This window comes from Accipiter gentilis, chromosome 36, assembly GCF_929443795.1.
Source record: "Accipiter gentilis chromosome 36, bAccGen1.1, whole genome shotgun sequence".
NCBI classification, from domain to species: domain Eukaryota; kingdom Metazoa; phylum Chordata; class Aves; order Accipitriformes; family Accipitridae; genus Astur; species Astur gentilis.
This window is the reverse complement of record NC_064915.1, coordinates 1-119,240: the sequence shown is the minus strand read 5'-3', so window position 1 is coordinate 119,240 and position 119,240 is coordinate 1. Positions and strand designations below refer to the sequence as shown.

The 119,240-nt window shown below is 60.6% G+C and overlaps 18 protein-coding genes, 1 long non-coding RNA gene and 10 other non-coding genes across 37 annotated transcripts; 11 read left to right on the top strand and 18 right to left on the bottom strand.

The window, feature by feature from the left end:
• Positions 1-8,753: 8,753 nt before the first annotated feature.
• On the bottom strand, positions 8,754-11,962 carry LOC126034928 (uncharacterized). Its single transcript, XM_049792901.1, has 2 exons — positions 11,810-11,962; positions 8,754-10,700 (listed from the first exon to the last, which is right to left on the bottom strand). Exon 2 carries the CDS (start codon positions 10,674-10,676, stop codon positions 8,973-8,975), a length of 1,704 nt encoding a protein of 567 aa, XP_049648858.1. The 5' UTR covers positions 10,677-10,700; positions 11,810-11,962; the 3' UTR covers positions 8,754-8,972.
• A 770-nt stretch (positions 11,963-12,732) lies between these two features.
• On the top strand, positions 12,733-18,393 carry LOC126034942 (zinc finger protein with KRAB and SCAN domains 7-like). 3 transcript variants are annotated; one of them, XM_049792933.1, is made up of 4 exons: positions 12,733-12,789; positions 14,419-15,023; positions 15,258-15,447; positions 16,371-18,393. In XM_049792933.1, the coding sequence occupies exons 2-4, from the start codon at positions 14,523-14,525 to the stop codon at positions 17,144-17,146; spliced, it is 1,467 nt and encodes a 488-aa protein (XP_049648890.1). In that variant the 5' UTR covers positions 12,733-12,789; positions 14,419-14,522; the 3' UTR covers positions 17,147-18,393. The 3 variants fall into 3 exon arrangements, with proteins under 3 accessions (XP_049648890.1, XP_049648889.1, XP_049648891.1); XM_049792932.1 differs by having other exon boundaries at positions 16,368-18,393; XM_049792934.1 differs by lacking the exon at positions 12,733-12,789 and having other exon boundaries at positions 14,601-14,698; positions 14,775-15,023; positions 16,368-18,393.
• Positions 18,394-19,841: 1,448 nt separating this feature from the next.
• Positions 19,842-23,864, bottom strand: LOC126034936 (natterin-4-like). Its single transcript, XM_049792923.1, has 4 exons — positions 23,466-23,864; positions 23,151-23,186; positions 22,662-22,773; positions 19,842-21,482 (listed from the first exon to the last, which is right to left on the bottom strand). The coding sequence occupies exons 1-4, from the start codon at positions 23,862-23,864 to the stop codon at positions 20,473-20,475; spliced, it is 1,557 nt and encodes a 518-aa protein (XP_049648880.1). The 3' UTR covers positions 19,842-20,472.
• Positions 23,865-24,066: 202 nt separating this feature from the next.
• On the top strand, positions 24,067-25,195 carry LOC126034970 (basic salivary proline-rich protein 1-like). 2 transcript variants are annotated; one of them, XM_049793009.1, is made up of 2 exons: positions 24,067-24,534; positions 24,695-25,195. In XM_049793009.1, the coding sequence occupies exons 1-2, from the start codon at positions 24,067-24,069 to the stop codon at positions 25,193-25,195; spliced, it is 969 nt and encodes a 322-aa protein (XP_049648966.1). The 2 variants fall into 2 exon arrangements, with proteins under 2 accessions (XP_049648966.1, XP_049648967.1); XM_049793010.1 differs by having other exon boundaries at positions 24,228-24,534; positions 24,663-25,195.
• On the bottom strand, positions 25,075-31,561 carry CHMP2A (charged multivesicular body protein 2A). Its single transcript, XM_049793056.1, has 6 exons — positions 31,026-31,561; positions 28,411-28,592; positions 27,595-27,774; positions 26,982-27,112; positions 26,337-26,398; positions 25,075-25,958 (listed from the first exon to the last, which is right to left on the bottom strand). The coding sequence occupies exons 2-6, from the start codon at positions 28,576-28,578 to the stop codon at positions 25,837-25,839; spliced, it is 663 nt and encodes a 220-aa protein (XP_049649013.1). The 5' UTR covers positions 28,579-28,592; positions 31,026-31,561; the 3' UTR covers positions 25,075-25,836.
• Positions 31,562-32,175: 614 nt separating this feature from the next.
• On the bottom strand, positions 32,176-38,173 carry UBE2M (ubiquitin conjugating enzyme E2 M). Its single transcript, XM_049793093.1, has 6 exons — positions 38,065-38,173; positions 35,925-36,019; positions 35,434-35,472; positions 34,520-34,623; positions 34,209-34,272; positions 32,176-32,382 (listed from the first exon to the last, which is right to left on the bottom strand). The coding sequence occupies exons 1-6, from the start codon at positions 38,171-38,173 to the stop codon at positions 32,242-32,244; spliced, it is 552 nt and encodes a 183-aa protein (XP_049649050.1). The 3' UTR covers positions 32,176-32,241.
• A 1,289-nt stretch (positions 38,174-39,462) lies between these two features.
• Positions 39,463-49,418, bottom strand: TRIM28 (tripartite motif containing 28). Of its 3 annotated transcripts, none has more exons than XM_049792794.1 (18): positions 49,021-49,416; positions 47,553-47,665; positions 47,316-47,448; positions 46,993-47,128; positions 45,824-45,940; positions 45,618-45,732; positions 45,384-45,530; positions 44,160-44,274; positions 43,984-44,084; positions 43,628-43,886; positions 43,484-43,526; positions 42,902-42,970; positions 42,030-42,231; positions 41,705-41,958; positions 40,221-40,329; positions 40,046-40,120; positions 39,811-39,945; positions 39,464-39,711 (listed from the first exon to the last, which is right to left on the bottom strand). In XM_049792794.1, exons 1-18 carry the CDS (start codon positions 49,229-49,231, stop codon positions 39,544-39,546), a joined length of 2,502 nt encoding a protein of 833 aa, XP_049648751.1. In that variant the 5' UTR covers positions 49,232-49,416; the 3' UTR covers positions 39,464-39,543. The 3 variants fall into 3 exon arrangements, with proteins under 3 accessions (XP_049648749.1, XP_049648751.1, XP_049648752.1); XM_049792795.1 differs by having other exon boundaries at positions 43,484-43,523; XM_049792792.1 differs by having other exon boundaries at positions 39,463-39,945; positions 49,021-49,418.
• A 443-nt stretch (positions 49,419-49,861) lies between these two features.
• Positions 49,862-58,582, top strand: LOC126035028 (zinc finger protein 239-like). Its single transcript, XM_049793121.1, has 5 exons — positions 49,862-50,542; positions 52,842-52,913; positions 54,400-55,009; positions 55,547-55,553; positions 56,988-58,582. Exons 2-5 carry the CDS (start codon positions 52,847-52,849, stop codon positions 57,447-57,449), a joined length of 1,146 nt encoding a protein of 381 aa, XP_049649078.1. The 5' UTR covers positions 49,862-50,542; positions 52,842-52,846; the 3' UTR covers positions 57,450-58,582.
• A 26-nt stretch (positions 58,583-58,608) lies between these two features.
• On the bottom strand, positions 58,609-63,246 carry ZBTB45 (zinc finger and BTB domain containing 45). 2 transcript variants are annotated; one of them, XM_049792962.1, is made up of 4 exons: positions 62,903-63,246; positions 61,803-62,102; positions 61,037-61,721; positions 58,609-59,265 (listed from the first exon to the last, which is right to left on the bottom strand). In XM_049792962.1, exons 2-4 carry the CDS (start codon positions 62,043-62,045, stop codon positions 58,910-58,912), a joined length of 1,284 nt encoding a protein of 427 aa, XP_049648919.1. In that variant the 5' UTR covers positions 62,046-62,102; positions 62,903-63,246; the 3' UTR covers positions 58,609-58,909. The 2 variants fall into 2 exon arrangements, with proteins under 2 accessions (XP_049648919.1, XP_049648918.1); XM_049792961.1 differs by having other exon boundaries at positions 58,611-59,265; positions 61,037-62,102; positions 62,903-63,245.
• LOC126035018 (glutamine-rich protein 2-like) lies at positions 59,238-60,788 on the top strand. Its single transcript, XM_049793107.1, has 3 exons — positions 59,238-60,032; positions 60,194-60,263; positions 60,499-60,788. The coding sequence occupies exons 1-3, from the start codon at positions 59,933-59,935 to the stop codon at positions 60,722-60,724; spliced, it is 396 nt and encodes a 131-aa protein (XP_049649064.1). The 5' UTR covers positions 59,238-59,932; the 3' UTR covers positions 60,725-60,788.
• Positions 63,247-66,990: 3,744 nt separating the features above from the next.
• Positions 66,991-67,781, bottom strand: LOC126035033 (uncharacterized). Its single transcript, XR_007504819.1, has 3 exons — positions 67,649-67,781; positions 67,445-67,590; positions 66,991-67,177 (listed from the first exon to the last, which is right to left on the bottom strand). It is a non-coding gene; the product is annotated as an uncharacterized LOC126035033 (long non-coding RNA).
• Positions 67,782-68,500: 719 nt separating this feature from the next.
• On the top strand, positions 68,501-77,283 carry MYH14 (myosin heavy chain 14). Its single transcript, XM_049792971.1, has 10 exons — positions 68,501-68,572; positions 69,374-69,424; positions 70,139-70,300; positions 70,598-70,726; positions 71,000-71,088; positions 71,629-71,725; positions 72,689-72,885; positions 74,618-74,726; positions 75,836-76,008; positions 76,844-77,283. Exons 1-10 carry the CDS (start codon positions 68,522-68,524, stop codon positions 77,082-77,084), a joined length of 1,299 nt encoding a protein of 432 aa, XP_049648928.1. The 5' UTR covers positions 68,501-68,521; the 3' UTR covers positions 77,085-77,283.
• An 801-nt stretch (positions 77,284-78,084) lies between these two features.
• Positions 78,085-81,805, top strand: THAP7 (THAP domain containing 7). 2 transcript variants are annotated; one of them, XM_049793008.1, is made up of 5 exons: positions 78,085-78,123; positions 78,859-78,938; positions 79,561-79,716; positions 80,465-80,605; positions 80,719-81,805. In XM_049793008.1, the coding sequence occupies exons 2-5, from the start codon at positions 78,859-78,861 to the stop codon at positions 81,257-81,259; spliced, it is 918 nt and encodes a 305-aa protein (XP_049648965.1). In that variant the 5' UTR covers positions 78,085-78,123; the 3' UTR covers positions 81,260-81,805. The 2 variants fall into 2 exon arrangements, with proteins under 2 accessions (XP_049648965.1, XP_049648964.1); XM_049793007.1 differs by having other exon boundaries at positions 78,086-78,123; positions 78,807-78,938.
• A 91-nt stretch (positions 81,806-81,896) lies between these two features.
• On the bottom strand, positions 81,897-90,356 carry SLC27A5 (solute carrier family 27 member 5). The gene is made up of 10 exons (XM_049792833.1): positions 89,724-90,356; positions 87,213-87,422; positions 86,505-86,663; positions 85,705-85,829; positions 85,406-85,600; positions 84,611-84,701; positions 84,168-84,366; positions 83,982-84,079; positions 82,900-83,030; positions 81,897-82,318 (listed from the first exon to the last, which is right to left on the bottom strand). Exons 1-10 carry the CDS (start codon positions 90,220-90,222, stop codon positions 82,142-82,144), a joined length of 1,884 nt encoding a protein of 627 aa, XP_049648790.1. The 5' UTR covers positions 90,223-90,356; the 3' UTR covers positions 81,897-82,141.
• A 3,256-nt stretch (positions 90,357-93,612) lies between these two features.
• Positions 93,613-93,684, bottom strand: TRNAQ-CUG (transfer RNA glutamine (anticodon CUG)). Its single transcript has one exon. It is a non-coding gene; the product is annotated as a tRNA-Gln (tRNA).
• A 172-nt stretch (positions 93,685-93,856) lies between these two features.
• On the bottom strand, positions 93,857-93,929 carry TRNAK-UUU (transfer RNA lysine (anticodon UUU)). The gene has a single exon. It is a non-coding gene; the product is annotated as a tRNA-Lys (tRNA).
• Positions 93,930-94,208: 279 nt separating this feature from the next.
• Positions 94,209-95,485, top strand: LOC126035019 (histone H2A type 2-C-like). The gene has a single exon (XM_049793108.1). The coding sequence runs from the start codon at positions 94,639-94,641 to the stop codon at positions 95,026-95,028; it is 390 nt and encodes a 129-aa protein (XP_049649065.1). The 5' UTR covers positions 94,209-94,638; the 3' UTR covers positions 95,029-95,485.
• Positions 95,485-96,931, bottom strand: LOC126035020 (histone H2B 5-like). The gene has a single exon (XM_049793109.1). The coding sequence runs from the start codon at positions 96,893-96,895 to the stop codon at positions 96,515-96,517; it is 381 nt and encodes a 126-aa protein (XP_049649066.1). The 5' UTR covers positions 96,896-96,931; the 3' UTR covers positions 95,485-96,514.
• Positions 96,932-97,674: 743 nt separating this feature from the next.
• On the top strand, positions 97,675-97,745 carry TRNAG-GCC (transfer RNA glycine (anticodon GCC)). The gene has a single exon. It is a non-coding gene; the product is annotated as a tRNA-Gly (tRNA).
• Positions 97,746-97,917: 172 nt separating this feature from the next.
• Positions 97,918-97,991, bottom strand: TRNAN-GUU (transfer RNA asparagine (anticodon GUU)). Its single transcript has one exon. It is a non-coding gene; the product is annotated as a tRNA-Asn (tRNA).
• Positions 97,992-98,511: 520 nt separating this feature from the next.
• Positions 98,512-98,593, bottom strand: TRNAS-GCU (transfer RNA serine (anticodon GCU)). Its single transcript has one exon. It is a non-coding gene; the product is annotated as a tRNA-Ser (tRNA).
• Positions 98,594-98,767: 174 nt separating this feature from the next.
• On the top strand, positions 98,768-98,839 carry TRNAA-CGC (transfer RNA alanine (anticodon CGC)). Its single transcript has one exon. It is a non-coding gene; the product is annotated as a tRNA-Ala (tRNA).
• A 253-nt stretch (positions 98,840-99,092) lies between these two features.
• Positions 99,093-99,164, top strand: TRNAM-CAU (transfer RNA methionine (anticodon CAU)). The gene has a single exon. It is a non-coding gene; the product is annotated as a tRNA-Met (tRNA).
• A 1,246-nt stretch (positions 99,165-100,410) lies between these two features.
• Positions 100,411-100,482, bottom strand: TRNAD-GUC (transfer RNA aspartic acid (anticodon GUC)). Its single transcript has one exon. It is a non-coding gene; the product is annotated as a tRNA-Asp (tRNA).
• A 207-nt stretch (positions 100,483-100,689) lies between these two features.
• TRNAT-AGU (transfer RNA threonine (anticodon AGU)) lies at positions 100,690-100,763 on the top strand. The gene has a single exon. It is a non-coding gene; the product is annotated as a tRNA-Thr (tRNA).
• Positions 100,764-100,987: 224 nt separating this feature from the next.
• TRNAE-CUC (transfer RNA glutamic acid (anticodon CUC)) lies at positions 100,988-101,059 on the bottom strand. The gene has a single exon. It is a non-coding gene; the product is annotated as a tRNA-Glu (tRNA).
• Positions 101,060-101,366: 307 nt separating this feature from the next.
• Positions 101,367-105,983, bottom strand: JOSD2 (Josephin domain containing 2). 2 transcript variants are annotated; one of them, XM_049792744.1, is made up of 5 exons: positions 104,400-104,721; positions 103,083-103,279; positions 102,828-102,953; positions 102,522-102,716; positions 101,367-102,440 (listed from the first exon to the last, which is right to left on the bottom strand). In XM_049792744.1, the coding sequence occupies exons 1-5, from the start codon at positions 104,537-104,539 to the stop codon at positions 102,352-102,354; spliced, it is 747 nt and encodes a 248-aa protein (XP_049648701.1). In that variant the 5' UTR covers positions 104,540-104,721; the 3' UTR covers positions 101,367-102,351. The 2 variants fall into 2 exon arrangements, with proteins under 2 accessions (XP_049648701.1, XP_049648702.1); XM_049792745.1 differs by lacking the exon at positions 104,400-104,721 and adding an exon at positions 105,914-105,983 and having other exon boundaries at positions 101,370-102,440.
• On the bottom strand, positions 104,715-111,815 carry ASPDH (aspartate dehydrogenase domain containing). Its single transcript, XM_049792743.1, has 8 exons — positions 111,785-111,815; positions 110,959-111,021; positions 109,498-109,639; positions 108,448-108,532; positions 107,531-107,680; positions 106,151-106,383; positions 105,914-106,065; positions 104,715-104,842 (listed from the first exon to the last, which is right to left on the bottom strand). Exons 2-8 carry the CDS (start codon positions 111,017-111,019, stop codon positions 104,805-104,807), a joined length of 861 nt encoding a protein of 286 aa, XP_049648700.1. The 5' UTR covers positions 111,020-111,021; positions 111,785-111,815; the 3' UTR covers positions 104,715-104,804.
• Positions 111,816-115,215: 3,400 nt separating this feature from the next.
• LRRC4B (leucine rich repeat containing 4B) lies at positions 115,216-117,334 on the bottom strand. The gene has a single exon (XM_049792738.1). It carries the CDS (start codon positions 117,234-117,236, stop codon positions 115,242-115,244), a length of 1,995 nt encoding a protein of 664 aa, XP_049648695.1. The 5' UTR covers positions 117,237-117,334; the 3' UTR covers positions 115,216-115,241.
• Between the last annotated feature and the right edge of the window lie 1,906 nt (positions 117,335-119,240).

Here is a 119,240-nt window from a genome sequence, read left to right as displayed (position 1 = left end):
TTGGTGACTAGAAACAGTATTTTTCAGTATATTTACCCTCTTGTTTTTCTCCCACTGTGTTTACCTGTATCAGTGCCAGCTCCTGAAATGAGCAGAGCTTTTGCTTTCCTATAGTCAAAGTATTCCGAGTCATCAGATGACTGAAAAGCAGGCTCTTCCAATCTCTTCACCTTTTTTTTCCTTTTGCTATTTCCACCAAAAAGCAGCTACAAGGTCAACGCTGTGGTTGGAGAGCTGAAAATCCGTTGCACACCAGTGCTACCTCTGCATCATCACACCACTACCGCGTCTCTTTACTCTTCCAGGTGACTTTCCCCCACCAGCACTCTTCCCAAACTTCTCCTCAGCTCAGGAAGGTGACTTGATTCTTGCTCGGTGCCTCGTTTTTTCCCATGTCCCCATCACCCACATCTTCTTCTGCAAGAATGGGGTGGAGCTGGCAAACCACCTGGTGGGAAAAGGTGAGTTCACCTCCACGCTCGCCATCCAGCTCTCTGCAAAGACCAGCGGCACCTACTCCTGCGGGTACCAGCGCCGGAGCAGATTCGGACAGGTCATGCTTTCAAGGTTGAGTATCCCATGGCTCCTGACCACTGGAGGTGAGTGGAGAAGGGCATGGGAAGGTTGATCCTGCCCTATATCAGGGACAGCCCTTGAGAAACCCCAGAAGTGATTGCCCCTGCTTGCATGGACTCAAGGTCCCTGCAGTGCCAACACAGCTGGGTCTTGACCAGTAAGGCCAGTTCAGTGCAGGGATCCTCCTGATTTACTGCGGGTCTTTACAACTCAGCTGGGTCTTGACTAGCAAGACCAGTCCACTGCAGAGATGGTCCCAGTTAACCCCAGGTCCCTGCAGTGCCAACACAGTTGGGTCTTGACCAGCAAGACCCATTCAGTGAAGGGATGCTCACAATTAACCCCACCAGAGTGTCCTGGTTTCGGCTGGGATAGAGTTAATTTTCTTTCTAATAGCTGTTATGTTTTGGATTTACGATCAGAGTAATCTTGATAACAAACTGTGTTTCAGTTGTTGCTAAGTAATGTTTACACCAAGTCAAGGATTTTTCAGCTTCTCATGCCCAGCCAGCAAGTAGGCTGGAGGGGCACAAGAAGTTGGGAGGGGAGACAGCCAAGGCAGCTGACCCGAACTGGCCAAAATTATATTCCATACCATATGACATCATGCCTACTACATAAACTGGGGGGAGTTGGCCTGGGGCGGGGGGGGGAATCGCTGCTCGGGAACTAACTGGGCATCGGTTGGCGAGTGCCGAGCAATGGCATTGTGCATCACTTGTTTTGTATATTCTAATTCTATTATCATTATTATTGTTGTTGTTGTTATTTTCCCTTCCTTTTCTGTCCTATTAAACTGTCTTTAACTCAGCCCATGAATGTTACTTTTTTTTTTCCTTCCGATTCTCTGCCCCATCCCACTGTCGAGCAGGGCAGGGAGCGAGCAAAAAGTTGTGTGGTGTTTAGCTGCCTGCCAGGTTAAACCACGACAGTCCTTTTTGGCACCCAGTGTGGGGTACAAAGGGTTGAGATAGCAACAGATGTGACCAGAGCATGTTAAAACGAATTTGTTATAAGCATTCATTATATTAGTTTGAGAGTTGCTGGTCACAATGTTGATTTATTTGCTCACAGAGTTGTTGCACTCTTTTTCTGCATTGTGCTGTGTATGTTCCCTGTTGTGCTGTTTATCACCTCTGGAGGCTGGGTCAAGGTTATCATTTTGTTGTACTTTGTAATACTGGCTTACGGTATGATAAAATTACTGGTCATGAAACTAACCTGGTACTTGTACTCAGCATTGCTATCATCTCCATACTACAGGAGCCATCTATCGGAAACTATTAATAATTACACCTTTTACCTTCTCGGTAAAGAACGCCACCCAAAAGCACCACTGCTTGGCCATGCTTTGACAACCCCCACAGCATGGGGAGGAAGGGACAGATTTGGGGTGACCCTTTCTCCACGTATTTCTTGCCTAGGTGGGAAGGATGATCCGAAGAACGGCAGCGTTGCTACCAGCCCAGAGCTGTCATTTGGAGGTAAGCGTCCCTGGTTTTCTGGATGGATTTCAGCCAAACATCCTGGTTTCCAAGCTCCAAGGTGCCACCAATGATGCTACCAGACCCTGCAAATGGAAATTCCTAATTTTTCCTTCCCGGGGTAGCATAGACCTTTACCACAAAGCAGATGAGATACTTGCTGCAGTTCACTTCACCTTCCCACCGCTCCCTGATGGGTGCTTGGAGCAAACCAGCTGAGAAAGGGACCAATATTCCCAATCATCTCCCAAGACCTGGAGGTCCCTGGATTGACTGTATCCCAAGACCTGGAGGTCCCTGGGTTCAGTACAAGCAGCCATGAGCTCTCCTTACAGGGAAAGAAAAGTGAATATGAGGCTTCATAAGGAGGAGCGTGGCCAAGAGATTAAGGGGAGCTTTTATGTCAGTGCTCCGCAGATCCCTTCCCACTGACACTAAGGTGGCTCTGCAGGTTTCCTAACATGACCAAAAATGAACCATGCAGCTCAGGATGTGGTGGGGGTGGTCTGGGTCTTGGCTTTAACCCCCCTTGGCCCTGTGGGCCCCAGTGCTCCTCCTTACCACCATCTGCTTGCTTTCTCCCAGGGCTGGGAGTCTCCGTCAGCCTGGCTTTTGCAGTCCTCTCCCTCCTCGCACTGGCTTTGGGCATCCATGTTCTCCTCCAGATGGGTAAGAGAACCACTGGCCCCATTGCGTGGTGCCCGTTAACCATGCTGCTGACTGGGGATTCATGGGTGAACATGCTAAAATCAAGCAAGATTAGGAAGCACTAAGTGGGCTTTGGGCCATCCGGAGGACCTTTGGAAGCCTCCACCAAGGCCTGGAGCTGTGTGCATGACATGGAGGCTCCTCTCTGCAGAGGTGGTCCAACAACACCTATTGATCCATCACTATGTCTTGCCTGCAGGAAAGCGAGTCCAGCTGGCCAGGCTGAAGAGCTTCATGCCCCGGTAGAAGACCTCAGCATTTCACAAGTGCTGCGAAGGAAGAGATGTCCAGGAGCCCTCACAGTTCGAGGACCTGTTGGCAGACCAGAGAAATGCTCCAAAGTGCTGGGGGGTCCATGGCAAGGACCACAGTGAATTGTCAGTTCCCCATGGCCATGGCAGGGGGGGAATTGGACCAAGATGGTGTCCCTTGACTCAATGCCACCTGTACTGCATCTCCAGCCACTGAAAGCTCTCCAGCACCCTGGGGACCCAACTTCTTCATCTGCAGCCCCAGAGACACACCCCTCAGCTAAAACACGCTGCCTAAGCAAGTTGCAGAAGAGTTTGCCCCAGCTGTGAACAACAGGGTGGCTCCAGGGCATAAGTTAATTAAAAGGTCCATTATTTAAACAGGTGTTCTGTCCCTGATTGTTGGCCCTTTGCATTGGTCTCTGAAGGTCTCATAGATGCTTAATCCTCCACCAAATGGAGGTAAGAGCCTGAGTTTCATGCAAGCCTTGGCTGTAGACCTCATCTCACAGGGTTGGAGCCTATGAAGATGTTGCCCAAAGGTACATCCAGCACCAGAACCTGAGGCCAGCAGCTCCCAAATATGAGGACAAATCTGGCAGGTCTTCCCATCAGGAAGGTCCACCAAAGGTCCCATCTGATCCACCAGACGTTCAAGAAGGGCCAAGGGGCAAAGGGAAAGGGGGCAGTTTGTGTTTGGCCTTGTGTCACCCACCTGGAGGGAGGGAGGCAGAGGGGATGTTAGGTCATTGGAGAGGGGTGATGGAGACATCTCCACATGGCTTTGCCCCGTCCCACCTCTCAGCTGCACCTAACCCTTCAGCCAGCAACCAAAAAGGCTTCAATTTGCCCTCATCACTGCCTCAGCTAAAGTACAGCACCAGCGACCCCCCATCCACTTCTGCTACCCCACCACATTTCTTTTTTATTGCTGGTTTGACTGCTGCTTCCACTTCCAGCCACAAAGCAGAACAAATTAAACGAAAAAAAGCCCCAAGTGAAATCCGTTCACTCGCAGTGAAACGTGACACAGCTCATGGGTAACCACCAACCTCTCATCAGATAATACAGCACATGAAGAAGCCCAGAGCTGTTTTCTCCTCCTTCACTGCATAAGAAGGAAAGCAGAACAAAATAGAAGATATTTTTTTGGCCCAGAAGAGATCTGCCCCACTAATTCCAGTGCTTGGCTAGAGGTGGTCCAGCTACACCAGGTTTTATCTCCAAAACTGTACCCCTCTAGATGGAGGGACAAAGAGGCAGATGGATGGAGGGCACAGAGGTAAGTTGGGTTAGGAGAGAGATGACTCATAGACTGGCACGATCGCCATAGGCACATAGGGAATGGAAATGGAGGGATAGATACAGGGTCTGATAGATGTAGGGCTAGGTTAGATGTTTTGAACCCAACCTCCAGGTAGAGAATGGAGTCCAAGGGGCTGGAGAAGAGGATGGCCAACAGGAAGGTGTCTGCCCCCTACACTAGGACCCCCGGGTGGATACCAGCTGGACAAACATCAAAACTAAACCCAAGCTACAATTCAAATCAGAAAGAGCACCTTCAGGAGAGCAGGTTTGCACCAGGCATTGCATCCAAGCAAGGTCCCAACCCCCAGGTGCAGCACAACCCACCCACAGGACCTTCAAACCATGCTCCCCTTCCTTACCGCTCAACAGGGAGTCCTCCAAGCTGATAAAAAGGGGGGTTAGGATATAAAAGAAGCATCTTCCATCCTACCTGGGCTTTTTCCTCTCCTATCTTAGGACAACACAGCACGAGTTTAGATGCACAATTGCTTTGCTCAGCCATTTATTGAAGGCAGCAGATTTTGCCTGGTGTTTACAGCAACACGGACAAGGTTTGTCCATCCCTCCAGCTGATGCTGCCCAAGGCTAATGGGTGGTGCCACCTTTGGATTCAGAGGAGGAACTATCTTGATTCTCCACAATTACTTTGATGACTGACTTTGCAGCATTGGACATGGTGGCCGTGACCCTCACGTGGCCAGCAAAGACCATGGCAGCCTCCTGGCACATGCCCAGATTGACTCAGTGGAACACAGTGTCTTTGCCAGTGCTGGTGGAATGACTGCTATACATCCTGGTGTAGATGTTCTCCAAGTTCCCAAGGTGGGCTTTGTGGAAGGAGATCTCCATGGCAAGCTCCATGTAGAAAATATTGTAGTCGAAGGGGTTGGAGAAGAGGATGGCCAAGGTGAAGGTGTCCACCTCGTACACCAGGAGCCCCACACAACCCCGAAAATAGATCACAGAGTTGGTGAATTCGCAACTCTCCATAACACCCGGTGGGATCCTGGGGCTGGGTGGCATGGAGCTATAGCCGCTGTAGCAGTAGCTCCTGGAAGGAGAGCACAGGAGAGGAGGAAAAGGGATGGGGAGACCACTTGGGCTTACAAGGGAGATGGTCCAACCACTGGGAGATGGTCCGACCACTAGGAGGTGGTCCACCTTGGACCTTCTGCCTGCATCCTGCAGGCATCCCCTCTGGCAAGGGGTCTTCCACCCCCTGCCCCCTCCTCGTGGCATTACCTGGGGTTGTACAAAGTGACATCCTTGGTTTTGTTGGTGATCTGGATCTCCACACCCGCTTAAAGGATTTCCACATGAACTTCCCACTCATCTCTGCAGCTCCAGGCAGGTCTCCAGCTGGAAGGTTTTGGAGCAGAAAAATCAAGCTGCTGTCGAGAAAAACAACTTTCTGATAATGACTGTGCAAAGTCCTTGGCCTTGATGAGCCTTATGGGTCCAAAGTCCCTGCCTGGACAGGGCACGCTTGTGTCAGGATTACAATGTGACAGTGCCGGATCCAAGGGAAAGGCATTTTTGGGGTATCCAGTGCTGCTCTTCTGATCACAGGAGGAAAACTCCAAGGGAGAAGGACACACATGTGGGGACATTGACAAATACTTGGGCAGGAGGTGAATATTAATGCAAATATTTATTTTCTGCCAGCTGGGCACCTTATCTCTGCTGCATCTCCTGGCACAGGCAATAAATGCCTCAAGGTGCTATGAGATAAATCCTCTTGCAGATGACGTGGTGGTGGGGAGCATCAGGAGGAGGGTAGGACTCTCTTCATGGCAGTTCCTCCTGATGGTCAGCCTTGGCAGGGCCTTTACACATTCCAAAGGAGATATAGGGCCATCAGTCTTACTTCAGTCCCTGGGAAAGTTACGGAACAAATCCTCCTGGGGGCTATCACAAGTCAAATGAAGCACATGACTGGGAAAAGCCAGCACAGATTCACCACCGGCAAATCATGCTTGACAAACCTGATCGCCTTCTATGACAAAGTAAACTGCTCGGTTGATGTGGGGCGAGTAGCGGACATTGTCTACCTGGATTTCTCCAAGGTTTTCAATATGATTTCCCACAGACTCCTCCTAGAGAAACTGATGCATTACGGTCTAGACAAGCAGTCAGTGCGGTGGGTGGGGAACTGGCTGACAGGTTGCACCCAGAGGGTGGTAGTGAATAGCTCCTTCTCAAACTGGCAACCTGGCACAAGTGGGGTCCCCCAGGGATCAATATTGGGCCCAACGCTGTTTAATATCTTCATAAGTGATCCCGATGATGGGATCAAGTGTACCCTGATGGAAGTTTGCTGATGATACCAAACTGAGCAGGGAAGTGGACACTTTGGAAGGGAGAGCCATCCTGCAGGAAGACCTGGATAGGATGGAACAGTGGGCTAACAAGAGTCTTATGAAGTTCAACAAAGACAAATGTAGGGTCTTACACCTGGGAAAACATAATCCAGGAGTGCAGCATAGGCTGGGAGCAGCTCTGTAGAAAGGGACCTGGGCGGTCCTGCTGGACAACAAGCTCAGTATGCACGAACAGTGTGCTGCTGCGGCAAAGCAAGCCAACAGGGTGCTGGGTTGCATCAACGAGGGCATCACCAGCAGAGATAAAAAAGTCATTACCCCACTCTACTCAGTGCTCGTCAGGCCACACCTGGAATACTGTGTTCAGCTGTGGTCCCTAAGGTACAAAAAAGGCTGGAGAACGTCCAGAGACAGGTCACAAAGATGATCAAAGGACTGGGAAGTTTGCCATCTGAGGAAAGGCTGAGAACTGGATTTGTTCAGCCTTGAGAAAAGAGGGCTCAGGGGAGACCTTATCACCATGTTGCAGTATTGAAAGGGGGCTTACAAAGAAGATTTTTTTACAAGGAGACACATGGAAAAGATGAGGGATAATGGGTACAAGTTATTCCTGGGGAGATTCCGATCGGACACAAGAGGAAAACTTTTCACAATGAGAACAATCACCCATTGAAATAATCTCCCCAGGAAAGTGGTGGATTCCCCAACACTGGACACTTTTAAGATTGAGTTGGACAGGGTGCTGGGCCATCTTTGCTAGACCGTGCTTTTGCCAAGAAAGGTTGGACCAGATGATCCTTGAGGTCCCTTCCAACCTGATATTCTATGATTCTATGATCCCTGGGGAATTTGAGGGGGGCAGGCAGGTGACAAAACCTCGCCAGCTGGAAAGCTCAGGCATCTCCAGGTGCCTCCATGATGCTGCAAGAGCCTTCTCCACCCCTTAGCTAGAGCCAGGGCAGGTGGGTGCACAAGCTTGAGGACTGGTTTTGAGGTCCAAGCTTGGAGACCCCTAGTGCATGGACAAAACCTCACATTCCCTCTCTCCAATCCAAGAAATAATTCCATTGAGTCCTAGTTGACTTTCACACCTGTTTTGGGTTTTTGGTAGCACGGGTGGCTCCTGTGAGAAGCTGCTAAAAGCTTCCGTGGCTCCAAGTTGGACCCACCTTTGGCAAGGCTGAGCTCATCAGCAATGTGCCTCTGTGATAACATATTTAAGAAGGGGAAACCTGCAGTGCGGGAGGAGATTGGAATGTGAGAGGAACCCCTATGCAGATACCGAGGTCAGTGAAGAAGGATAGGGAGGAGGTGGGCCAGAGGAGGGGATACCCCTGCAGCCCATGGTGAGATGGCAAGCTGTCCCCCCCACAGCCCATGGAGGTGAGCAGGGGAGCAGATTCCCACCTGCAGCCAGGGCAGGAGCTGACACCAGAGCACAGGGATGCCCCCAGAGATGGCCATGACTCCATCGGAAAGCCCACGCTAGAGCAGCCTGTGCCTGAAGGACTGCAGCCCCCGGAAAGGACCCACGCTGGAGCAATTTGTGAAGGACTGCAGCCCCTGGGAAGGACTAACGTTGGAGAAGTTCGTGAAGGACTGTCTCCCGAGGGAGGGATCCCACGCCAGAGCAGGGGAAGAGTGAGGCGTCCTCCCCCTGAGGAGGAAGGAGCAGCAGAGAAAACCTGTGATGAACTGACCCCAACCCTCATTCCCTGTCCCCCTGCGCTGCTAGGGGGGAGGAGGTGGAGAATTCAGGAGTGAAGCTGTGCCTGGGAAGAAGGGAGGAGTAGGGGGAAGGTGTTTTAAGATTTGGTTTTATTTCTCAGTATACATGTTTTGATTTGAGTAGTAGTAAATTAAATTGATTTTGTTTCTTCCCCACGTTGAGCCTGTCTTTTTCCCCGTGACCATAAGTGGGGAGTGAAACCTCCTTGTCCTTGTCTCAACCCACCAGCTTTTCTTTATATTTTCTCCTCATCCCACAGCGGCCGTGGGGGGAGGAGTGAGCAAGCAGCTTCATGCTGCTTTGTTACTGACTAGGTTTAAACCATGACAACCCCAAAAGCCATTTGACCCCCAACAATCCCTCCAGTACCCACAGATGACCAGAGCCCATAGAGGTATTTATTTGCACAAGAGCAAAGCCACCTCTCCTGCAGACAGCGTACAGCCTTTAAAAATCCCATTAACAAATCCTCCCTGGTGGGCTGATGTATAAAAATAGGAATCCATATGTCTATCATTGCAAAAAAGAAGTCTTGAAACGCCGCACGTTTTGCTGTAGCCCAGCCACAACGAATCCACCCCTGGTCCCACTGGCTTCACATCAGGAAAAGCCCCCTTGCAAAATCGGCCCCGCAGGAGGGGATGGCAAAGAAAACCTGAGCCATTCTGAGAAGCTCTGAGTGGCCGGCCAAGCCGCGGGAGCTGCCAAAGAAACGCACCCATTTCTGGTGCGTCTGCAGGGCACTGAAGTTGCTGTCACTCCTGCAGTCCTTCAAGAAAGTGGTCAGCTGGCAGAACTGGTCAAAGCACTTGCTGTCGTCCACCATGACCCGGTGGCCCGCCAGGTACTTGATGCATGCCTCCACCTCTGCCCACGTCGGTGGTACCCGTAGCTGCATCCACTGGAAACGGAAAAGCTCCCCAAATGGCCCCATCCGGGCATCCAGGTAGTCAAGGAACGCCACGTAGAGGGCCTGGACCTGGCGGCAGAAGGTGTCGCACTCACCAATCCTCCCAGCCGCCCGCTGCTCCGCCAGCAGCTCCTTCACCCGCGGCGACATGAAGCCATGGGCTTTGCGCTCCAGGAGGGAGCGGCGGATGGAGGAGAGGACGCCCAGCACCTCGCAGGGTGAGTTGTCCTCCCTCGCCAAGGTCCTGAGGTGCATGTCGAAGACAGCCACCTGCGAAGCCATGTGCTGCAGGTAGATCTCGCTGAAGTCGTCCTCAAAAAAGGTCCGGATGGCAAAGGGGGGGTGGCTGAGGGAGAGGAAGAAAGACTTCAAGGCTGGGAAGACTTGCAGCAAGCGGGTGATGGCCGGCAGCAGGAGTAACCAGGGCATCCTGGTGTGGTGGAACAGCCGCCGGTACTCCCTCTTGGCAAACTCCAAGAAGTCCTTGAGCGGTTCGGCGCAGACGGCATAGACGGAGATGTAGGCGTAAATCTTCCAGACAAGGGACTGCAGGTCTACCTCCAGGCTGTCCGCCCCATGCTGGATGCAGTTGCTGAGGAGGTGCACAGGGCAGTCAGTGGCAACGAAGACCCCTTCCAGCAGCTCCCGCAAGCCAGACACCTCAGCTGGACTCTGGGTACAGCACCCCAGCCCTCCCAACATGGCGTTAGGGCTCTCACCTACAATGGCCACGCACCGCTGCCGCAGCCCGTGATTCTCCAAGGCCTCCCACGCCAGCGCAGCGGCACCAGGGGACAGTTCAGCCGGTGGGGGTTCCACACCGATCACCCTGCTCTGCACGCCACCCCGCTTCCAGTCAAAATAGCGGATCTGGATGGGGAAGGGAGTCCCCGCCTCGCCCGCACCCAGGGCCACCCCACAATAGGGGACACCATCAAGCGGGTCCATCCCATGATCCAACATGAAGGGGGCCAGCGCCTCATCCAGCCCCACCTCCGTCTTGATTTGCAAGCCCAAGACGTCTAAGACGGGGTCAGGCGTTTTGGGCAAGCCAGCCAGGGGCTCACAGCAGTCCTCAAGCACGGCAGCAGGGAAGCCCAAAGGGGTTTCGGCAGCGGCAGCGGCGGTGGCAGCAGCATCGAAGGGCTGGCAGTTGGCAGGGAGGAAGCAGCCTGGCAGCTTGGCCACCGAGGCATCCCCCAGCACGTTCCTCTTGTGTTTCATGGACTGCATGTGGGCCTCCAGGTCGAGAGAGCCCTTGTTGGCCACAGAGACGTAGGTGCCCTCCTGGCAGACCAAGCATTCGGCCTCCCATCTCTCCCGGCCCATGCGGAAGCAGGGGTACTTTGCCTGGAGCTCGTCGGTGAATTTGCATTTCCGTTTCGGCATGGTACAGGGCAGATGGGGCTCGGCCTGTGGGGGAAAACAGAGGAGAGGGGAAATTTGAACAATTTTTATGCCATGCCAAAGATGCAGATCTCCCATAGGAGCTCCTGTCCTGTCTTCTACTTGTTGCCCAGGTGGGGATTCTCGGATGCCCAGCAGCACCACAAATGCACCCCAGATCCTGAAAAATCCCGAACATAAGAGGCTGTCCTGCAAAAGCCGTCCCTGAACAGACACAGGGTGCGGGAAGCTGGGGTGAAATAGGGAGCGCAGCACAGTGTTCGCAATATTCCCCCTGAAATGGGGAGCATAGCTCAGAGCTCATAATATTGCCTCCCAAATGAGGAGCAAGGCTCAGTGGTCACGATAATCCCAAGAAAATGGGCAGCACAGCTCAGTGGTCATGATATTCCCCAAAAAATGGGGATCACAGTTCAGAGCTCACAATATTCCCCCTAAAATGGGCAGCATGGTTCAGAGCTCGCAATATTCTCCCCAAAACGGGGAGCACAGCAACACTCCCCTCAAAATGGAGCACGGCTCAGCACTCAAGATAAAGGGGGGGGGGGGAAGAATGAAAATAGTGGGAAAAGAAGGAAAGAAGGCGGGGAAGGAAGAAGAAAGGGGGGAAAGATGGAAGGAAAGGAAGGAAAGGAAAGAAAGGAAGGAAAGGAAGGAAAGGAAGGAAAGGAAGGAATGGGGGGGAGCAGGAAGGAATTGGGGGGAGAAGGAAGGAATTGGGGGGAGAAGGAATGGAGGAAAGAAAAAATAGGGGGAAAAGAAATAAAATGGGGGAAAGATGGAAGGAAGGGGGAAAAAAGGGAGAAAAGAGAAAATGGGGGAAAAGAAGGAGGAGGAAAAGAAAGAAAAAAGGGGGAAAGATGGAAGGAAGGGGAAAAGAAGGGGGGGAAAGAGAAAATAGGGGGAAAGATGGAAGGAAGGGGGGGGAAGGGGAAAAAGAGAAAATGGGGGAAAAGAAGGAAGAGGAAAAGAAAAAAAATAGAGGGAAAGACGGAAGGCGGGGGGGAAGAGGGAAAATCCGGAGGAAAAGCAGGGAAGTAGGGAGGGCAAGAGGGGAGCAAAGAGGAACGGGAGCGAGGGCGGAGGAAGCCGCCGCCGCCCCCGTCCCCACGCACCTCTGGGGGCCGCCGGCGGTGGCGGGATGAGGCCCCGTCCCCCGTTCCCGATCCCGATCCCGATCCCGTCCCCGTTCCCCGTTCCCCGTTCCCGGGCAGCCCGGGTGCTGTCAGTGCGGCTGGGCCCGGCCTAGGCCCCGTTCCGCCATTGGCCCGCCGCCCTGTCACTCCAGCTGCCAGAAGGCGGGAGGGGAGGGCTGTGTTCCAAAGTGGGCGGGGCCTTCACCCCAAGCCTCGCTGCGGTTGGTCCGCCGCGCTGTCACTCATCTCCTCCCCGCCGCAGGGGAGGGGTGGGGGGAGGTTCCCCCCCAGCTCCAGCTTGGCGGCGGGGCGGGAGTCTCATCATGATTGACAGCGCGTTCGCCCAATGGAAAGCTAAGAAGGGGTTTCCCTCACTGCCTCGCCCCTCCCCTCCCTGTACAGTGGCTGAAAGGGGCCATGCGGGGGGGGGGGGGGGGGGATGACGGGGTGCATGGGGGGGGGGATGCAATGGAAAAAAGGGGGTGCAAAAGTGGGGGGGGTGCAAAATTGGGGGTGCAAAATTGGGGGGTGCAAAAGGGGGGGTGCAAAAGTGCGGGGGGTGCAAAAGTGGAGGGGGGTTGCAAAATTGGGGGGGTGCAAAAGTGGGGGGGTCTATGGGGTGCAGAGTTTTGGGGTTGGGGTTGCGCTGGGGTGCACAGAGCTGGAGGGTTTTTTTTGGGGGGGCACGGGGGGTGCAATGGAAAAGGGGGGGCATTTTGGGGGGGTGCATGGGGGGTGGGTGAGGATTTTGGGGGTGTCAAAGCTTCCCCCCCCCCCCCCGGCTCCGGGCAGGGGAGGGTTAAAACCGGTGACGGGGGGGGAGGGGGGGGCGAGGAGAAGGGGAGGAGGTTGGGGGGGGGGGCACCGGGTTGGGGGGGGCGGTGGGGCCGGGCCCGGCCGCTCCGGCCCTTTGTGTCGGTGAGAGGGGAGCGGCGGGGGCTGCAGCGCCGGGACCCCAGGTTTAGGGGGGGGTATAAAAATGGGGGGGGGCACATATTGGAAGGTTGGAGTGGGGAGGGGGGGGTGTTTGCGTGGTCCTGGGGGAGGGGGGGAAATGGGCGAGGGAGGGTGCTTTGTGTGGTCCTGGGGGGGCGGGAATGGCTGGGGGGGGGTCTTTGCATAGTCCTGGGGGGTTGAATGGCTGGGGGGGGGTTTGCATGGTTCTGGGGGGGTCTTTGCATGGTCCTGGGGGGGGTGAATGGCTGGGGGGGGTCTTTGCATGGTCCTGGGGGGGCTTTGCATGGTCCTGGGGGGGGTGAATGGCTGGGGGGGGTCTTTGCATGGTCCTGGGGGGGGTGAATGGCTGGGGGGGGTCTTTGCATGGTCCTGGGGGGTTGAGTGGCTGGGGGGGGGTTTGCATGGTTCTGGGGGGTCTTTGCATGGTCCTGGGGGGGGTGAATGGCTGGGGGGGGTCTTTGCATGGTCCTGGGGGGGCTTTGCATGGTCCTGGGGGGGGTGAATGGCTGGGGGGGGTCTTTGCATGGTCCTGGGGGGGGTGAATGGCTGGGGGGGGTCTTTGCATGGTCCTGGGGGGGCTTTGCATGGTCCTGGGGAGGGTGAATGGCTGGGGGGGGTCTTTGCATGGTCCTGGGGGGGGTGAATGGCTGGGGGGGGGTCTTTGCATGGTCCTGGGGGGTTGAATGGCTGGGGGGGGGGGGTTGCATGGTTCTGGGGGGTCTTTGCATGGTCCTGGGGGGGGTTGAATGGCTGGGGGGGGGTGTTGCATGGTCCTGGGGGGGTTGAATGGCCGGGGGGGGACTTCCTTTGCATTGTCCTGCGAGGGTTTGCTTGGCTGGGGGGGGGGGGGGGCTTTTGCAAAGATATAAAGCGGGGGAGGGGGGAATCATTGCATGGGGGGGGGGTTACAAGTTGGGGGAAGCTGGAGGGGGGGTATTGCAAGGTCCGGGGGGGGGATTGGGGAGGGGGGCACATTTCAAGGGCCTGGGGGCTTGGAAAGGACCGGAGGGGGGGGGGGAGGCATGTGGCAAAACCTGGGGGGGCTTTGCAAGGGCCTGGGGGGGAGAGGAAGGGGCTTTGCAAGGTGTGTGGGGGGCATATTACATGATGGTGGGGGCAGTTTGCAAAGCTGGGGGGGGAGCACATTGCAAGGGGGGGCTTTGCAAGCTGGGGGATGGGATATTGCATGGGGGGGGAGGATAGGCTGGGGGGGGCATGTGGCATTGCAAGATTTGTGGGACTTTTGCAAGGCTGGGAGTTAATTTGGGGGGGGGGGGGGGGGGAATGACATGTTGCAGTAACCAGGGGCTTTGCAAAAGCCTGGGGGCTTTGAAAGCTGGGGGGGGGGGGAATATTGCATGGTCCCTGGGGGGGGCATTTGCCAAGCTGGGGAGCTGGGTGAGGGTCTTTGCAAGCTTTGCACAGCTCTTGTAATGGTAGGGGTTGGGGGGGGGTCACATTGCAGGGGGCTCTGCAAGGTGGGGGGCACATTGCATGGTCCTGGGGGGGGCTCTGCAAGGCTGGGGGGGGGCACATTGTATAGTTCTTGGGGGGGGGGGTACAAAGCTGGCGGACCAAGGGAGGGGTCTTTGCAAAGCCATGTCCTACTCTCCCCCCCCACACACCTGCAGAGCCCACCCCACCAGCTGCTTTGCAAAGGCCCCCCCCTCCACATCACCCCCCCCCAGGAGTATTGTGGGGGGGGGACACAGAGCAACAACGGGAGCCCATCAGCATGGAGACCCCGACGACGCGTCCTCGCTGGCGGCTGCAACCGGAGGGGGGCCGCCGGCGTCCCCCGGCCCATCGCCCCCCCTCGCCGTGCCCAGAGGAGGATACGGAGGGATTCCCGATATCCTCGGAGCGGGTGACCGAGAGATGTCATTGGCCCCGGGGGGAATGGACGCGACGGTTGGTACCAGCGTTGCACGGCGGCGGTGCCGGTACGGAGATGCGTCGTTTGCGTTTCCGACAATTCCGGTACCAGGAGGCATCGGGTCCGCGGGATGTTTGCCGGAGGTTGCGGGAGCTGTCGCAAGGTTGGTTACGGCCGGAGGTGAGGAGTAAGGAGCAGATCATGGAGTTGCTGGTGCTGGAGCAATTCCTCAGCATCCTGCCCGAGGAAATCCAGAGCTGGGTCTGGGTACGACATCCCGAATCCTGCGCCCAAGCTGTCGCCTTGGCCGAGAGCTTCCAGTTGGGACAGGGAGATCCCGATGGGATTTGGGAGCAGCAGGTGAGACCAGCGGATGGATCCTGCGCTGGGTGGGTGGGGTTGCGAGGAGCTTCTACCCTCCCGTTCCCTGAAACCGGGTACACCACCACACCCCCCCCACACCCCCAGCAGTGCTTCCGAGCTCATTCCCACGGGACGCCCCCAAAATTGACCCTGGGAAGGGAGGAGGGATGGAGGTCCCCGGCACCCAACACCCCTCTGCAGCTCTTTGGGTTTTTTCCTTGGGTCCCACAGGTGACGGTGCGCGTGAAAGTGGAGGAGGTGGCCCCGGGGGAGGCAGAGGACCCCGAAGTGCCAGGGGAGCCACCGAACCCCGCGTCGGTGTCACCCCAGTTCCCTTCTGGAGATGACTGGCGGGAGGAGGTGGCCCGGGGCAAGGTCAAGTTTGTCCCTGAGGAAGAGGAGCGGCGCCTGCAGGAAGCAGGTAATGGGGTCACCCCCCTCCAAAAAAAAAAAAAAAAAAAAGGGGGTGAAGAAGCTGCTGTAGGTGCCAGGGGAGCTCAGAGGTGGTAGGGTGTCTCCTGCAATGGGCTTGGTCCGGTCTGGTCCTCCCCACAAATGTCCCCATGGTGTCCTTGTTCTTTTTTTTGGGGTGGTTTTGTTGCTCTCAAGGGAGGACGCATGAGAGCGAAGGAGGGGAAAGGGTCAAAAATGAGGTCCTGGTGCTGGGAAAACTCTTGGGGTATTGAGGAAGGAGAAGGTTGTGATCCCAAGAAGAATCCAGAGACTCTCACAGCAGTGCCACCACCTGCGATCTTTGCGGTGTGACAAGGTCTTGGGCTCAAAAGCCAAACTGAAGCGAGAAGAAGGGCTGGGAGACGTATCTGAGATGTCCATGCCAGTGTGGGAAGCTGGAAGATGGCCATCTCCTGAGTTGTGGAGAAGTTGGAGAAGGATGGAGATCTTGGAGTGAAGCTCACGAGCATCCGTAGAGAGCTCTTGTTCTCCCCGTTGGTCCTCCGGAAACTATGAGCCCCAAAATCTTGTTCCCTTCCTCCAGCATCAGCTTCTCCTTCACGGCGACGCTGGAAACACTGCTTTGAGGAGTTGTGGTGTTTTGGGGATGATGGTTGGAGCATGGTGGCCTTCTCTCCGAGTCATCCTGCAGCCGTCCTTACCCCTCAGACCGGCTGGGCTCCTCCACTGAGGTGGCTTCAGCTTCATCCCTCTCCCGGCATGGCCTGATGGCCATCCATGGATGGATTTGGGGTTTCGCTCAACGGTGGGAGCTGGACCATCTCTGCCATTGCTGGAGGAGATCGAGGGTGGTGGGGTTGGAGGAGAAGGGTGGTGTCCTCCATTGAGAACCAACTCATGAAGCATCTTCTCCTTCCCCCTCCCCAGCAGGTCCCACCATGGCGAGCAGAGACCCGGAGGCGTCCGTTTTGCAACGGCAAGACCCCCCGCACCCAGCCAGCACCCTTCAGGGTGTCCCAACAGCCAGGACCGCTGCCCAGAGGGGGACCCACCGGCGACAGATCCCACGGGATCCCACCACCTTCCCACAGCCCCTCACCCAAGGTCCGCCCAGACTGGCAGAGGACACCAGGAGCCCGGAGAAGCCCTGGGTGAAGCGGGAGCCATCGGTGCAGGGGAAGGACCGTCCATACCCCTGCGGCGAGTGTGGCAAGAGCTTTGGCCGGTTGACCCACCTGAAGACCCACCAGCGAACCCACACGGGAGTGAAGCCCTACGCCTGCGGCGCTTGCGGCAAGAGTTTCGGCCACCTCTCCACCCTCACCACACACCAACGGCTTCACACGGGCGAGCGTCCCTACGCCTGCGGCTCCTGCGGCAAGACCTTCACCAACCCGTCGGACCTCAACAAGCACCAACGGTCGCACACGGGCGAGCGACCCTACCCTTGCGCCGCCTGCGGCAAGCGTTTCAGCCAGCAGTCCAACCTCACCATGCACCAACGGAGCCACACCGAGGAGCGACCTTACCCCTGTGGCGCCTGCGGCAAGAGCTTCAAGTACTTGGCGGACTTGACGGTGCACGAGCGCTCGCACACGGGCGAGAGACCCTTCCCCTGTCCCTACTGCGGAAAGAGCTTCAGCAACAAGTCCTCCCTCGCCCGGCACACGCGCATCCACGCCCGGGCGGCCGCCAGGGACAAATGATGGGGTTTGGTGGTGGGGAGGATGAGGAAGGTGAGGCTGCTTCATTCCGGTGGAGGAGGTGGTGATGGGTAACCGCCGTGGGGGAGGGTTGAGGTTGGGTGGGTGGGGTGGACCTGGCGGATGACCTGGATGGCCGGTGCTGGTTTCCTTGCTGGCCGGTGCCATATGGCTGCTGTGGAGGGACTGGTTTGCCTGGAGGAGATGCGACATGGATGGGGGGGGAGGGGCGGTGATGAGCTGATGCTTGATGTCCCTCACAAACCCAGTGGCTCCAAGACTTGGCTCCCCAATCCCAGAGAGGTGACACAGGTAGGGGTGAAGCTGAGCAGATGACCGATGTCCCCCACGAGCCTTGTGGCTCCAGGACGCTGCGTCTCAGAGAGGTAACACGGCCGGGGGGAAGACAAGTTGATAATTATTGACCCCCCCATGAGCATGGTGGCTCCACGATACGGCTCCCTGGGCCCAGAGGAGATGCAACATGGATGGTGCGATGAGGAGCTGGTGACTGATGTCCTCCACAAGCCTGGTGGCTCCAGGATGTGTCTCCCAGGTCCTGGAGAAGATGCAACGTGGCTGGGGGTGAAGACCAGCTGATGACTGATGTCCCGCGTGAGCCCAGTGACTCCAGGACAACGTCCCAAAGGAGATGTAACACAGATGGGGGATGAAGACGAACTGATGATTGATGTACCCCATGAGCTTGGTGCCTCCCTGGTCCCTCACCCATCTCCTCAGGGCACTTCCATCTCCCCTCCACCCTAACCCCACCACTGGGATGCCCCTGTTCTTCCCTTTCAATTGCAACTCGCCTTTCTCCCACCCTCCGCCCCCTTTTCGGTATTTATTCATCGCAGCGAGCGCCGTCCCCTCCCACGCCGGACCTTAAATTTCGAGAGACCGACCTACCTCACCAGCCGCTTGCCTGGTTGCCCAGGGCTCAAAAGGGGGTGGCTTGGGCAAACCTTCGCGGTTCTGCTTCCCTCCTCCGGGCCGGTTCACGCACACGTGCACACACACCCCCCCGCCCCCCCTCAATTTTTGCCCCCCAATTTTGCTGTAATGATGGTTTTAGCCACTTCTCTGCGCTGCTTTGTGGGTTTTTTTTAATTGCGGCGTGCAAGCACATTTGATATGGGAGGTTGCAACCGAAATGCATCCCGGGGCTGTCAAGCAGCCTGGCATGCGTGTTGCAGCGCAGCGATGCAGCGCCAATCCGCGGGGCGTTGCGCTTGCAGGGGAGCCTGGGGAATGTGGCGCTGCAGCGGTGGGACCTTGCAGCGCTGCTTTGCAGCTGCGCCCTGCGGCGTCGCACGTTGCGCTTGCAGCAATGCAAGGTGTGTTGGCGGCACACCGCTCTGCAACATGACTTTTGCCACGCGCAGCGGAGGTTGTGCTGCATCTGCAACGGTGGTGCTGCAGCCGAAGGGGTGCCTCCAGCGTGGTGTTGCGCTTGCGCTGCGCGCAGCCTTGCACTGCATTTTGTTACCCGCCGCCCAGCGCATGGCGCTTGGCTGCTGCGTTGCATGTGCGCTGCAGCGTAGCGCTTGCGCTGCAGCGTTGTGTTTGCATTGCAGCGTAGCGCTTGCGCTGCAGCGTTGTGTTTGCATTGCAGCGTAGCGCTTGCACTGCAGCGTTGCGTTTGCGTTGCAGCGCCAGGCTTGTGCTGCAGCGTTGCATTGCCTTTGCCGTGCCAGGCTTGCACTGCAATGTTGCATTTGCATTGCAGTGCTGCACATATTGCAGTGCGGCGTGTTGCAGACCCCCCCCCCCAACCCTCTAGGGGACCACCCCACACCCCGCAGGCAATCTGGGGTGTCCCCAAATCTTTGCCCCTCCCAGCCCCCTGGACACCCCCCCCCAAAGCTTTTTGGGGACCCCCCCAACCCCTCTGTACCCCCCCACCCCACCCCCCCCACCCCTGTCCTTCTAGACTCCCCCAGCTCTCGGCCCCCCCCCTGACCCCCGGGACCCCCAAAGTCCTCCTGGCCCCGCCCATCGGTGCCTGTTGGGCGGAGCGGCCACCTTAGCCGAGCATCAATTGGTCGGCTCCGCTGTCACTCCTGCCTTAGCGGGAATGGGGGGGGGCGAGGAGGGGGTTAACCCCTTGGGCGCCAAGGGGGCTTCTTTGGTCCACCATCAACCCGAGATGGTGCCACCTCCATGAGCGTCCTCCAAGGACACAACCTGCGCCATCATCCCAAGATGGTGCCACCTCCATCCCGACATGGTGCCACCTCCATGAGTGTCCTCCAAGGACACAACCTCCACCATCACCATGAGATGGTGCCATGTCCATGAGCATCCTTCAAGGACACAACCTCCACCATCACCATGAGATGGTGCCATGTCCATGAGCATCCTTCAAGGACACAACCTCCACCATCATCCCAAGATGGTGCCACCTCCATGAGTGTCCTCCAAGGACACAACCTCCACCATCACCCTGAGATGGTGCCACTTCCATGAGCATCCTCCAGAGACGCAGCCTCCACCATCACCCTGAGATGGTGCCACCTCCATCCCAAGATGGTGCCACCTCCATGAGCGTCCTCCAAGGACACAACCTCCACCATTACCCTGAGATGAGTGGTTGCCTTTGCATCCCTTATTTTGGCTTTTTTTTTCCTTCTTCCTCACCCCTTTGCTTACAAAATTACTTTTTGGGAGCGTTCTAATGAACCACACACCTGAATTTGCTCTGCAAGCATTTTTCATCAAACGCAAGGGGAAAAGATAACACAGGCATCATGGCACAAAATTATGTCCATCCAGCTCTGGGTGGAGAGAGGTTCCTCAACAGGCGGCTGCTCTGCCGTGTTGGAGAGAGGCGATTGCCAAAAGTTATGGTGGAAAAAAAGGAAAAATAGAGACCAGAAGAAATGCATTTTTCTGCATCCTACGCTGGTACCATCCTGTTTCAGGGAGAGACAGAGGTTATTGGGGAAAAAAATAGAAAATGCAGACTGCAAAATCCAGCATTTTTCTATATTCCACATTGTTGCTTGTCTTTTTGGGGAGAGATGGAGCTTATTTTGGAGAAAATAGAAAATAAAGACGTAAAACCCCACGTTTTTCTGCATTCTGCATTGTTGCCATGTTGTTTCAGAGAGAGACGAAGGTTATGCCATGAAAACGAAAAATATGGAAGGCCAAAAAAAAATACATTTTTCTGCATTCCAAGTTGCTGCCATCCTGTTTTGGGGTGAGATAGTAGTTATCGGGGAGGAAAACAAACCCAGAAAAAAGATTGCAAAAAATCGCGTGGCATTGCATTCTGTGTCCCAGTAGAACGTGCCGGATACACCAACCCGCCTCACCATCCTCTACGCCCGACACGGTGAGACATCAGTGATGGGCCAGCACTGCTTGACACTGGCCCCGACACCCACCACCGCCCGGCTGTGAGCCCACCCCGTCACAGCCACGTGGTGCACTTGACCGTCGCCAAAATTACGGGTCAGTTGCGCGGTGAAAGGGACGCGGACGTCCAACCGGCGTCCCTCTAGGGCCACCGTGCACACCATCCGGGGCTGCACCTCCTCCTCAACCACACGGGTATGGACAACATACTCGCTGGTGCTGGCTCCCCCCACCCAGGGGATGTTGTTGACATTGGTGACCTCCCAGCCCGTCTCATTGAAGGCCAAGACAGCAGCTTGCAACACCCCACGGATGGTGGCGAAGACCCTCTGGTCTATCTCCCATTCGTGCTCCATCTCAGTGGCCTCCTCCAAGGTGACAGCTTTCCGCACCCCTTGGCAGCCCTCGTTCCTCATCGTGGTCTTCGTCAGGGTGACATCCTCCCTGTGCTCCACTGCCCCGCTGAAGTTGTAGCGGACATCAGAGATGGTGATGTCTGATGGGCCCTTCTTGACCACCAAGACTTGGTACCACTTGTACCAAACCTCCTCATCATCCACCACTATGAAGGCAGCCCTCTGCTCTTTGTTGACCTTGCCCAAGCCATAGCGGTTCCTCCCAACGAAGACATCAACAGATGGGCAGCCCTCCACGGCATTTTCGGGCACGCTGCCGAAGGAGGCGTCCACCCAGTCCAGCGCCTCGAAGTCTCCCACGTTGACTAACACCTTGAAGGTGGAGGTCCTCTGCTCCTTTTCTGCAAACGGGAAGAAGCAGAAGGGACCTCGGTCAGGGACGTAGGCACCAGTGTTGCAGCCGAGCACTCCTGTTGAGCAGACATACTCCATCCTCTTGGCATAGTCGTTCCAGTTGGAGACGGCATCGGCGGGCAGTGTGCCTTCAAAAGCCACCCACTTCAGGTATGAGGGTGGCTCCACATCTCGCTTCCTCCGGGGAAAGCTCCAGCTGGTGGCTGCGGGGAGGAAATGGGGGATTTGGGTGAAATGAGATGCCTCCATCCTGCCCCACCAGCTCAAAGCTGCTGGAGCAATGTCCTGCAGAGATCCACCCCATTGGGGAAGGTGCTGACAACGCAACACCTCACGCTTGCCCGAGCATGGATGGCCAAGAAAACCATAAGTAAGACATCTCAACAAACCCTTCTTAAATGCTGGGGGCAAAGCTGGGGGGCAATCCTGCTAAAAATCAGAAGAGCAGAGACCTTCACGCATTGGAGGACAAAGGGATGGATGAGACCATGTACTGGATTTACGTGGCAAGGTTTTGGGTGGGAGGGGGCTGCAGATGTGACCTCTGTGACAAGAGTCATTGGGCTGCCCCACATTGGACACAGGTAGGTCCAGCTGGCTTCAAAATGGAATCACCGCTGGCCAAACCTGAGCCCATCAGTGATTCTGGTGGTGCCTCTGTGGTGACGTATTTAAGAAAGGCTAAAAAATGCTGCGAGAGAGAGGAATGAGAAAAATGTGAGAGAAACAACCTTGCAGACACCAAGGTCAGTGAAGAAGGAGGGTGAGGAGGTACTTCAGGGGCTGGAGAAGAGGTTTCCCTTACAGCCCATGGAGAGTCCATGCTGCAGCAGGTTGAACCCGAAGGGCTCCAGCCCATGGGAAGGACCCACGTTGGAGCAGGTTCATCCTGAAGGACTCCAGCCCGTGGAGAGCCCACACTGGAGCAGGTTGATCCCAAAGGACTCCAGCCCGTGGAGAGCCCACACTGGAGCAGGTTCATCCCGAAGGACTCCAGCCCATGGGAAGGACCCAGTTCATGAAGGACTCCATCCCATAGTTGTCATGAACTGACCACAGCCCCCATTCCCCTGTGCCTTCTCAGGGAGAAGGTAGAAGAGTCAGGAGTGAAGCTGAGGCTTGGGAGGAAAGTGTTTCTAGTTTTCTCTGTTTCTCTCCATCCTACTCTATTTTTAATTACCAATAAATTTAATTAATCTCCTCCAAGTCGCGTCTGCTTTGCCCACGACAGTAAAGGGGCCGTGATCTCCCTGACCTTTATCTCAACCCACGAGCTTTTTTTCATCTTATTTTCTCCCCCTTCCAGCCAAGGAAGGGGAGAGAACAGCTGGGTGGGCGTCTGCCAGCCAACCAAGGTCAACCCACCAGAGAGCAAGACTCACCCGGGGGCTGCAGAGGTCTCCTTCCCATCATTCCCACCGATGGGATTTTGGCAGGTCCATCAGCCCCGCTGCTTCCACGGCCGAGGAAGAGGAGGGTGACGGCGAGGAATAACTGTGGAGAAGACCAGGGGAGGTGTCACCCCTTCAAGCACCACCTCACCATCCCGCACCTCAAGGGCAATTCCTGACCAAGAGTCGGGTCATGGCTGTATCCTGACATCCCTTGTCCGTCTGGTTTTTGGGGTGAAATCCTGTCTGGTGATAGGGACACAGCTTTAATTTTTAACCAGCCCAGGGGGAAAAAGGAGAGGCTGGTTAATGCAACACGGCACCCACTCATAATAACTCCAATTTTTCTTTTTATTTCTTTATTTCATTAAAATTTTTAAATAATTACTTTCTAGGAGTTAGAAAGTATCCCTTTTTTTCCCCTGAAGCAGTTAAAAATCCCCTAAATAACCCAAACCAGTGCCCTGCAAAGCGCCATACCTCACACCTCAGCATCCTGCCGGCCACCTCCGGAGGCTGCGATTTAAATATACATTTTTAATAAAAAAACATATTCATTTAAGCAGCCCCACGGTCACACTGTCCTCCCAACCCAACACACCATCCCCAACTCTCCCATCTTTGCTGGGAACAAGCGCTTCCGCCTGTGGGGTTCCCAGATGCCCAGATTCACATTTTGGGGCTAAAACCAACCGTTTTGGGTTCTGCTGGATATTTTGCCCACGAGCCGCGGGCTCGATGTAAACCCCAACCTGCGCTCGCCCGTGTTTTGCTGCCCCATGCCGCACTCCCTACCTCGCCTCTGCTCCCGCTTTGATGTAAATCCCGGTTTTTTGGGGTGGTTTTGGTCCTTTTTGGGTCACTTCTAGCCCAGAGTGGCGTTTTCCTGCACGGCTTGAGCTCGCCCGGAGACACATGAGCCCTGGGAAAGGCCAAAGTCTGAACAGGAAAAGAAGTGCAAATAAATGCAAAAAAAAAAAAAAAAGGAGGGGAGGGAGGACTATTATTAGAAATTTGGCAATTTGTCTGCGTTTTGCAGAAAGTTAGCACTTCTTTTTTTTTTTTTTTTTTTCCCCCGTCAGGAAAAATGCGGTAGTGATGCACAAAAAGCACCCGCGAGCAGCACAAAACATCCGTGGTCAGGCGCCTGGGATGTTTCACGTTCTCAAAGCAGTTCCTCTTATCCCAAAACATCACTTTCAGAAATCAGTATTTCTGGAAAAATCACATAAACCCCTATTTTGCCCCATGCTGGAGGAAAAAAAAAAATCCCTTTTTAAAAAAATGATCTACATTTTCTGCTTCGAACCTGTAAATCAAAGGGAATTCAAGCCAACTTGGATCACGCACACATCTCTACGACACAAAAAAATCAGCCAACAGACCCAAAATCCACATGGATGCTAAAAATGGGGATTTTCCGCCAAAAAGGCAAGTTTTTGCAGTGAGGACACAGCAATTTGGGGAGTTTTTGCCCCAAAAGAGGGTGGTAGCTGCTGGGCCCATGCGGTGTTTTCTCATCTGCCCCAAAATGCCGGTTTTTAGCGCAGAAATGGGATGTCGTCTGGTTTGGTGTCGAACCGAGGCTCGGTGGTGGGGAAGGGGAGAGGCAGTTGGGAGGGACTCAGGTGTCTGGGCAGCCAAATCATCCCCCACCCCCTTCCCAGTATCCAGAGCCCTGAACCAGACCCCAAACTGGGGAGGAACCCAGGCATTCCAGACCCCCACCCTGGAAGGACGCAGAAGTCCAAGACCCCCACCTGGGAAGGACCCAGAATTCTGGGACCCCCACCTGGGAAGGACCCAGAAGTCCCGGACCCCAACCCGGGGAAGACCCAGAAGTCCAGGACCCCTATCTGGGAAGGTCCCAGAAGTCTGGGACCCCCACCCAGGAAGGACCCAGAAATCCAGGACCCCCACCCAGGAAGGACCCGGGCGTCCAGGATGCCCGCCTGGGAAGCACCCAGAAGTCTCGGATCCCCACCCCAGAAGGACCCAGCAGTCCGGGACCCCCACCTGGGAAGGACCCAGAATTCTGGGACCCCCACCTGGGAAGGACCCAGAAATCCAGGACCCCCACCCAGGATGGACCCGGGTGTCCAGGACGCCCACCTGGGAAGGACCCAGAAGTCCCAGACCCCCACCCAGGATGGACCCAGAAGTCCCAGACCCCTACCCGGGAAGGACCTGGGTGTCCTGGACCCCCACCCAGGAAGGACCCAGAAATCCGGGACCCCCACCCAGGAAGGTCCCCAGTGTCCGGGACCACCCTCCCCTACCAGCACCCCAACCCTACAGCAGCCGCCAGTGAACGCACCCCCCCTCCACCCTCCCCCAGTGCTCCCAGTCCCATACTGGGTGACACTGGGCACCCCCCAGGAAGAAGCCGGGGGGAGGCAGCAAATACCAACGTGCGGCCTTTATTACCCCGGTTCAACTGCCCCGGGGCGGGGGGGGGCAAATACCCCCAAAAAGGACAAATACCCTGGGGGGGGAGTGCAAATACCCCAAGAGGGGGCAAATAATAGAAAGATGGGGGGCAAATACCCCGGGGGGGGATAAATACCCCAAGAGAGAGTCAATAACACAGATAAATGGGGCAAATATCCCCCCGGAGGGGGGGGCAAATACCCCGGGGGGGGGACCAAATACCCCAGTAGAGGGTCTATAATCCAGATTAAGGGGGCAAATACCCCCAGGGGGGGCAAATAACCTGGGGGGGGGGTGTAATTCCAGGGGGGGCCAAGGTCCTGTAGTGCGTCTGAGAGGCCCCCCCTAGTCCATGGAGGGTTGGGCAGGGTCAAAGGTCACTGGGTTTTATCCCCGTGAGGGGTCATAGGTCACCAGAGGTCAACACCAGAGGTCAAGGGTCAGCCCTAGGGGCAAGAGTCACCGCACAGAGATCAGGGGCAGGCGGGTCACTGTTGTCTAAGTTCAAAGGTCACCGCAGGGGTCAAGGGGCGGTGACCCTAGGTTGCACGGGGTCGGAGGTCACCACGGGGCAGCTCCAGGGTTGCTGAGGTCAACCCCGGGGGGAGGGTCGTAGGGTCAACCCTGGGGTCGCAGAGCAGCAGGGGTCAACCCCGGAGTTGCAGGGTGGCGAAAAAGAGAGGGGGGGTGGAATTCAGGTCGTCCAGCTGGGGGGTCAGGGGTCGGAGGTCAAGGGTCAGTCCCGGCGCAGGTTCTTGAGCCGCTCCTCCAGGTCGGCGTCGGCGTCGGCCAGCGCGGCCGCAGCTTCGGGCGCCCGCCCCTCCCCCGCCGCCAGCGACCCCCCCGGCGGGGGCAGGGCTGGGGGCAAAGGGCAGAGGTCAGGGGGTCACCACCTTCCATTGCCCCTCCCCTCAAACGCCCCCCCGAGCCCCTGAAATAACCCCCCCAGACCCTCATCTGCCCCCCAAATATCCCTCCAAATAGCCCCCAGACCCCCTAAATACCCCCGTGCCCCCCTAAATGCCCCCCCCCAGACCTGTATCTACCACCCAATGTCCCCCCCAATCCCCCAAAATCCCCCCCAGACCCTTCAAATATCCCCTACCTCCAAAATGCCCCTGCTCCCCGGTGCCCCTCACAGCCCCTTAAATACCCCCCCCCCCCCCCCGCAGATGTTCAACTACACCCCCCCCAAAATACCCCCCTAGCCCCCCAAAATGCCCCCCCCACACTCACTGGCCAGCTCGTCGGTCAGGTTCAGCCCCAGCTCATCCAGCACCTGTGACACCACCGCGTCGCTGCGGGGGACAAGGGGGTCAGTGGTGACACCGGGACCCCCCCGCACCCCCCCAAATGTCCCCTGACCCACTCTTTCCCCACCCAAGGTGTCCTCAACCTTCCCAGCATTCCATATCTGCCCCCCCCCTTCCTCCACTGTGTCCCCTCCATGTCCCCAACCCTCCCCAGCTGTCCCCACGTGTCCCCCCCATGTCCTCAGCCCCCGCGTCGTCCCCCCCCCCACCATGTCCCTGTCTTCCAGTTCTCCGTGTCCCCCATATCTCCGTTCTACCACCATGTCCCCTCCACGTCCCCCAAATTCCTGTCTCCATGACCCTGATGTCCCCTCGGCGTCCCACAAATCCCCATCTCCGTGTCCCCCAAATCCCCGTCTCCACGACCCCAATGTCCCCCTCCACGTACCCCAAATCCCCATCTCCACGACCCCAATGTCCCCCTGCACGTCCCCCAAATCCCTGTCTCCACAACAACCACGACGTCCCCTCCACGTCCCCCAAATCCCTGTCTCCACGTCCCCAACATCCCCTCCATGTCCCTGAAATCCCATTCTCTGTGACCCCAACGTCCCCTACACGTCCCCACCTCTCCTCCTCATCGTCCTCGTCCCCCATGGCATCATCGATGGCGTCGTTCATCAGCTCCTCTTTCATGTCCATAATCTCCGCCTGCTTCTCAAACTCCATCATGATCTTCTGGATCTGGGGCAGCTTCAGCTGCAGGAGGGGGGACACAGGAACACGGCACGTGGCACACAGGGACACAGGGATGTCCCCGCAGCCGTGTCGGTGGCATTTCATGGTGGCTACAGCCTTGGGTAGGTCCCCAGGACCATTTGGGGTGGTTTGTGGTGGCTATGGTCTTGGGGATGTCCCCATGGCCACCTCGAGGGGTTTCTGGTGGCCGTGGCCTTGGGCACATCCCCTGAGGAAGCTCATGGTTGCCACGGTCTTACGGACATCCTCACAAGCAGCTTGTGGTGGCCGTGGCCACAGGGACGTCCCCCTGCAGCAGCTGGTGATAGCCACGGTCTTGGGGACATCTTCACGGGCAGCCCAGGGCAACCTGTGGTGGCCACAGCCTTGGGGATCTCCCCTGGGGCAGTTTGTGGTGGCCACATTCTCAAGGACATCCCCGTGGCCACCCCAGGGTAGCTTATGGTGGTCACAGTCTTACAGACATCCCCACGGGCACCCACCTGCCGGTTCATAGTGGCCATGGCCTTGGTGACACCCTTCATGGCCTGGGCCATGGAGTTGTTGGACTTGAGGGTCTGGATCTTGAGGGACACAGCCTGGACGTTGGCCCTCATGGTGATGAACTTCTTCACGTAACGCCGCGTCCGCACCAAGTCCTTCGCCATAATCTTCACCGCATCCTGAAAGCCACAGGGGGAACATCGAGTGGCCACGAGGTCCCCCAAGAAGGGGTCCCCCAAGATCTCCAGGGATCCCTCTGTGTCCTTCAGGGCCCACCATGGTCCCCACCACCATCTCAACGGTCTCCTGGTCCCCTTGCACCCACTTTGGTCACGTGGGGACTTCCACGGCCCCCCCCTCCAATCCCCACCGTGTCACCTCGTCCTCTTCATGCACCCATGTCCCAGCTGCATCGTTCCACCATGGTCCCCGGTCACCCCCCCCAGCATTCAAGTCCCCTCCATGGTCCCCTGGTCACCACTATGGTCCACCACCGTCCCCCAGGTCCCCTCCACGATCCCCTGGTCTCCCCCCCGAGTGTCCCACCACCCTCCATGTCCCCACCGTGGTCCCCTCCAAAAGTCCTGGATCCCTCCGTGTCCCCTGGTCCCCTCCATGTGCCCTAGTCCCGTCTACGTCCCCGTGTCCCCACTGCAGTCCCTTGGTCCCCTCCGTGTCCTCGTGTCCCCTCTCCGTTCTCCTCCACGTCCCCGCCATGTCACCCACAAGAGTCCCGTGGTCCCCTCCGTATTGTCCCATCCCTCCTGCAGTCTCCCGGTGCTCTCCACGTCCCCTCCACGTGGGTGTCCCCTCACCATCTGGCCCTGCTTGGCCATCTTCTTGATGTCGACAATGATCTTCTTCTCCTGCGCCTCGAGTTTCTGGCGTTCGCGGTCGAGTTCCCGCATGGCGCGGGCCAGCGCCCGCTGGTTCTGCCGCAACAACTCTTCTGGCGTTTTCCGGCGCCCAAACAGCAGGTCCATGGTGGCAGCGGCGCCTGGGGAGACAGACAGGGGTACATGGGACATCGGGGACATGGATGGGGCACAGATGGGAGGGCACGGACACGGGGGGACACGGAAATGGGGGACACAGGGACATGGATACGGAGGATATGGGGGACATGGGTGGGACATGGGGACGTGATGGGACATGGATATGGGGCACATGGGGACATGGTGGGACACAGAGACACGATGGACATGGATATAGGGCACATGGGAACATGGTTGGACACGGGGACGTGGTGGGACATGGATATGGGGCACATGGGGACATGGTGGGACACGGGGACGTGGTGGGACACGGGGACGTTGATATGGAGGATATGGGGGGCCACAGATGGAATGACATGGACATGGGGGATGCGGACATTATGGGGACACAGATATGGGGGACGTGGGTGGCAGGTATGGGGGACATGGGTGTTTGGGGCATGTGGACATGGAGGGGGCACGGGCATGGAGGGGACGTGAATATTGGGGTACATGGACATTGGGGACATGGAGGGGGACAACACACGGTCATGGGAGACATGGACACGAGGGACAGAGGAGGCCAAAGACACGGGGACCATGAACACGGTGGGGACACCAACACAGGGGGGACACGGAGGTGGCAGGGACCCACCGGAGACATTGTGGGGGGGACAGATGAGGGGGGACACACAGAGAAAACAGGGGGGAACATGGGGGGGGGGGTTGGGGACAGAAAGAAACAGGGGTGGAGAATGGGTGGACGTGGCGGGTGGGGACAGGGGACACAAATGGGGGCAGAGATAGGACAAAGGGGAGTGACACAGGACGCTCTGTTGGGTCTGTCCCGGGCACCCCACTGCCCCCCAAAACCACTGACACCCCCCAGGGGGATTTATTACCCACTATGGGGCATTTATTACGCCCCCTGGGGCATTTATTATTACCCCTCCAAAGCCAGTGACACCTCCCAGGGGCATTTATTACCCCCCTGGGTATTATTACCCCCCTGGGGCATTTATTACCCCCCTAAAGCCACTGACACCCCCAAGGGCATTTACTACCCCCCAGGGGCATTTATTCCCCCCCTGGGTATTATTATCCCCCCAGGGGCATTTATTACCCCCCTAAAGCCTCTAACAGCCCCCAAGGGCATTTATTACCCCCACGGGGCTTTTATTACCCCTCCAAAGCCACTGACACCCCCCAGGGGCATTTCTTACATGCCCAAGGGCACTTATTACGACCCCCGGGGCATTTATTACACCCCTAAAGCCACTGACAATCCCCAAGGGCATTTATTACCCCCCAGGGGCATTTATTACTTCCTATGTGGTATTTATTACGCCCCCCCGGGGTATTTATTACCCCCCTAAAGCCACTAACACCCCCTAGGGGCATTTATTACCCCTTATGGGGCATTTCTTACCCCCCCGAGCCACTGATACCCCTCAGGGGCATTTATTACCCCCCAGGTATTATTACCCCCAAAGGCATTTATTACCCCCCATGGGGCATTTATTACCCCCGACGGAATATTTCTGACCCCCCCAGGGGCACTTATTACCCCCTATGGGGCATTTATTACCCCCCCAAAGCCACTGACACCCCTCCCAAGGGCATTTATTACCCCCCAGGGGCATTTATTACCTCCTATGTGGTATTTATTACGCCCCCCCGGGGCATTTAATACCCTCCCAAAGCCACCGACACCCCCCCAGGGGCATTTATTACCCCTCTAAGGGCATTTATTGCCCCCCAGGGGCATTAATTACCCCCCCAAGGGCAGTTATTTCCCCCCTGGGCCCAGCTGCCCCCCAATACCCCGTCCAGCTGATTTCCGCCCCCCCAGGTCCCGCCCCTTCACCATGGCAACAGGAAGCGCAGCCAATCACCGGGAGAGGACGCCACCGCCCCGCCCCCTTCCTCTCTGTGGTTCGTCTCCTCCCAGAGTGTCCCCACGAGTCCTCCCGCCTCTAACTCTATGGTACAGGCCTAGAGCGGCCCCCGCGGGGCTTTCTGCACGGCTTAAGCCGCTCTCTATGGTCTCGGGGGGGGCCTCTCCCGCTCCCGGAGGACCCATGACTCTATGGTCTTCCCCCCCCCCCCCCCCAGTCGCCGACGGCGGCCCCTCCACGAGAGTCCCTTCTAGCCCCCTCCCGGAGGAGCTTCTCTATGGTCCCGAGCCCCGCTCACTCCCCCATGTCACCCCGGTACCGGCCACTCTGGCCCGCTCCTCTCTGTGGTATTACCGGTACCGGGCCCCTCTAGCCCACCCCACCCCCCAGCTCTATGATCCCTGGGTCCCTCTGCTCCCCCCCTCCCCCGCTCTATGGTTTCCCGGTACTGAGCCCCTCTAGCCCACTCCCCCCCCGTCTCTATGACCCCCGGTACCGGGCCCCTCTGTCCCCCCGCCGCTCTCTATGATCCCCCGGTGGCCCGTCCGGGCCCCTCACCCCGGATCCTTCCGCGTCTCCCGGTCTCTCCCGCGCACTTCCGCAAACCTCGTGACGTCGCCCGGGTTTCGGTCACGTGACGGTGGGGGAGAAACCACGCGCGCCGGGCGCCACTGGTCCGCCCCCCTCCCGGTGGTAAACCATCGAGATGAAGTGGCTGGAGCGGCCACTTCCTTTACGGTGGGAGGGGAATCGAGAGGAGACGGCCAGAGCGTCGGCTCCGGCGGTAATGGCGACCCCTGGCGGCGCGGGGGTACTGGGGCAGAGCGGGATCAACTGGGAGGCAGTGGGGGGCGCCGATACTGGGCATACTGGGGAGCACGGGGACAGGGGAAACCGGGCACAGTGGGATTAGGAACTGGGCATAGTGGGAGGCCTGGGACAGGGAGCTGATCATACTGGGCACACTGGGATTAGGAACGAGACATACTGGGAGCCCTGGGGCAGGCAACTGGGCATACCGGGAGCGAGACCTGGCCATACTGGGAGCCATGAGGAAGAGAACTGGGCAAACTGGGAATGGAGTACACTGGGAGCCCTAGGGAGGGGAGGGAAGCCAGGCATGCTGGGCACACTGGGAGTGGGAACTGGGCACACTGGGAGCCCTAAGGAAGGGAACTGGGCAAACTGGGAGCCCTAGGGCAGGCAATTGGGCATACTGGGCACACTGGGACTGGGAACTGGGCACACTGGGAGCCCCAGGGAAGGAAACCAGGCATGCTGGGCACACTGGGTTTGGGAACTGGGCATAGTGGGAGCCCTACAGCAGGCAACTGGGCATACTGGGAGCCCTAGGGAAGGGAACTGGGCATGCTGGCCATAGTGGGAGCCCTACAGCAGGCAACTGGGCATACTGGCCATACTGGGATTGGGAACTGGCCATACTGGGAACCATGACACCAGTAACCGGACACACCAACCTCCCTGGAGCAGGAATGGGGCGCACCGGCCCAACTGGAAACACCCCCCCCCATCCCAGCTTAACCAGTAAGACCACCCCCCCACCCCCCCCCGAGAAGTAATGAGGAGGGGGGGGTCTCCACCACTCGTTACCGTCGCCCTTTAATCACCCACAAGAGCAGCTCGGGGTGGGGGGAGCCCCCCCCGCCCCCGGGGGGGCAATAAATAGGGGGGGGCAGGGAAGGAAAAAAAAAAGGGGGTAGGGGGAGGGGGTCAGGGTGGGGGTGGGGGGTTAAGGGTGGGGGTCAGGGTGGGGCTACTTGAGGCAACGCTCGAAATAGGTGGCCCCCACGTAGCCCCCCCGCAGGGAACGCTGGACGTTCTGCTCGAAGAGACGCCGGTTGCTCTGCAGCACCTCCGCCGCCTCCTTGTTCAGGGGGTCCTCGGGGTTCGGCTCCTGGGGGGGGGGTGGGGGGTGTATTTTTTTTTGGAGGGGGGGGTGCTATTATCCTTTAAGGGTGTCCTGTCTCCCCCCCCAGTGTTGGAAATTTTGGGGCATTTCCAGAGGGGGAGATTAGGAGTGACCACGCTGGGATGGGGATTTGGGGGCTGCCTGGGTGGTGAGGGGCAGCCCCTCCCCCAAACTTCCTGGGACTCCTTAGTGCCCCCCCCTACTCCTTAATGCCCCCCCCAATACCCTCTGGGACTCCTTCTGCCCCCCCCCCCGTACTCCTTAATGTCCCCCCCTTTATTCCTTAATGCCCCCCAGGACTCCTTAATGCCCCCCCATACCCCGCAGGACTCCTTTCTGCCCCCCCTATTCCCCTTAACACCCCCCCAATACCCCCCTGGGGCTCTTTACCTGCCCCGGGGTCTCCCCAACAGACCCCTGGTACCCCTTGGGACTCCTTAATACCCCCCCCAAGCACCCCAATACCCCCCCAGCACAAATGAACCCCCCGATAACTGCCCCAATTCCCCCCCAATACCTCCTGATGCCCCCCCTGGACCCCTAAGCCCCCCCCATATACCCTTTAACACCCCCAAATACTCCCCCCAGGGCAGAAAACTGCCCCCTTATCCCACCCCCACTGGGGTATTAAAGGGGGGGGTCCCCATGGTGGCATTGGGGTTGGGGACAGTCTGGGATGACCTAGAACCACACGGTGTCCCCATGAAGTGACCAAGTGTCCTCATGGGACAGGCCATGGGGGGGCCACCATTGTGGCCACCATGGGCCACCTCAGGGTGTGTCTGGACCACAGGGTGCCACCTCAGGGTGTCATCAGGTCACTGGGGGCCCCTTTGGGGGTGATTAAGCATCACTGCGTGCCCCCAAAAGGTGTCCCAAGGTCACCGGGTGCCACCTTGGGTTCTCCCAAGGCCACCAAGGGCACCTAGAACATGTCCCAAGGCCACTAGGTGCACCCAGGAGGTGTCCCAAGGTCACCGGGTGCCTCCTCAGATTGTCCCAGGGCCACCAAAGGTGCCTTGGACGTGTCCCAACGCCACCGGGTACACCCAGGACATGTCCCCAAGGCCACCAGGTGCCTCCTCAGGTTGTCCCAAGGCCACCGGGTGCACCCAGGACATGTCCCCAAGGCCACCAGGTGCCTCCTCAGGTTGTTCCAAGGCCACCGGGTGCACCCAGGACATGTCCCAAGGCCACCGGGTGCTTCCTCAGGTTGTCCCAAGGCCCCTGGGTGCACCCAGGACATGTCCCAAGGCCACTGGGTGCCTCCTCAGATTGTCCCAGGGCCACCAAAGGTGCCTAGGACGTGTCCCAAGGCCACCAAGGGTGCCTCCTCAGGTTGTTCCAAGGCCACCGGGTACACCTAGGACATGTCCCAAGGCCACCAGGTGCTTCCTCAGGTTGTCCCAAGGCCACTGGGTGCACCCAGGACTTGTGCCAAGGCCACCAGGTGCACCCAGAAGGTGTCCCAAGGCCACCGGGTGCCTTCTCAGGGTGTCCCAAGGCCACCAAAGGTGCCTCCTCAGGGTGTCCCAAGGCCACCAAGGGCCCCCAGGACGTGTCCCAAGGCCACCAAGGGCCCCCAGGACGTGTCCCAAGGCCACCAAAGGTGCCTCCTCAAGGTGTCCCAAGGCCACCAAGGGCCCCCAGGACGTGTCCCAAGGCCACCAAAGGTGCCTCCTCAGGGTGTCCCAAGGCCACCAAGGGCCCCCAGGATGTGTCCCAAGGCCACCGGCTGCCCCCCAAGGGCCACCCCAGAGCCACGACGGGTGCCCCCCACCCACAGGGGCTTGCACCCCAGCGATACTCACCAGGAAGAGGTACTGCAGGCCGTAGATGATGGAGTTTATCGTCAGGACGGGCTTCCAGTCCTCTCTGGGGACAGAGCCGGGTGTCAGAGGGGACACTGGGGCCACCCCAGCGGTGGCCGTGGCCACCCCAAGGTGACTGGGGCCACCCTGTGACCACACTCAAGGTGCACAGGGCAACCGTTTGGCCCCTTGTCCCACCCTGCCGGGTATCCAGGGGCAGATGGGGACCTAGATCCAACCGTGGCCACCCCAGATATGGCAGTGGCCACCTTGGATGGGGCAGTGGCCACTCGGAGGTGGCAGTGGCCCACCTGAGGATGTTGAGGCAGACGTTGCCCTCCAGGTCGATGTTGGGGTGATAAACCATCGTCTCACACTTCACCTTCGGCGGGTCGTGGGGGTAGCCCTGGCCGACCTGGGAAGGGGTGGGGGGAGTGGGCACAGTGTCACGGCTCGCCCCCCCCCCCTTGTGGCCACTGGCCACGTCTTGGTGGCCACTAGCCCCCCACCCCAATCCACAGTGTGGACATCTGGTTTCTAGTCATGTTTTGGTGGTCACTGGTTTCACGGTGGTGGCCACCAGCCTCTAGACCCTGCCCCCAACCCTCACTGAGGACACGTGGCTGCTTGTCATGTCTCGGTGGCCACAGGTCACATCTTGGTGGCCACCAGTTTCTTGTCCCTACCTCAAATCACGCAACAGACACAGCCAACAGGCACATCTTAATGGTCACCAACCCCTAGGTCCCATCATCAAGCCACAGACACAGACATGCGGCCTGGTCACGTCTTGGTGGCCACCAAGTCCCCCCACCCCACCTCCAATATACAGAGCGGACACATGGCCACCAGTCATGTCTTGGTGGCCACCAGCCCCTACCCCAACCCACAGGGTGGACACTTGGCTACCGGTCACATCCTGGTGGCCACCAACCTCTGATCCTAATCCCAACCCATATGGTAGCCACAAGTCATGGCTGGTCATCTTCTAGTGGCTGCAGGTCAGGCTTCAGTGGCCGCCTGCCTCTCGCTCCCACCCATAAGACAAGTTCATGACTGTGGGTCCCACCCTGGTGGCTGCATGTCCCACCTTGGTGGCCACCACCCCACTGCTGCCACCCCCAGCCCTGGGAGCAGCCACGTGGCCATCGGTCCCATCTTGGTGGCCCCAGGATGGGTGTCGGTGGCCACGGAATTCCCCCCCGCCTCCAGGTGCAGGACTGACCTTAAAACTGAAGACAAATTTCCCTCCCTTGTAGAAGCCCTGTGGGAGAGACAGACGTCACCAGGAGTGGGGACACGGAGGGGACACAAGGGACATTGGGGGGACCCCAAGGGACAAGTAGGGGGACAGGGGAAGCATGGGGAAATGGGCAAGACCCGTAAGGAAAGAGGGGGGGGCACAGGGGAACCCCAAAGGACACGAAGGTCTTCAGAGGGGACAGAGGGGTGACAGAGGGGAACGGGAGGTCCCGGTGGGGACACAAGGACAGCGCAGGGATGGGTAGGGACCCCAGAATGACATGAGGGGACAGGGGGAAGAGACAGGGAGCAGGCGGGGGATGTGGAGAGCCAGGAGGACGCACGGGGACAGGAAGGGACAAAAGGAACAGGGGATTCCAGGGTGGGACATAGGACTCCGGGGGCAGGATTTGGGGTGGGGGGGACACCCAAGAGGGTGACAAGGGGACTGGGGGGCGACAGGGGGGAGCCCACCTCGTCGGGGCAGATGAGGAGGCGGAAGTGCAGCAGGTCGTCCTGGTCGGAGAAGTCGATCTCGCATGTTTTGGGCAGGTTCAGCTCGTTGATGTCTGGGGGGGTGGAACGGGACACACGGGTGACACCCGGGGACGCAGAGGTGAGTTAGAGGGGGACATGGACACGGGGCTGGGGCCACCCCGAGACCACCCACCAGGCTGGGTCATCCCAGGCCCAGTATGGCCCTACTGGGTCCAGTACATTCCCCACCACCAGAGCCCTACTAGGACCAGTACATTCCCCCTACCAGGGCCCTACCAGGACCAGTACATTCTCCCCCACACTGGGGCCTTACTGGGACCAGTATGTAGCCCTACTAGGATCAGTACATTCCCTCTACTGGAGCCTTACTGGGACCGGTATGTAGCCCTACTAGGATCAGTACATTTCCTCTACTAGAGCCTTACTGGGACCAGTACATTGCCCCCCACCAGGGCCTTACTGGCACCAGTGCGTTGCCCTACTAGGACCAGTACATTACCTCTTACCGGGGCCTTACTAGGAACAGTACGTAGACCTACTGGGACCAGTACGTTCCACCCCACTAGGGCTGTACCGGGACCAGTACATTGCCCCCACCGGGGCCTTACTGGGACCAGTACGTGGCCCTACTAGGACCAGTACATTCCCTCTTACTGGGGCCTTACTGGGACCAATATGTTCCCCCCACCAGAGCTTTACTGGAACCAGTACATGGCCCTACTAGGACCAGTACATTCCCACCCACACTAGGGCCTTACTGTGACCAGTATGTAGCCCTACTAGGATCAGTACATTCCCCCTACTGGAGCCTTACTGGGACCAGTATTTAGCCCTACTAGGATCAGTACATTCCCCCTACTAGAGCCTTACTGGGACCAGTACATTCCCCCCACTGGGGCCTTGTACATTCCCCCCACCGGGGCCTTACTGGGACCAGTACATTGCCCCCCACCGGGGCCTTACCGGGACCAGTACATTGCCCCCCACCGGGGCCCTACCAGGACCAGTACATTGCCCCCCACCGGGGCCCTACCAGGACCAGTATGTGTCTCCCATCGGAGCCTTACTGGGACCAGTACGTGGCCCTGCTAGGACCAGTACGTTTCTCCTTACTGGGGCTTTACTGGGACCGGTAAGTTGTCCCCACCAGAGCTTTACTGGGACCAGTACGTGGCCCTACTAGAACCAGCACATTCCCCCTCACCGGGGCCTTAGTGGGACCAGTACGTTGCCCCCACCGGGGCCTTACTGGGACCAGTACGTGGCCCTACTAGGACCAGTACATTCCCTCTTACTGGGGCCCTACTAGGACCAGTACATTCCCCCCCACCAGGGCCTTACTAGGACCAGTACATGGCCCTGCTGGGACCAGTACGTTCTGCCCCACCGGGGCTGTACTGGGACCAGCATGTTCCCCCTACCGGGGCCTTACTGGGACCAGTACAAGGCCCTACTAGGACCAGTACATTACCTCTTACTGGGGCCTTACTAGGAACAGTACATAGCTCTACTAGGACCAGTATGTTCCACCCCACCAGGGCCAAACTGGGACCAGTACGTTCCCCCCACTGGGGCCTTAGTGGGACCAGTATGTGGCCCTACTAGGACCAGTACACTACCCCTTACTGGGGCCTTACTAGGACCAGTATGTTCTGCCCCACCGGAGCCTTACTGGGACCAGCAGGTTCCCCCCCACCAGGGCCATAGTGGGACCAGTACGTGGTCCTACTAGGACCAGTATGTTCCCCCTTACCAGGGCCTTACTGGGACTAGTATGTTCCCTCTACTGGGGCCTTACTGGGACCAGTACGTGGCCCTACTAGGACCAGTACATTCCCTCTTACTGGGGCCTTAGTGGGACCAGTACGTGGCCCTACTAGGACCAGTACATTCCTCCTTACCAGGGCCCTACCGGGACCAGTACATCCCCCCACACACCGCAGCCATACCGGGACCAGTAGAAGCTCCCCGCTTAGGCCCCAACGGGCCCCGCTCCCCACCCGTTGGGCCTCACTAGGCCCAACCGCCCCCCCCCCCCCCCCAACGGCCGGTCCGGTCCCGACGGGTACCGGGGAAGGCTGGGGCGGGGGGGGGGGGGGGGGGGGGGGCCGGTCACCTTTCTGGATGCGGAGCTGGGCGGCCGAGGCCTTTTTGCTGGTGCCCTTGGTGCCGCCCGCCGATTCCTCCTCCTTCTTCTGTTGCTTCAGCGAGAAGAGCTTGATCATCCTGCCAGGCCGAACCGGGCCGGGGGGACCGGCGGGGAGGGGGGCCGGACCGGGCCCGGCGGCGGCACGGAGCCGGGCTGGGCCCCCCCCGGGGTGGGGAAAAGGGGGGGCGGACGGCGGAGCCGGAGAACGACGGAGGTTCTGAGGAGACGGACGATCGGCGACGACCGGCGCCGCTCGGCAACTTCCGGAAACGCTTCGGGATTCTCCGGAAGAAGCTTCGGGGCTTTCCGGAAGGGGGCGGGAAAGTCGGAGACACTTCGGGGTTTTCCGGAGAGGGTTCGGGCGGGAGCCGAACAGCGGTTCGGCTCTTTCCGGAGACGCTTCGGGTTCTTCCGGAAAGGGGGTGGGTTCGAGGAGTCCCGACCCGCCTCGGGTCTCTCCGGAAAGCGCCGAGCGCCGCTGAGTTCTTTCCCGAGCAGCCTCGGCTCTTTCCGGGAAAAAACAAACAAACAAACAAAAAACCCAATCAAAAAGCCCACAACCACCCGCCGGTTCGGCTTTTTCCGGAGAGTGGCCTCGGGTTTCTCCGGAAGGAGAGGGGGCTGGCCGCCTTCGGCTCCCCTTCGGAGGGGTTTCGGCTCCTTTCGGAAACGGTTCGGCTCTCTCCGGCACCGCCCTCTTCACCCCTTCGGGTCTCACCGGAAAGCGTCGGGTATTCCCGGAACCCCGCCCCCCCCACCCTCCTCCTCGAAACTCGGCTCTTTCCGTAACTCTTCGGCTCCTTCCGGATTCCCCCCTACTTCCACCAACCAAGCCTGGCAAGGGGGAGGAGCTTGAGCCACCGGCCCAGCCCTGCGGTACGGGTGCCGGTGAGAGGGTCTTTACTGTCCCCAAGTGGGCGCCGCCATCTTTCTCATGGGCGCCGCCATCTTTACCGGGGGCGTTGCTCCTTTATCAGCCACAGGGTGGGGGCGGAAGGAGGGGTCCTACTGGGACCAGTTCCCCCCTCTCCCCACACCAGAACCTCCCATCAGGACCCTACTGGGACCGGTCTCTCCCCTCGCAGGACCCAGTATGGCCAGCACCAACCCTCCCAGCAGCTCCCAGTCTAGCTTCAGCCCCTCTCCAACCTCACAGGGGAAGGGGGGGCCATCAGGAGAAGGCAAAAATGGGGGGGGGGGCTGGATCCAGCCCCCAAGACAAGGGAGGAGATCCAGGAGGCCGAAACGATGGCTTTATTTCTCTGCTAGATGGGGACACCCCCACGGGGGGGATGGGGGCAGCTGCTGGGGGGGGGGGGGGTTGGGGGTGGTGAGGTAGGGACAGGGACACCCCCCCAGCCCCGTCCCTCCTCACAGTCTTTTGGGGGCACTGGGGCAGGATCCAGCCCCGCTATCCTCCCCCCCCACCCACCCCAGGGAGGGCAATCAGGGCCCCAGAGGACCGGCGGGGGATGGCAGGGAGCCTTCGGCCTCATCCAGAGGGATGACGGGTTTGAGGAGGGCAGAAGAGAACTTGCGGTCACCAAAGGCGGCGCTGAGCCGGGCCTCGAAGAACCGCTGCAAGCCTAGAATGGACTGAACATCCGCCTTGTCCTGGGGAGACGAGGCGGTGGGGGGGAAAGAGGGATGAGGAGGGGGGCTGGATAAGCCCCCCCCAGCCCCCCAGAAACCCACCCGGGGGACACCCGGCACCTCGGTGAGTTGGCTGAATTGCTGTATCATCCTCCAGACATCGTGGGCGAACTCTTGGGGGTTGCGGTAGTAGGGGGTGAGCTTCTGCTGCAGCTTGGCACGAATGAGGGTCAGGTCGATGGCGTCGTGGTTCTCCTGGGGAGAGGGGGTTGTGAGGGATCCCCGGGGGGGGGGGGGGGGGATGTGAGGGATTCCTACACCCCCACACCTTCCTTGGATCCCCTGTGGGACTCACCAGGGAGCTGGAGAGGCGGTGGAGGGGCCGGCAGGGCTCGTGGCAAAGCAGCTCCAGCAGCACGTACTCACATTTCTGCAAGGATGTAAAGAGATCCCTCGATCCCTTTGTGCACCACCAGATGCCCCTGATCTCCCCCCAAAACACTCCCCCCCCCCCTCCCCCCCATACGTACCTGCTGGTCCTGGGGGCAGAGTTTGTGGGGCAGCCCCTCCTCAAAGCCGTTGGCGACGTCCTCGCTGGGGGGTGGCAGGCCCTGGCACAGCAAACACCTCCACTCGGGGCTGTGGGATCGAGCAAAGGGATCGGGTTGAGGGATCAAGTGTCTCCCTCTCAGCTTGTTCCCTGTGGTGTGGGAAGAGCCCCCCCTGTGCCCAGGACTGGGGCCCGGAGGTCCTCAGGTGTCTGGGATCAAGGAGATGGGCAGCCACAGGGATCAGGAACAGGGGATCCCACAAGATTTTGGATCAGCAGGGCAATTCCCACACGGATCAGGGCCAAGCAGCCCAGGATCATGGGGTGGGGTCCGCAACGGAGAGGGGGATACCAGCTCCCCAGGGATCAAAGAGGTCCCAATTGGTCCGAGATCAATGCTCAGAGGAGTAGATCCCCAAGGGATCTGAGTTGCTGTGTAGGTCCCCAGTTGGACTGAGTACCTACAAGGGATCCAAGAGAGGGTCAGGGATGGAGGAGTAGAGCCCTATGGGGCTCAGACACCACGGGTTCCCAGGATTTGTGATCAACAGGTAGATCCTAATGCAGATGAGGGCCAGGAGATCCCAGAGGATCTGGGCTCGAGAGATGGATAGCTGAAAGCAGCCCCCCAGGGCTCTGTGGTCAACAGCCGGACCTCCACAAGGATCAAGACCAGATCTCCAGGGATCATGAGGTGGTCCCTGTGTGGATCTGAGAGCGCTGGCCTGGTCCATGGGGATGGAAGATCCCAGGAGGGGGGGGAAGAAAAAAACAAATCCAAACCAAAACAAAAAACAACCAAACAGCAAATCCTGGAGATCTAGTAGCAGCCAAGGACCAGAAAACCTAGGTGGCAGCAACTCCTTCAGAAGAGGGATCAGTGGATCCCAAAAGACATCAGCAGATCCCAAACGAGAGATGTGGACTAGGGTCAAGCAGCTCCCAAAGCTCCAGCAGTAGCCAAGGACCTCTGGGTTGGGGAAGAACTGGATCTGAAGTGGGAGAGCAGGTGGATCCCAGAGGCCAGTGATCACTCAAGGAATCTAGTGGCACCAGAGGATCCCCTGCCAAGGAATCAGGAGGGGTGGCAGCAATTCCACCCCTGTCCCGGGACAAGGAAGCAGTAGATTCAACAGGAGATGAGTAGATCCTGTGAGAGATCAGCCGACCCCAAAGATCTGGTGGCTCTCGGTGATCCCTGAAGATCCGGGGAGCAGCGGATCCCCAAGATCCTCCCCATGCCCACCATGCCAAGGGGAAGTAACCGCAAGCAAGGGGGATCCCAGGGGACAGCAGCAGATCCTGGGGGATCAAGCAGTGCCAGAGGATCCCCAGGGGGACAGGGGGAGCAGCGACCCTCGGGGACAAGAGATCAGTGGATCCCAGGGACGTAGGGGGACCCGGGAAAGTGACATGGGGCAGCAGATCCCAGGCTGCCCAGTGGATCCCAGGGACCAGGCGTACCTGGGGACCTCCTGGAGGGCAGGGAGGTGACAATCGAGGTGGTAGCAGCGCTCGCAGAGGTCACACATCACCACGGCACCAGCCTGGCAGCAGACACGGCAACAGGAGACCCCGGGGATAGTGGGGGCTCCCGGGGGGGCTGTTCCCAGCCCCAACGAGGCTCCGGGGGGTCCCAGCACCCCAGGGTGCTCGGGAAGCAGCCCCACCGGCTTGGTGTCCTGGGTATCCCCGATGGCCGCCTCCTGCTGCTCCACCTGCAAGGGGAGAGAAAGGGGTGAGACAGACAGACGGGGAGAGCAGTGGGGACAGACAGAGGGACACCCACCTTGACAGTGAAGGGGGTGGGGAGCTGCGGCTGTGCCCCCCGCTCGATGACGATGAGGCTGAAATCCTCGGCCGAAGTGCCGGGGAAGACACGGAAGACGGGGGGCTGCGCCGCCCCCGACAGATCCAGGTCCAGCCGCTCCAGGCTGACCCGTGGCACCTTGCGGAGGAGGGTGCTCACCGGGCCCCCGGCGGGGCGGCTCCTGGGGAGCATAGGGGGATATCAGGATTTTGGGGAGCCCCCTCAACTCTCCTGGATAGATTTCCTTGGGGTTTGGGGTGCTGGCAGTCCCTGGTCCCTTCAGGAGGGGGGTGCCAACAGGGAGGGCCCCCGGTGACCCCACACTACAAAGGGAACAAGGGATGGGGGGACCAGCCCCTGGCACAGGGGGACAAGATGAGGGGGACCCCAGGAACAGAGTGACAAGGCTCAGAGGAGCACTGGGTACAGGGTGACAAGGGACAAGGGGGTCCTGGCCACCCCCTGGCACACAGGGACCCAGCCATTCCCTGGTACAGGGGACAAGAAGGGGGGGGGGGACAGACCCCAGAAACAGAGTGACAGGGGACAAGGACATCCCAGACAAGGGACCCTCAGGAAAGGGGGTGACAAGGTGGGGGGGGGGGGGGCTCGCAGTTGCCCCTGGACAGAGGTGACAAGGGTCAGGGGAGCATGGGGTACAGGGTGACAAGGGAGACCTGGTCATCTGTGGGTACCGGAGGACAAGGGTAAGGGCTGTCCTGGTTGTCCCCAGGCACAAGGGACAGGGTTACCCCAGGCCCAGGGCTCCATCTTCCACCCCCTCAACTTGTTGTCAGAATGGAGGTGCCTTAACTCCCCCCTCAACACCACCACTGAGCCCTCATCATTACCGCTTAATGACCAGCTTCTTAACGAACTTCTCCTCCTCCTCTTCCCCAGGAGGATTAACATGTGCTCTCCTGTATAATGAGGTTGTCAGAACACCTTGGGGGGCCCCCAGGCAGCCTCCCAAGCCCCAAAATTAGGTTCCTCCCAGCTGGGAGACCTCCTGGGATGGAGCCCCACTACCCAGGGACGATGGACAGGGACACGGTGGCCCTGTCCCCTGTCCTCCATGCCTGGGTATGGACTGACAGGAGACACGGGGGACTGTGGCCACCTCTGGGTACGAGGCGACAAGGGCGGGGGGAACCCCAAGTACGGGGTGAGAGGGTGTCCCTGCCACCCCCTGGACATGGGGTGACAAGGGACAGGGTCCCTGGTGTGGGGGTGACAAGGAAAGGAGGTCCCAGGCAGGGGGTGACAACGGACAGCACTGTCCAAGTCACCTCTGGGGACAGTGTGACATGGGTCCCGGGTATGGGGTGACACAGGACAGCTACATGGGGGGGGGGGTCCAAAGCCATCCCCCAAGGCACAGGGTGACAAGGGCCAGCAGATCCCTAGGGACAAGGGGTTCCCCCCACGCTCACCTCTTCGCTCCTGTGACAGCAGCTTCAGGGGGGCTGTTGGCTGCTGAGAAAAACCCACATCAGGAGCCTTCCTCCCCGCCTCATCCTCCTCCTCTTCCTCCCTCTCCACCAGGGCCCTGCTGCCCCGTGTCACCCCCCACTCACCGAGCTCTGTGACTGCAGCCATGTCCTCGGGGCTCTCGGCCGTCTGCGGGTAAAGGTGTGGGGGGGACAGTTCGGGGCAGCCCAGCCCCTCTGTCCCCAGGGGAAACTGAGGCAGGGTGGGCATCCCCAACCCACCGCTCTGTGGGACGTCGGGGGTCCCCTGCCCCTCCTCAGCTCCGATTTGGGGTCCCATGGGGGGCTGCAGGAGGGGACTGGGAGCATACTGCCCTTTGCTCACAACTGTGGCTTGCAGGGGCCCCTGGAAAAGAGAGATGGGGGGGTGTCCATTACTGGGGGGGCACCCATGGGTGCGGGACCCCTCAAAAAAACGCCCCCCTCTGCCCCTTTGGAGGTACCTGCAAGGCACCTGCAACAGGGCTGGGGCCACGGGGGCTGGCGGCCGGTAGCTGGGGGCTGAGGGATGGCGGGGGGAGGCTCCGCTCTGAGATGATGGTGCCTGCAAGGGAGGTGAGGCGTGTCGGAGGGGGGCCCTGGTGTCCCCAGGGGTGTATCCCCCTCCCCAAGGCCTCACCAAAGCTCTCGGCGCTCTTGGTCCAGGCATTAAGGTCCCACTGGAACTTCATGTCACCCTGCGGCTCCACGGGGTCCACGATCATCTTGAGGGCACGGTGGAGCTGGAAGCAGATCTGGGAGGGGGATTGCAGGGGGGTGCTTGTCACAACACAGGGACCTCGGGGTGGATGCGTGTGACAGCATCCCAGGGGTGGGTGTCACAAGGTGGGGAGCCCAAGGGGATATGTGGCAGCATCCCAGAGACACCCATCATATCGTGGGGACCCTGATGGGATGCATGACAGCACCCTGGGGTGCTTGTCACGTCACAGGGACCCCGAGAGGACATGTGGCAGTGCCCCAGGGACAGCTATCACAATGCAGGGACTCCAAGGGGACACGTGGCAGCACCCCAGAAACACCCATCATATCACAGGGACCCCAAGAAGACACATAGCGGCACCCTGGGGACACTTATCACATCACAAGAGACCCCAAGGGGACATGTGGCAGTGCCCCAGGGGCAGCTGTCACATCGAGGGGTCCCCAAGGAGACACATTTCAGCACCACAGGGGCATTTGCCACACCATAGGGACCCTGAGGAGACATGTGGCAGCACCCCGAGGGCACCTGTCACATCATGGTGACCTTGAGGGGACACATGGCAGCACCCTGGGGCAGCCACCATGCTACAGGGACCCCAAGGGGACCTGCTGCAGCCCCCATAACACCATGGGGACTGCAATGGGACCTATTGCAGGACCCCAAGGGAACCTGATGTGGCACCCGTCACATCACAGGGACTGAGGGGACCTGCTGTGGATAACCCCCTGGCTGCCAGGCTCCCATTACAGCATGGGAACCCCCAGAGGACCCAGCATATCCTAGGGACCCCGCTAAAGCACCCTGGGGACAATGATGGGGAGGTAGCAGGGGACATGGGGCACCCTGGGGAAGCTGAGGGGGAGTTGGGGGCAAACCAACCCTCAGGAGACTGTCTTCTGACCCCACTTCACCTGACATCCCCCCAAAACAGGGAACTTAGAGGAAGCCAGACCTCAGGCCAAAACACAGCACAGCCTGGGGCTTGGCTTCGCTCTCCAGCACCCACTTCCCCACCAGTCCAAGACAGCAGTGACAGGGGAACTAATGGCCCCAAACTATCCATCCCAGGGGGTTCCCTGTCCAAGGTGATGGGTTTAGGGGGGTCTGAGAGGGGGGCTGGGCCTCTTGGCAGCTCACCAGCTTCTTGGAGAGCAGCAGAGCAGTGCTGTTGTCGCTCTCCAGGGCCCAGGAGGCGAAGCGGAGGATGTGTTCCTGGTGCCGCTGCAGCTTGGTCATGGCCCAGTGCTGCCGCTCCAGCTTCTCCTGCTGCCCCTCCGTCACCCTCTGCGAGGAGAGGGACAAAGCCACCTCAGGGCAGAGGGACGGTGACAGGGAAAACACTGGCTGGCACCGCATCACCACTTGGCTCACCTGGGCATCGCTCACCAGCACCTTGCCACGCTTGTTGAGCTCCTTCATGATCTGGAGGATGGCCATCTTCACATCCACCTGCACCCGCTTCTGTACGTCTGTCACCTGGCGAATGCTGCCAGCAGAGAAGGGAAGGGGTGAGGGGGGGTAAATGCCCCTGTCGGGGGCAGATAATTCCCCACAGGGGGGGCAGATGGGGCACGTACAAGTTGCGCACTTCCTTGGTGGAGCGCTGCAGGCTGGCGTGTTTGTCGCCCAGGCGCTTCACCAGGGTCGCCAGCATCTTGCGCTGGTTCCTCACCGCATCCTCCAGAAACTGGTACCTGTGGGGGCAGGGGGGAACGGGGGTGGCAGTGGGGCTGGTGCGAGCCCCAAAACACCCCGACAGGTGCAGGCCCCTACACCAGCAACCCATGGCGTGGGGCCCAAAATAGCCCCCCCCAGCTCCTGGAGCCACTGGAGAAAGGAACCAACCTGAATGAGTTAACCTGCTCAATAGTTATCTAACTTCCTCATTAGCCATTAATAATCGAATTAATTTGGGTCACATTGCTAGCTGAGCTAACAAACTCATCAGCCATGAAACTTTAATTTCAGTAGTTACTTACACTAACTAAATTAGATCTTATGCCTCAAAAATGCCTTTAATATAACTAATCAATCAGGTAAGTAATCTAACTAGGTACCTACTCAGATAATCAGATAATGAATCAAATTAATGATCGATTCAACTAGGAAATTTAACCAGTCTGACAGCAAAACCAGGCTATTTAAAAAAACCCACAACAATTAAAAAACAACTAAAAAAAAAAAATCAAGCTAACTGAAATAACTGAGAATGTAATTAAATTGACTTTTCATGACTAGAAAATTACATATTTCCAATTCCTTAAAAACTAAAAGTAATTTAAGCCCTTCAAACCAACCAGTCTGCTAATTAACAAAGGAAATAATCACATAACATGCCTATTTGGTTAAAAATAAAAATTAACCAGAATTAACGCCCTACTTGGGTCAATCCCTTCAGTAGTTGGCCAACTAATAACTAATACGCTTCATTTTTACAATCAATAACTAATTGACAAGAATAATCAGTCTGCAGACTAATTTCAGTTCTTTTTCAATAACTTATTAATCAGTTTAATTAGTTACGTACCTTCTTAGATATTCACTAAAAGCACATTTAAGATACCATAGGGCCTCACTGATGAGGTGCCCAGACGACCTTTTCAGTCGATAAATAAATTTGTTTATTTATCTAACGTGCCCCAAACCACTGCTTTTAAGGGCTACTGAGCAGGATAACCAATTCAAGCGATAATTAGCTATAAAAAAAAATCAATTTTTAACGTAGTTATTGCCAATGCTCACTCACTTGTGGTCCTTGTGGGCATTAAGCTGGCAGTCACGGCAGGTGAGTGTGTCGCATGTGTCACAGAAGAGCACCAGTGGCTCGTGCTTGTGCACGGAGCAGTACACGGCACGCTCCCCTTCCTTTGCCTTGCCGCTGCCTGTGGGAAATGCGGTGCGAGATCACCATGATGTCATCATGACGTCACCAGCACCCAGTGGGACCCGCTGGCAGAGTAGGGACAGGCACGGCCACCGTAGTGGCGCCTCCAGACGCGCCAGCCACAAGGTCATCGTGTTGAAAAGGGTGGTGACAGCGCGGTGACAAGGACAGTGACAAGGACAGACCTGTGGCCCGGACCGTGTGGTCCTTGGTGTACTTGACCCGCTGGTGGGCCTCCACGCAGGTCTCACAGAGTGGCTCCGAGCACTCCACGCAGTAGCTGGTGGCCGGCGCGTTATCCTCACAGCTCGTGCAACACTGGGAGGCAAGAGACAGGGGGCGTGGGGACACTGGGCTCACCCAGCCACCAGGAGCTCACTTCACCCTAATTAACTGTTAATTAAGCATTAACGATGCGTTACCTGACTCGACCCCTGGCTGGTGGCAGGTGTCTCAGCCTCTCTGTCCCTCAGAAAGTAGTTCTCCACGACATCCTTTAGGTGACATTGGTGTTTGCAGATGGGGCAGTCGATCACTGCAGGGAGGGGAGCAGTGGAGGGTGTCAGCGGGGGGCCCAGGGTCACCCCAAACCCCAGTCACTACCATTTGTCACTAGAGTCCCCTCATGGACCCGCACGGTGCCTTGTGCCTGGCAAAAACAGGGTAGCTCGTTAGCAGGGTGGGCTGCTAAAGCGCTCCAGAGGAGAAGGAAGAAACCAGAAGATCCTGGGTCCTGACAGTGATGCGCAGAACTTGGAGACCTCCAAAACTGGAGCCCCTGGGCTGTCCCCGATGTCATCACAAAGGGGACAGCACCTCAGGGGGCTCCCTGCTCTTGAAGCAGGTCCAACATCGACCTGGGTCACCAATGGCTTTTTCCAGCCAAAACACCAGTTAAGGAAATTTCTCCCAATATCCACCGCAAACGTCCACAGCCACTGTCTCTTGCTCAGCTCCATCATCCACCTTCACAACAGCTGCTGATTTAGCCTTCCTCCTCCTCCTCCTCCTCACCACGGGAGGGAGCGCAGCGACGGTTGAGCTGCCATCTCCCGCAGGCAGTGACAAGAGGATGTGGCGCTTTTGATCTCCCCAGAAGCCTCCCCGCAGAGGTGGAGGGGCGTGGAGATGGCAACGAGGAGCCACGGCGGAGACAACCACCGGCAATGGGGTCAGACTGCGTCCCCCAGGATGGGACAACCCCGTGGTGTCTGACCCAGACGTCCAGGTGGGGTCAAAGCAGCCGTGGGGCAGTTAGGGGCTGCCCAGTACGACAAACTGGAGGAGGGGAGGAGGCCACCGAGCACAGGAGGCTTGGGGAGACCCCATGAGCTACTCCACATCCAGCTAAAGCCCCACACGTGATAACCCATTTAGGGACCCCCTGGAGAAGCCAAGGGTGTCGACAGCACCCCAGCTTCTTCACCCACGGGTCCGCTCGCATCCCTCAGCACGGCTCCCATCCCACACCACCCTCAAAACGCCCTCACAGACGCCCAAGCCCACCCTGATCCCTCTTCGCACCCTCACAGGGCCGTTTGTGCCGCCCTACCTGTCCGTACACCCTCCCCAACCTTGCACAGACACACACAAGCGCACACACACTTCGCCTTCCCCTCTCCTCGCACGGCTCCCGGTCCCGTTGCCGCAGTTGACCACCCTCCCACCCCTCTACAGCCTTGCACGACCCTCCCGACCACGGCTGTGCACGGTGCCCGCTTTAGCTGAGCCTCACACGGTCCCTTCTCCTCCTCGACCCCATAGGCTCCATCCCCCCCCCGCTACTGCGAGGCTCCCTCGCCCCCGGTTAACACACCTCCCTCTCCCTCTCCCCCTCCCCCTCCCCCCCCCCTCCCCCGTTAAGGTGCCCCAGCCCCCTCTTCACCTCACCTAGCCCATCGGGGGGTGGGGGGGCGGCGGCAGCGGGGCCCGGCGCGGCCCTCAGGCACTCCCGGCAAACGGAGTGGAGGCAGGGCAACAGTCGCGGTTCTCTCTCGGCCCTCAGCCGCTCCCGGCAGACACCGCAACGCTCCAGCAAATCTAACGAGTCCGGTCGTTTCCCGACGGGACCGTCCACCGACTCCACCGCCAGGCCCGACATGGCGGCCGCCGCCCCCCTTCAGCCCCCTCACCGGGCGGCTGACGAGCCCCCGCCGGCTGCGCGCGCAGGATCCGCCTCCTCTTCCGGGAGCGGCCAATCAGCGCCCGCTGTGCTCCGAGAGGGGGAGGGACAGAACTGGGATTGACAGGGCGGAAAGGCAATGGGAGGCGAAGGCGGAACGGCAGCGAGAAAGGGGCGGGAAAGAGCCGCCGGCAGGTGAGGGGCGCGGGGGCCGAGTTAAAGGCGAACGGGCCAATCAGCTCACCCAGTGGGTGGAGGCTACAGCTCATTAAGCCAATAGGCATCTGGAGAGCGCGGACTGACAGCACATGGATCCAGTCCGCTTCTTCCAAGCGCTCCGCCCCCCCCAGGCTGGGAGGGCGCATGTTGTCTTGGAGCGAAGAGGGCGGGCAGGCGCTGGACCAACCAGCGGTCGAATCACCTAGGGACGGCGGTGCCTTTTAAAGATGGACGTTGCGCTCAGCCAATCGGCATCCGCAGTCCGTGGGGAGGCGGGGCAGAGGCTCTGATCGACAGCTCAGCGAACCAATCACCTTTGCAAGTACCTCAGCATCTCCCTCCCCCCAGAGGCGGTCCGGAGTCACTCCGGTTCGGCTGCGGTGGGTCGGAGCTCCCTCCCTCCCCCGGGGCAAAGGGGTTTCAGGGCAAGAGTGGGATGGGGCAAGGACGCAGACCCGGTATCGATGGCCGTGCGGGGGTGGGCCTGGATGTGGGTCCGGAGCAGGACGTGGGTCTGGCCTTAGGTTGGGCCTGGGTGTAGGCCTGGGGCAAGGCTCGGGCATCCGCTTAGGCCAAGTCCCAACCTTCAGCATGGTTGTGCCAGGGCTTGGCCGTCAGCCTGGGGCTGGGGCCTGAACTCAGCCCTGGCTCTGGGCAAGGAGCTGCTCAAGGGCTGGTCTTTGGGCCTGGGCTGAGGCCCAGCGTTAGGGCTGATTGTGGATAAGGGCCCAAGGCGAGAATCTGGCTCTGGGTTGTGGTGCGTGAGCCAGGCCTGGGCCCAAGTCCCTGGCATCACCTCGAAATCACCACCCTCCCTCAGAGCTAGACCTCAACCATGCCAGGACTAGCCCAGACAGCCCCAATGTGGCTCCCACAGCCATCCATCCTGCCCCAGCGACCCCATCTGACACCCCCTGTGCTACCCACAAGTCTCCTGCGCTTTCCTCCCCCCACCCATCTCATTGAGCCCCATCTTTTTGCTTCTCAGTCAGTTTAATGCCCAATTTCACCCCCAAAGGAGAAGCCTGAGAGTCTCCAAAGGGGTTTTGAGGTCCCCAGAGCCATGTGCAAGTGAGTAAAAACACCTTGAAAATACTTAGCCTTGCCGCTGGAGAGATTGATTTAAAGCCGATGCTGGGTGAAAGTTGCTGGGGGGTCGTACAGGTGTTGGGGGGGGGGGGGTAGGGTGGTGGACTGGAGGCAAACTGGGCCAAACTGGGGCTAAATGTTTCCCATCCCACCCCAAAGCACCCAAATTTTGACCTGTTTAATGACCCGCTAGTAGGACTGGGGGGAGCCTGCCTACCCCGACACAAGATGGGGTCTGTCTGAATCCCTTCCCCTGTTCCCAGTTTGGGGTGGTTTCCCACTCCCTAATTCCCAGTTTGGGTGCTTCTCCCCTTCCCCCTTCCCGGTTTGGGTGCTTCCCCCCCCCATTCCCAGTTTGTGTGGTTCCCCCCAGCCAGTCCCCTTTTGCCATTTTTTGGGGGGAGGGCTATTCCCCTCCCCCATTCCCAGTTTGGGGGCAATTTCCAATTCCGCCTTCCCAGTTTGCAGGTTTATTTCCCTCCCCTATTCACAGTTTGGGGGGTGCACACAGGTCCTCTCCCCAATTCCCAGTTTGAGGAGGGGTTTCCTCTCTTCCATTCCCAGTTTGGGAAGGGGTTCCCCCTCCCCCACTCCCAGTTTGGGGGTGGGTGGGGTGTCCCTGTTCAGCCCCTCCTCCTCTGTTCCCAGTTTTGGAGCCTCTCTCCCAGTTTGGGGGCTCCCTTCCTGTCCCCCATTCCCAGCCCGTGGAGGGGGATGGGGTGTCCTCCCCACCCCACCGTGGGTGCCCAGTGGGGCCTCTCGGGTGTCCCCAGGGCCTGTGTCGCCCGTGGGTGTCCCCACCCCGCACAAATGGGGATGTGGCACCCAACTGGGAGCTACTGGGGGAGGATGGGGGACACCTATGGGTGCTGAGCCACCACATCACCTCCCACCCTGGGGTGGGGACGTCTACGTGGGTGTCCTCGGCACGGTGACACCCCTCCTAGGTGTCCCCAGGGTGGTGACACGTCCCAGGGAGGGGGACATCCCTCCTGGGTGTCCCTGGGGTGCTGGCACCCACGTGGGGTGGGGACACCCACGACAGGGCCCTGGTACCGACCCCGATGGGGGGGCGGGGCCCCCCCCAGTACCGCCCCTCCGGTACCGCCCGTCCCCCCAACCCGCCGTGTGTGTGTGTGTGTGTGTGTGTGTGTGTGTCCGTCCGTCCGTCCCCAGTGCCGCCCTCGGCTCCCCCCGGTCCCTCCACGGTCGTGTGTCCCCCCCCCTCTGTGCCTTCCGCCCCCCCGCCCCCCCCCCCCCCATTCCCTTTTTTGCCGCTGCCGCCAGCTCGGCCCGACTCGGGGCCGGGCCCGCTCGAGGTACTGGGAGCGGGGCGGGGCGGGGCGGGGGGGATACTGGGAGCACTGGGGAGGGACTGGGAGCGCTGGGGAGGGACTGGGAGTGCTAAAGTGGGATTGGGAATACTGGGGAGGCTGGGGGGTAGACACTGGGGGTCACTGGGAGTGCTGGGGGCCAGAACTGGGAGCACTGAGGAGGGACTGGGAGTGGTAAGGGGGTACTGGGAGTGCTAAGGGGGGGACTGGGAGGCTGGGGGGGTAGACGCTGGGCGTCACTGGGGGTGGTGGGGGGCAGAACTGGGAGCGCTGGGGAGGGACTGGGAGCACTGGGGAGGGACTGGGAGTGCTAAGGGGGGACTGGGAATACTGGGGAGGCTGGGGGGTAGACACTGGGCGTCACTGGGAGCACTGGGGAGGGACTGGGAGTGCTAAGGGGGGGACTGGGAGGCTGGGGCGGTAGGCACTGGGCATCACTGGGAGTCCTGGGGGGCAGAACTGGGAGCACTGGGGAGGGACTGGGAGTGCTAAGGGGGGACTGGGAGGACTAGGGAGGCTGGGGAGGTGAACACTGGAGGGCACCAAGATGTTACTGGGTGTGTTGGGGGGGTACTGGGAGTGCTGGGAGGCAGAACTGGGAGCACTGGGAAGGGACTGGGAGTGCTGGGAGGGGACTGGGATTGCTGTGGGCAAGAACTGGGAGCACTGAGGAGGCCAGCAAGGGGGTTACTGGGAGCACTGCAGGAGGGTTGCTGGGAGCACTAGAGCCCCGGGACAGAGTTACTGGGAGCACTGGGAAGGTCGACTGGAGGAAAGCAGAAGTGCTGGGGGTTACTGGGAACACTGGGGGGAGTCACAGGAAGCACTGGGAGTTACTGGGAGCACTGCAGGGTGGTGATCCTGGGAGAACACGGAGGTTTACTGGCAGCAACTGTGAGGGCACTGGGGGTTACTGGGAGCACTGGCTGAAGGTGATGTCCCCACAGGCGCCATGTTCCTGGCTGAGGACCCCTGGGGGCTGGTGGCCCTGGGACAGCGTCCCCCCCGTGTCCCCCCTGGTGAGCACCCCGTGTCCCCCCCGGGTCCCCTCCTGTGTCCCCCCAGGTCCCTCAGTGTCCCCTGGGTCCCCCCATGTCCCCTGCAGGTCCTCGGATCCCCTTTGGTGTCCCCCCCTTGTCCCTCGGTGTCCCCCATGTCCCTCAGGGATCCCCCTTGTGTCCCCGCCACCTCCCTGTGGGTCCCCAGGTCCCTCCACATGCCCTGGTGTCCCCTTGTGTCCCCACCGTGTCCCCCGTGCGTCCTTGGGTCTCTCAAAGTCCCTTCATGTCCCCGTATGTCCTCACGTCCCCGCCGTGTCTCTCCCCAGATCCCCCGTGTGTCCCCCTCATGTCACGCCAGGTGTCCCCCCACACCCCCCTGTGACTCCGTGTGTCCCTCCATGTCCCCGTGCGTCACACCACGTGTCCCCTCACATTGCGCCGTGTCCTCTGTGTCCCCGTGTATCTTCCCCATGTTCCTCCATGTGTCCCCCTTCTCACACCACGTGTCCCCCCACGTCACTTCAAATGTCCCCCATGTTCCTTCATGTGTGTCCCCGTGTCACTCCAAACGTCCCCTGTCTCTCTTCAAATGTCCCCCATGTTCCTTCATGTGTGTCCCCATGTCACTCCAAATGTCCCCCGTCTCTCTTCAGATGTCCCCCATGTTCCTTCATGTGTGTCTCCGTGTCACTCCAAATGTCCCCCGTCTCTCTCCACCTGTCCCCATGTCACACCACGTGTCCCTCCACATCCCCATGTCACTCCGAATGTCCCCCATGTCACACCATGTGTCCCCCCATGTCCCCATCTCACTCCGAATGTCCCCCATGTCACCCTGCACGTGTCCCAGTGTCACTTGGAATGTCCTCATCTCCGTGTGTCCCCTGTGTCCCTCCGTCTGTCCCCATGTCACATCGCGTTCCCCACATCACATTGTGTGTCCCTCTGCGTGTCCCCGTGTCATGATGCGTGTCCATGTGTCCCCCACGTCACACTGTGTCCCTCCGTGTCCCCCATGTCCCTCTGTGTGCCCCTCTGCATGTCCCCCATGTCGCACGGTGTGTCACACCACGTGTCCCCCACGTCACACCACGTGTCCCCTTGTCCCTCCACGTCCCCCCATCACACCACGTCCCCTGCGTTACACCATGTGTCCCTCGATGTGTCCCCCACGTCACACTGTGTGTCCCTCCGTGTGCCCCTCTGCATGTCCCCCACATCATACAGTGTGTTCCTCCACATGTCCCCCATGTCCCTCTGCATGTCCCCCACATCACATCACGTCCCCCATGTCACACTGTCTGTCCCTCCCTGTGTCCCCCATGTCCCTCCATGTGTCCCTATGCATGTCCCCCATGTCACACCATGTGTCCCCTTGTCCCTCCATGTCCCGCACATCACACCGCATCCACCACGTTACACCATGTGTCCCTCCACGTGTCCCCCACGTCACACCGCGTGTCCCCACAGCCCGTCCCCCCCTCACCCTCCCCTCTCTCCACAGCTCCCGGCCCTGCCAACCCTCCGCAACCACCTCCACTGCTGATGCCACACACCCGCGACGCCACCGACGCCGCCTGCCACCAGCGTGGCGTCCCCACGTCCCCGCCGGCGCCAGAGGGCCACCGCTGCGGCGACTGCGGTAAGACCTTCGGCGCCCGCTCCCGGCTGGCGGTGCACCGGCGGGTGCACACCGGCGAGCGACCCTTCGCCTGCACCCACTGCGGCAAACGCTTCAGCCAGAGCTCGGCGCTTGGCCTTCACCGGCGCCTGCACACCGGCGAGCGGCCCCACACCTGCGCTGACTGCGGCAAAGCCTTTGCCGTGCCCTCACACCTAGCAGTGCATCGGCGGGTGCACACCGGCGAGCGACCCTTCGCCTGCACCCACTGCGGCAAACGCTTCAGCCAGAGCTCAGCGCTGGCTCTGCACTGGCGTGGTCACACTGGCGAGCGGCCCCACGCCTGCGCCGAGTGCGGCAAAGCCTTCGCCGTTGCTTCTCACCTGGCCGCTCACTGCCGCATCCACACCGGGGAGAAGCCCTTCCCCTGCCCGCGCTGCGGCAAGCGTTTCCGCCAACGCTCCGGCCTCGTCACCCACCAGCGGGGACACAAGTAGCCCTTGGGGACACCGAAACGGGTGCTGTGTGTCACCGAATCCACTGCCAGGAACCCCAAAGGACCCCAAAACACAGATATCGGGAATCCCCTTCACTCTGCCTGTCGCCATGGGGACCTTGGGAAGCCACCACCAGCGCTCTGGCCTCGTCACACGCACGTGGGGACATAAGTAGCCCTTGGGGACACCGAAACAGGTGCCGGTTGTCACCAAATCCACCGCCAGGAACCCCAAAGGACCCCAAAACACGGACATTGGGAATCCCCTTCGCTGTGCTTGTCACCACGGGGACCTCAGGCAGCCAGCACCAGTGCTCTGGCCTCGGCACACGCACGTGGGGACACGTGTCATCTTGGGGAACCCCCGAATTCAGCTCTGGACCCCTCGCTCCGGCTCTCGACCCCCTCTTCTGTCTCCCCAAATTCAGCTCTGGACACCCCCCTGCAGCCTCAGGGACCTGGAGACACCCCCCCCTGCTTCCCATCCTCTTAACTCTGCCCCTCGGGGCCCCCCACAGCCCTTGGGGGACAGAGGGGTGAGGCCCCAAAATGGCGCAAAAACCTGTCGAAATGGGGTAAACGTCCCGCACCCCAAAATATACGCAGGGCCCCGCCCGGGCTGGAAGGAGTCGGGGCAAGGCGGCGCGGAGGGGGTTAACACCATGGAGTCGCGGTCCTCCGAACGGTGCGGAGCGGCCCCTAGCGGTTCCCGAGCGCTTCCGGGGACGCGGGGCAGAGGCGGCTCTGCGGCTGTTAGGTGAGGGGGTAGGGGGGGGTACCCCGGGGAAAAACACCCCGGGAACGGCCCGGAGCCCCCTCTGCACCCCCCTACTGCTGCCCCTCTCCCTCTAAGTCCTGCCCCCCACCCGCCGGGTGCCCCCACCCCCCCGGTGCCCGTCTCACGTCCTGTGCCCCCTCCCCCCAGTGAGCCCTCGATGCCGCCCCGGTGCCCCCCCCCGCCCCCCCCCTTTTTGGGGCTCCCCCCTTCCTGGTACAGAGGTCCCTCACGCCCCCCCCTTCACCTTCGGTGCACCCCCATAGTCAGTGCCCCCCCCCCCAATCCCCCTTGTCCCACCTCCACCTCTGCCCACCCACCCCACCCCCCCCAGGACCCCTCCCGGTTGCCCCCCCCAAGCCCATCCAGCGCTCCCCCAGTCTCTCCAGCCCTAGCCCCATTCCCACTCTGGATGCCTGGGTCCTCTTTTAGGGGAGGTGGGTGCTGACACCCCCCCAAATGTCCCCCCACCCACCCTGTGTCTCCCCACAGACCATGGAGCAGCCAGAAGAGCCACCCGACGCCTGGGATGTGGATGGGGGGACGGTACCCGGCACCCACGGAGGTAAGCCCAGCTGGGGAGGGGGTATGGGGGGGGGGGTACCACAAAGCATGATGGGACAGTGGAGGGGTCGAACACTGATCAAAGCAGGACCATCTCATCCAGGTTCCTCATGGCTCCTCCCAGTGAAGTCTGAGAACCTTCAAGGATGGAGCCCCACCACATCCCTGGGTCTCTTCCCCAGCTCTGTCCCACCAGGGTGGGGGGGACACATGGGACCTCTGAGGGGTCCTTGCTCTAACCTGGGTCCATCCCTGACCTCCATGTTTCTCCTGGCCATCTCCAAATGAGATATGGGTCTGAGAGGGCACCATATGGCTTGGGAAGTAATTTGGGAGATCCAGCAGGGGGGTCATTGAGGGAGATCGAGGGGTGATTTGGGAGATCAAGGGGTGATTTGGGAGCTCAGGGGCGATTTGGGCATTCCAGGGATCAGTTTGGGATGCTGGGGGCAATTAAGCTCAGGGGAGGCAATTAGGGATCCCCATGGCGATGCCCATCTCCATGTCCCCACAGGCACCGTGAAGTCCCCAGAGATGGATGCCCCCGAGAGCCCGGTGACGTCACCACTGCTGCCCCCATCACCCAGCCTGGCCTGGCCCTGGGGGCTGCCCCCCACGCCCCCCCCGAATACCCAGAAACCCTACAAGTGCACTGAGTGCGGCAAGGCCTTTGGGCAGAGCTCGCACCTGATGCGGCATTTGGGCACCCACACCGGCGAGAAGCCCTACAAGTGCGGTGCCTGCGCCAAGAGCTTCACCCAGAACTCCAACCTTCTGCAGCACCAGCGCACCCACACCGGCGAGAAACCCTACGAGTGCAGTGCCTGCGGCAAACGTTTCGGCTGGAGCTCCAACCTCAGCCAACACCGCCGTCTCCACAGCGGCCAGAAGCCCTTCCAGTGCAGCCAGTGCGGCAAATGCTTCGGTGAGAGCGCCCGTCTGCTCGAGCACCAGCGCACCCACACCGGTGAGAAGCCCTACCGCTGCCCCGACTGCCCCAAGACCTTCAGCCGTGGCTCCCACCTCGCTCGCCACCGCCGCCTCCACGCAGCTGAACGGGGGCCCGGTCCGGCCCTGGCAATGCACCAGGGGCTCTGAGGGGCTCCCCAAGGAGAGAGGAGGAGGTGGTGGAGCAGATGATGGTGCTTCTGTGGTGACTGACCATGGGGATGTGGTTTGACCTGCTGATGCCCATCGTCAACAGAAAGATTGATGGAGGATCCATAACATGGTCAATGGCTGCTACAGCCCTTCTGTGGTGGCCATGGGGACGTGGTTTGTCCCTGTTGGCACCCATCGTCAATACAAAGACTTCAAGAAGATCCGTGATGTGGTCAGTGGTTATTACAGCTGTTCTGTGATGGCCACGTGCCCGTGGGTTGGCCCTGTCGGCACCCATCGTCAACATAAAGACTTAAGTAGGAGCCATGATGTGGCCAGTGGCTGCTACAACCCTTCCATGGTGGCCACGGGGATGTAATTTGGCCCCACTGGTGCTCATTGTGAAAGTAAAGCGTTGGGGAGGACCCATGATGAGGCCAGTGACTCTGTGGTCCTTCTGTGGTGGCCATGGGGACATGGTTTGGCTCCATCAATGCCCATTGTTGGCTTGTGGGGAACCCATGTAGGTAAAAAGCCACGGGACTGGGGACAAACGTGGACACAAAGACTTGGGGAGGACTCATGACGTGGCTGACGGCTACCGCAGCCCTTCTGTGGTAGCCACGGAGACGTGGTTTGGCCCTTTTGGTGCCCATCACCAATGCAAAGACTTGGGAAGTGTCCATGACGCAGCCAGTGGCTACTACAGCCCTTCTGTGGTGGCCACAGAGACTGGTGCCTATTGTCAACACAAAGATTTGGGAAGGGCCCATGATGTGGCCAACAGGCATGTGGTTTTGCCCCACTGGTGCCTCCCATTGGCTCATGGAGAAGCCATGTGGGCAAAAAGAGGTGGCATTGGGCCTGAAGGTGGACACAAAGACTCGGGGAGAACCCATGACATGGCCCAGTGGCTACTACAGCTTGTCTGTGGTGGCTGCAGGGATGCAGTTTGGTCCCATTGACACCCATCATCATCACAAAGACTTGGGGAGGTCACATGATGTGGCCAATGGCTACCGTGGCCCTTCCATGGTGGCCACGTGCCCGTGGTTGACATCCACCATTCAGGAAGTGAGATGTCATGTGGGCAAGCAGTGGGGAGGGGAGGGGAATTTTTAGGGAAAAAAATTGCAATAACAGCACTAAAACGGTCCTTAAAACCCGCGTGTTGATTTTCACCACCCGCCGGCTCCACCAAATCTGTTTAACCGCCCCCACCACCGCGGTTTGGGGGGATGGAAACCACGTCGCTGGGAGGGGACGAGCGGGATGGACCCCACCTCCCTCCGTCCGTCCATCTAGGGCATCAAGTCCACGGCTGGGGTGGGCTCAAAGTCCTCCAGGTTTCACCCTGGGGTGCTCAGACAGGCCCGGGGGCTTGTCCACAGGCACAGGGGAGCCCCAAAGCCCACCTCCGAGGCAGTTCAGGGGTGACAGACCCCCCCGGGGCACCCTCACGCCGTGTGAGTGGGGCCAGCACCCGCAGCCTCGGCGCCTGGCCACGTTGCCAGCGCAGCTTCAGGTGGCGGCGGCCCCGGCGGTGGCCCCGGCGGTGGCACGGGGTGGGTGGCAGCGGCGTGGCGCTCGAGGAGGGTACGGTGGGAGAAACCCTTGGTGCAGAGGCGGCACTGGAAGCGCTCGGGGCGGTGGGTGCGCATGTGGACATTGAGGGAGCTCTTCTGGGTGAAGCGTTTGCAGCAGACGCCGCACTGGAAGGCGCGGACGCCCGTGTGGGTCACCATGTGCTTCAGCAGGTAGTCACGGAGTGAGAAGGAGCGCCAACAGATGGAGCACTGGTGGGGCTTCTCGCCTACAGAGAGACAACCGTGGGTCAACTTGGATCAATATGGGTCAACACAGATCGATACGAGTCAACACGGATCAAGGTGGGTCAACATGGATCAACACGGAGCAACAGAGGTTGACAGAGGTCAACATGGGTCAACATGGATCAATACAGGTCAACGTGGAGCAACACGCAGCAACACAGGTTGACAGGGTCAACATGGAGCAACAGAAGTTAATGGGTCAGCATGGGTCAACACATGTCAATGTGGATCAACATGGGTCAACATGAGTCAACATGGATCAACATAAGTCAATGGATCAACATGGGTCAACATGAGTCAACATAGATCGGCACAAGTCAATGGATCAACATGGGTCAAAAGGGAGTGATGTGCATTAATGAGGGTCAACACAGTTCAACATGGATGAACACAGGTCATCGTGGGTCAACACAGGTAACGTGGAGCAACATAGGTCAATACAGCTCAAGGTGGGTCAAGAGATCCACAGGTGAACATGGATAACATGGGTCAACACAGGTCAACATGGGTCAGCAGATCAACGTGGGTAAACACAGATCAACACAGGTCAACATGGTTTCACAGGTGAACATGGATCCACACAGGTCAGCACAGGTCAACATGCGTCAACAGATCAACACAGGTTGACATGGAGCAACATAGAGCAACATGGGTCACCGGATTAACAAAGCAACACGGATCAACATGCGTCAACACAGATTGCCATGGGTCAACACTGATCAACACGGGTCAAAATGGGTCAACACAGGTCAACATGGGTGAACACAGATCAACACTGGATCAACATGGGTCAACATAGAATGACATGGGACAGCATAGATCAAAACAGGTCTACGAGGGTCAAAATGGAGCACCACAGAGTGACATGGGTCAACATAGATCAGCAGGGGTCAATGTGGATCAACACAGGTCAACATGGGTCAACATTGGTCAGCACAGGTCAACACAGGTTAGCACCAATCAACATGGGTCAACACAGGTCTACATGGGTCAAAATGGAGCAACAGAGTGACATGGGTCAACATAGATCAACATGGGTCACCGGATTAAGAAAGCAACACAGATCAACATGCATCCACACAGGTTGGCATGGGTCAACGCTGACCAACACGGGTCAAAATGGGTCAACACAGGTCAACACTGGATCAACATGGGTCAACATAGATTGACATAGGTCGACATAGATTGACACGGGTCAACATGGATCAACACAGGTCTACATGGGTCAAAATGGAGCAACAGAGAGTGACATGGGCCAACATAGATCAGCAGGGGTCAATGTGGATCAACACAGATCAACATGGATCAACGCTAGATCAACACGTGTCACCACAGACTGACGTGGATCACCACAGAGTGACATGGGTCAACACTGACCAACGTGGAGCGACGCACATCAACGTGGATCAACACGGAGCAACGTGTGTCAACATGGATTGACGTGGAGTGACAACGGGTCAACGTGGGTCCCCGTTACATCCCCGTCCCCATCCCTCCACGCCCCCCCCCCACCAACGTCACCATCCCCATCCCAATGTCCCCATCCCCCCACCTCCCGCACTGCACCGTCCTTGTCCCCGCAACGTCCCCCCACCCTTCCACATCCCCACCTCTCCCTCACCGTCCCCATTGCGTCCCCCCACACGGAACCTGCTCCGGCCCCGCGGTCCCCTGGGGAGCCCCATGTCATGTCCCGTGTCCCCCCCCCGCCCCGTCTGTCCCCACCGTGTCCCCCCTGCCGTGTCCCCTCACCGGAGTGGATGAACATGTGTTTGGTGTAGTTCTTCCGGGAGCTAAAGGTCTTCTGGCAGTGGCCGCACTGGTAGGAGGGCTCGGGACAGCGTGAGGGGCCGGGCTGGGCCACCTCGGGGGTCGGGGGGACACCCCCACCGCTTAGCCCCGCTTCTGCGCCCCCCTCGTAGAGCGGCGGTGGCGGTGGCGGCGCAAAACCAAAACCGTTGCCACCCGGTGCCGCCTTGGCCCCAAACGCCGGCGCCCGGCCCGGCGCCTCCAGGCTGCAATCGGGCCCAAACTTGCCCCCATCCTCGCCGGGCCAGGGAGGGAGGAAAGCGTCGGCGAAGACCTCGGGAGCACCGAAAAACGGGGTCTCCTCGGCGGTGAAGGGCGGCGGGGCGAAACCTTCCTCACCGGTGCTGGCGGCGCCTCCCCCTTCCTCCTCCTCCTCTTCCTCCTCCTTCACCGGCAACTGGAGCCGCAGCGGTTGCCGCTGCTTACGGCTGTGGCAGCTGGGCGCCGGCTCGCTCGGACCGAATCGAACGTCGGGTTCTGACGGTACCGGCGGTACCGGCAGCGGTTTGTGACGGGGATCGGTGGGCGGCGGGAGGGGTTCGGGGCGGGGCGGGCGGGCGGGGGGCAACGCCTTGGGACCGCGGCTCTGGGAGATGATTTGGGTGCACTCGTCGATGACCGTCTTGATCTGGAGGATGGAGGCGGCGGTGAGGATCTGCAGAGCTTCCGACTGGGCCACCACCAAGCAACCGCTGTACATGAACTCTACCAGTTGCCGTACGGCTCCGCTGGGGACAACGGGTGGCACCTCGATGGCCGAGTGACCCAAGAGGAGCTTGTCGTGGAAGAAGGGGCTACCGGCAGCCAAGACGCAGCGGTGGGCTCGTAGGGTGGCCTCGCGGATACGAACCGTCACGTCGCAGAAGTGGCCGCCCAAACGTTGGCCGTTGAGGGTCTCCAGCAGCGAACGGCTGAAGTTCTGGAGATGGATGTAGTGGACGGCCTCCGCCATGGCGGCGGGGATGGGCGCCGGCGGGGACCGGGGTCGTCGGTGAGGTCTGGAGATAACCTGAGGGAAGAGCAACCGGGTTTGGGGACACGCGATGGGATGTCACCGTGGGCTGGGGACATCGACGTGGTGTGGAGATGCCACCAGGGCATCACCGAGGGTTGGGGACACCTGATGTGACGTCACCACGGGCCAGTGACATCAACGTGGTGTGGAGATGCCACCAAGACGTCACCGGTGGCTGGGGACACCCTAAGGGATGTCACCATGGGCTGGTGACATCAACGTGGTGCAGAGATGCCACCAGGGCGTCACCAAGGGTTGGGGACACCTGATGTGATGTCAGCACGGGCTGGTGACATCACCATGCTACGTGTTGCCACCAGGGCATCACCGAGGGTTGGGGACACCTGATGTGATGTCACCATGGGCCGGTGACATCACCATGCTACGTGTTGCCACCAGGGCATCACCGAGGGTTGGGGACACCTGATGTGATGTCACCATGGGCCGGTGACATCACCATGCTACGTGTTGCCACCAGGGCATCACCAAGGGTTGGGGACACACGACGTGACGTCACCACGGGCCGGTGACATCACCGCGGTGCGGAGATGCCGCCAGGACGTCGCCGGTGGCCCAGGGGACACCTCGCGGGACGTCACCGGGTGCTGGGGGCCGCTCTGATGACGTCACGGGGGCTCGGGGAGACACCTTTCCAGGGGGTCCCCGGGAGCGCGGGGACACCCCGCGGGACGTCACCGGGGGGGGTGTGGCGACCCCCTGGGGACATCCCCCACCCCTCCCCCACCCCAAAAAGGGACCCCGGCGGGGCGGGGCGGGGGCGGGGCCGCACTCACCTCCGCGCCCGCCGGAACCGCCGCCGGCCCCGACACCCGGAAGCGCCTCCGCCGCCGCTTCCGGTAGCCCCCTTCCCCCCCCTCCGCCTCCGTCTTTCTTTCTCGCACGCGTCACTTCCGGAGGGGCGGCCAAGAGAGGAAGTGAGCCGGGATCATAGAGAGGGACGCGGGCGCGGTCCTCCTGCCGCCCCCCCCCCCGCACCATAGAGACGGGGGCGGGAGAGGCCACGCCCCTCGCGGGGACCCGTAGGGGGGGGGGCGCGGGGTGGCCGCGGGGCCGCGGTCACCTATGGATCCCTATAGGGACCCCCGTAGGGTTGGGATCCCCCGTAGACCCCCATAGGGACCCCCGTAGTGTACCAAAGCCTATAGATGCCCATAGGGACCCCCATAGGATTGGGGTCCCCTATAGACCCCCATAGGGACCCCCGTAGTGTACAAATGCCTATAGGGACCCCCATAGGGTTGGGATCCCCTGTAGACCCCCTAGGGACCCCTGTAGGGTTGGGATCCCCTATAGACCCCATAGGGACCACCGTAGTGTACAAATGCCTATAGGGAGCCCTGTAGGGTTGGGATCCCCTGTACACCCCCATAAGGACCCCCGTAGTGTACAAATGCCTATAGATGCCCTTAGGGACCCTCTTAGGATTAGGATCCGCTATGGACCCCATAGGGACCGCTGTAGGGTTGGGATCCCCTATTGACCCCCACAGGGACCCCCATAGTGTACCAATGCCTATAGATGACCATAGGGACCCCCATAGGATTGGGATCCCCTATAGACCCCCATACGGACTGCCTGTAGGGTTGGGATCCCCTATAGACACCGTAGGGACCCCCATAGGATTAGGATCCCCTATAGACCCCACAGGGACCCCTGTAGGTTTGGGTTCCCCTATACACCCCATAGGGACCCCTGTAGGTTTGGGATCCCTATAGAACCCCATAGGGACCCCCATAGTGAACCAATGCCTATAGGGACCCATAGTGCTGTGATCCCCTATAGACCCCCATAGGGACCTCTGTAGGGTTGGGATCCCCTATAGACCCTGTAGGGACCCCCATAGGGTTGGGATCCCCTATAGACCCCGTAGGGACTCTTGTAGCGTTGAGATCCCCTATAGACCCCCATAAGGAACCCCATAGTGTACAAATGCCTATAGATGCCCATAGGGACCCCTGTAGGATTGCAATCCCTTGTGGACCTCCATAGGGATCCCCTGTAGACCCCATAGGGACCCCCATAGGATTAGGTTCCTCTATAGACCCCCATAGGGACCCCTGTAGTGTACAAATGCCTATAGATGCGCATAGGGACCCCCATAGGATTGTGATCCCCTGTGGACCTCTTCAGGGACCGGCATAGTGTATGAATGCCTATAGGGACCCATAGGGACGCTCGTAGGGCTGGGATCCCTATAGACGCCCATCAGGACCGCCACTGGGCTGCGGTCCCCTATAGACCTGCATCAGGACCCCTGTTGGGCTTCAGTCCCCTTTGTCTAAAGGTCCCATAGGGACCACCATATGGCTGCAGACCCCTATAGACCCTCGTAGGAACCCCCATAGGTTCTGAAGCCCTGTGGACCGCCATAGGGACCCCCATAGGACTGAGATCCCCTATAGAGCTCTGTAGCTCTCAGTAGGGCCGGGATCCACCATAGACTCCCATAGGTACCCGTTAAGGCTGCAGTGCCCTATAGACTCCCATAGGGCCGTGATCCTCTGTAGACCACCAGCAAGACTTTCGTAGGGTCACAGTCCTCTATAGACCCCCAGAGGGGTCTCCACAGGGGCTGGGATCCCCTAAGACCCCTATAGATCCTAGGTGCCTTATAGATCCCTATGGGGTTCCCCATAGGTCTGGGGGAGTCCCATAGAGATCCCTGTAGAGCCTTGTCCTCCTATAGACCTATATAGGGGCCTTCAGGCCTTATAGACAACCCCCACCCCCCAAACTATCCCCCGTAGGGCCTGGATCCCCCCTATAGACCCCTATACAGCTGTGATTCCCTCTAGAACCCTACAGATCCTGGATGACTTATAGATCCCCGTAGGGATCTCTATAGGGCCCAGATGCCCTGTAGATCCCCATAGGGATCCCCAGAGGGCCTGGACCCTCTGTAGAGCCTCGATCACTTATAGATCCCTATGTTGATCCATATAGACCCCCATAGGGCCCGGATCCCCCATAGATCCCCACAGGGATCCCCATAGGGCCTGGATCCCCTATAGACCCCCCCTGGGGACCCCCACAGGATCCAGAGGACCTATACATGCCCATAGGGATCACCAGGGGGCCGTGATTCCCCAGAGATCTCCACAGGGATCCCCATAAGGTCTGTGCTCCCTATAGATTGCGTAGGAATGATCTGGGGATCCTTATAGGAATCCTTATAGGGCCAGGATCCCCTGTAGACAGCCCCCCCCCCCCCCCCCAGGGATCCCTATAGGGCTAGCATCCTCTATAGACCCCTATAGGGATCTCTGTGGGCTCAGGGATCCCCTATAGACCCCATAGGGCCAAACTGGCCCAGCCCCTATGGCCCCTATAGCACCCCATAGGGGCAGCTGGTCTGCTGGTGATGTCACAGCCTGTTGGGAATGTGGTGGTGCCCCTCCTGGCCTGCCCCGATGGTCACTTCACGGCCTGCGTCCGGCAGCGACATCACTTCCTCATCTAGTGATGACCTCACTGCTTGGGCTGGGCCTGTCACACATCCTGGTGAGTTGATGATGTCATTTCCTGGGCCCTGGGTGACATCAGAGATGGGTCCAGGTCAGGCATAATCCTCCTGCTCTATGAGGGATGTCACTTCTTGCCCACTGGTGATGTCACTACCTGGCCCTGGCGTGGCGTGGCTTCTCATGTTGACTCCTTTCTGTCTCTGACATCATTCGTTGCCCTGTAGTGACATCACAGCTGTGCCAGAGCCCCGCCCGCCGCAATCCAGTGGCTGTTTCATGTGATGGGGTGGTGTTGGCTGATGAGGACCCATGTTGACCCGTGTCTGTCCGTGTTGACCCATGTTTGCTGACCCACGTTGGCCAATGTTGATTCATGTTGGCCCATGTCAGTCCGTGCTGACCCATGTTTGGTCACCCATGGTGACTTGTGTTGGCCAATGTTGATTCATGTTGGCCCATGTCAGTCTGTGTTGACCCATGTTTGGTGACCATGGTGACCCATGGTGACCGGCGTTGACCAATGTTCATTCATGTTGGCCCGTGTCAGTCTGTGTTGACCCATGTTTGGTGACCATGGTGACCCATGGTGACCGGCGTTGACCACTGTTCATTCATGTTGGCCTGTGTCAGTCTGTGTTGACCCATGTTTGGCGAGCCATGTGTTGACCCACATTGATCCATGTTGATCTACGCTGACCCGTGTCACTTTGTGTTGCTCCATTTTGACCCGTGTTGCCCCGTGTTGACCCATACACGCCTGCGCTGATCTACGTTGACCTCTGTCACTCCGTGTTGATGCCTGTCAATCTGTGTTGGCCCATGTTGATGCAGTCTTGAACCTTGTTGACCCATGTTTGTTGACCTGTATTGAACCATGTTGATCCGTGTTGACCCCTTGTCATAAATTGCGACCACAAGGGATCATAATCCAATTAAAATTTTATTAATTATAGCAAGTAGAATATGAGCAAATACAGCGCTGGACGGCAGGGGAGTCTGCGCTCCACCAACTGCCGTACTGAGCAGTTCAAACAGTCCCTTTTTATACATCTTTATTTCCGTGTTGTGAAGTAGTGGAGATACTCTGCGCATGTTTCAGTTGTTGTTGGGGGGTCGTTGTCTGTCTCTTTGAGGCCGAAGTAAGAAGTCTTTCTCCTTTGTCTCATAGTTAATCCCTTACTCATATGTCCTTATATGGAGTTGTCTGTCCTGTTTCTGTAGGTTCCTGGATACCTGGCGGTTATCTTGCATAATGGTAAACGATTGTGGTTATCTTATCTTATCTTACACAGGTGGTGTCTGGTAGCTACTTGCATGAGCGATTTCCTGACCTTTACATTGAGCTTAACATAAATCTTAATAACAATACCCTATAGTCCATAGTTTCTCACACCCCTGTTGACTCCTGTTGACCCATGTTGCTCTGTACTGATCCATGTTGACCCATGCTGATCCATGTTGACCCATGTCACTCTGTGGTGCTCCATTTTGAGTCATGTAGACCTGTGTTGATCCATGTTGACCCGTGTCAATCTATGTCGACCTGTGTCAATTTATGTTGACCCATGTTGATCCAGTGTTGACCTGTGTCCACCCATCCTGACCTGCGTTGACCCATTTTGACCCGTGTTGATCAGTGTTGACCCATGCCAATCTGTGTTGACGCATGTTGATCCGTGTTGCTTTCTTAATCCAGTGACCCATGTTGATCTATGTTGATCTATGTTGGCCCATGTCACTCTCTGTTGCTCCATTTTGACCCATGTAGACCTGTGTTGATCCATGTTGACCCATGTCAATCTATGTCAACCCATGTCAACCTATGTTGACCCATGTTGATCCAGTGTTGACCTGTGTTCACCCATGCTGACCTGTGTTGACCCATTTTGACCCCTGTTGATTGGTGTTGACCCATGCCAATCTGTGTTGATGCATGTTGATCCGTGTTGCTTTCTTAATCCGGTGACCCATGTTGATCTATGTTGACCCATGTCACTCTGTTGCTCCATTTTGACCCATGTAGACCTGTGTTGACCCATGTTGATTGGTGCTAACCTGTGTTGACCTGCGTTGACCCGCGTCACCCCATATTTCTCCATTTTGACCCACGCTGACATCACTCTATACAGATTACCACAGGGACGGCCATTTGTATGACATGGCGGCGTTGGTCAGTTGTAGAAACCCTGCAGTGACATCACTGCTGTGCCCTCCCCTCCCTGCGACGCCGTACCCAGCACTGTGACATCACAGCTGCTCCCACAGCCTCACCTGTCCCCCCATCCCCTCCCTGCCTGGCCTTTCCCTCTATATGGCATCACAGCTGGTGCCATGACATCACCTACGATGGTATGACATCATCATGGCATTTCAGGGAATATCCCAACACCTTCTTCGGGGGGACCTAGGGAGGTGCCCAGCCGCCCGGTTCCCCTCCGGCAAGGGCGGGTGGTTATGCCTGAAGGTTGGAACTGGTGGAGCCGAACTGATCTCCCCGGAAATCTGGGTGCCCATCTGGGTGCCCTGGGGGGTGGGCGGGTTCTGGGCCCCGTGGGTAGAGCCCAGGGGAAGGAGGTGCCTGGATGCCCGAGTCCTCCCGTGCCCGCGGCGTGGGTGGCACAGGGAGTTCCCGGCCACCGGACGACTTGGTCCCACGATTCCGGGCTCGGTATCGCAGGACAGGGGGGACACACGGACTCGCAGCAGGTGAGGGGACCCAGGTATCTAGGGACGCCCCACCCCATCTGCCCCATTGCCCCCCTCCCCACAAAAGGGACCCAGGCATCTGATTCCATCCAGAGCTGTCGGGGGGGGGGGGGGGACGACCCAGGCGTCCAGTGCTGCTGCTGCTGGCGGGGGGGTGTGTGGGTGTGTTATTGTAGGGTCTCTGTTGTTCCAGGACCCCCTCCCTACCCCCCAGTTTGTGCCATGGTAGACGAGGGCGACAGGGGACGATGTGGCCCCACCAGGCTGGCGCAGGTGAGTGGGACCTGGGTGTCCCGGGTGGGGGGCACCCAGGTGTCCAGGGGGGACACCCAGGTGTCCGGGGGGGGCACCCAGGTGTCCAGAGGGGGGCACCCAGGCATCTGGGGAAGCTTCAATCCCAATGGGGGGGGGGGGGACCCAAGGGGTCTGGGGGAGGGGGTCCAGGCATTTGGGGGACCCCCCCGACCCAGAGCACCCAGGCATCCAGGAGGGGCACCCAGGTATCCGGGGGGGGGCACCCAGGCATCTGGGGAAGCTTCAATTCCAATGGGGGGGGACCCAAGGGGTCTAGGGGAGGGGGGGGGGGGATGCAGGTATTTGGGGGACCTCTCCCCCCACCCAGAGCACCCAGGCATCCAGGCTCCCAGCTGCCCCCCCCCCCCCCAACTTGACTGGGGGACCCAGGCATCCGGGTGCCCCCTCCCCTGGCCCCACTGGTCCCACTGGCCCCAGGCCAGACCCTGGACTGGAATTAGGGCACGGGGCGGGGGAAGAGAACCCAGGCGCCCGTTCCCCTCCCCCTCCCCGTGGGAAGGTACCCAGGCATCTTCCCCACACACCCCCCCACCCCCCCAATGAGGGGACCCAGGTGTCACACCCCCCCCCCCCCCCCAAAGGGACCCTATGGCGTGGGGCCTGGATGTCTGGGTCCCCCCAGACTCGGGGTCCCAGGGGAGCAGGGGGGGGGGGGAGGATGGGAAGTGGGTGTCCCCCCCCCCCAAATCCCAGGACCCCTGGGTCCCCTGAGCTGTCACAAACCCCCCCCTTTTTGTCGTGTCCCCCCCCCCCCCCCAGGCACAGTACCGCAGGGACCTGGAGGAGGAGCTCCGGGACCTCAGCAGCCAGGTGGGCGGGGCTTTGCTGGGAGGGGTGTGGCCAGAACCTGTCAGTCACAGCCTAACCCCCACCCCTCGCTATGGAACTGGGGCAGGCCTGGTGGGGGGCGGGGCGGGGGGCTGTCCATCACCCTGGTGGGTGGGACATGGGGCTGTCCATCACTTTAGTGGGCGGGACATGGGGCTGTCCATCACCTCGGTGGGCGGGACATGGGGCTGTCCATCACTTTAGTGGGTGGGGCATGGGGGCTGTCCATCACCCTGGTGGGCGGGACATGGGGCTGTCCATCACTTCAGTGGGCAGGACATGGGGCTGTCCATCACCCTGGTGGGCAGGACCTGGGGCTGTCCATCACTTTAGTGGGCGGACATGGGGCTGTCCATTGCCTTGGTGGGTGGGACATGGGGCTGTCCATCACTTTAGTGGGTGGGGCATGGGGCTGTCCATCACCCTGATGGGCGGGACCTGGGGCTGTCCATCACTTTAGTGGGCGGACATGCGGCTGTTCATCACACTGGTGGGCGGGACCTGGGGCTGTCCATCACTTTAGTGGGCGGACATGGGGCTGTCCATCACCCTGGTGGGTGGGACCTGTGGCTGTCCATCACTTTAGTGGGTGGGGCATGGGGCTGTCAGTCATCCTTGGGGTGGGACCTGGGACTATCTGTCACCTGGAGGCGGGGCGTGGAGCTGTCACTCACGGCCTGTCCCTGCCCCCAGCAGGTGGCGGCGCTGGGGCGGAGTCTGGCGGCAGAGCGGGGGCGGAGCCTGGCAGCAGGCGGGGCCCTGCGGGCGCTGGAGATAGCGGTGGGTGGGGCCCAGGCCCGGGTGGGCGGAGCCTGTCGGGCACGAGACCGGGCCTGTGAGCGCCTGCGCCAGCAGCAGGTGGGCGGAGCCTGGGCAGGGGGCAGAGCATGACAGGGCGCGGGGCCTCTGGCAGGGTCAGTGTCAGGGCACAGGGCGTGGCTGAGGTGGAGTTAGGGGTGTGGTTAGAGGGGGTGCGGCCTATGAAGAAGGTGGAGGCTTAGGACAGTGGGTGGGGCATCCAGGGGTGGGCGGGGCTTCAGTCGGGGGGGTGGGATCTGTGAGAGGGATTGGTGCCTGGGCTGGGGGCGGGGCCTGCTGGGTGGGTGTGGCCTTCCCCTCCTAGGGGCGTCACCCTGACAGAGCCCCTCCCCCCAGGAGGCAGGGCATCTGCTGTGGGCAGAGCTAGAGGCGGCACGTGCCGCCCGGGCAGGGGCGGAGCTCCGGGCACAGGAGGCGGAGTCACAGCGTCGTGCCAGGGAGGCGGAGCTGGAGCAGCTGCGGCAGGTGGGCGGGGCTAGAGGGAGTGGGCGGGGTGAGGGCAGGGCCAAGGGATGCTGGGGTGGGGCTACGCTACCTCGGGGGCGGGGCTATGTGAGACTAGGGGCAGGGCTAAGAGTCGGGGGCGGGGCTAATGGACATGGGCGTGGGAGTAATAGACATGGGGCGGGGCTAGGGAAAAAAGGGGTGGGGCTATGGCAGTGGGTCAGGGGGTGCTGGGATGAGGTGGGCGGGGCTTCCCGGTATGGGGGGGCGTGTCCATCCCGACCCCACCCCCAGGCAGTGGCGGCGGCCCAGCATGCCCGGCGGCGGGCGGAGCAGGAGCGCGATGACATGGCTGCCCACGTGCCCCACCCACCCACCCCTACGTGAGTGCCCGCCCCTCCCTGGCCACGCCCACTCCCTGGCCACGCCCACATACTCATATATGTCCTCTGTAGGGCACCCTCATAATGCATCCCCTATAGCCCCCATGGCCTGTCCCCTATAGCCCCTATGGCCTGTCCCCTATAGACCCCACGGTACATCCCTAATAGCCCCCGTAGCATGTCCCCTATAGCCCCCATGGCGTGTCCCCTATAGACCCCACGGTACATCCCCTATAGCCCCCATGGCCTGTCCTCTATAGACCCCACGGTACATCCCCTATAGACCCCGTAGCATGTCCCCTATAGACCCCATGGTCCATCCCGTATAGCCCCCACAGCATGTCCCCTATAGACCCCGTAGCATGTCCCCTATAGCCCCCACGGTACATCCCCTATACCCCCCCAACCTGTCCCCTATAGCCCCCCAGAGTGTCCCCCCTATACCCCCCACAACACAGCCCCTATAGCCCCTCGGGCACATCTCCCCTCCCCCCAACTCCCCCCCGCCCCCCGCAGCCCCTATAGCGTCTATGGGTGCAGGGGGGGCCGAGACCCCGGGGGGCTGCAGACGGCGCTGGCGGAACTGCGGGAGCACAACCGGGCGCTGCAGCAATGCCTGCACCAGCGACAAGGCCAGGTCGGAGCACCTATGGGTGACATAGGGGGGGACACCTATGGGGGGGAGTTGGGCACCTATAGGGAGCACCTGGGGGGGATGTACGGGGGGATGCAGGGGGATGTGAGGGAGAGAAGGGCACCTATGGGAGATCTAAGGGGGGCACCTATGGGCATGTGGGTGATGTGAGGGTGCCTATGGGTGACGTGGGGGGGGCGAGGGGGGGGACGTATGGAGGGGTGTGTAGGCGAATGTGTGGGGAGGGCACAGGGGCACCTATGGGGGACGTAGGGCGGGACGGGTGGGGGACGTGGGGTACCTATGGGGGCACAGGGAGCACCTGTGGGTGCTGCTGTGGGGGCACTGGTGGGTGCTGGGGGTGCTGGGGGGCTGCTGGGGGTGCTGTGGGTGCTGTGAGGGCAGGTGTGGGTGGCGTGGGGGCAGCTGTGGGTGCTGTGGGGGCGGTTGTAGGTACTGTGGATGCAGGTGTGGGTGCTGTGGATGCTGGTCTGGGTGCTGTGGGTGCACTTGTGGGTGCTGTGGGTGCTGTGTGGGTGCTCTGCGTGCAGCTGTGGGTACCGTGCATGCACTTGTGGGTGCTGTGTGTGCAGCTGTGGATGCACTTGTGGGTGCTGTGGATGCTGGTGTGGGTGCTGTGGATGCTGGTCTGGGTGCTGTGGATGCACTTGTGGGTGCTGTGGGTGCAGCTGTGGGTGCTGGTGTGGGTGCTGTGGGTGCTGTGTGGGTGCTGTGGGTGCAGCTGTGGGTGCTGCGGATGCTGTGTGGGTGCTGTGGGTGTACTTGTGGGTGCTGTGGGTGCTGTGTGGGTGCTGTGGGTGCAGCTGTGGGTGCTGGTCTGGGTGCCGTGGGTGCACTTGTGGGTGCCGTGGGTGCCGTTGCGGGTGCTGTGGGTGCACTTGTGAGCACCATGCGGGTGCCGTGTGGGTGCTGCTGACCCCCCACGGGTGCCACCGTCGGGTGCAGGCGGAGGAACTGCGGCGGGCGCTGGCGGCGGCGGGGGCACGGGCGCGGGAAGCGGCGGGGGCTCGGGCCCGCTTGGAGCAGGAGCAGCGGGTGCTGTGGGGGCGGCTGCAGCACCCCAGGGTGCCCCCGGGACCCGCCGAGGCCGCCCTGCGTGCCCGCTGCCTCCACCTCCAGGAGCTCCTGCACCGCGAGGCCGGGTGAGCCGGGGGGTCCAGGGTGCTCTTGGGTGGTCCCAGGGTGGTCCAAGATGGTCCTCAGATGGCCTCAGGGTGGTCCAGGGTGGTCCCAGGGTGGTCCAGGGTGACCCAGGGTGGTCTTGGGTGGTCCCAGGGTGGTCCAGGGTGGCCCATGGTGCTTCAGGGTGGTCCCAGGGTGGTCCCAGCACAGTCCCAGCACAGCTTAGGTTGACCCAGGGTGGTCCAGGGTGGTCCCAGGGTGGTCCAGGGTGGCCCATGGTGCTTCAGGGTGGTCCCAGGGTGGTCCCAGCACAGTCCCAGCAGAGCTTAGGTTGACCCAGGGTGGTCCAGAGTAACCCAGGGTGGTCCAGGGTGGTCCCAGGGTGGTCCCAAGGGTGGTCCAGGGTGGTCTTCGGTGGTCCCAGAGTAACCCAGGGTGGTCCCAGGGTGACCCCAGGGTGATTCAGGGTGGTCCAGGGTGGTCCCAGGGTAGTCCCAGTGTAGTCCCAGCACAGCTCAGGTTGACCCAGGGTGGTCCAGGGTGACCCAGGATGGTCCCAGGGTGGCCCAGGGTGGTCCCAGGGTGGTCCCAGCATAGTCCCAGCACAGCTCAGGTTGACCCAGCGTGGTCCAGAGTGACCCAGGGTGGTCCCAGGGTGGTCCCATGGTGGTCCAGGGTGACCCAGGGTGGTCTTGGGTGGTCCCAGTGTGGTCCAGGGTGGCCCATGGTGGTCCTGGGTGGTCCCAGGGTGGTCCCAGCGTGGTCCCAGCGTAGTCTCAGCACAGCTCAGGTTGACCCAGGGTGGTCCAGGGTGACCCAAGGTGGTCCCAGGGTCGTCCAGGGTGATTCAGGGTGGTCTTGGGTGGTCCCAGGGTAGCCCATGGTGACCCCAGGGTGATCCAGGGTGGTCTTGGGTGGTCCCAGAGTAACCCAGGGTGATCCCAGGGTGGCCCCAGGGTGGCCCAGGGTGGTCCCAGGGTGGTCCCAGTGTAGTCCCAGCACAGCTCAGGTTGACCCAGGGTGGTCCAGAGTGACCCAGGGTGGTCCCAGGGTGACCCCATGGTGACCCAGGGTGATCCAGGGTGGTCTTGGGTGGTCCCAGGGTGGCCCAGGGTGGCCCAGGGTGGTCCCAGCATAGTCCCAGCACAGCTCAGGTTGACCCATGGTGGTCCAGAGTGACCCAGGGTGGTCTTGGGTGGTCCCATGGTGGTCCAGGGTGACCCAGGGTGGTCTTGGGTGGTCCCAGGGTGGTCCAGGGTGGTCTTGGGTGGTCCCAGGGTGGTCCCAATGTGGTCCCAGTGTAGTCCCAGCACGGCTCAGGTTGACCCAGGGTGGTCCAGGGTGACCCAAGGTGGTCCCAGGGTCATCCAGGGTGATTCAGGGTGGTCTTGGGTGGTTCCAGGGTGACCCAGGGTGACCCCAGGGTGATCCAGGGTGATCCAGGGTGGTCTTGGGTGGTCCCAGAGTAACCCAGGGTGGCCCCAGGGTGGCCCCAGGGTGGCCCAGGGTGGTCCCAGGATGGCATCAGGGTGACCCCATGGTGACCCAGGGTGATCCAGGGTGGTCTTGGGTGGTCCCGGGTGGTCCAGGGTGGTCCCAGCATAGTCCCAGCATGGCTCAGGTTGACCCAGGGTGGCCCAGGGTGGTCCAGGGTGGTCTTGGGTGGTCCCTGGGTGGCACCACGCTGGGTGGTGGGTGCCGTGGGTCACCCCACGAGTGCCGTGGGGTGACGTGGGGCACCCGTGGGTGCAGGGCACGGGCAGCGCTGACCCGGGCGGCGCGGGCAGCGGGGAGACGCCTGCGGGTGCTGCTGGCGGAGGTGGAAGAGGAGCGGCTGCGGGGGGAGCGCTACCGCCTGCAGGTGGGGTGACGTCACACGTGGGTGACATCACGGGGGAGGTGGTGATGTCACCTGTGTGGGCACCCATGGGTTCCCTAGCCAGGTGGGGGGGGAGGGCGGTGGGGAGCGGGCTGCCCAACGTCCCCACGTGTCACCCTGTGACCCCATAGTCTCCGTGTCCCCCCGTGTCCCCCCATGTCCCCCCACGCCCCATGTCCCATGTGTCCCCATGTGTCCCCACCCCTCATGTCCCCATATCCCTACGACCCATGTTCCTGTGTCCCCATGGCCTCGTGTCCCCATGTCCCCATGTCCCCACACCACGTGTCCCCATGTCCTTGTGTCCCCATGTCCCACGTCTCTGTGTCCCCCAGTCCCCATGTCCCCACACCCTGTGTCCCCACGTCCTTGTGTCCCCATGGCCTCGTGGCCCCATGCTCCATGTCCCCATGTCCCCACGTCTCCACGTCCCCACACCACATGTCCCCATGTCCTTGTGTCCCCAAGTCCCTGTGTCTCCATGTCCCTGTGTCCTCGTGTCCCTGTGTCCCCACATCACGTGTCCCCAAGTCCCCGTGTCCCCACATCTCTGCATCCCCATGGCCTCGTGTCCCCACACCATGTGTCCCGTGTCCTCACGTCCCCACACCACATGTCCCCATGTCCTTGTGTCCCCAAGTCCCCGTGTCCCCATGTCCTTGTGTCCCCATCTCCCCACGTCCTCATGTCCCATGTCCCCACACCCCATGTCTCTGTGTCCCCAAGTCCTCATGTCCCCATGCCCCATGTCCCCATGGCCTCATGTCCCCACGTCCCCATGTCCCCACACCATGTGTCCCCATGGCCTCGTGTCCCCACATCCCCATGTCCCCACACCCCATGTCACTGTGTCCCCAAGTCCTCGTGTCCCCATGTCCCCCCACCACGCGTTCCCACGTTCCCGTGTCCCCTCACCACGTGTCCCCACATCCCCGTGTCCCCCCACCACGTGTCCCCATGTCCCCGTGTCCCCCCACCACGCATCCCCGTGTCCCCCCACCACGCGTTCCCACGACCCCATGTCACCCTATCATGTGTCCCCATGTCCCCCCACCACACGTCCCCACGTCCCGTGTCCCCTGTCCCCGCAGGCGCAGGCCAGCGAGGCGTCGGGGCGGGCGCTGGGGGAGCGGGTGGCCGCGGTGGCCGCCGGCACGGCCCGTGACCAGGCCCAGGGCCACCGCCTGCGCCGGGCGCTGGAGGACATCGGTGACGGGGCCGCGGCCACCGCGCGCCACGTGGCCGCCCTGCGGGCTCGCCTCAGGTGGGCGCCGGCGCCGACACCCACCGTGGCACCCCGGGGTCCCGGGACCACCCCGTGGGCTCCTTGTACCCCCCGTGGGCCTCCGTGGGTCCCTATGGGGCCCTATAGCACCCTATAGATCCCTATAGCCCCCTTACAGCCCCTCCCCAGCCCTCCTGTGGGCCTCTATAGCACCCTATATGTCACTAGAGCACCCTATAGATCGCTATAGCCTCCTTATAGCCCCTCCCCAGCCCTCCTGTGGGCCTCTATAGCACCCTATATGTCACTGTAACACCCTATAGATCCCTATAGCCTCCTTACAATCCCTCCCCAGCCCTCCTGTGGGCCCCTATAGCTCCCTACATGTCCCCATAGCACCTTACAGCTTCCTATAGTTTACTTACAGCTTCCCCTACCCCCCCCATGGGCCCCTATAACTCCCTATGTGTCCCTATAGCACCCTATAGTCCTGCCCAGCCCCTAATAGTACCCTATAGCCCCCATAGGCTCCTAGGGGTCTGGGAGGGGCTGTATGGGGCCAGGGGGGATTATGGGATAGTGGGGGTCTCTGGGGGGCTGGATGGGGGATTATGGGATAGTGGGGGTCTCGGGGGGGCTGTATGGGGGATTATGGGATAGTGGGGGGCTCTGGGGGGCTGTATGGGGGTTTATGGGATAGTGGGGGGCTGGATGGGGGCTGGATGGGGGCTTATGGGATAGTGGGGTCTGGATGGGGGATTATGGGATAGTGGGGGTCTCTGGGGGGCTGTATGGGGGCTGTATGGGGGATTCTGGGATAGTGGGGGGCTCGGGGGGGGGGGGGTCACCCCCAATCCTCCCTGGGTGCCCCCAGGTGCGACCCGCTGACGCTGTCCCGCACGGTGCGCCGCATGCTGCGGGAGGAGGACGAGGACAGCGAGGACAGCGAGGACAGCGAGGACAGCGGGGCCCGGCCCTGGACCCTGGGGGAGCTCCTCGAAACCGCCCCCGCCTCATGGGGGGGCCTCGAAACTGCCCCCAAGGAGCCCCACCCAAAGGCTGCTGGCCCCGGGGATGGCCTCGAAACCACCCTCAGTGCTGGGGGGGACCCTTGAAACTGCCCTCAATCTGGGGGGGACGGACGACCCTTGAAACTACTCCCGGCCTGTGGGTGGGGGGTGGGGGAATGACAGGGATCCTTGAAACCACCCCCAGCACTGGGGGCACCCTTGAAACAGCCCCTAACTGGAGGGGTACCCTCGAAACCACCCCTGGGGATTAGCCCTGAAAGTGACTTTGGGCTAGAAACTGTCCCCAGGGAATCCACCCCAACCTCTAGCAGTAGGGGTGGGGCTTATTTGGGGGCAGGGCTTGTTGGGGGCGGGGCTTGGCCATACTCATTAAAGTGCCTTTAAATGGATCCGCCCCTGAGTGGCCTTGAGGGACCCTGGTGTCTGGATGGGGGGGGGGGGGGCTGTCAAAACACCCCCAGAACCTATTGTGGTGGGGAGCCTTGAAACTCTCCCCAAAACGCCATTTGGGGGGGTGGAGCCTTGAAACCCGCCCCCAGCCCCTTTTTGGGGAGACCCCACCCTCCCGAACCACATTTTGGGGTTGGGTGTCAAAATACTCCTGAGCCTCAGGTTGGGGGGGGGGGCAGCTTGAAACACCCCAAAAAGTTATCGAGGGGACCTCGAAACCCTTTTTACCCGAATTTGGTAAATTTTTACACCCCAATAAAGTCTCTCTAGGGGGGGGGCTTGAAACTCCCCGAAAACTGGAGGGGGGGGGGGGGGGGGGCCCTTGAAACGCCCGCAGCGAAGGGGCGGGGCTCGCATGGGTAATACGGCCGCGGGTGGGGCGGGGGAGCTCGCCTGGCCAATGACAACGCAGCATGCAAATAAAGGCGAGGGCGGGGAGGGGCGGGCGCTCCTCCCACCACCGCGCCTCAGCCCAGGAAGGAAAAAAAGGGGCGGGGCGCGGCCTTCCCTATGCCACGCCCACCCCCCCTCCCGGGGCGCAGCCAATGAAAAAGGAAGGGTGGGGCAAACTCTCGCGAGACTTGGGGGGGGTGTGTGGCGAAATCTCGCGAGAGTTGGGGTGGGTGGGGGGGGGGGGAGGCCGCGGTGGCGGCGGCGGGATGGGAGCGCTGAGGTGAGGCTGGGCCTAAGGGGGCAAAAAACGGCCCCAGGGGGGGTAAAACCAGGTCCAGGGGGGTAAAACCGGTCCCGGGAGCCGGCCCTGAGGGGTGGGGAACGTTGGAAGGGGTGTCCGGTCCTGGGGGGGGGTCCTGGGCCTTCCCCTTCCGGCTCTTCCCCCCCCCCCTCCCTTAGCAACCGCGGCCTACGCGAAGGTCCCTTAGCAACGGCCCTGGGGTGTCCTTGGTTCCTCGTGACGTCATATGTGCCCCCCCCTTCAAATTTTGGGTTTTAATGATTTGGGGCGGGGGGGTGTTGGAGTTTTGAGGGGGAGCAGGGGCTTTGGGGGGGGGGTACTGGGGTTTTTGGGGGGCACCAGTGAGTGTGGGGGAGCTCTGGGGGGGGGGGGAGCGCTTGGGGGTTTGAGGGGGTTTGAGGGTCTCTGTGGTGGTTGGGGGGGGGAAGCTGGGGGTGTGGGGGAGCTCTGGGGGTGAGGGTTGGCTTGGGGGGGTATCTAGGGGTCAGCATGAGATTTGGGGGGTTCATGGTGGGGTCTCTGGGGCTGGGGGGGAAGTACAGGGACTTGGGGGGCTGCTGGGGGGCTGGGCTGGTTAGGGGGGATAATTGGGGGTCTAAGTATTTGGCTGTTTAGGTGGCATATGGGGGGTAGGGACCACATGTAATTTTTTTGGGGGGGAGGGGGCTCATGTGGGAGTATCTTCTCCGCCCCCCCCCCGGTTCCCCTCCCCAGATGCCCCGTCACTGCTCTGCTGCCGGCTGTTGCACCCGTGACACTCGGGAGACCCGTAACCGAGGCATCTCCTTCCACCGGTGGGTACCCCCACACCCCCTGGGGGGGGATTGGAGACCCCCCATTGGCTTCCTCATTACCCCCCCCCCCAAAGTGGTCTGGCCAAGGGAGCTTTCCCTGTTCCTGCCTTGTGATGATTTATTTGCGTGGCTTTTCACCTTTCATGCTTTATTTGCTCCCCCCCCGTTTAGTAATGGGCTGTCCCAGGTGTGTTCCCCCCCCCGTTTAGTAATGGGCTGTCCCAGGTGTGTTCCCTCCCCCCGTTTAGCAATGGGCTGTCCCAGGTGTGTTGTTGTTCTCCCCCCCCCCCCCCGTTTCACAATGGGCTGTCCCAGGTGTGTTCCCCCCTCCTTTACCAATGGGTTGGCCCAGCTGCTCACCTCCCCCCCACCCCCCCGGCCTTTAGCAATGAATTGCACCAGGTGTGCCCACCCCAACTCCCCTTTCGAGGAAATGGTTTAGCCCCATCCCCTTTCAGTGGAGTTCCCCGGACCGTTCCATTTTCATGAACGAGGGGGTGGTGGGGTGGGCTGAGCATCCTTCCAACCTTACAGAAAACGACCTGGAGGTGGGATTCGAGCCCACCACCTCCCAGCTGACTTGTGCGTCACGCGTGTCGTGTGTGTGTGTGTGTGTCCCCAGGCTCCCCAAAAAGGACAACCCGCGGCGGGCGCTGTGGCTGGAGAACAGCCGGCGACGGGATGCGAGCGGGGAAGGCCGCTGGGACCCGGCCTCCAAGTACATCTACTTCTGCTCCCAGCACTTCGAGAAGAGCTGCTTCGAGATAGTCGGCTTCAGGTGGCTAACGAGACCCGTAACGAGGCACCTAACGAGGGGTCCCCTCCTTCCCCTTGCGGGGAAACCGGGTGGACTTTTAAATGGATTCCTCCTGGTTGGGGCTAAACCTGGTCTGTCTCTCCCCCCGCCATCGGTGGAAATGGTTTGCTCTAAATACCCGCCCCCCCCTCCCCCAATTTTCCCAGTTGGGGGTCCCAACTCTCCCAGTGCTTCTGGGGGGTCCCCAGGATTTTGGGGGTTATGGATCACCCTGAAATTGCCCCCACCGAGGGTTTTAGAAGGACTTTTCCCTCCCCCGTGCTTTTTCAGGGCTCACGGACCTTCCCCTAGACTTTTGGGGTACCCCAGGGACACCCCCCCAAGACTTTGGGGGGACCCCCGTGGCATGTGGGGGTTATGGAGCACCCAAGGGCTTTTGGAAGACCCCCGTCCTGTTTCCCCTCAGGACTTTAGGGCACCCAAGAGACCTCGCAAGGCATTTTGGGGACACCCCCCAGGGCTTTTAAGATTCCCCAAAGTTTTCCCTAGAGCTTGGGGGCACCCCAGGACTTTTTGGGGACCCCCTAGGGCCGCAAAGCGCCCCGAGAACTCTGCAACCTTTGGGACCTCCATGAGTTTTGGGACACCCCGCGGACACTGACAGCCGTGGGGCACCCTGGGGATGACCCCCACCCCAGGTACCCCATACCACCCACTGACCCCCTCCCCTTTTTTTTTTATCCCCCCCCCAACCCCCCCCACCCCGCAGTGGCTACCACCGTCTCAAGGAAGGGGCTGTACCCACCGTCTTCGAGTCAGCCTCTCCCAAACCCCCCCGGGCCACCAAGCCGAAGCCCCCCACGCCGGAGAGTGACACCCCAAAGCCCCCTCGGGCCACCAGGAGGTGGAGGTGAGTCCCCGGGGGGGGGGGGGGGTGGGGGCAAGCAGGGAATGACGCAGGATGGTGCTGGGTGTCTGTCCGTGTCCCCCTCCCCCAATTTAATTTCGTCTTTCCCTGCGCAGGCAGGACCCCACTCCTTCTCCACCGGACCCCCCTTTCACTGCCGACGTCTCCTGTTTCCCCCGGGAAGGCGAAGACCCCGCCGCCCCCCCAGCCGGAGATCACGGTGGTGTCCCAGCACTTCCCGGTCCCTCGGGTGCCCGCGGTCCCCTCCCAGACGGCCTTTTGGTGGCTACGGGGGACGGAGAAGCCACAGCCACCCCGGCTCTCCCCGAGGGAGACCCCCCGGCACCTCCCCGTCCCGTTTCTCCATCCCTCTACATGCTGCGGCTACCACCACCAGCCGGAGCGTACATCCAGAGCGAGCACAGCTACCAGGTCGGTAGCGCCCTGCTCTGGAAACGTCGAGCCGAAGCGGCCCTCGACGCCTTGGATAAAGCCCAACGGCAGCTCCAAGCCTGCAAACGTCGGGAGCAACGGCTGCGGCTCCGCGTGGGCGAGCTGCAACGGGAACGTCGGGTTCCCCTCGAAGCTCGTCGAATTCCCAAGGAACCCCCGGCACGGCTGGTGGAGCTGCAGCTGCTCGGAGACAGCGGAGAGTGAAGGGGCTTTTCCCGGCGGACACCCCCCCACCCCCAGCTCTTCTCCTCTTCCCCACCTCGGTGCCGCTGGGAGGGTTTGTAAATAAAGATTTTTGCCTTTTCTATGAAAAACGGAGGCGGTTGGCTTCACGTCTGGGAGAAAGGGGGAGCCAGTTTTGGTTTTGCTCACCAATGCGGCAGAAGGCGGCTGTGGGGAGAAATGAGCTGCTTTTGTTTTTGGTTAAAACCGGCTCAGCCGCTGCTGGGGAAGGGGAGGAAGAAGACGATGCCATCGTGGAGGCTCGGTCGTGTGCCGTGTGGGTCTGAGATCCATGGGGGAGCACGGGCTGCCTTCTCGAGCTGGTTTAGGTCACTGATCGGGCAGAAAATTGGGTCAAGAAGAAATAAAGGGGTTTTGTTCCAGATCAGTGAGCTAAAACAGCTCAATGAGCCCTGGGTACGAAGACGAGTGTTTTGGGGGCCTGATACATCTCCGGGGCTGGCCTTGTGGGCAAGCAAGAGGCCAGCGCTGAGCAAATATTCCCTCCCCAGCAGCCGGGAGGATTTTGGGGCGCTATCTGCCCCCTCCAGAAGGATAAACGAGCGGGTCAGTCCCCCAAAAATGGCTCTCATTGGCCTGGCACCCACGTGGACCCAAATAATTGGAATTAAGCCTTTAATTTCCGCAGCCAGCGTGGCATGGAGGCACTGGGGTGGGATAACGAGCACTGAGACCAGCCCGTCACCTTTGTCATGCTCCGACAGCATTAAAAACTCCCCAAAGGAAGCAAAAAAAAAAAAAAAAAAAAAAAAAAAAAAAGCCTGATTAGCCCCAAATTGGCCTTGCCAGTCACCCTGAGGTAGTCGCCATCACAGAGACCCTGGCCTGGCGTGGCTCCTTCTTCTACAGGTTGAGCTTCATGTCCAGGATGGCGGCGTAGATGTCGGGGTTCAGGGGCACGTAGGACTTCTTCTTGTCGTCACGGAAGAAGAGGGGGTCTTTGATGACGTTGGGGTCAAAGCCTTCCTTGACGAGGTTGCCTTTGCACTGCTTGAAGGTGCCCGTGATCTCCAGGGCATCCTGTGGAGATGGGACAGCGTCATCAGAAATGGGAGGACGGATGGCGTTACCAGTTTGGGGTGACTGGCACCGTCGTTGGCAATGTCGGGGGGCCAATGCCGTCATCACTGGAATGAGGGGGGACCTGTATGATGTCATTGGCACAGGGTGACTGCTGCTGTCGTGGAAAAGGAAGGACCATCATCAGGAAGGTGGACCGACGTCATCATCAACACGGGGTGACCCCGATGTTGTCATTGATACCGGGAGACCGTCGCCATCTCCAGAAATGGATGGAGAGTGCCGACGACAACGGGGTGACCGTGGCACTGACGTCATCTGGGGGGAGGGGGGGACGGGGACAGGCGCTGTCACCGGTAACGGGGGACCCCAGCACCGTTACTGGCACCATCATCGGAAACTGGGGGGAGACGCCGACACAGTCGCTGGAAACGGGTGCTGGCGCCCACGCTGCCCAGTCGCCCTTCGTCTGAAGGACTAATTTGGCAGAGGACTTAAAAAAAAACAAACAAAAAAACCCAACCCAAAACCTGTCCCCCAGAAGCCACCCCACCGCCTCGGGTGAAGCTGGGACCGCTGACCTGGATCCGCACGAAACGGGGCGCGGCGTAACTGGGCAGCGTGTCCCCGGTGAAGGCGTAGAGGCTCTCGCCCTCAAAGCTCGTCCCGGCCTTCAGGCAGATGGCCGCCATGCCACACCGCCCTTCGCACCCTGCAAACAATGCCGGAGGGTTATTTTGGGCAACCGAGTCTCGTTTTATTCTTCTTGGTGGCCACCTGGACTGTTACGGGCGACCCGTTGCAGGCTCAAAACAATGTTACACGCTTTGGGTGGATGTGTCCCACTTTAGCCTTCTTGGTGGCCGCCGGGACCACGATGGAGGCACATCATGGTCAAAACAACACAGGATGCTTATTTTGGGTGAATGTTTGCCATTTTTGCCTCTTTTGTGGCCATATATGGACCATTATGGTGGCATACGGTGTGCCCAAACCAGCAACTGATGCTGTCTTTGAGCAACTGAGTCCCCTTTTACTCTTCCTGGTGGCTGCTTGGACCATCATGGAGACATGTCAGTTGACCAAAACATCACCAGATGCTTCTTTTGGGCAACCGAGTCCCATTTGACTTTTCTTGGTGGCTGCTCGGACCGTTGCAGGGGTAGGTTGCATGCCCAAAATGTTGCTGGACCCTTAGTTTGGGCAACCAAGTCCCCTTTTAACCTTCCTGGTAGTCACTCAGACCTTTACAGGCACCCATTGTGTGCCAAAGCCATGCCAGAAACTTATTTTGGGTCAGTAAGTCCTACTTTAGCCTTCTCGGTGGTCAGTTGGACCATTATGTGGACATATTACTTTCCCTAAACAAGACTAGATGCTTTTTTGGGGGCAACCCAGTCCTGTTTTACTCTTCTTGGTGGCTGTTTGGACTGTTGTGGTAGTAATCATGAGACCAAAACAATACAGGGCTCTTACTTTGGGTCAATGAGTCCCAAAGTGGTCAGGCAGTTGGACTAGATGATCATTGTAGGTCCCTTCCATTCTATTCTACTTTAGGCTTCTTGGGGGCTGCTCAGACCATTCGGGGACACATCACATGGCTGAAACATCACCGGATTCTTATTTTGGTAGACTCGCTCCCCCCGCATCACCCAGTACTCACCTGGCACGGACACTCCGTAGACGTTGACCTCCTGGATGAAGTTTACCAGGGCAAGAGTGGCCTCAACCTCTGTCGTGGCCACGTTCTCACCTTTCCAACTGAAGAAGAGAAGGGATGAAGCTGTGAGGGGGGAATTTGGACATGGTGTTGCCCAGGCAGATGTGGGTGTGAGAGCATCAGAGTTACCGGAAAGTGTCTCCCACGCGGTCCTGGAAGTAGATGAATCTTTCATGGTCCATCATGAGGAGGTCACCGCTGTTGAAGAAGGTGTCGCCTTTGACCAAGACGTCCCTCAAGACCTTCTTCTCTGTCATCCGGGAATCGCCCGCGTAGCCATGGAAAGGGGTATTCTTGGTGATTTTCATGACCAGCAGCCCTGTCTCGCCTTCGGGGAAGGAAAGGAGAGTTGGAGGCTGGTCAGCAGCTGCCTTGGCACTGGGGAATGTCACCTCCGTGCCCCACTGGGTGCTCAGGGATGATGCTCCTATTTCTTTGGGGGGTTTCTGGTGGCTTCCAGCCACCAAGATGATGATGATAAGGACCAAGAGGTGGCTTTGATGCATCTCAACCCTCTGTCTGCCCCCCCTTTCCTCCCAAAAAAGGCCCTCGTAAGGCTGAGCTTTTCTTACCGGGGCAGACTCGGATGCAGAGACCTCGCTCGTCACGTACGGGTTTGTCTTCCTCCACATTGTACTTGATGAGCTCAAAGGGAGAGAAACACTGGAGGGCAGAAGGGGGACAAAGAGAGAAACTGGTGGGTGGAAGACAAATGTGGGATTAAAAAGAGCGAGACTTTCTTTCGAGCGCCGGGTCCCATCTTCTCGTATTTGTTCATTACAACCCACAGAAACTCACCCTGCTCCCCCCCCCAATCCCAACATCCTGGGTAGCCACTTGTTTTCCGAGCTAATCGCCCTTTATCTTTAAATAAGATTTAATATAATAGAGTCAACCATTGACCAAACTTATCATGATATCTTTCAAATCAAAGATCTGTGGGAGAATGCTGAGCGTTGCAATTGTGGGAAAAGGCTGGACAAAGCCTTATTTTTGCAGCTTTTGCTCAACACGTGGGTGGTTGGGGACAAAGAAGTGACACCAAAGTGGCCTTTCTCGGGGCTATGGAGATGTCCGGGTTGCCATGGACACTCCAAAACCAGACTTTTAGGTCAACGCTGTTGAGTCAACATTGGCCAAAGAGGTGGAGGAAACTCCTTTTGGACGTGAAGAGGGGATCTGGGAGATCCTGCTTTTCTGTCAGCCCAACCTGATGGACAGTGTTGGTTTCCCACCGTTTGTGCCACCATGAAAAGGGTATCCTGGAGCTCCCCCCACCAGCATCAACCCAACTAGAGGTACAGTATTGGTGTCCCCAAGGCAGTCAGCGTTTTCTCCCCCCGCCATCGTCATCGCCAGCGGCTCACCTTGAGGAACACGTTGGCTCTGCCCACGGCCCCGATTTTGCCGGTGTAGTTGATGAAGCCGGCGTTCCCCTCGGTAGCTCCATAAAACTCCCAGATGGAGATGGGCCCGAAGCGCTGGAGGAACTCCTTCCACACCTCTGCCCGCAGGCCATTGCCCAACGCCAAGCGCACCCCGTGCTCCCGGTCATCGGCACGCTGTGGGGTGACAAAGGGGAGGAACCGTCTCAGGGTGCGCCCCACAGTGTCGTGTGTCCCCCACCACCACCCCAGGGTGGATTTCAGGCTGGTGGGGACCTTACCTTGGGCGTGTTGCAGAGGTAACGCATGAGCTCGCCCACGTACTGGATGACAGAGACGTTGTAATGGCGGCAGTCGTCCCAGAACTGGGAAGCGGAGAACTTGGTCCGTAGGACGCAGGTGGCCCCTGTGGGGACGTGGCAGGGTGATGGTTACCCCTCCCTTTTTCCTCTTTTTTTTTAATCTTTTCTCCACCCATCTCTCCATCCGTCCATCCCTCTATCCATCACCATGAGTATCTGTCCTGTCCATTCACCCCTGGAATCACCCATTATCTACATGGACACCCTTCTCCTTCTTCTTTTCATCCGACTCTTTCCTTTTCCATCGCTACGCTTTTTTGTCATCTCTCTGTCCATCTAGCCATCCATCCCCCCACTAATCCATTTATCGCTGTAGAGCTCTTTCTCCTTTTCTCTCTCTTCTTTCCTTTTCTTCCGTCCATCCTCACATTTTTCCATCATCCTTCAGTCCATCTCCAGAAAAAGTCTGTCCATCCCTATATATATATATATATATAAAAAAAATAATAATAATCTATCCAAGACATCCATCCATCTCCATAAAACATCCATCTTCATAAAACGGCTCTCCATCCATCTAAAATGTCCACCCATCTGTCTATCCATCCCTCATCCATCTACGGACACAGCTCCCTCTCCCTTCTTCCTCCACCTTCTCCCCATGCATTTCTCCCTCCGTCCGTCTGTCTCCAGGACCTCTCTCTGCCTGTCCTTGCCTGCACCCCCCCCTCCCCCTTCCCTACACTGTCTGGGGCCACGTGGGACATGGCGGTACATACCGACCTCGAAGCACCCTCCTACCCCGATGAGCAGCCCGGCCGAGTGGTAGAGCGGCAGCGTTGTGTATACGACATCATCAGACCGCAGGCCACAGAGCTGGCCCAGGTTGGCCACCATCATCAGCTTCATCTCTGTGATCACTGCTGCCTTGGGCAGCCCTGGGGAATGGGAGCAGAGGGTGGGAAATGTCCACCTTGGAGGTGCCTGTGTGGGATGGGAGGTCCTGGGGATGAGGGATGGGATGGGAGGGCAAAACCTTTTCCCTCAGGGTGGTGGGTCTCCATCCCTGGAGGTCTGCAGACCTCGCTGGGAGGAGCCATGAGGAACCTCATCCAGATGTGCCTGTGTTAATTGGGGTGGGATCTGGTTTGGGCTCAGGGTTGGATGAGGGACGTCCGATTCTCCACCCTGTCCCCACGAGGAAGACCCAGGTACCCGCTGAGTCTCCATTCTTGGAGATGCCCAACCCTCGCATGGACGCAGCCAGGAGACACCTGGCCCAGGTGGACCTATGATGGTCGGGGTTGCTGAAGGGCCTCCACAAGACCCCTCCAATGTCCCCGACATCACCTGCACCGCCTTGCCCACGCAACCCACAGGGGACAACCTCCTTTGGCTCTTCACCTATCACACCCAAACCCTCCCAGTTGCCATTCTCCAAGGAGAAGACCCTCCTGCCTTTGGGATTTCTGTCCCCACGGCCTCACCGGTGGTGCCGGAGGTATAGATGTAGATGGCCTTGGAGTTGGCGGTGATGCCGGTGCGGTGGTGGGCGGGCAGGGGCTCATCGGAGGCCGCCTCGATGGCGGGCAGCAGGGCCTCGATGCCCGGCGTGGGTGACGTGGAGCTCAGGTAGAAGACGCGGATGCCGTCGCGCCGCAGGGCCGGCAGGACCTCCTCCACGGCAGCCTGGAGATCTGCGGGGAAGATGGGGGGGGGCCCCCCCAGATGGATGAGTATCCAAGAGGAGAACCCAACGGGTCAGGGATGGGCATCTAGTGTTCCCCTAGATGGTGCCCCCCCGCCCCAGACATCCCAAATGGGCACCCAAAGGAGCCCAGATGGGCACCAGTCGCACCCCAAATAGGGACCCCAAACAGGTGGGCACCCTGGGCATCCAGGATGGGTGCCCCAAGGATCCCGGGTGGACACCCCGTGTACCCCAAATGGGCTGCTGAATGAGATGGGCACCCCAGGCATCATGGATGGGTGCCCCAGAGATTCCCAGATGGGCACCCAATGCACCCTTTGATAGGGTAGGGACCCCAGTCATCCCAAACGGGCACCCAAAGGACCCCAGATGGGCACTGGTTGCACCTCAGATAGGGACCCCAAATTGGGTGGGCATCCTGGGCATCCAGGACGGGTGCCCCAAGGATCCCAGACAGGACTGGCACCTGGAGTATCCCATATGGGAGCCCCGAGGATCCCAGTTGGGTACTCAAAGCACCCTAAAAGGGGCCCCTGGTCACCCAAGCACTCCATACATCCCCGCGGGGCACCCTGAGCACCCCAAAGGGGTGTCCCCACCAGACAGACCCCCATGGAGATCCCAAACAGGCCCCCACGGATCCCAGCTGGGCACTCAAAGCACCCCAAAAAGGCTCCCTGATCACCACGCAGAGGCACCTGGAGCATCCCCTAAGGGTGCCCTGATCTGCTGGGTGCCCCCAGCCCCCCAAGGGGCACCCTGACACCCCCACCCCCTCAACAGGCACCTTAAGGATCCCAGCGGGTCCAGCCTCCTCCTACCCTGATTTTTTTTTTTTCTACCTCCTTCCCCCAAAAACATGATGCAAAAAAAAAAAAAAAAAAAGACCTTTACCCCCCCGGGAGAGGGCTAGTGATGATTAACCTGTGGCCTTGGCACAGCCAGCGCACCCTGACACACTCACCGGGGCACAGGCGTGTTGCACACACGTGTGCGAAGGGCTGCACAAGCAGCCATGACCATGCCGTGCGAGGAGGGTTTGTGTGCAAATACAGCCCCAACACAAAAAAATCTTGCAGGAACATGTATGGGTGCCAACACGCATGCACAGAGACTGACATACGTGCAAATGTACACACAGAAGCCAACACACGTGGAAATGCATGTATGCACACCGACACACTTGCAGACAACATGTATAGGTACTGACACGCATGCGTATGCATGCACTGACACTGACATACGTGCCGATGCATGTATAGACACTGATACATGTGCCAGCATGCGCATGGATGCGGACACACATGGAAATTCGTGGACAGACAGCAACACGCATGCAGACACATGCATGGACACTGACATGCGTGCGGACACACGTGCAGTCAGTGACACACGTGTAAACGTGCACAGACACTGACACACATGCAAATACACGTACAGGCACTGACGTGCAGACACACACGCTGCTGCTGCCACACGTGCAGACACTGCCACACGTGCGGACACTGACACGTGTGCAGACACATGCACGGACACTGACATGCGTGCGGACACATGTAGAGGCACAGACACCCGTATAAATCCATGGACAGACACTGACACATGTGCAGACACACGTAGAGGCACTGACACCCATGTAAATCCATGGACAGACACTGACACGCGTGCAGACATGTACAGACACCCGTGTAAATCCATGGACAGACACTGACACACGTAGAGGCACTGACACCCATGTAAATCCATGGACAGACACTGACACGCGTGCAGACATGTACAGACACCCGTGTAAATCCATGGACAGACACTGACACATGTAGAGGCACTGACACCCATGTAAATCCATGGACAGACACTGACACGCGTGCAGACATGTACAGACACCCGTGTAAATCCATGGACAGACACTGACACGTGTGCAGACACATGTACAGGCACTGGCACGTATGCAAATCCACGCACAGACACTGACATGAATGTAGATGCAGGCAGAGGCACTGACACGTGTGCAGACACATGTAGAGGCACAGACACCCGTGTAAATCCACGGACAAACACTGACACGCGTACAGACACACGTGCTGCCACTCACACCCATGCAAACGCACACACAAGCATCGACACGTGCAGACACCCTCCCGCCTCACCCCCTCGTACACGCGTGTGCACCGCACACCTGCAAGGAAAGACGCAACTCAGGGAGGGAGGAGGACGGGACGGGACCCACCCGGATGCCTGGGTCCTCTCGGCACCCCAAATTTCCAAACTCCGTGTGGGAGCCACTCACCAGGGCTGGCGAGGATGAGGGTGGCCTGGGCAGCGGCGAGCGCGTGCTGCAGCGCCCGACCCCGCACGTTGCAGTTGAGACAAGCCATGGGGCAGCTCAGCTTGGCCAACGCCAACCAGGTCCATACGTAGGAAGGTTCATTGGGGAGGAAGACGGCGACGGTCCGACCCGGCTGGAGCTCCAGGTGCCGGGAGAACACACGGGCAGCACGGTTGCTCCAGCGTTCGATGTCTTCGTAGGTGTAAACTTCATCCTGGAAGCGGAGCAAGGGCCAGCGGGGCTGGCGGCGAACGTGCTCCTGGAAGACATCGAGGAGGGTGACGGGGGGCTGGCGGTTCAAACGCCGCTGACATCGCACCGATGACCGCACCAAGCCGGCAAAAGCCACCAGGTCAGCCCAGAATAAGGGGAACAGGTGAGGGGCTGCCGCCGGCACCAGCAGCAGCAACAAGACCAGCCCGGCCGCCGCCGCCGCCGTGACGGCCCCCAGCGCCGGCATGGTCACGGGGGGGGGGGGGGGTGCCGGTCCCCGGCAGCACCCGCTGGGTGCTGTTGACCAAGGTCCGCCCCAAGTGCACCTTGCCCCAGCTGCCGGCGCCCGTCAGGGCTTTGCCGTGTTTGCCAGTGCTGCCAGGATTAGGGTGGTTTGTTTTCTTATCTTTTTTTTTTTTTTTTTTTTTTTTTTTTTCCCACTTTTCCCTGCGGTAGGAGCCTTGCCCCAGCGTGTAGAGCAACACCTCGAGGGCGGCTCATGTCTCCGTGACCGGCTAGCTGGCTAGCTGCCTGCCTGCCCATCCCTCCTGCCTCACCCCATTCTTCTGTCCCTCCAGCCCGCAGAGGAAGGGCGCTTGTCCGTCTGTCCATCCTGCTGCCGTTTGGGTCCTTCTGGCCGCCGATGCCGGACAGTCGCCATCCAGCCAGGCATCACTGGCACCTGCTCTTCTGTCTGCATCCGCCAGAACCTATCAGTATGGAGACATGAGCTGTCCATCAGTGTAGCTAGCCTCTGTCTGTCTGTCTGCCTGCCTATCCAGCTGTCTCACCATCCTTCCACCTACCCACCTAGCTGTCTACCTACCTCATCTATCAACCATAACTATTTATCCACCCATCCATCCATCCATCCATCCACCCGCTCTTGGCTTTGGGTTAGGGGTTGGGGTCTACACGGAGGCATCTCCGTGAGCAGACCCTGCTCCATCAGGTGCTTGACGCGCTGCGTGGAGAACGCAAGCACGGCTGGGTCCTCCATGGGATGGGTGGAGGTCCCTCTGCAGCCCCACCATGTCTCCATCCAACCCCAACGTCTCCATCCAACTCCCCCGTGTCTCCGTCCGACCCCAACATCTCCATTCAATCCACATCTCCATCCAACCTCAACATCATCCATCCACCATCTCCATCCATCCACCATTTCCATCCAAACCCAGTGTCTCCAACCAAACCCAGCATCTCCAGCTGACCCCAAACATCTCCACCTGACCCCAAACATCTCCAGATAACCCCAAGCATCTCCACCTGACCCCAAACATCTCCAGATAAACCCAAACATCTCCACCTGACCCCAAACAGCTCCAGCATCTCCAGCTGACCCCAAAGATCTCGAGCTGACCCCAAACATCTCCAACTGACCCCAAACATCTCCAGCATTTCTCCTTCCATTGTAAAAACTGGGAAATCGGCCTATTTGGCTTTGACTTTATTGGCGCTCACACGTGGAAACCCCACCCCAACAAGACTTGCTCCCCTTCCCGTTTTCTTGGAAACCAGCTGCATCTTCAGGCCTTTCCCAGCAGGACCAGCCCCACACCAAAGGATTTTGGCCACCCCACCCCCCCCCCCTCCTGTTTGAATGGTCACACAAACAGGTTTGTTTTCCCTACTTCCCAGTAGAAAAACAAAGTTTGCCATTTAAATCCCAATCCTGGGTGTGAGCAGCTGGCAAGCTGCTTCTTGACAGGCCAATTAATCTTTCCACTAATTAAAAAAAAAAAAAGAACCAAACACGTTCAGTGTCGTGTCGCTCACCTTTGCCTTCTATTTGCAACATCGGGTGTTCGTGGGCTATAAAATTGTCACTGGGATCAAATGGGTTTTTGGCAGCTGCTGGAAAACGCAGGATGAAACACACCAGGTGTTGCCCTTTGCTCAAAAAGGTTTTGCAATTTTGCGGTGTCATGGTTTAACCCCAGGCGGCAACTAAGCACCACGTTCTTCTTAGTTCACTGCTCGTTCACTTCCCCCCCGACGCAGTGAATCGAAAAAAAAAAAAGAGAGAATCGGAAAAAAAAGTAAAACTTATGGGTTGAAATAAGAACAGTTTAATAAACAGAAAAGAAGAAACCAGTAATGATAACGGTAACACTAATCAAACGACAGCAGTAATAACAGAACGATTGGAATGTGCAAGTGGTGGTACAGTGCAATTGCTCGCTACCTGCCGATCGACGCCCCGTTAGTCCCCCCCAGTTTATATACTGGGCATGACGTCACACGGTATGGAATACCCCTTTGGCCAGTTTGGCTCAGCTGCCCTGGCTGTGTCCCCTCCCAACTTCTTGTGCCCCTCCAGCCTTCTTGCTGGCTGGGCAGGAGAAGCTGGAAAATCCTTTAGACTAAACATTACTGAGCAACAACTGAAAACATCAGCGTTATCAACATTCTTCTCATACTGAACTCAAAACCATAGCGCTGTACCAGCTACTAGGAAGACAATGAACCCCGTCCCAGCTGAAACCAGGACAGCGGTCACCAGTTTATCGGTGTTTTGTGTCACCGGAGTCAAAGTGCCGCCGCGGTGAGGGGACATTGACCTGGGGAGAGGCAGCGGGTACCGGGGTGGACCCGTGCCCTGCCGTCCCCACCAGCGACGTCCCACCTTGGGGATGCCCTGAAGGAGATTATTGGGGTGGGGTGGAGGGAAGATGGTTCCCTGTCCCCAACCTGGTGCCCCCCACCCTGTCCCTGTCCCCATATTCACATCCCTGTGCCCTGCTCTTTGCCACCAGCCTGCAAGGGACATTGGGGTTGGTTGGGGGCTGCTGGTCTTGTGCCCCCCCCCCACCCCCCCACCCCAGAGCCACCGAGCCCCCTGGACACTGTGTCCCCATCATCCCCAACTGCTCACTGGGGACGTGGGGCAGAAGAAGCCAGGTCCTACCATGGGGCCAGTGGGACTGGGAGGCACTGGGAGAGCCCAAGCTCCAGCGGGGTTGTGTCCTGGCCTCATGGCTGGGGGTACAAGGGAAGGAGGAGAAGTGGCTGTAAAGTCACTTTCAGTTCCCCTTCAGGTCACCTCCCCCTCCAGGTGGCACTTGTGGTCCCCAAGGGGGGGGGACGGACAGACACAAGGGGACTTCATAGGTGGTCCCTGATGGGGTGTCACCCCTTGGGTGCCACACACAGACCATGATGGGGGTGTCACATGTGGTCCCCAACGGGGTTGTCACACACGGGATGTCATACGCCATCTCCAACGGGGTGTCACGTGTGGTCCCCGATGGGACATCGGACGTGGGATGTGACACATGAGATGTCACATGCAGTCCCCAAAGGGGCGGGGGGGGGTGTGGGAGGGGGTGTCACACGAGGTCCCCAATAGGGTGTCAGTCTTGGGACGTGACATGTGGTCCCTGATGGGGTGTCACACGTGGGATGGGACACTTAGTCCCCCATGGGGTGTCATGCGTGGGGTGTCCCACACAGGTGGGTCACGTTTGGGGCAACCCACATCATACCTGCGGGGGCTTTGACACACTTGAGGCACAGAGTCCCCCCCAAACACAGCGTCCCAAAAGGAGTGGGACCCCCACCATCCCTCCCCGTGTTTGGGGGACACACACACAGAAGGTGACCGGGGGTAGGGAGAAATGGTCACAAAAGACAGGGAAGGTCCCACCGAGATTTGAACTCGGATCGCTGGATTCAGAGTCCAGAGTGCTAACCATTACACCATGGGACCGGCCCGCCGTGCCAGCCCCGCCGGCCCCCACACGCCTCCCCGCCGCCAAACAGAGCCCGGCCCGGAGGTGGGGGGACGACGACGGGGGACACAGCGGCGGGGATCGCGCTGGGGCGGGCGGCGAAAGGAGAAAAAAGCGGGGAAAAAAAAATAAATAAAAAGGAGGCACTTTCGCCCGAACAGGGACTTGAACCCTGGACCCTCAGATTAAAAGTCTGATGCTCTGCCGACTGAGCTATCCGGGCTCCTGCCGGCCGCCTTCCGCCGCCTCCCCATGGGCCGAGCGGGATACCCGCGGGGTTCAGCGGGAGAAAGGGTGAAAAAAAAAAGGCAGCTTTTTAGGAGCAAAAACCGTGATTTTTTTTTTTTTTTTCCCCAAGGTTTTAAGGTGAAAAAAGTGCTGTTGGGGTGTGGGAAGCCGCGCCTCAGGCCGTACGGAGTCGCAGCGGTGGGCGGAGCTTCTTTCAATGGCCTCAGGGCGGACCTGAGTGAACACTGCCGCCCCCCCCCCCATCTCTCCCCCCCCCCCCCCCCCCCCCCCCCAAACCAATGGGAAAGCGCGGGAGTGGGGAGCCGGCGGCTTGCCCTCAGCCCCACAGCAGACATGTGCCGAGCTATTAATATGCCCTCTCCCCCCCAAAAAAAACCCTTTAATATACCAAAACCTCGCTTAAATCTCCCTGTATAGCTCGAGGGAACGAGCGCTGCCTTCACCTGCCCGCAGCCACACACACACACACACACACCCCCCAACCCCAGTTTATCACCTTCGTACGGCCACCGAGGCGGATCCAAACCTCGGGCTGCTATTGGCCAAGAATGGGTGCCGTTCTATTGGTCCTCCGGGGAAAGACGCCGTAGCCAATCAGAAGGCGTCCTTTCGATCCCCGGTAGGGTATAAAAAGGCAGCGCGGCGGCTATTCCATATTATTTTCGGTAGCCAAACGTGGAGCGATGTCGGGGCGCGGCAAGCAGGGGGGCAAAGCCCGGGCAAAGGCCAAGTCGCGTTCGTCCCGCGCCGGCCTCCAGTTCCCCGTTGGCCGCGTTCATCGTTTGCTTCGTAAGGGTAATTACGCCGAGCGGGTGGGCGCCGGCGCTCCCGTTTATTTGGCTGCCGTTATGGAATACCTGACAGCTGAAATTTTGGAGCTGGCGGGTAACGCCGCCCGGGATAATAAGAAAACGCGGATCATTCCCCGTCACCTGCAGCTGGCGGTGAGGAACGACGAGGAGCTCAATAAGCTGCTGGGTGGCGTCACCATCGCCCAGGGCGGGGTGCTGCCCAACATCCAGGCTGTGCTGCTGCCCAAGAAGAGCGAGAGCCACAAGGCCAAGGGCAAGTGAGGCAGCAGCAGAGGGGTTGGGGGGAAACCAGCAGGTTTTTGTTCTTTGTTTTAAACCCAAAGGCTCTTTTCAGAGCCACCCACCGCTTCAGGAAAAGGGCTGGAGGACCGGGGTGAGGAGGGGGCTTGGCGCTAATGAGCTTTAATCCATTAATTGTTTTTCCACTATGGGAGCTATGAGAGGGGAAAGCCCCTCCGTCACCCCACAGCTCATTAAGCAGCCCTTAAAGAACCAGGAGAGCACCCAGTAAAGAATAGAAGTGACGGAGGAGATCGGTTTCACGGCTGTGACAACAACGACTCACAAACTAAACACTAATTTCTACCGATAACGTTACTTCCTGGTATTGCCGCATGAGCGAAGGAGTGGTGGTTGCTTGTCGTTATGCAAATGAAGGCTCCAGTCTACGCCCACCCATTGGCTGTGACAGCCCCTGCAGAGCTCCCCCGCCCATGCCCCTGCGGCTTCTCCAAAACCCGCGCGCTGATTGGCCCGTTCCTGATTCCGTCCAACCAATGGCGGTGCGCCGTTTGGAGCCCCGCCTTTTCTGCCACTATCTCCCCAGCCCTGCTGGGGTGGGCACCAGGGCGGGCCGCGAGAAGCGGTGGGGGCAACTCTCACTCCGAAATATTAATTAATACACCCAACACTCTTTATACGATCCCACCCCAGAAGAAAACACGTCCCATTTCATCCCTGTTCTACCTAAACATGAAATAAAAGCTAAAAAACAGGGTGGTGGCGGTGGGGGGTGTCATTCCCCCCCCAGCCACTGCACTACGCTTTAAGTACGCGCTAATAAAACCTTTTTACGCTCATCACACCCAGCTTGTTTTTCTAAAATTGCTGTTTTGACACTCCAAAGAAGCCTCAGTTCTGCCCTGAAATAAACAGACTAGCAGTAAAATCCACCCTCCCACACACACAGGTGCGTATCTAACATATAACACCCACCTACAGGCAAAGACTTCCGCGTCTTGGGGGTCCGTCTAACGGCACCCACCCACTCCCCCAACTCCCCCAACAGCAGCGAATACAATGGCGGCCCCCCCCCCCCCCCCAGGCTTTATAGAGTCCCGAAGCGGACCAGAGGGAAACCTGCGCTTTATCTCCGTGCGCGCCTTTCTCCCCGCCCCGCCGTGACGTCCCACGCCGGTCCGGGCCAATCAGAGCGGAGCAAGGGTTTGAAGGCGAAAGCGGCAGCACGAACGAGTAACCCCGAGGAGGGACGGCTGCGGGAAAAGCCTCAACTACAGCCCCGAACGGGCGTGTTGTTAAAATACAGAAAAATAATCCATTTTACTGAGGACTCTTAAAGCGTCCCCACCCCCCCTACCGCGCTCTACAAACCCTCAGAAAGTCCAGAAAAACACGGCGCATCTCAGCAGCAATATCAGCTCTTTAGCAAGCAGGTGGGTGGCTCTGAAAAGAGCCTTTGGGTCGAGTCGAGGCGAGCGGGTTCCCGCAGCCGCGTCCAGCCGCTTTTTTACTTGGAGCTGGTGTACTTGGTGACAGCTTTGGTACCCTCGGAGACGGCGTGCTTAGCCAGCTCGCCGGGTAACAGGAGCCGGACGGCCGTCTGGATCTCCCGCGAGGTGATGGTGGAGCGTTTGTTGTAGTGGGCCAGGCGGGAAGCCTCACCCGCGATGCGCTCGAAAATGTCGTTGACGAAGGAATTCATGATCCCCATAGCCTTGGAGGAGATGCCGGTGTCGGGGTGTACCTGTTTCAGTACCTTGTAGACGTAGATGGAGTAGCTCTCCTTGCGGCTGCGTCGCCGCTTCTTGTCGCCTTTCTTCTGGGTCTTTGTCACCGCTTTCTTGGAGCCCTTCTTGGGGGCGGGCGCCGATTTGGCCGGTTCGGGCATGGCGTACTCTCCGAGCTCACCACAAAGCAAACGCTACGGAGTGGAAGAGAGCTACCGCCCGGCGCCGCTTTTATAGCGGCGTTATGCAAATGAGGGATTCAAATGTCGCGCTCTCCTATTGGCCGAGACGTCTTACAGCGCCCCGCGCGGAGACACACACGCGCCCCCTCCCCTCCGCGCATGCAAATCTAGCGGCTCCAGAACGTAGGCTCTGATTGGGCGCTGATCGTTGAGTTCAGCGCAAGGGTCTCGGCCAATCAGAACGCGCCGTTAGGATCCCGCCGCGCACAGCATGGACAGCGGGAAGCCGCCCTGCTCCCCTGTTCGAGCTCGGTGCCGCCCCGGAGGGGGAGCACGGCCGGCACGGGGGGACCCCACGTCGCGGGAACCGGGATGTGGGGAAGCCGTAGCGGGGTTTTCCCGGCGGCGGGGGGAGGGGGGGAAGCGGTACCGGAGCCGCTCGACCCCGCTTTCCCTTCGGGACCGGAGCGCTCCCGGGGAGACCGCGGCCGGACCGCGGGATTCCCTTCTCGGCCCCGCCCACCCCGCCCCACCCGAATCCGGAGACCAATCAGCGCCGAGCGCGCGAAATTCAAATCTCCCGCCGCTCAGCTAACAAGAAGCGCCTTTTCCGCCTCTAATTGCTGTTCATTTTAATTAGCGCGGCATCCCCGTTAGCAGGGGGTGGCCCCTGGCAGGCAGAGTAATTTTATGCGTCATAGGGCTGTTTTGGGGTTAATCCCCTCATTTTTCGGTCCCTTAAAGAGCCGTCAGCGGCAGCATTGGTGGTTCAGTGGTAGAATTCTCGCCTGCCACGCGGGAGGCCCGGGTTCGATTCCCGGCCAATGCAACGCATCATTATTTTTTTTTTTCCTTCTTCCCATTTTCACCCCTTTCTCCAGCCCCCTTTTCCACCTGGAACACAAGAACGGACCGCAGCACTTTACCGCTCCCACCCGTAAAAATAATAATTCGCGTCATAAAAAAAAAAAAAAGAAAAATTAACAATATTTAAATCCCCCCGTCCCTGGGTGGGCTCGAACCACCAACCTTTCGGTTAACAGCCGAACGCGCTAACCGATTGCGCCACAGAGACCCGCGGTATCAGCCCCCCCCGCCGCCCCTCCCAACACCGGGCTGCACTGCACCCTCTAAAATTTGGGGGGGGGGGGTCCTGTACTTGCAAGAGAAAAGGGGGGGCCCCGGGTTGGAAAATAGGATGGTGCTCCCCTCCCAGCAAGGTGCACCCTCTCCCCAAATCCTGGAAAAGCTGGGGTGGGGGGAATCTTGGAAAATTGCACTGGGGGAGGCTGTTGCACCTGTGATAGAAGGGGGGGGTAAAAAAAGCGGGGGGGTAAAAAAAGCGGGGGGGGGGGGCAACTGCAAGAACTGGGGAAGGGGAGGGCAGGGAGCGCGCACGGGGGGATTGCCCGTCTGCGGAATTGCAGCAGAACGCCTCAAAACCCTTGCTAAAAAAAAAAAACCACCAAAACAAACCAAACAAAAACTAAAGGAAAAGTGCAGAGGGGGAGCTCCCCCCCCCCCAAAATAAATCAGTTTCAAAAGGTGATGGGGGTGGAAGGAGACGGAGGGGGAAAGACAAAATTTGAACTCCCCGACGAGGATGGGATTCGAACCCACGCGTGCAGAGCACAATGGATTAGCAGTCCATCGCCTTAACCACTCGGCCACCTCGTCCGCCGGGCAGCACGCGCCCGCCGCGCCGCCATGGGGCGCGCTAAGCCGGCAGGAGGAGGAGGAGGAAGGGGGCGGGGACAGAGAGGAAAGGGGGCGGGGATAAAGAGAGGAGGGGCGGGGTTTCGCCCTGGGGGAGGCGGTGCCAAGTGGGGTGGCGGGAGCGGGGTGCGCGCAGGGGATGTAGCTCAGCGGTAGAGCGCATGCTTCGCATGTATGAGGCCCCGGGTTCAAGCCCCGGCATCTCCAGCGCGGGTTGGGGGGAACCTTCCTTCGCCTTATTGTTTGTTTGGTTTTTTTGGGGGGGGGGGGGGGGAGGGAGGCTGGAATAAGGAGTCGGCCCTTAAGGGGAGCCCTCTTAGCCCTATTTTGTACCTCCCGCCTCGGAAATCCCGCCACCTCCGCTCTTTCACTGCCCTGCCCCATGTGGGAACGCAGTCTCCTCCTGGAATTTTTCCAATTACGTGTTATCAGGATAAATTAAAAGATCGTGTGTATAAGTAGCAGAGTGGCGCAGCGGAAGCGTGCTGGGCCCATAACCCAGAGGTCGATGGATCGAAACCATCCTCTGCTAATTACTTTTTTTTTCTCCCCCCACTCTTATTTCTCTCCTTGTTCGCCCCTTCTGCACTTTCCTCACGTCCTCAACGCCCTCTGCTAAGGATAAACACCCCCCCTGCGCTGGATTTAATGATTTTCTCTCCCTCCTAAATATCACGATTTATTTCGCACAAGCACCCAACGCTCTCACGACGGATGGGTGGCTGCCCTGCCATCTTCACAAGGTGTCCCAGGTTGGAAAGGACCTGCAAAGAAACCCAGCTCAACCTCCTGCTGGCAGCGGGGAGAGTTAAATCAAACAGAATTGCTCATGACTTCAGTTTTGGAGGAATCTCTAAGGGTGGAGAGCCCTGCACGGTGCTTCCCCGTGCGTGATCATGCTCCCATTTGCACCATGGGTGCTTAACCGGAGCTCAGCGCTGGAATGAGAAAGCTGCTCTCTACAGCGACGCTATACCCGGGATGATCAGGCCTCCAGAGGGGAAAATTTAAGTCCCAAAAAGCCACCGGGATCCGCCGTTAATCCCGATCCGAGCGCTCCGGCCCGAGAAGCAACGAGCGAGCGCTGCCGGCTTTGGCGCCTAAACCGTCGGTTTAAACTCCAGAGCCGCGGTCTGATTGGTGGATGAGAGGAGCGGCGCAATTCGATTGGTCGGTGGGAGAAGGGAGGCGGGGACGAGGTGAAGGTAGGCGGGGGCGCCAGAGGGCCGACTGAAGTTCTCCCCCAGGTCCGCACCCTCGCGGGCCTATATACTATATAAGCCCCGGCGGAGGCGGGGCTGCGCTCAGTCCGCGGCGGGGTGAGTAGGGAGTGGGTCTGTGTCGGGCTGTGGGATGGGGCTGGGCCGGCGCTCGCAGCCCAACGCCTTTTCCAGGCCCGGCTGCGGTGATAACGTCCATTTATGGCTGTTGTAATGCTGTCCTGTTAAATTTTGTGAGTTCCGGGCGGCTAACATCCACCCCGGGGTAACAGGGAGCGATATAAAGTTGTGTATAATCACTCGCCCGCTCCCCGTAGAGGCTTCACGGCTCAGCCGCCGCAATTCGGCCTCCCTGGTGGGAATAAAAGCACCCCAATCCCCTTTTTTTTTTTTTTTTTTTTTAAATTATTTTCTCTCTCTGGGGAAAAAAAAAACGCGCAACGCGGAGGGAGGTCGTTGAAAAATCCGTGGCAAAACGCCCCAAGTGCGGAGGGTTGGGAGAGGTAGATGTTTTGAAGCGGGGTGGGAAAAAGAAGGTTAATAAAAAGAAAATGAAGCCTCCCCGTCGGGGAATCGAACCCCGGTCTCCCGCGTGACAGGCGGGGATACTCACCACTATACTAACGAGGACAGAGCCGGCAGCCGTTTGCGGCCGGCGGTTACTTAAATTTCGTCCCGGCGCCGAGCACCGAGAAGCGGCTCCCCCCCGCCTCCGTGGGAGAACCTCGGAGAAGGTGCGGACATGCGTGGGGAAGGACACAGGTTTGGGGGGGGGGGGGGTGAGAAGCGGCGTCAGCTGCCGGTGATGGAGAACGAGGGCGACCGCGGAGAAGACGCGGCGCCGTGGCTTAGTTGGTTAAAGCGCCTGTCTAGTAAACAGGAGATCCTGGGTTCGAATCCCAGCGGTGCCTCTGCTCTGTCGCGTCTTTATCGCGATAGCCTGGTAGTTTTCATTATTTCTCCCCCGCTTTTTTGTTTTGTTTTAAAATAAAAGGCTACTCCTAAATCTTGCCGGCGCATACCGAGGAGGGAAGGATGCATGGGGGTGGAGTTCGCGGGGAAGGGATAGAAAATAATATAAAAGTGAAAAATAGAGGGGGGGGGGGGGAGGAATTTAAAAAAAAAAAAAAAAGTTTTCCCTGACCGGGAATCGAACCCGGGCCGCGGCGGTGAGAGCGCCGAATCCTAACCACTAGACCACCAGGGAGCGGTGAAAGGAATTCTACCGCCGGCCCTCAGGGCTCCGCGCTGGTGGCGCTGGAAGTTGGGAGGTGGATCGAAATGGCGCGCAGCCATTGGTCGCCCGCGTTTAGGGAAGGAACCAATCAGCCCGCGCGCTTTGGAGCCGCCCCAGCGGAGCGGGGGAAGCGGGAGAGCCCCCCCGTCGTCCTCCCGGGGCCGCAGCACCGCGCAGACCCCCTCGAGCCGCATAAATCCCCCCCCCCCGTTTCATCACTGGAGACAGACCCTCCTCCTCCATTGAAGTTTCAGGCTTTTTATTGCTCCTTGCAGGCGGGGAGTCCCGGCCGAGCTGGGCTGCGAGGGTCGGGTTGGTGAATTGGGGACAGGTTTGGGGATTTTGGGGATTGTTCAGCCCCAGATTCCCGCGCTGAGCCCGGGAGGGATGCGTACCCGAGGAGCGGGACGAGCCCAAGAACTGCGGCGGAGACACAAAGCTGTAAACTGGCAGTTTTAATCACTTTTTTGTGGGTAATTAAGCCCATTCGGGTGCCACCCCTGAGGTCACGCCAAGTGCCATCGAGCCGTGGGACGTGACACCGCAACACCGCGGACTGAAATCCAGCACCAGGAAGGGCTGGGAATAACCCTGCTCCGGATGCGGCCACGGCGCCGGAGACACGATCCCGCAAGAGCCGGGAAAGGCGTGCAAGCGTCGGGTGACACGCAACAACCGGCGTGTTGAGAGGCGTGACGGCGCGTGCCACGCGTTGACAGGGACGGCGGGAGGGTGGCATGCACAAGTGGCGTGACCGGTGCACGACGCGCGCGAGCGGCACGTGACACGGGACGCCGGCCACGCGCAAGCGGCGGGGACGGGTGGGACGCGTACAACTGGCACCAGCAGCGTGACACCCGTTCACCGAGCGTGCGGCACACGCAAGCGGCGTACGACACGCACAAGTGGCATGCGACGCACGCAAGCGGCGTGCGACGCGCCCCTTCCCCCCCCCGTCCCACCACCACCGTCACCGCTCTACAACACCCGCACCCCCGCCGCACACCCGGTGACGGAGGGAAGCAAAACCGGCACGCGAAATCGGGGCGAAATCGGGAAATTGAAGCGCCGCAGCGGCACGGTGACAGCGGGCGCGTGCTCCAGGGTCCCCACGGATCCCCGAAACCGTGTTCGTGTTCTAACAACCCATCACTGCCACGGATGAGCGGTGCCTGGATAAAGACCCAAAGCGTCGTGGTTTCACCCCAAAGCAGAGGGAGGGCGGTGTCAGCCGTCGGCACGCGTAACGAGTCACTCGGGGCTCAGCCAAGCGCCAGCCTCCTCCACGGCACGCGGCACAACGAGGAAAACCTCGCAGAGCCCTTGGGAGAGGAAATCCCGCAGGAAAGCCCTGTGGGAAGGCGAGGAAAAGGAGGTGACCCCCCACCGTCCCTATGGCTGCATTTTGCCCCCGCTACCGGCGTCACCTTACCTGAGCTCGGCCTCGCCGCCGATGGCGACGGGCGCCCGGAGTTTGGAGTCGAGGTTGTAGTAGGTGCCGCGGAGCTGCCGTACGGCCAACCAGTGCTTACGGCGGAACGGCAACGCCACGAAACCCAGCGAGACATGAGAGGGGACGTTGAGGATGAAACCCAGGATCTGTCCCAGCGCCAACCGCTCCAGCGACCTGCCGGAGAAGGGCGAGGAGGGGTGGATAAATTAAAAATAAAGGGTGAGGAGGAGGCTGGAGGGTGGAAAAATGGCTGGGGGGTGGGGGGGTTTGGGATGGGGGCCGCACCGGCGTTTGTCCCACCAAATGGCCGCCAGCTCCAGGCTTTGCAACGCTGCCATGATGACGTTGACGTCATAATTACCAGTGCCCAAAAAGCTGCGGTGCGGGTTGAGGCGGGCGTCGGGGGCCAACCTGTTTCACGGGGCAGAATTCCAAAAAAAAAAAAAAAAAAAAACCCCAAAAAAACGAACAACAATAAAATAAGCGAAAGAACCGAAATAAGGGAAAATTGGGGGGGGGGGAAACCGGGATGTCGCGCACCTCTTGCAGATCTCGTCGGCGGCTTCCTGGGTGAAGCAGGGTCGCTGCAGGACGTTGTTGAGAGCGTGGAGGGCGCAGAGCTCCAGGCGCTGCCGCTCGTGGTAAAGCCCCCCCCCCCGCCGCCCCCCCCGCCGAGGACGACGAGGGGAGGGGGGACCCCGACATGACCCTCGGGTTTGAGGGGGACCTGGCTGCGCCTGGGGGGGGGGGCGGAATTTTGGATGGGAGGGGAGGGTGGTGTCAGCTCCAAAGTTCCCTGTGGGGAGTTTGGGGGGGGAGCAATCGGTGGCACCCCCAAATCTTTCAGGCACTCTCCTGTACCCCTCAGGCCCCCCCAATACCTTCCTGAGACCCCCCCCCCTGCTTCCCCCAGGCCCCCCCAAATTCCCCGCACATCTCCCCAAGTGCCTCCCAGCTCTTCCAGCCACCCTCCTGGACCCCCCCCCAAAGACACACACACCACCCCCCCACACACCCACAGACCTCCCAGGTCCCCCTCCCTGCATCCATCAGCCCCCCCCAAAAGACCCTCCAGAACCCCCTCACACCTCCCTAGACCCCCCCCAAACCCCCGGGCTCCCCAAAACCCCCAGACACCCCCCCCCCACGAACCCCTGAAATACCCTCCAGCATCCCCCCCCATCCATCCAGTCCCCCCCCAGGCACCCCCAAACAGCCTACTAGAGCCCCCCCAGGTGCTCACCCTACCCCCCAACCCCCCCCAAAGACATCTCCAGACCCCCCGGGCACTCCCAACCCCCCCAAAACAACCACCCAAACTCCCTGCCCCCCCCCCCCCAGCAGCTCCAGGACCCCGCCTATACCCCCTCAACCCTCCACAGACCCCAGACCCCCCCCCCCCAAAAAAAAACCCCTCCAGGCTCTGGCAAACAGCCCCAGAGCCCCCCAGCCCTCTGCTCACCCCCAAAACCTCCAGACAGCCCCCCCCCCCCGCAACCCCCTACCTCCCCCTTCCCCCCCCCCAGCACCCCAGACTCTCTCCTTAGCCCCCCCCACACCCTCAGACCCCCCCCAAACCCTCCACCCCCCCACCGGCGCACCCCTATGACACTCCCAGGCCCCCTTCAGACCCTCTGCCCCCCCCAAAACACCCTCCAGGGTCCCAAAACCCCCCCAGACTCCTGCAGAACCCCCCCACACACACTCCGGGCCCCCCCCCCCCCACTCAGGCCGCTCCACCGCCACCCCTCAAGGCCCCGCGGGCCTTCCAGGCCTTCCCCGGCGCTACCCGTTCCCCTCCGGCTCCCCCAGGACCCCCCCCACCGGGATAACCCCCCCGGACCCGGCCCAGCTCACCCCAAGGTTCCTCCGGGGCCGGCGGCGGCCTCATTCCCCCCCCCACAACGGCAACAGCCGGAACTACAAGTCCCGGCGTGCACCGCGGCGGAAGTGTGCGTGGCCCGCCGCTGACCTTCTTCCCGGCGTGCTTTGCACATCACCCATTCCCCCCAATAGCGCCTCCGGGCAAGCGGTGGGTGCAGACCTCTTTCCCGGCGTGCTTTGCACCCGCCGCGCTGCCGCTAGGAGGAAGCGGCCCGACCTTCTTCCCGGCGTGCTTTGCGACCCCACCACAGGCCGCCATGATGAGGCGCAGCCGCTGCCGGTGTCGCCGCTTTTAATGTCACTGGGTTTGTTCCCCCCACCCCACCCCCCCCCCCGTCTGTCTGTCCCTCGGTCTGTCTGTCCCCCGGTTCGGTGGTTTCAGCAGCGCTGGACGCATCCGCCGTGTCCGGGGCAGGCTTTGTTTGGGGGGGGGGGGGAGGGGGGGAGACGTGGAGTGAGTGGGGGGATCGAAGGGGACGTTGGGGGGGGGGCAGGGGACATGGGGGGCACTGGGGACATGGGGGTGACACAGGGCAGGGGACATGGGGGGACAGGGGACATGGGGGGCACTGGGGACGGGGGGGGCACAGGGCAGGGGACAGGGGATGGGGGACATGGGGGGCACTGGGGACATTGGGGGGGACACAGGGCAGGGGACATGGGGGGGACAGGGCAGGGGATATGGGGGCACTGGGGACATGGGGGGATGGGATTGGGACATGGGGGGCCAGGGGATGTGGCACTGGGGACATGGGGGGACGTGGGATGGGGGACATGGGGGGCAGGGGACATTGGGGGGGCACTGGGGACATGGGGGGACAGGATTGGGACATGGGGGGGCACGGGGGACATGACACTGGGGACATGGGGGGCAGGGGACATGGGGGTCACAGGATGGGGGACATGTGGGGACATGTGGGGACAGAGGATATGGGGGGACACAGGATGGGGGACAGGAGCCATGGCACTGGGGACATGAGACAGAGGACATGGGGGGCACTGGGGACATGGGGGGACATGGGACGTGGGACAGGACATGGACACTGGGGATGGGGGACAGGGGACACGGGGGGGCACTGGGGACATGGGGGGACACAGGACAGGGGACAGGGGGGGCACTGGGGACATGGGGGGCACTGGGGAAATGGGACAGGACATGGGGGGACAGGGGACAGAGGACAGGGGACATGACATGGCACTGGGAACATGGGGGGCTCTGGGGACATGGGGGGGGCACTGGGGGTATGGAGGGACATGAGGACATGGGGGGGTACAGGGACTGGGGGGGTGAGTATGGAGGACATGGGGACATTAGGGGGGACACAGAGGACATTAGGGGACATGACATGGGGGTGTGGGGAGATGCAGATACAGGGGACAGGAGGGGACGTGGGGGGGGGGACGACACCCAGGGACAGGGGTGACCGTGGGGGGTGACAAGGTGACCGTGGGGGGGGAACACACACAGGGTGACCGCGGGCACCCACCCAGCAGGCTGCTCCAAAAAGCGTCGCGGGTGGCATTGCCGGTGACGGCCCCCGGCGCGGCCGGATTGCGACGGGTGCTGGTGACGCGCAGCGCCCGTCCCTCGTCCCCCACGCTCGTCACCTCCACTTCCACGACGTGCCAGTCGGGAACGCTGCGGGGACACGCGGGAAGGGGGTCGAGGTGTGGGGTGGTGACACCGGGGCGGTGGAGGGGGTTGACGGTGGCTCGTCACCCACCTGGGGTCGGCCACCAAGCAGGCGCGGACGCCGTCGAAACCGAGTCGGGGGGCGGCCACGGCGGCGGCCGCCATGGTGTTGACGTTGTTGGGGGCGAGGGGACAGAGGGGACGCAGGGGACCCTCGTAAAGGACCGAGCGCGTCCCCTCTGCCACCGCCGCCGCCAGCCGCTCCCGCAGCCGCCCTTCCAGGCGGAAGCTCTGCGGGGCCTTCGTCATCGTCACCTTCAGCGCCTGGGGTTGGGGACACACGCGCGCACGTCATCGCCGATACCACACCCCCCCGGGGCTCTCCCCCAAAATGCCGGTGTGGTTCCCAGCGTCGGATGCTGTCCCCGAACCCAGGTGGTGTCCCCAAATCCAGATGTGGTCCCCAACCCCAGGTGGTGTCCCCAGATCCAGATGTGGTCACCAAGCCCGGCTACTGTCCCCAACCTTGGACGCTGTCCCCAAAATCAGATGTGGGCTCCCTGCCCACCCCCCCCCAAACCTGGATGTGGTCCCCAATCCAGACACTGTCTCACCCCTTGGTGTCCCTAACCCTCTGGTGTCCCCAACCCCATGGTGTCCCACCCCTTGGTGTCCCCAACCCCATGGTGTCCCACCCCTTGGTGTCCCTAACCCTCTGGTGTGTCCCACCCCTTGGTGTCCCTAACCCTCTGGTGTCCCCAACCCCATGGTGTCCCACCCCTTGGTGTCCCCAACCCCATGGTGTCCCCAACTCTCTGGTGTCCCCAACCCCACGGCATCCCAAGACCCACGATGTCCCCAAACTCCACAGTGTCCCCAACTCCACAGTGTCCCCCCTCCTCAGTGTCCCCAACCCCACAATGTCCCCAACCCCACAACACCCCAAGCCCCACAGTGTCCCCAACCCCCCCCCAGCGTCCCACCCATTGGTGTCCCCAACCCTCTGGTGTCCCCAACCCCATGGCACCCCAAGCTCCACAGTGTCCCCAACCCTACAGTGTCCCCAACCCAACAGCATCCCAAGACCCATGATGTCCCCAACCCCACAATGTCCCCAACCCCTGGTGTCCCGCCTCCTCAGTGTCCCCAACCTTCTGGTGTCCCCAACCCCACAGCATCCCAAGACCCGTGATGTCCCCAAGCTCCACGGTGTCCCCAACTCCCCAGTGTCCCCAACCCCACAATGTCCCCTACCCCCTGTCCCACCTCCTCAATGTCCCCAACCTTCTGGTGTCCCCAACCCCAAGACACCCCAAGCCCCACGATGTCCCCGACCCCACAATGTCCCACCTCCTCAGTGTCCCCAACCTTCTGGTGTCCCCAACCCCACGGCATCCCAAGCCCCACGATGTCCCCAAGCCCCACGATGTCCCCAAGCCCCCCATCCCGGTGTCCGCCCCGGGTGACTCACGGCCAGCGTGCCGGCCTCGTCCATGCGCCGAATGTCCTCGCAGCCCCACAGGGCGCCGCGGGGGACGTAGAGCGTGTGTCCCCCCCGCTCCGCCGCCCCCCGCAGCCGCCGCTCCGTCTCGGGGTCGGCCAGCGCCGTGGGGGACCCCAGCTGGGGACAGCGGCTCAGGCCACCGCGTCCCCCGCCGCGGTCCCCTCCGTCCTTACTGCTTCCGTGGATCCTGACGTCCCCGTGTCCCCACAGCCCCGATGGCCCCAACCTCCCCGTGTCCCCAATACCCCATTCCCCCTGTCCCCAACCTCCCCGTGTCCCCAACACCCCGTCATCACTGTCCCCAATATCCCCAGTCCCCAACCTCCCGATGTCCCCATGTCCCCACCACCCTGTCCCTGCTGTCCCCAACCTCCCCACATCCCACTGTCCTCGTCATCCCCGACGTCCCCAACACCCCCACGTCCCCACCGTCCCATCGTCACTGTCCCCAACCTCCTTATTGTCCCCAAAACCCCATCGCCATCGTCGTCAACCTCCCCGCTGTCTCCACGTCCCTGCCATCCTGTCTCCAACCTTCCAGTTGTCCCCAGTGTCCCCCACGTCCCCACCACCCCCTCCCTGCTGTCCCCAACCTCCCCACGTCCCAATGTCCTTGTCGTCCCCAATGTCCCCAACCATCCCCGTTGATCCCAACACCCCCACGTCCCCGCCGTCCCATCGTCACTGTCCCCAACCTCCTTATTGTCCCCAAAACCCCATCCCCATCGTCCTCAACCTCCCCGCTGTCCCCAACGTCCCCACCATCCTGTCCCCAGTGTCCCCACCACCCCATCCCTGCTGTCCCCACCATCTCCATTGTCCCCACCGCCCCATCGTCACTGTCCCCGACCTCCCCACGTCCCCCCTGTCCCCGTTGTCCCCACCATGAAGTCAGCGTGGGCCAGGATCTGCTCGCCGTGCTCCCGGGCCACGCAGGGATGTGCCACCTCCACCACCAGGTCCACCTCGCTGGGGACACGGGGTGGCATCAGGACGTGGGGGGACACTGGGGTACTGGGTGGCACTGGGACGTGCGGGGGACACGGGGTGGCACTGGGTGTGGGGGGACCCTGGCGTACTGGGTGGCACTGGGACGTGGGGGGACACTGGGGACCCTGGCGTACTGGGTGGCACTGGGACATCAGGGGACACTGGGGACCCTGGCGTACTGGGGTGGCACTGGGTGTGGGGGGACCCTGGCGTACTGGGTGGCACTGGGACATCAGGGGACACTGGGGACATGGAGATCTGGGGAGGTGACAGGGGGTGGCAGGGTGGCACGGAGAGGGGGAATGGGGGTGACAGGGGGGTGACACTGGGGATTCTGGGGGGACACTGGAGTTCTGGGGTGATGGGGGGGGTGACATTGGGGTCCTGAGGGGTGATGGGGGGGTGACACTGGGGTCCTGGGGGGTGACACTGGGGTCCTGGGGGGTGATGCTGAGGGTGACATGGGGGTCCCAAGGGTGACACTGGGGTGACAGCGGGGGGGGGGGGGTACGCCACAGTGCTCCGGGGGACCCTGGGGGTGACATTGGGGTCCTGGGGGGTGACATGGGGTGGCAGGAGGTCCTGGGGGGGACACTGGGGATACTGGGGGTGATGGGGGGGTGACACTGGGGTCCTGGGGATCCTGGGGGTGACACTGGGGATCCCTGGGGGGTGACACTGGGGATCCCAGGGGTGACATGGGGGTGGCAGGAGATCCTGGGGGGGACACTGGGGATCCTGGGGGTGACAGGGGGGTCCTGGGGGTGATGGGGGGGTGACATTGGGGTCCTGGGGGGTGACACTGGGGTCCTGGGGGGTGATGCTGAGGGTGACATGGGGGTCCCAAGGGTGACACTGGGGTGACAGTGGGGTGGGGGGGGGTACACCACAGTGCTCCAGGGGACCCTGGGGGTGACACTGGGGTCCTGGGGGGTGTCACTCACGTCTGGGGGAGCAGGCGCAGGTCCGGCAGGCGCAGGGGGGGGGGCAGCCCCTCCAGCCGCCCCCCGTTCCGTGCCCAAACGAAGGCCAGAGCCAGGCCCAGGGGGGGGCCCCGCGACAGCAACTGCCCCGCCAGGAACTGCCCTGGGGGGGGGGACACTGCTGTCACCCCCCCGTCCCCAAAAATTGCCCTGTCATCCCCCCTGTCCCCAGGAACTGCCCCGGGGGGGGGTGGGGGGACAAAATGACACAGCGCCGTGTCACACCCCCCCATCCCCATAACCCCCAGTTCCCCCCCCCCATTGTCCCCAGTTAACCCCCAGGATCCACCCAGTTGCCCCCGTAGCCCCCAGTTGCCCCCATAGCTCCCCAATTACCCCATAGCTCCCCAATTGCCCCCCAATTGCCCCCATAGCTCCCCAATTACCCCCAGTTGCCCCCATAGCTCCCAATTGCCCCCATAGCTTCCTAATTACCCCCCAGTTGCCCCCAATTGCCCCAGTTACCCCCATAGCTCCCCAATTACACTCCCAATTGCCCCCAGTTGCCCCCATAGCTCCCAATTGTCCCCCCAGTTGCCCCCAATTGCCCCAGTTACCCCCATAGCTCGCAGTTGCCCCCATAGCTCCCCAATTGCCCCCAATTGCCCCAGTTACCCCCATAGTTCCCCAATTACCCTCCCAATTGCCCCCAGTTGCCCCCATAGCTCCCCAATTGCCCCCATAGCTCCCCAATTACCCCCCCAGTTGCCCCCCAATTTGCCCCCAATTACCCCCATAGCTCCCCAATTACCCCCCAGTTGCCTCCCAATTTGCCCCCAATTGCCCCCATAGCTCCCCAATTACCCCCCAGTTGGCCCCAGTTGCCCCCATAGCTCCCAATTGCCCCCCAATTGCCCCCATAGCTCCCCAATTGCCCCCCCAGTTACCCCCCAATTTGCCCCCAATTGCCCCCATAGCTCCCCAATTACCCCCCCAGTTACCCCCCAATTTGCCCCCAGTTGCCCCCATAGCTCCCCAATTACCCCCCAATTGCCCCATTCACCCCCTTAGTCCCCTAATGAACCCCTAATTACCTCCTAATTACCCCATTGCCCCCAATTACCCCCTCAATTGCCCCATAGCCCCCCCACCTCCCCAGTTACCCCACTTACCCCACCAATTACCCTAATTACCCCCCACAGCCCCCCTTACCCCTCCCATTACCCTAATTGCCCCCTTAATTGCCCCCAATTACCCTCCAATTGCCCCAATTACTCCCAATTACCCCAAATTGCCCCCACCGACCCCTCCAATTGCCCCAATTACCCCCCAATTGCCCCCAGTTACCCCCATTGCCCCCCTAATTACCCTCCTGCCCCCCATTGCCCCCCCCCAGTTACCCCCTCAATCGCCCCCAACCCCCCCCAACCCCTCAATACCCTCCCAGTTACCCCTCCCAGTCCCTCCCAGTGCCCCCAGTACCCAACTGGCCGTAGCCCAGGATCCCCACACGGCGACAGCGGGGGGCTTCTGCCTGCGCCATGGCTTGGGGGGCGGTCAAGGGGTCAGGGGTCAAAGGGGTCAGGGGGGCACTAAGGGCTGCCCCCCTGGCCCCATAACTGCCCCCTCTGCCCCCTAATTCTCCCCCAATTGCCCCCCTGCCCACTAATTACCCCCCTAATTGCCCCCCTCTGGCCTATAACTACCCCTCCAGACCCCCGACCGCCCCCCCTGCCCCCTAATTACCCCCCTAACTGCCCCCCTGCTCCCTAATTACACCCTAATTGCCCCCCTCTGGCGTATAACTACCCCCAGACCCCCAACTGCCCCCCATCCCCTAACTACCCCCCTAATTGCTCCCCTGCCCTCTAATTACCCCACTAATTGCTCCCCTGCCCCCTAACTACCCCCCTAACTGCCTCCCTACCCCCTAATTACCCCCTAATTGCTCCCCTCTGGACCATAACTACCCCCCCCAGACCCCCAACCGCCCCCCCTGCCCCCTAATTACCCCCATAATTGCTCCCCTGCCCACTAATTACCCCACTAATTGCCTCCCCGCTCCCTAAATCCCCCCTAACTGCCCCCCTACCCCCTAATTACCCCCCTAATTGCCCCCCTCTGGCCTATAACTACCCCCCAGACCCCCAACTGCCCCCCACCCCCAACAACCCCTGTAATTACCCCCTAATTACCCTCCTAATTGACCTCTGCCCCCTAAATACCCCCCTAACTGCCCCCCTACCCCCTAATTACCCCCCTAATTGCCCCCCTCTGGCCTATAACCCCCCCCCAACCCCCCACCTACCCCCACGTCCCAGCGCTCCGCCACGATTCGACCTTTGACCCTCCCCAAAATCCGCCCCCCCCCCCCCCCCCCCCCCCGCAGTTAATGCTCAACCCGGACTCCTGCCTCCCGGGGGGGGGGGGCGGGGCCAGCGGCCGCCTGAGCTCCGCCCCCTCCCACCGTTACCATAGCGACCGCTCCTCAGCGCCGCCCCCTCCCACCGTTACCATAGCGACCGCTCCTCAGCACCGCCCCCTCCCACCGTTACCATAGCGACCGCTCCTCAGCGCCGTTGCCGCGGCAACGCGGGGAAAAGGAGGCGTGTCCTTCCCTCCCCGCCCCTCCCCTTTTGGCAGCGTCGCCGTGGCAACCGCCGCAGTGCCCCGCCCACCTTCCTCCCTTCCCTTTTCCCGCGCAGCGTTACCGCGGCAACCGGCCCGTTGCCATGGCAACCGGCATCCGCAGCCCGGGGGGGGGGGGGGCATCATCGCAATGGGGGGGTGGGAGGGGGGAAACCCCTGGTTGCCATGGCAACGGTGGGACACCGCCCCCCCCCCCAAAGGGTCCACTCATGACCGTGGCGTGTCCTTAGCGTGGGCAGCACCCCCCCCCCCCAAAAAAAAAACCCCCAAACCACCCCCCACCCCACGCGCACACGCCAAGGACACGCCACGCACACGCCGCGTGCGGCGGCAAGGCCAAGGCCACGCCAAACCCACGCCACGCACACGCCAAACCCACACTAAGCACACGCCAAACCCACGCCACGCACACGCCAAGAACATACGAAGCACATGCCAAGCCTACTCCAAACACACGCCACGCACATGCCAAGCCCACACCAAGCACATACAAAGCCCACGCCAAGCCCACGCCAAGCACACGCCATGCACACGCCAAGCCCACGCCAAACTCACGTCAAGCCCACTCCAAACCCACGCCAAGAACATACCAAGCCCACCCCAAACACATGCCACGCACATGCCAAACCCAGGGCAAGCCCACCCCAAACCCACACCAAGCACATGCCAAGCACATACCAAGCCCACGCCAAACACATGCCACGCACACACCAAACTCACGCCAAGCACACGCCAAGCACACACCAAAGTCATGCCACCCACATGCCAAGCCCACGCCAAGCACACACCAAACACACACCAAGCACATACCAAGGCCACGCCAAACACATGCCACGCACACCCCAAACCCACACGAAGCACACACCACACACACACCAAACCCACGCCAAGCACACGCCAAGCCCACCCCACAGACACGCCAAGCCCACACCAAAGCCATGCCAAGCCCACGCCACGCACACGTCAAACCCACACCAAGCACATACCAAGCGCACGCCAAGCCAACCCCAAACCCAACCAAGCCCACGCCAAACCCACGTCAAACCCACACCAAGCACATACCAAGCCCACACAAACCCACGCCAAGCCCATGCCATGCACATACCAAGCACACGCCAAGCACACGCCAAGCCCACGCCAAACCCACGCCAAGCGCACGCCAAGGACACACCAAGCACATACCAAGCCCACGCCAAGCCCACGCCTCGCACATGCCACGCACACGCCAAGCACATACCAAGGACACACCAAGCCCACGCCAAGCCCACACCAAACCCACCCCACAGACACGCCAAGCCCACGCCACGCACACGCCACGCACACGCCACCCCCCGCAGCAGAGAGGCGCCGGCGGCGGTTGGAAACACCGTGATGGATTTTTATTAAAATAGGAAAGTGTCGGCCGCGGCGAATTAAAAAATCCCCCCACGGGCCTAGAAAAGCCCCCGGGGCCCCCCCGGCCCCACCCGGGGCCCCCCAAAACCCGGGGGGGGGAGGGGCTGGGGGGGGAGGGGCGGCGGGGGGGGCCGCAAGCAAGCGAGAGCGCGGGGGGGGGGGAGGGGGGAGCTTTTTTATTGGGGGGGGGGGGCGCCGAAATGCGTCGCACGAGGCCGTCGTGTCCGTGCGAGTCGCACGTCCTCCTCGGGGAGAGGGGGTGCGGGTGAGCGGCCGCGTTGCACGAGGGGGCGCGTCGCACGAGGACCCGCGTGGCACGAGGCCCCGCGTTGCACGAGGGAGGGCCCGTGTTGCACGAGCCCGCTGCCATCGCACGAGGAGCCACGTTGCACGAGGATCCGTGTTGCGGAAGGGCCCGTGTTGCACGAGGATCCGTGTTGCACGAGGGCCCGTGTTGCACGAGGCCCCACGTTGCACGAGGCCGCCGTTGCCCGGCCCCTCGCGTCCGTGTCTCTTGCACGTCCTCCGCCAGGACGCTCGTGAAGGGGGCACAAGGGCCACGTGTCGCACAAGGGCCACGTTGTCGCACAAGGCCGGGCGTCGCACGAGGGCCGAGCGTCGCCCGAGGCTGCCGTCGCGCAAAGCTGTGCGTTGCACGAGGCCACCGTTGCACCAGGCGTCGCACGAGGAGCTGCGCTGGCCAGGGCTGTGCTTTGCACGGGGCGGGGGGGATGGCAGCGCGTGAGGTTGTGCGTTGCACAAGGCCAGGCATCGCACAAGCGCACGACTGCAGAAGGCCGTGCGTTGCACAAGTCGTCCAGTGCGCAAGGGCGTGCACCGCACAATAACGCGCGTGGCACAACCCCGTGCATCGCACAAGTCCCTCACCGCCCAACTCCGTGCGCCGCAAAAGTCCCTCGTCGCACAAGTCCTTCACCGCACAAGGCCGTGCATCGCACGGCCCCGTGCATCGCACAACTCCCTCGCTGCACAACACTGCGCGTTGCACGAGTCCTTTTTTGCGAAACACCGTGCGTCGCGCCAGTCCTTCATCGCAAAACAAATCCCTCGCTGCAAACTACCGTGCATCGCGCAACCCCGTGCATCGCACGAGTCCCCTCACTGCACAACGCCGTGAATCGCACGACCCCGGTGCATCGCACGAGGCCGTGCATCGCCCCCGCCCCTCGTCGCACGCCCCCCGCTGCGTCGCACGCCCCCGTGCATCGCCCAAGTCCTTCATCGCACACCCCCGTGCGTCGCACGCCCCCGGCGCATCGCCCACCTCCCTCCTCGCACGCCCTCCCACCGGTGTCCGTGCGTCGCCCGCGCCCCTCCTTGCACAACACCCCCCCCCCGTCGGTGCATCGCACGCCCCCGTGCGTAGCACAAGTCCCTCGTTGCACGACAACCCCTCCCATTTTCCCAACATCCCGGTGCGCCGCACGTGTCCTCCGTCGCACGTGTCCTCCGTCGCACGAGTCCTCCGTCGCCGCACAAAACCGGGCATCGCCCGCGGCCCCCCCCGTCGCACGACCCCCCCCGGTGCGTCGCACGACCCCCCCCCCCGGTGCGTCGCACGAGTCCCTCGCCCCTGAAAAAAAAAATCCCCCTCCCCACCCTTCCACCCATCCCCGGTGACGGTGGGGGGGGAGGTGGGGGGATGGGTGGGGGGATGGGTGGGGGGGTGGGGGGATGGGTGGGGGTGGGGGGAGGGGCGTTCAGATTTGGGTCTCCTGCACGTTCTCCTTGGAGGGGCTCTTGAAGAGCAGGGGTTCGTGCACCGAATTGAGCAACGGGTTCTTGCCGCAACCCAACGCCGCCCCGCTGTTGCCGTAATGGGCGGCGAAGGCGGCGTAACGGTCGAGGTGGTCGCGTTCCAACGCCGGCAAAGCCAAACGATTGTCCCCGTTTCCCCCGGTAGCGGGATTGGGAACGGTACCGGTCCCGGCGGTACCGGCGGCGCCGGTCAATTCGTCCTCCACGTTGACGATTTCGACGGCGCGGGCGGGTCCGCCGCGGTGCTTGTGGCGTTGGTGTTGTTTGCGGAGCTTGTAGAAGGCCACCAACATGACGGCCGCCATGAAGGTGATGGCCACGAAGCAACCGATGATGATCTTGGTGGTCTTCAAGACGTCGTCCAGGTCTTGCAAGCCACCGCCCGCCCCGGCCGCCGCCGCCGTGATGGGGACGGTGAAAGGTTTGCCGGTGGCGCGGGTGGCCGGCGCCGCCGTCGAACCGCCGGCGGCGGTTTCCCAGCCGGCGGTGGGCGCCGGGGCGGTTTGGGGGGCGGGTTCTTCGCCGCCGGCGTCGGTGGTTTCCACCGTGACGGTGGTGAAGTAGGTGTAGCCGGTGGCGGCGGCGGCGGCGGCGGCGGCGGCGGCGGCGGCGGCATCGGCGGCCGAGACGTTGAGCGTGGCGGAGGCGGTGGTGTTGCCGGCGGCGTTGGTGACCATACAGGTGTACTGCCCCGTGTCCTGCACGGTGACGTTGGTGAAGTTGAGCGTGCCGTCGTGGAGGACGGAGATCCTGACGCGGTACGAACCGTGGGTCATCAACGTCCCGTTGGGCGTCAACCAGTTGACCGACGTCATGGCCGTCCCCGTCCGGCACTTGAGTTCGGCCGCCATCCCTTCGGTGACGTTGAGGTCGGCGGGGGGTTCGACGATGACGGGGGCGTAGCAGGTGAAATGTCCCGGCTCCAGCTCGCCCAGGTAACGGCCGCGTAACGCCGGCGGCGCGTGGCAGCGGGCGCAGCAGCTGGTGTTGCTGGGCACCGTCTCCCTCAACCACCAACTCAACCAGAGGACGTCGCAATCGCAACGCCAAGGGTTGTGGTGGAGGTGGACCCGCTCCAGGCGGTGCAGGGGGGCGAAGAGGTCGTGGGGGAGCGAGGCCAGCTCGTTGTGGGCCAAATTCAACTCTTCCAACGCCTTCAGGTCGTCGAAGGCGTTACGCTCCACCGCCGCCACCCGGGCGTGCATCAGCCACAATTTCCTCAGGCTCCCCAAACCTTGGAAGGAACCGGGCCGGACGCGCCCCAAGCGATTCCCCGAAAGCTCCAGTTCTTCCAAGCGCACCAAAGCCGTCAAGTTGGGGATCTCCTTCAAGTTGCACATCCCCAAGTTCAAATAGCGCAAGTTGACCAAACCTTCGAAGGCGGCCTCCGAGATGTACTCCAGGCGCTTGAGCTCGCCCAAATCCAAGCGCCGGAGGGAAGGGACGCGGTTGAAGGCGTAGGACGGGATGCTCTCGATGGGGTTGTTGCGCAACCAGAGCTCGCGGAGCTTGGAGAGGTACTCGAAGGCTTGCGTCGGGACGGTGGTCAAGCGGTTGTCGAAGAGCTCCAAGGTGTTGAGGTTGGGGAGGCCGTTGAAGGCGCCCACCTCCACCTTCCGCACCAGGTTGCGGCTCAGCTGGAGGATCTCCAAGTGCCGCAGGTGCTTGAACGTGTCCGTGCGGATCACCTGGATGTGGTTCTCCTGCAGGTTTAGGTAACGCGTGTTGACCGAAATACTCGCCGGCACTTCCAAGAGTTCCCGTCGGGTGCAGATCACCCGACTCGCTTGGTTGCTGCAAGAACAAGCCGCCGGGCAAGAGGTCGGAGCCGCCGCCGGCGCCGCCGGGGCCAACAGCAACAGCAGCGACAGCAGCAACGCCGGCGGCGGCAGCGGCAGCAGCGGCATCCTAACGGGCGCCGGCGCCGCCATGGTCATCAAGGGGCATCGTCCGGCTTCAGGGCCCCGGGTGGTGCTGCAAAACGAGAAGGGAGACGTGGGCGGTTGGTTACGACGGGGCGGCCGGGGCGCCGGCGCGTTGCCCGCGGCAAAAAATGCAGCGCCGGGTGTCGGCGGCCGCGATGCCGAGGGAATGCGAAAATGCAGCGGTGGGAGCCGGCGGCAGCGACGGCGCGTGGCACGCGCGGGCGAGGAAATGCGAAAATGCGTCGGGCCTTTGCGGCAGCGGCGCCGAGGAAATGCAAAAACACGCGCCGGGAGTTTGCGGTAGCAATGCCGAGGGAATGCGAAAATGCAGCGGTGGGAGTCGGCGGCAGCGACGGCGCGTGGCACGCGCGGGCAGCGCGCGTGAGCAACAAAATGCAAAAATGCATCGGGCGTTTGCGGTAGCAATGCCGAGGAAATGCAAAAAAACGCGCCGGGAGTTTGCGGTAGCAATGCCGAGGAAATCCAAAAACGCGCCGGGAGCTGGTGGCGGCGATGCCATGCGGCGTGCACGTGCAGCACATGCAGGCGAGGAAATGGAAAAATGCATCGGGCGTTTGCAGCAGCAGCGCCGAGGAAGTGCAAAAAATGCGCCATGCAGCACCGGGCGTTTGTGGCAGCAGCGCCGAGGAAATGCAAAAATGCAGCGCCGGGACTTTGCGGCAGCGATGCTGCATGGCATGCACGGGCAGCGCGCGCGGGCGAGGAAATGCAAAAATGCATCGGGCGTTTGCGGCAGCAGCGCCGAGGAAATGCAAAAATGCAGCGCCGGGAGTTTGCGGCAGCAATGCCACGTGGCGTGCACGTGCAGCGTGCGCAGGCGAAGAAATGCAAAAATGCGCCGGGCGTTTGCGGCAGCAACGTGGCACGGCGTGCAAGTGCCGCGCACGAAGGAGAGGAAATGCAAAGAACGCGGCGCCGGGAGTTTGCGGTAGCAATGCGGAGGAAATGCAAAAATGCAGCGGGCGTTTGCAGCAGCAATGCAACGCGGCGCGCACGGGCACGGTCGCCGCGCCGCGCCGGGGAAACGGGCAGCTCGGTGCAGGGTGCGCCGTGCACCGTCAGCGCAACGCGCGGCGCAGGGGCAGCCGAGCGCAGGAACGCAGCGTGCAAGGGCAACGCGACGCAGCGTGCAAGGGCAGCACTGCCCCGGGCCCGGGCCCCCAAAAAATGCATCGTACGCGCGCGTGGTCGATGCGGGGCCTCGTGCAAGGGGAGTCGGGTGCGAAATGCGCGGTGCACGGGCAAGGCGCCGCGCGTGCGCGCCCGCAGCGCGATGCGGCGTGCAGAGGTAGCTCGGTGCAAACGTGCAACGTGCACGGGCCGCGCGACTCCCGTTGCGTGCGTACGGTGGATGCAACGTGGTTTGCACGGGCCGTGCGACGCACGCTGCGCGCGCACGGTCAATGCGACGCCCCGCGCACACCCCAGCGATGCACCCTGCGTGCGCGCGGGCAACGCGGCGCGGCGCACGAGGGCCGTGCAATGCACCAGGCGTGTGCAACGCAGCGTGCACAACTACCCGGGTGCAACGCACGGCGTGCACCACGTGCTGCACCTTGCACGGCTGCAAACACCGACCCCCCTCCTCGTGATCCCCTCGACTGCCCTGAGAGCACCCTTGCACACGTGTGTGCGTGCACATCCCTGCACAGCTGCTCGCACACACGCGTGCACATCCTTGCACACCCACGTGCGCGCATAGCCATGCACACACCCGTGTGCGCGCGCACACTCGTGCTCACACCCAGACACGCTCACAGCCACGTGCCCACGCACCCAGGCCTGCACCCGCGTCCTTGCACGCGTGTGTGTACACACGAGCACACAACGATGCACACGCCAGCTTGCACACGCATCCCCACGCACGCCCGCTTCCTCGCAGCCGCGTACACACACGCGCGCATCCCATCCTGACACACGCACGCGTGCACGCACCTCCACGTGCAAAGCACCCACGCGTGCACAGCCCCATCCCTGCACTGCCCCACGTGTGAG

Excerpts from the sequence above, each read along its gene's own strand:
- UBE2M (XM_049793093.1), bottom strand. The coding sequence starts at position 38,173 with ATGATCAAGCTCTTCTCGCTGAAGCAACAGAAGAAGGAGGAGGAATCG. Across the intron at positions 35,473-35,924 it reads TCCTCATCTGCCCCGACGAG|GGCTTCTACAAGGGAGGGAA; the intron begins GTGGGCTCCCCC and ends TCTCTCCCACAG. Across the intron at positions 32,383-34,208 it reads GCCTGCAGTACCTCTTCCTG|GAGCCGAACCCCGAGGACCC; the intron begins GTGAGTATCGCT and ends CCCCCCCCCCAG.
- MYH14 (XM_049792971.1), top strand. The coding sequence starts at position 68,522 with ATGGTAGACGAGGGCGACAGGGGACGATGTGGCCCCACCAGGCTGGCG. Across the intron at positions 72,886-74,617 it reads CTCCTGCACCGCGAGGCCGG|GGCACGGGCAGCGCTGACCC; the intron begins GTGAGCCGGGGG and ends CCGTGGGTGCAG. Across the intron at positions 76,009-76,843 it reads GCCCTGCGGGCTCGCCTCAG|GTGCGACCCGCTGACGCTGT; the intron begins GTGGGCGCCGGC and ends GGGTGCCCCCAG.
- LOC126034936 (XM_049792923.1), bottom strand. The coding sequence starts at position 23,864 with ATGTTTTGGGATAAGAGGAACTGCTTTGAGAACGTGAAACATCCCAGG. Across the intron at positions 23,187-23,465 it reads AAAGCGGGAGCAGAGGCGAG|CCTCCGGAGGTGGCCGGCAG; the intron begins GTAGGGAGTGCG and ends TTTAAATCGCAG. Across the intron at positions 22,774-23,150 it reads GCAGGATGCTGAGGTGTGAG|TTATTCCTCGCCGTCACCCT; the intron begins GTATGGCGCTTT and ends TCTTCTCCACAG.
- LOC126035028 (XM_049793121.1), top strand. The coding sequence starts at position 52,847 with ATGTTCCTGGCTGAGGACCCCTGGGGGCTGGTGGCCCTGGGACAGCGT. Across the intron at positions 52,914-54,399 it reads TCCCCCCCGTGTCCCCCCTG|CTCCCGGCCCTGCCAACCCT; the intron begins GTGAGCACCCCG and ends CTCTCTCCACAG.
- CHMP2A (XM_049793056.1), bottom strand. The coding sequence starts at position 28,578 with ATGGACCTGCTGTTTGGGCGCCGGAAAACGCCAGAAGAGTTGTTGCGG. Across the intron at positions 27,113-27,594 it reads TGGCCACTATGAACCGGCAG|CTGAAGCTGCCCCAGATCCA; the intron begins GTGGGTGCCCGT and ends CCCCTCCTGCAG. Across the intron at positions 25,959-26,336 it reads CCTGACCGACGAGCTGGCCA|CCCTGCCCCCGCCGGGGGGG; the intron begins GTGAGTGTGGGG and ends CTTTGCCCCCAG.
- LRRC4B (XM_049792738.1), bottom strand. The coding sequence starts at position 117,236 with ATGACCATGGCGGCGCCGGCGCCCGTTAGGATGCCGCTGCTGCCGCTG.
- ASPDH (XM_049792743.1), bottom strand. The coding sequence starts at position 111,019 with ATGGCGCAGGCAGAAGCCCCCCGCTGTCGCCGTGTGGGGATCCTGGGC. Across the intron at positions 108,533-109,497 it reads CTGCGCCTGCTCCCCCAGAC|CGAGGTGGACCTGGTGGTGG; the intron begins GTGAGTGACACC and ends CCGTGTCCCCAG. Across the intron at positions 106,384-107,530 it reads ACGAGGCCGGCACGCTGGCC|GCGCTGAAGGTGACGATGAC; the intron begins GTGAGTCACCCG and ends CCCCAACCCCAG.
- ZBTB45 (XM_049792961.1), bottom strand. The coding sequence starts at position 62,045 with ATGGCGGAGGCCGTCCACTACATCCATCTCCAGAACTTCAGCCGTTCG. Across the intron at positions 59,266-61,036 it reads ACACATGTTCATCCACTCCG|GCGAGAAGCCCCACCAGTGC; the intron begins GTGAGGGGACAC and ends GTCTCTCTGTAG.
- LOC126034942 (XM_049792932.1), top strand. The coding sequence starts at position 14,523 with ATGGAGACCCCGACGACGCGTCCTCGCTGGCGGCTGCAACCGGAGGGG. Across the intron at positions 15,024-15,257 it reads ATGGGATTTGGGAGCAGCAG|GTGACGGTGCGCGTGAAAGT; the intron begins GTGAGACCAGCG and ends TGGGTCCCACAG. Across the intron at positions 15,448-16,367 it reads GCGGCGCCTGCAGGAAGCAG|CAGGTCCCACCATGGCGAGC; the intron begins GTAATGGGGTCA and ends CCCCCTCCCCAG.
- LOC126035019 (XM_049793108.1), top strand. The coding sequence starts at position 94,639 with ATGTCGGGGCGCGGCAAGCAGGGGGGCAAAGCCCGGGCAAAGGCCAAG.
- LOC126034970 (XM_049793009.1), top strand. The coding sequence starts at position 24,067 with ATGGATGCTAAAAATGGGGATTTTCCGCCAAAAAGGCAAGTTTTTGCA. Across the intron at positions 24,535-24,694 it reads CAGGACCCCTATCTGGGAAG|GACCCAGAATTCTGGGACCC; the intron begins GTCCCAGAAGTC and ends CCACCTGGGAAG.
- LOC126034928 (XM_049792901.1), bottom strand. The coding sequence starts at position 10,676 with ATGCCGAAACGGAAATGCAAATTCACCGACGAGCTCCAGGCAAAGTAC.
- TRIM28 (XM_049792792.1), bottom strand. The coding sequence starts at position 49,231 with ATGTCGGGCCTGGCGGTGGAGTCGGTGGACGGTCCCGTCGGGAAACGA. Across the intron at positions 42,971-43,483 it reads GCTGTCACAGGAGCGAAGAG|GAGAGCACATGTTAATCCTC; the intron begins GTGAGCGTGGGG and ends CTCATTATACAG. Across the intron at positions 41,959-42,029 it reads CCACCCCCTTCACTGTCAAG|GTGGAGCAGCAGGAGGCGGC; the intron begins GTGGGTGTCCCT and ends CTCCCCTTGCAG.
- THAP7 (XM_049793007.1), top strand. Across the intron at positions 78,939-79,560 it reads CGAGGCATCTCCTTCCACCG|GCTCCCCAAAAAGGACAACC; the intron begins GTGGGTACCCCC and ends GTGTGTCCCCAG. Across the intron at positions 80,606-80,718 it reads CGGGCCACCAGGAGGTGGAG|GCAGGACCCCACTCCTTCTC; the intron begins GTGAGTCCCCGG and ends TTCCCTGCGCAG.
- LOC126035018 (XM_049793107.1), top strand. The coding sequence starts at position 59,933 with ATGGGTCACCGGATTAACAAAGCAACACGGATCAACATGCGTCAACAC. Across the intron at positions 60,033-60,193 it reads GTCAAAATGGGTCAACACAG|GTCAACATGGGTCAACATTG; the intron begins GTCAACATGGGT and ends GGATCAACACAG. Across the intron at positions 60,264-60,498 it reads ATCAACATGGGTCAACACAG|GTCTACATGGGTCAAAATGG; the intron begins GTCTACATGGGT and ends GGATCAACACAG.
- LOC126035020 (XM_049793109.1), bottom strand. The coding sequence starts at position 96,895 with ATGCCCGAACCGGCCAAATCGGCGCCCGCCCCCAAGAAGGGCTCCAAG.
- SLC27A5 (XM_049792833.1), bottom strand. The coding sequence starts at position 90,222 with ATGCCGGCGCTGGGGGCCGTCACGGCGGCGGCGGCGGCCGGGCTGGTC. Across the intron at positions 87,423-89,723 it reads CCTCATCCTCGCCAGCCCTG|ATCTCCAGGCTGCCGTGGAG; the intron begins GTGAGTGGCTCC and ends TCTTCCCCGCAG. Across the intron at positions 86,664-87,212 it reads CTATACCTCCGGCACCACCG|GGCTGCCCAAGGCAGCAGTG; the intron begins GTGAGGCCGTGG and ends CCCATTCCCCAG.
- JOSD2 (XM_049792744.1), bottom strand. The coding sequence starts at position 104,539 with ATGTGCAAAGCACGCCGGGAAGAAGGTCAGCGGCGGGCCACGCACACT. Across the intron at positions 103,280-104,399 it reads GGCCCCGGAGGAACCTTGGG|GCGCAGCCAGGTCCCCCTCA; the intron begins GTGAGCTGGGCC and ends CCCCCCCCCCAG. Across the intron at positions 102,717-102,827 it reads ATTTGGTGGGACAAACGCCG|GTCGCTGGAGCGGTTGGCGC; the intron begins GTGCGGCCCCCA and ends CTTCTCCGGCAG.